Here is a 143,240-nt window from a genome sequence, read left to right as displayed (position 1 = left end):
TGAAATGGGACTGTCCTCTCAGAAGTGTCTCATCTTACTATGTGTATATAAGCACTTCTTCAGGAATATAAAAAAAAAATCCTTCTTTTGAAAATAAAATTCAAAATCCCACTGAGTAGGAAACTAGGTAGTAATTGGAAGCTTTTAGTTAAAATCTTAGTACTGTATAACTAAATTTTTTCACTATTGTAGCAGATTGAGTTCTGCACCATAGTTCAGCTGACATTTGAATGAAGTGCACAGAATTGAAGTGTGTGTAAAGTAAGAGTTTCTTCTTAATGGGAAGAGAGGAGGAAAACGTCCTAAAATATTTCTTATCAGGTGCAGTAATCTTAAATCATCTGAATCTAAAATTAAAATCTGTCCTAGTTCTGTCCAGGGAGTACTAAACTGGAGAATTCCTTCCTAAAGCATGACAAAATCCTACAAGCCAGTGGAAAGGAAGAGAGATAATGAAATATCCAAAACAAAATCTGAACAACTAGGTAATCAGAATAGTGAAAATTGGATGTCTCTGTGGTGTCTAAATCTTTGCAGATTTGTTTGCATTCCTGGAACTGCAGAGAATGACTTGACCAAAGACAATGATTAAGAGAAATGTAGATTCAGAAGGCATGTGATTCACCACCTCCCTCAGGAAAGCTTTGTATCAGTGGAGGAAAAAAAAGATATTTCATTTATATTTTGGAATAGGACATTCTGTTCTGTGATACAGTGCTGTGAAATCGTGGTACCATGATAATCTGGGCTGGTGTTTGGTCTGCACTCTGCTGAAGACTCCCTTCTGTGTGAGAGAGAGTTCAAAACAAGCAGCTCCTATAATATTGTGTGTTTAAACAAAACAAGCAACACTTGTGTTGTGGTTCATTGCTGTAAAGTAGGGAAAAAGATACAGAATGAATCCCTGGAAAGCCAGGGCTATCAGAACGTCTGCCGTGTTAAATATTCACATCTGTGATCTTAATGCCCAAGCCATTAGCAGCCATGGGAATTTCAGGTAGATACCCCAGAGTAACCTATGTTGTTTAGTTGTTTTCTGCCTTTAAATGGCAAAATGGAAAAGCATAAAGGATTCCAAAATCAGGAGCACATAAATCTGTTACATCTGTGGGTCAGAGCCATCTGTGTTCTGAGAGTGACCACCGGTGATCTGAGGAATGGAGTGTAAAATTCAGTACATCTGTGAGATTTGGGTTTTCTGGGTGGCAGAAGAACGGGAAAAAGTGAAGAAGCAATGAGAGAGAACCTCTATAAAATGTGTGCCATTAAATACACGCATCACAGTATCAAGGTGCTGTGGGCACAGCTTCATTTTAATAGGATTTGATACAGGAATGCCATCAGGGCTTGTGGCAGGCACACTTAGGCTTCTCCCTTCCATATGTTTTCCAGGTGCTTTTTAGAGATTGTAGGTGTTTCCTGAAATTCAATTAAAGTCTTTTACATTTTCTTCCTCATTAAATATAGTCAGGGTAAAGCTGAGGTGGTCTTCTACCTGCAATGGCTTAGCCTGGCACAAAGGAAATGCAGTAGTAGTATGCAGAAAAAGAGAACAGATTTAATCAATTTACTGGGTAAATGCTGTCTTCCATTAGTTGAAACAATTGCTAGAGCAATTAAATGCCCACATGTCCATTTCCAGTGTAGACTCTTGTCTGTCTTTCCAGTTCTTCCCTTTGGGATTCCAAATTTTATGCTGGGCTTTGTCAATTAATTTCTTTCTAGTGAGCGTGACAATTAAAATTGTTATTTCAAGAGAGAATGTCCCATAGCTTTCCATTGTTAATTCTCTTGTCCCAAATGGTCTCCCAAAGGGAACATGAAGTTACAGGTGCACATCCATGACTGGAGAACAAACACTTTAGTATGTTAATGTTAATAAAATGAAAGAAAGACATGAGAAATCCATAAGATATGGAATTCACAGTGCTTATTGAAGTAACTTTATTTCCCAAAGTCTTCACAAAACCTTTGATATTACTCAGTATGTCTGCTAGCACAGACAGGGCTGCAACATTAAGTGCTTGGAAGTTAAAAAGTGACCAGATTACCTTAAACTGTCATTAGCATTTGTGTTCTTTTCACAGATTTTGATAAACTGTATTTCTGAACTTCGGCTACAAGTGTTTTGTACTTCAGGTATATTATAGAGGAATGCTTCCTCCTTGTCAAATCTGGTAGGGTGGCTTTAATCCATGGTCTAATTCTAGGATAAACTATCTCCAAAATCCACATAAATAAATACAAGGAAAATCCATAAAGAGTGGACTTCTTCTACAGCTGTAATTAAGTAGCAAATCACAGGAGAACCTTTTTGGTGTTTGATAAAAGAAGTGATGTTTAGCAGACTGATTATTACTGCTGTTTGCCAATAATAGTGTGTTCAATTTTCAGTTCAACAAAGCTGGATGAGAGACTGTGGTGCTAATTTGAGTTGAGTATTACTTGAATCATCAAAGCTGTTCTAAAACCAAATGAAGCTCAACAAATGTCTTAGTCTTGCTTGTATATGGAGCAGGGAGGAGTGAGAGAAAAACCTATCCACCTAATTAGGAATTCATTGTTGTTCTCTTGCACAACTGTACATCAGGATGGAAAGCTTTAATTCATTTGCTAAACTGTCCTCTCAGTTATGGGGGAAATGAGCTGCATGCAGCTCCCTAAAGCAGTATGTAGCATGAATTATTTACCCAAAGAATAGCTTTGGTTCTACATTCTGCACGCTGACAAAACTCCCAGTGCTGGGTATTGCTGCTTATGGAATCACACTGCCTTTTGTGCAGCAACATGTGGTATTTTTCTCCAGCTCTACTGTTTAACTTAGTTATCAAATAAAACAGTACCACAATCATATGGACAGACCAAGCAACTTTGTGACCAGCAGGTCCATAGCTAATACAACAAATGTTTACATCAGATTTGTTTCCAGCCTGCTGTGGTCAGACCTGTTGCTATCTCAGCCCTTCGAGCCTGCATTGGACACCAGATAAGGCTGTTGTGGTTTAGGAATGGTATTCTCCAATTTAATGCTCCCACTGAAAGACTCCTAACTACTTGCCCCTCCCTCACGCCCTGTCTTTCTCCCCCTGAGGTAGAATGGAGAGGAGAATTTGAGTCAGGAAAAGCCAAGGTCACTGGTTGAGATAAGAATAATTTACTGAAAACAGCAATGAAATAAGAAACAAACAGAAACAGGAACAATTTTAATAACAAAGTGTACAAGATGGGCAAATGATTCACACGTGAGTGCTCACCACAGCTTCTCTGACTGCCAAAACTAGGACAGTTTGGTTGACAAGAAGATTCCTTGGCTATTGTAGATTTAATTTCCACTTTTAAAATATTTTACATTAGTTTAGTTTTACCAACAATAGTATTGAAATAACAGCCCAAGGGAGAAATGACTATGATGAAATTATGAGGGTTTTGCATAGATTTTCCCACTCAGATCTCCTCAAATCTGAGACATCTGGAAGAAGATAACCTGAAGGGGACATCTCTGTCACCTTATGCACTCTATCATAACTGCCATGTGCTTAAATTACATGGATTTTTTTTCATAAACTTTTATGTTGTGACTCGTGGGTGGTTTGGAGAATGTTCTCCATAGGAGGAGTTTGTTCATCTGAAGTTGTCTTGCAGATGTGATGAATGCTGTGTCTTCAAAGCACACATAAATGCTGAGGAATGAAAGGAAGTTAGATTAACTAAATCTACTCAGGTACGTAAGCTAATTGAACTACCTTTATAAAAACTGTGAAAGCAGCTCTCAATCAAGTCACTCCACCAACAGCAGAGCAAACAGACCCTGGTTTCTTACAGAAACACCTGAGTAGCTGGAGTTTTTGGTGTCTGGGGAGATCTGAGGTGAGCTGATGCCTTTTTGCAGATAGGATGATTTCAACCCTGCTGCTGTGTGGGCATTTTTGCCTGTCTAGGAAGGCTGGAAGAAAAGTTAAAGCCTTTCTCTCTGTTGAAGTGTTGAGACTCTCTCTTCTCAGCTTAACAACCTAATATCGTAATGCTTGATGAAAATCACTGTCTTTGAGGAAATTATTGATTCAGAAAATTACTGGTGAGAGAGAAAGGATCATTTCTTTGGGAAGCCTTGCTATAAAAAGTTGTAAAGTAGTGAAGATCAGAGATAACTATTTTTAGTGCAGTCTTACAAAATAATTCTGTTTTTATTAATGTCCTTATAATAGAGGGAAGTTCAAAATGATTAAGCCTGTTTTGGGCTTGTTTTTTTGTTTGGTGTTTTTTTGTTCCAGGTTTTGGTTCTGGTCTTTTTTTAAATTGTAGAACACCTTTAAAATACATTGCTTTGCATATACTGGAAGCTAAAACACCCATCAGGATATGCTTGTGATGTGAAAATTGTGTGCTTTCATTCTTTTCATAAGATGAAGGAAAATGACTTTTCTTCTTCTGATGTGACACATGCATTTCTTCTTGCCTGTTGTTTTGGAAAGCTTCTTCCTTACTTGTTTTGAGCATTTTCCACTTTTTAAATAAATACTCAAAGAATTTTAATTGAACTGTGCTACTGAATCAGTCCCACATTACGAAAAACAAAACAAAACAACTCTCCTCTTTAAGCCCTTCCAAATGCTTCCCAAAGCATGTAGTTCTGAATTAAAATCAGGACAAGGAAATGTGCAATAGGGAGAGGGAAAGCCAGGGAAATAGCACCTCTCGATTTGTGTAAAGTAAATTAATTAGTGTAGTATGTAAGATAAGAAGGAAAGGCAAGTTCTTCCCTTTGACACTGGAACCTCAGGATAGAAACATCCTAAGGAGGAACTTTGTCTCAATTCATGCTGATAATTAACACTCAAATTTTGCTGTTTCTTAGGAACTTATCTCCCCCTGTCTTGCATTAATCTTTCACTGAAATTTTGCTTCAGTAGGATTTTTAAGAATAAAGAGGGAATGGAAAACATTTTTTTTATTTTAGTTATAGCGTATCTGAAATTGCAACAATTATGCCACAGAAAACCCAATCTCAGTAATATGAATAACTGAATGAAGGCATTCTTAACATTGCTGAACTTAATTGTCATGTAAGATCCTAATGTTAGCCAATTCCAATTTCTTCATCCAGCAAAAAGGATATATACAGCTTTGTGTGGGAAGAGAATATAGAAACAGCCCAATTTATCTTGCAGTAGGAAAACCTGACTAGAAGTTGATTATGTCAGTCAATGCTAATGTTTCTGTTTCTGAAGACTGACTGTGAGCAAAAAAATGATAGTGCAGAACCTAATTTGAAATCCAGTTTCCCTTTGTTCCCCCTTCATTTTTAGAAAGGGATGCTGTGCTGTGGACCTGTGCTAAGTTTACTTCAACAGTTGGATGCAGTGATTCACATTAGGTGGAAAAGTAACAGGCTCCAGGATATTCCATCCATACATGATTAATAGGATTATATCCATTCTGACTTCTTGATAGCATGTAACTTATAGGGAGCACTCCTGTGAAATCCTCCTTACAATTGCTGGAGACTAGCATGAGCTGCTGCTTCCAGCCAATCCCATCTCCTGGCTGTGAGCTCTCCATTCCTTTAATCTCTAAACCCAAATTTTCCCAACTTCTCTAACGTGGTGAGTACCTCCAAGAAACGGCTTTTCTCAGTAAGAATTCCAGTGATAATTTGTAGTGACTTGTCTTGACTGAAAGGAGTTGAGGGAAATAACAGTTGTAGCATTTGCTTCACGATTTCAAATATTAGCAGGGGAATTTTAGGGATGGCATGCGCTGGATCAGTACTTTATGTAGACCTAAGCCACATGCTGTTTGGTGCACATTAATATCATTACAAAAGGTGTAACATGTCTCCATCACACAGGAACAGGTAACGGGGCAGACTTGCTCAGTTTCCTGACAGGACACAAAATCAATAGAGATTTATGAGAATCAAGACTATAATTATATACATGAGGGTTTTCTTTAGCCCCAGTCAAACACATGATGGGCTGTACTGCTTCTGGTCCTGCTCTGTGGCTATTCTGTGTGCTCTCCATTCCTTGGCCTCCAGATCTATCAGTGTGTTTCTTTTCATAAAATTGACTCTGAAATTTTTGATAGACAGTTAGCAAATATGCAAGTCTGTGAAATTACACATTACAGATGAATGCAGATGGCTTTTTACGTTTCTTTTTATGCAAGATTTATATATTGAAACAAAGTTAATGTCCCTGTCATTGCTTATCATCATGAATAGTCTGCAAATGACATTGTAAAATACTTCACATCACAAAACCTTATGTGTCAGCTTTCATATTTTTTGCTTAGTATCAGAAAGTATTTCTTCTGTTTCCATGTTTTCTATATATTTTCCATGTTGGCATAATCCTATTAATCCCATGATACAGATGTGAGCATCTTGGATCAATATAAATGGTATATTTTTCTTTTTGTTCATATCAAGCTATGCAAAATGAAAATCAAGAGACTGAAAATAAAAGCAGTGGGGAGCTGTTGACAGACAAATAAAAGAAAGCATTTTTAGCTGATCCAGGTTGTACCAAAATAGGCCAAAACTTGGTGTGCAATTACAAGCAATCATCTGATTTTTTTCCCAACTAAAGGAAGAGATTGCTCTAAAAGATTACAGATGCATGCCTCACAATTAAAAGAAAACAATTTACTGTCATCCTTAGATAATTTTGTCGTGGTTGCTAGTCATATTTCTTATGTAATTGGTAGAACCCCCAGTTTTGTCAACTTTCAAAACCTTTTAATACTGTAGGAAAGCAGCTGACTGTTTCTGGAAGTAGGTAACTGAGTATTTGACCTATATTATCTTTACTGTACTCTTTGCATTAAAAAAAGCTGATTTTCATTTAGTTGCTGAGGAATACCAGATGCAGGGCTTCGGTATGGTGAATGTCTTTAAAGAAAGAATGTCTCCAAGTTCAGGGTTTGGTTCTTTACTTCCACCTACCAAAACAGACAAGACCTTCTTGCAGATCCTCATGTAATTGTTTTTCAGACATGCATTGACTACTTTCCACAAGTAAGAAGTCCTGAGTATATTCTTCATTGGAACTGCTTTTTCTTAAAGGAATGAAAATGGAGAATTTCTCCATAGGGAATTCAAAACAGAGGTTTTCATTTTAAGCAAAACTCACAGTCTGGAGTATAATCACGGGAGGAAGCAAGAAAATTTGTCAAACTCACTTATCTGAAGCTGCCCATTGTGATAACTGATTTTCCTCAGTCTTGGAATATGTGTAAAGCAAACCAATGACTTGGAATACTGTTCAGCTTGTAGAGTTTGAAGCTGTCACAGGCTTATGCTGGAGTGAGACCTTAAGAACAAAAAGAGCAACAAGGGATCTCCTCCTAGGCTTTTTATTTCTCCCACAACACCTCCTGCTAACACCATCAAGTTCATTCCAGAGTGAATTGTTGTGCAAGAGGCACTCTTTTGCTTGTTTTTAGCAGGATCCCAGAAGCTCAGGCTGTCTTGGCAACAAAAATTATCTGGATATAGGTGAGATGGCTCAAGGATAAGGTGGTTAAATGTCTTTGAGCTATGCTGTGAGTTTGGAGGAGTTTGCAACACCAAATGGGAGGAAAATGAGAGTTGAAATCCTTGTTTAAAAATGATGTGATTTTTAAACTTTCTTTCAAGTATGTTTGAGTTGAGTCTTATATTTCCCAACAGATATGAGGATCTTAAGGCATATTTATATATAGACTTGCAGTTCTGGTTTTGTGTTACCACCAGAGATGAGGTTGCTGCAAACAGTGTTGGCAGAGAACCGGGATGTAAAACAGAGAAGGCTCCTTTTCAGAAATTTAACCAAAATGAAGTAAAGCTGAGCAATTCTAATGAAGAGAAATTGTGAGAAGACTTGCAGAATTTTTATATTTCTTGGAATGGTGCTAACAGGAAGGCTCCTAGCTTGTTCTAGAGCTTTCTCTGGCTTCCTCTGTGCAACTTATCACTACTAAAGCTGTACTAAAGGAGTTATTTGAAATTAGCTCTGATTTAAGGAACAGACAAAGCTCAGATCCTTTTAAAAACGTTTAATATTTGGCAAGCCATGCTGAGTGTATACCTTATTTGTGGATTATGACTTGTAATTTATTTTTGCACATGGTATACAAAGTTTTTGTGAATTCATCACCAGTGAAGATGTACATCATTGCACATTTAAGTCCAGTGGCTGATGGTGCTGTTTTATTTTGGAGATCCTGATGCTTACTCCACATTAAAAAAAAATAAATCTGTGTTTTGTCTGGATATGTAAAGGTATCTTTGCTGGATTGTGGAAACTCAACTTTTATATAGCTTAGATTATCTCCATCTTGCTTGTTTTGTAATGCTATGGAAGCCAGCATGCCCAGTGAGGAGCACACATACATTTGTCTGTATCTATTCTTTTTTCAGGGGTTTATATTCAGGTACACAGTGCTGTTGATGTCTCAGTCACACCTTTGCTTCTTTTGGGCTTACTATGGAAATAATTGCAAGAATGGGGCTTATAGTTGATGTGAAGTGTATTCTTCCAGGTTAATTGTTAAAAAGAACTCAGCATGAGCAACATAAAATCCAGCATAATTCTGAATGAGAGTACCTACATGAGGATTTAGTGGTTTAAGTATTTTATTAGATTAATTTGGATTTCTGAGTGTAGTTAGGTAATTGAGCTTTCCAACATATGCTATGAAATAATTTCCTGCCTATTTCAGTACTGTGGAGCTTTGTAACTTGAAGATGTTTATACTTTTTATTTCTTCTGCCCCTTAATCACACCACCAAGTAATTTTTGATACTGTTGTTACTTGTCAGCTCACTCCCATGAGATACCTCTTAGCCACTGTGTTTTAGGTGGCCAGAGATTATGCTCCAACAATTTTGGTCACCTCAAAGCTTATCTTAATGCTGCAAGTTCCTCTGAAGTTATGTTGCTTTATCAGAACGCCCTAAGTTTGCCACTGCAGCAACTCAGCTGGGGTGTAAATTCTTTGACTGGACTGGAAAGTTACTTTTATAAAATTTCTCTCTCTTCAGATGCTGTTAGCTAATGGCTAGCACCTGAGACTGTTGTTGAACAGATATGCTCCCCAATTTTTGGTGGCTGTTTTCAGCTGTTGTTGACACGGCACAAAGGCTGATGAGACATGAAAAATGAGGTCTTTTTTTTGTGCTTTTTGTGCTTTTGGATGCCAGTGCCCAAGGTAATGATTGGTAGGTTTCTAGAGGTTCAGCCAATTGTTTGGCTGTGATTCAAGGACTTCAGTGATGTGTTTTGGAAGCACACTTCTATAGCAGGCACGTGCTAAAAACAATCTCTTTCCCAGTGCTGGTGTAGGGCAAGGAAATGAGTCACAGTGGCTTATTCTACAGATCTATTTACATCCGAGTTCTACTGTGCTGCTTCATGTACAGGACTGTTCACAGAGGCATCTTTTGGCTTCTTTTTTAAAAATCAACAAGTTTCCCAAAGAATAGGGCTTATTTTGTTTATCTGTGCTCTGTATAAGCTTATGAGGGAACCAATGTACACACACTCTCTTTCCTGGCAGCCAGGGCATGTTGTCCCCAAAGAGGCAAACAGCTGAGCTAAAGACTGTAGCTGACACGGGAGAGTCACTGATGTGACAGCACCGTGGCTGTTAATGACAGGTTTACTGCTATTCTTGCTGTCCTGAAGGATTTTTTTTGCTGAAGGTAGGGATACAGTGCAGGCAGTGAGAATTAGAGGACTGCTGGTTCCAGATTGCTGGCTTTGCTTGTAATACTGCTTGGCACAGCTTGTAAAGAGATCTTTTGTATAACCTGAAGTTTGTCTCTGTCAGCTCAGCTGCAACTCCCTTGTCTCTGCTGCAGTTCTGTATTTGGTATATGAAGAGCAGAGATTTGAATAATGGGGAGGGGGGGAGGCAGGGATGTGGGGCCTGGGGCAGGTGGAGAGGACTTCACTGTGCTAGCAACAAGGAATTATTATCTGGGTTGAATAATCTGAAACATTAGAGAAGTGGTCACCACATCAGGTTCCATAGAAAGGAAAAAAGGGCTGGTTTGAGACATTTTTGAGTCTTTTGAACTTTGACATGTTCAAAGTGCCTTTAAAACATTGACTCCAATTCTCATTTTCTCCAGACTTTAAAATGTGGCTGTGGATGGGGGGGGGTGGATGGCAGTGCTGGTTTGACACGCAGAAGCAAAGGTTTATCTATAAGCAGTGCTTTTTTGGTGAGCTGTAATTTTCAAAAACTAATCCTTGAGGGACTGCCAGTGGAGAATTTGTTCAAAAGCCTTGGAGCAAAAGCTTTAAATGAATTGCAAAAAGAAGGAAGCCTTTTGATGTTTAAAGAAGTTTGTCAACATGCTGTCAATGTGTCAGGATGTGTGTCTTTTCCCCTCACCCTGCCTCTTGTTGAATGTCCTGTTGCTTGATCTTGTGAAATAATGCTGGGCTGTGCCTAGGACTGGGAATAAACTTGGTTCTTCTGGGATAAAAGACACTTGTTTTTGTAAAAAGGTATATTCACATGAGAACAAAGCAGAAAACCTAAAAAAAAAGTCCTATGTTAGCAGCTTTTGTGAATGAAAAGTGCTTAAAGGAATAACCAAGAACAAACTGTTTTTGTTGAGCCTGGTGAGAGGTGCCAAAAGGAAGCTGGAGATGAAGGGAGGAATATGAATAAAACTCATTTTATGTTACATTTCTGTCAAGTTAAACCACCTATGACACTGAATGCAACTTGTCAGTTTGAATGTTGTAACAGACCAAACAGCAAAGCTACACTTGGGACAGACAGTATTCTAAATGGCATTTGCCAGGACAGTCCCATAAGCTCACAAGTTTTACACACTTGCACACAGCTGTCCAAGCGTGTCACTGTGGGCTGCTTGTTCATGAGCAGCCAGGAAGTTGCTTTTCATGTTCTTTTTTTCCCCTGCTCTGCTGATGGTGCCACCTGAGAAAGCCTCTCTCTAGTCCTGCAGCGGCCTCTTCTGTGGACAGGCTTTGACCATGGCATGGTACAAATGCTTCCATTAAATTGAGCCAGACTCTTTGATCTCACAGACAGGGCCCAGGTCCAGCTACTTTTGGTGGTGGCAGTCCCTACTCATATTAATCCTTGGGCTCCTCTGAGCTGTGGCATCCAGGGTTGCCATACACTGGTGTTTCTTCCCTAGTTCTCCCTCTTTTTCCCCATAAAACAGCAGGTTACTTCTGTAACCTGAAGGAGACTGCACAGACACGTACACATTCTGCTTTGCACACAATTCCTGTTTTGTTGGTGTAGACCACTCCCTTAACCCTCTTTCTCATCTCCTGCAGGTTCTCAAAATGGCCGTGTTCAGGGGTGTTATGGACTGAAAACCTATTGTTACCAGATTATGAATATCTGTTTATATAAAAGAATTAAAGACAGTTGGATGCTCCAAACATTTGAATTTCAATTGGAAATATTCAGTCTTGTTAATGGAATGTAATATTTTGCCAGATTTCTTTTAAATGACATAATGATAAAAGAACTCAACCTGTTTTCAAATGGCTGCATATTAATAGCTATGAGCAGGTGCTCTGGAAATCAAGGGAGTCTGTGAAATTTCAGAATGCCCCCTCCTCCCATTGAAAGCTTATTTCTAAAAAGTGCACATGTCTTCAGTCTGATGTAGCAAATGTGTGAGACTATGATCTGTTTGTACTTCTGCTGTTTTGAGATTGGGTATTTTTGTAAGGATTCATCTTGCATCTGTCTCAAGTGGAAATTCCACAAAAGCTTAGTCAAAGGACCTCTAAACCATACCATCTTAGGGTCCCTAAAGTACAAAAACAGTTAGCATAAAGCTTCCAGGAAGAAAAACACCAAACAACAAGAAAAACCCCTAAACTCTCTGAAATGTCTTTTGTCACCTGACCTGCAATTGCTCCAAAAAGCTGGCACAGAAAGCTACAAAACTGCATTTCATCTGCAGTTGCAGACTGATAGATATTCTTTGTGGCTGACAGTAGGCAGTGAGGCGTAATTTTTTTTTTTTTTTTTCCTCCTATGGCTGTTTAGCACAGTAAGTAAATTTAGGTCAAACTCTCAGTCATTTGATCATATGCCTGGAGATATAATACATTTTGTCTAATAGCCAGGGGAAACAGTCATTTAACCAAGTAACTGTTTCGTTTCTTTAAGTGACTAATTTGATAGACAGGGCACAGTTCACAGGAAAACAATAGATCCTACAATAGGATGTTCTTAGCCTGACCTTTCTGCCCAGCTGGATACCAGTGGGGTTTGTTAGCATGGAGATGTTTGCCAGCTTGAGGGAAGGGTTTCAGCATCACATCTGCAGTACAGTTACATCGTGCAGTGCATTGCATCATGTGTCTACTACAAATAATTTGCCTCTCTCTTTTTCTGCCACAAGGTTTCTGAAGTAGGGTACAAAGGAAGAGCATTTAGTTAAAAGAAAAGCAAACAGTTTGTTTTACCTTTAGTTTCAGAAGAGCAGGGGCTTGTGTATTTTTCACCCTTCTTGATCCTGATGACTGAATTCAGCACTTTATTGCACAGCTAAAACAGCAGGTGGATTTAAAATGAAGGGACAGCTGTACGGATGAGCTGCTGTATAAGCAGATTATAAAATATTCAGTTTGTAGAGGTGGAACTTATCTACCCTCAGTAAGTGTAGGCTGCTAGGAACTCTCTGCTGGTTGTTATTTGACAAGTTCAGCCATCATCTCTTCAAGATAAACGTTGGTATTGCCATTGTAGCTCTGATTAATTCCACATTGGCCTCTTTATCATCATGGTTTTGTCTCTTTGGAAAGGTTTAGTTTATAATGGAAATATATTTTGCTGGTCTACTTTAATCATTATAAACTGCCTATACTTGTAGTTTAGCGCTGTCAGCTGAGCATTTCTAATTATTCAGTACATCATGTTCTTCTCCAGTGACACAGTTCCTTTCTGCTTGGTGATGACCCAGGAGAGAGAATCTGCATTTATCTCTAAACCAAAACCCACCCGAATTATTGCTAAATTGCATACTTTTATATTCACATTTAACTGAAAAAAGACCTTCCACTGGAATTTTTAATTTAGATGTGGAAAATAAGGCTGCACAGCTAGCTTTGCAAATTGTTGTAGACATTTGTTCAGGCAGAACATTCAGACATTTGTCCTTGCTCTTGCAGGACCACACCTTTTATACCAGGCTCTCATTGATGTGCCACCTTGAGGGAAGGTCTTTATTGATCTGGGATGAAAGCAAGTGGCAATTATCTTTTATTCTCTTCTTTCTTTAGACCATTGTATGTGAAGGATTTTGTCAAGTATATACTAGCAAATAAGCATATTCAAAATTATTAGTCCCAAGGACTGGTAAAAAAAAATAATGTATACAATTCAGCTTCCAAAAATCTTTGTTTTCAAACTTGAAATTTATTTATTGTTAATTGTATTCCTTTCTTTCACTGCACTTTCACTTCACACAGGTTCTTAATACTGTTGCTTTAAAAAAAACCTATTTTATGCTTCTTTTCTTTTGTAATTCATGAAGGTGTCATGATCCTGCGTTAATTTGCCCATGGTTCCAAGTTGTGTGTTAGACTGCCTGTTTTATCTTCCTGCCTGGTCAAATCCAAGAAGTTGAGCAAACGGGATGTTCTGTACAAGTGACTGCTGGGCAAGAGCAATTTGTATGTGCTAGGCACCTCTAAAAATAAGGGAACTTTTTAATTTAGGCACCAGAATGTCTTCCTTCCCTTCCTTTCCCTTCCTTTCCTTTCCCTTCCCTTCCCTTCCTTTCCCTTCCCTTCCCTTCCCTTCCCTTCCCTTCCCTTCCCTTCCCTTCCCTTCCCTTCCCTTCCCTTCCCTTCCCTTCCCTTCCCTTCCCTTCCCTTCCCTTCCCTTCCCTTCCCTTCCCTTCCCTTCCCTTCCCTTCCCTTCCCTTCCCTTCCCTTCCCTTCCCTTCCCTTCCCTTCCCTTCCCTTCCCTTCCCTTCCCTTCCCTTCCCTTCCCTTCCCTTCCCTTCCCTTTCTCTTTAGGAATTAAGTGTCCAGCTCTGTTTCTGATAGACTTGGGGAATAGTTTTGCATACAGGCTTTTCTGGAGATTCTTCTCCCTCACATTTCCTACTATTAACATCCAGCTCACTGCTCTTGGAAGTGAGCATGGAGCCAATTTAATGATCTCTCACCAGGGTCCTCTTAGTCTTCTCCCAGCTAGGGAGAACAAATGGGCCTTTTAGTGTGCCCTGGAAGTCAATAAACTAGAACTAGTTTGTAGGGGGTGGGGGGGAAAGTCCCCAAACTGGGCCAGAGGTGACAGCAGAGAGGGCATCTCTGCCTCTTAGTGGCAGATTCCTGCTCTCATGCTCAGCTGCTCACAGTTTGGGATAAAAAAAGTTCTTGTTTGGTTTTTGGTTTTTGCAGATGCACACTTTTCCCAAATACTTTTAAGGTGAATTTCCCAAATACTTGAATAATTTAACTGGCAAAAATAGGTGCCTAAAATGCTATGGCCAGAAGAGGTTGAAAAAAGGTTAAAAAATGTATTTGAAAAGAAATGGCATGCTGATGCTACCTCGCTTTGTAGGTGGTTTTTGAATTGGGCATATAGTAGTGCACCTGCAAGGGAGAAACTAAGAGCTGCAGAATGTAACTTCTGCCAGTCCAATGGCAGAGAAAAAAACTGATTAAGTTGTAGCTGTTACCATATTTCTGGTTTGGGACAGAAATCCACTGGCTTCTTCTTTTCTATCTCATGGATGCAAGTTTAAAATTCAATACAATATCACAGTTTTCTCCCATTTTGTAATTTATTAAGTTTCTGTATACAAAGTTGCGAGGGTTAAAGAGAAAAGGAAATAAATGTGCAAAAATTTATCACATATTACTGGAAGAAAAGAGAAAAAGTGTGAAAGTAAAGTAATATTCCTATATCCTTAAAGGAGTTGAAAGAGAGAGAGAAAGGCAGTAAAGTAGCTTAACAATAAAGACCATGTCTAAAGCAAATGTGTTTACTCTTAACAGCTGAGATTGATTAGGCAAGAGTAAATTACTTTGTTGCTTTACAAGCAAACAATGATAAGAACATATAAAAGTGGCACAATTACAGTTCTGGTGTGAGACAGATTTTCTCTGAGCTCTGGAGTTATCAGATCAGGCCTTGAGGATGATGCTGAGAGCAGGAGAACACGTCAGGGCAGGACAGGCTTGTCTTAGGGAAACAGATGTCAAGTGACTTTGTAAAACAAGGCTGCTCCATTTTGTGTCTGGCCAATGGTACCACAAGGGTTCTGCCAAACTTCTGGGGTGAATAGTTTTGTGGTGAGGTGTGTTTGGTTTTTGTTTCCCTTTTGAAAGAGAATTTCCTGCTATGCTTGCTTCCCAATAATGTCAGAAGTGAGAAGTTTAAAAGTTCTAGGGTTTAAGGACTCTTTCATTTCTTTTAAGTGTGAGTAACAGAGATGTTACACCCATACCACATGTACAAAAGATACTTGCACCATATTATGTTAACATAAAGTTTTAGATGTCTCTTGAGAGCAAAGACAAAAGGCCTTGGTTGCATCACCCATTTTTATATTGAAGTACATCTGCATTGAGATATCCTTTTCCTTCTGCATAGCATCTGTATTTTCTCCAGAAAATTCTTTAGAAATTACAAGTTCTCAGGTACTGGAGTTTACATTTGCAGAAAGAAAGGATTTCCATAGAGGAAAACCCATTTCTACAAGCAGCAATAATGTGTTTTCAGGCTTTGCCTACCTGTGATAGATGAACCACCTACTGTGAAATCCCCAGGGAGGCAGGCTGTTGCTGTGGGGCATTTAAGGACAGGGTTCACTGTACTCATTTGTTCATGACTGACTATCTGGTTTGTTTAGTGATAAGACTTAAGACTCTCTGTAGACTAGAAGCTGTCTCTACTAGTGAATAAACAAAAGAAACCCATTTCTGGCAGTCAAGACAGAGCCATAATGTTCCAGATGGCTCACAGTATTTGAAATAACTCTAATATTGAATACATACAGTGTTTCAAAAACTACAAGTGCCTTGTAGGGCTTTTTATTCCCTCATCTCTTATTTTTAATTAAAAAAAAATCATTACTATTTGACAGAGACCATTGCTAGGGAAAAAATGGTAAAAAATTTGTGGCATTTGACACCCAAAGTTTAGGAGGCTGCAGAATAAACCAGACTTTGTGGTAATCACCGGAAGAAACGACACCATTCCGATGTTTGCAAATTATACAGGCTTGTCTTTGTGTGTGTGTGTTTCTCTTACAGTCCTATACCTTTTCCTGTGTGGTGTTCTAAAGAGTTTTTCAGAAGGAGCTTAGTAGAAATGCAGCATCTTGAGATAAAAAACTGCATTTTGCCAGATAAAGTCTTCCTACGTATGAACTGCAAATCTGAATTTTCCCTTTAACAGTTATTCAACAAGAAAAACAATTAGAAACATGATGCAGATGACTGGGCAAGTTACAATAGCAGTAGTGAAGTCCCAAGCAGTGCTGGAAGCAATGTATTTGCAAAGAAATGTATAAATCCCAAATTAAGAGTGGGTAAGCAAATGAGAGAGTGCTGGAAGGCCAAAAGGTTAATTTGATTGATTCTTTAATTTTCCTTCAGATTCCTGGGACTTGTTTAGGTCAATGGAGAAGGTGTATTATTTAAAGTGAGCTGTTGGGAAAATGGGTTACAACCACAGTCAGTCTCTCCTTGGGTTGCAACAGAACTTGGAAAATAATAATTTGAATCTAATTGTAGCTAGAAGTAGATTCTATCAAAAATTACCTTACCGAATTTGAGTGAACATGAGTCTAAATTCTGGACAAAATAATTTGGCAAGACACACTTAGCATAGTTTGGCCTGTACTGTGCTGGTTATGTAAATTACATTAGACCCTCCATATAATGATGAGCTGGGGATACCAGGCCACAGAGAGTTCTAGCTGATTGCATGAACAGCATGATTTATTGACATGAAAAGTAGGAAAGACTACAGCTTAGTGAAAAGTAGTTTAAAAGCTCCCGGTAGGACCAACATCAGTTGGAACTGACCTCGGGTGCAGTTACAGGATCTCAAGGACACTGAGATAATTTATGTGAGCTTTTCAGCTTTGTTAAGAGAATGATTTTTGTGTGTGCACGTGTGTGTTCTTATTAGCTGCTGAATTGCAACTCGCTGTTTTCATTTTCCAGAGGCTCCTAAATCCACTAGAAGATCAGTAGCACTCTGCCATTAAAGGTTTTCTCAGGTGTGCTGTGCACAAGAGCTATAGCCAAAAGATGTAGTTTTGGGAAGATTTGTACTTGGCAGGTAAATTCTATGGGGATGGTCCTCCTTTGCTCTTTTTCCAGAACCTTGTGCCCTTGAAAAGCTTTGGAGCATTTTTGTATGTGTATGTGGTGTGACTATGTAGGTCAAACATTGCACATGGCCTTTCTTGCTCAACACCACAAAACTGAGGATGTACCTTAGGCTTCACAGTCCTTAGGATTTACAGTGATTCATTGTAATGTTTTATAATGAAACTTCAAGATGGATTTTTTTTCCCACAAAAGGTGAAATAATCTTATTTTGTCTCCAAAATATATATAGCACAGGCATAAATTTACAGGTTTACTTACACTGTCTAATACGTTCTCTTCAACCCTGATGACTCCAAGAACAAAGTGAAAAACTAACTTGCTCCACCCCCCTCTCCCAAACAATTGCAGGCATTTTTTTTTTTTTTTATTCTGAAAGCATGTGAAACTCCAAGAAATGGATACCATATTTATCCAATGACTGGTACAAAGGGAGTGTAATCCTTAATTTTAGGCTTTGGCTATTTTCAGTATAAACCATGATTTTTACATCAGATCATGTGTCTATTTAATCCTTAGACTATGAGGTTAGGCAAGCATTTAGACACCTGTGGTGATGGGGAGGAGGGAAGTTTCCTGGCTAGGCAATTGGTATAGTTCGTTTAGTGGTGGATAAAAACATTTGTAAATGTCAAATACTGAGTTTTCCAGATCTAAATACAAGAAAATAATTACCCATTTATAAGTAGAAACAGAAGAGGGAAAATACCTGGCCAAGGTTTAGAACAGTAATGAGAAGACAAAAACTGTGCCTATATTAGCAGCTGGATTTTAAATAAGAGTATGGTTTTAAAGTGAAGCCCTTGATTGTCCCAGTCTACTGCATATGTATTCAGGTCTCAAAGGGATCTAGAAACAATTAGATTCCTCTAGGAGGGATCTGACCTGGAAATTCAGGTCCAAGTGTGCTCCACTGTTGGAGTTTGTTAGGCTCTATCCTTCACTTTGGGTTTTTCCACCATGACGTTACCTTGGAAAACTAAATACAGAAGGGTCAAGATAAGGATCTCGAATGCTAATGGCTCTCACAGCATCCTGAAGAAACCTTCCTCATTCATCTGTACCTATTTGGAATTTAAATCCTTTTCCTTCTGTAACTGGCCATCTTCTTCTTTCTGTCTTCCCTTGCTGAATTCTTATTTCTCTTTGTTTCCACTTTGTATAATGCCTTCTCTACTTTGTTCACCACCTTCTGCCAAGTCTATAGCTCCCTGTTTTACCCCATGAAGTTCAGAAACCTGCAGCTTTGGGGCCCCCAAAGATCTGACAGTCTTTGAACTGTGCAAGAATTGAGATTTTAGTGCCATCAAATATATCTGCTGTTGACCTGGAAGTCATTAATCTCATGATGGCTGTTGAAAGAGGATACTGGCAAGCAGTGAGGAATTCAACCAGCTAAAAAATGAAGGTAGAGCCCTTGAAGGGCTGAAGAATAGCATCTGATAGAAGCACCTTGTAGAAGAGTCCAGAGAGCAGCTATTTTGAAATTTGCTCCAGGATCCCAGTTCCACATAGAAGGCTTCTGCAAGGACAGGCCAAGAAATACTTCCTTCCATGTTTTCAGCCAGTCCTGGAGGCAGTGACCCTTTGTGCCAGTGCCCTGGATCCCAGCCCCACAAAGTGAGCTGATTTATGTTCCTCTAGGAACAGCAGGAAATGGGTGCCTGACCTTTCTGATAGGCTTACAGCTGTGGGCTCAGAGCCATGAAGAAGTTGTGCATTGCTGGTCTGATACTTTTAAAACACCTCCTTCAGAGCCATCAGCTGTGGAAAAAATCCTGCACAGATCAGCTACCTCAGAAATTCCTTCTCCAGTCCTTACTCGGAGTGAGTACCTAGCTCAGCCCTAGTGTCAGGGAGCTGTGTTTAATGCATGCTGCAAAAGCACAGCTCTCCAAGGTTCCTGTGCTGAGAGCTTCCAATGCAGGCCCTTTTCTCACACTCACTGCCAGGGATTAGCCTGCTCACAGGGCAGTAACTTTGTGGAGCTTGTCCCTGACCCACAAACACAAGATTAAGTACCACTTTTCTGACATATAAAGCAGTTATTGGCTGAGGTGCTGATGGATTGCAGTAACCCTTCTCTCCTCTGCACGTCTCAACATCAGGAGTTGCTGTGTCGCCCATCCTGTGTCAGCCCCTGAAGGGGAGCCACAAGGATGTGACCATCTGTAATTGTGACAGAATCCTGCAGAAATGCTGTGCGTGACAGAGTCATCCTCCTTGTTTCAGGAGGGTGGGAGCTGTGCTGGTTCCTAGTTTCAGCAAAGAGCTCACAGACAGGGTAAATTAAAAGTCTCTTGGGATGGGAAAGAGAAAGGGCTGTTAGCTGTTGTGTGCTGTCAGGCCATTGCTCCAAACAAGGTTTTGGGTTCATGCAGTACCACAGCATTACCTGTTTGGGATGCAGATGCAGGCAGAGTTGTGCATGAGAAGGAATGCCAGAGTAAGCAGCCCACATCATTCTTTGGATCTCCCTAGTCTGCAGGGATTGAGCAGATTCCCAGCAAAGAGGCTGCTGCTGTGATGAGATCACTTATCTTATATTTCCCAATTATTATTGAAAATAGGAGATTTGCTACCTCCTTCCTCTGTGGCACGGGCTACACAAAGTCTGTGTGTGTGTGTGTGTGTGTGTGTGTGTGTGTGTTTGTGTGTGTGTGGAGGGGCTGGTGTTAAGCAGCACAGACATTCATGTCTCAATAAAAGGGGTGAAGAGAAGGGATTTTTGTTCAGAGGGTATTATCCTTCCAACCCAAGATGGCTGCTGCATGATTCTCTGTTACTGATTTTCCCTCTGCTGTGCTAAGGCTGCTGCAGCTGAGCACCCATATAGCAGCTCTCTTGGTTCCTCCCTCAGTGGGATGAGGAGCAGATTAGGAAGACCAAAAGCAAAAAAAAACAAAAAAACCCAACCAACCAGCCAAAAAAACCCCAAACAAAAACAAAAGAACCCAAACAAACAAACAAATAAACAAACAAAGCAACAACCATGGAACAAGATAAAGACAGTAAGACAGTCTCATAAGTTAACTCCATCCCAGACAGGCCCAGTATGAGAGTCCAGTGTCACAGGGAATCTGTAGCATGTCCTGTGGTGTAAATGGGGACCCAAATGATGCAAATGATCCTCTCTTTTCCTTGTGTCTCACTGCATGCATAAGTGAGGTTAATGTGGTGCTCAAGTACTTGTAAGAAGTGAGAAGACAGAGGGTGCTTGAAGAGACCCTTAGTTTAGGTTGTGAAGCCCTGAAGGATAACTGCCCTTCAGAAAGTTTTGAGCAGTTTTGTGAAGATGCTTTGGCCTGTGAGCCAATGTGAGCCTCCTAAACTGAGTACGAAGGAGAAATGAGGTGTTTCAGCACCAACCTCGTGGAGCTGCTGAACAGCTCACTTTAGGCTGAGAAATTACGAGAAGTAACTAAAAAGCCAAGGTGCTGGCCCTAAGTCTTTTGAGCCGTTTAATCTTCTTCCTCCAACTTGCTTTTTTGCAAAGAGCATCACCCTATTTCTGTATCTAAATACACCGAAATGGATCAGTTATCACTTGTGAAAATTACTCCAATTCTAATTGAAAATTTCCATCCCTCATCATGACTGTTCTCTTAATGAAGCAGCTGCACAGATGTTGGGATCTGGGATTTATATTGGGATATAATTAGGATTTATACTGACAGACTTTACTGAAGGGTGGGGGCCACTCTCAGTTTCCATTCTCAGGTTTGGTGTGACTCAGTGTTGCTGTAGTGTGTTACATCCATCCTGAATTCCCTGATTCAGTACAGGCCATCAGCTGTGCTTCTCAAGGCTGTGATCGTGTCAATGTTTTTAAGGTAACGGGATTTGAGCAGAGTCACTATTTGCATAGAAAATGCCCTTTTGGAAACACCAAAAGTGCTGAAGGAAGGTGGTCTGAATTTCTAGGCAGTGGTTTGTCCTTGGCACTCAGTACTGCATCTGTGGTGTAGCTGGGAGGAGATTTCCAAGCTCATATCTTTCAAATGTCAGACTTTTTAAAACTAGATGTGGTAATGCAATACCACGGTGACATTTACCACCAGCAAGGAGTGTTAGTCTGGGCATCCCAGCCTTCTCCAGCAGGCAAGAGGTGAACTTTGAAAACCTGCCTCTTCAGGAGGTGCCAGTGACAACACACATGCTGATACTCCCATTGCAGCACTGATCTGTGCTAGGATAACATGAGCACACAGATTTTATAGCTGTTGTTTGTTCTGTAGTCATATAAGCAAAGTTAAACCACAAATCCAGAGTTGACAAAATATTTAAAGTTAGAAACAATGCCAGTAAATCCAACTGTCTTTCCATGTGGCACTGTAGCTTCTTAGACAGCTCTGTGGGAGTGTGTCTGTCTCGCCCTGCTGGGTTTGGAGGTGTGTTTGGGACAGAGATAGGATGTTTGCAGCTGAAAGGAGAAAAGGGGTAAGGCTGGCTGTGTTGTCCGCCTTCAGAAATAAAACTGTGGGCATGGCAGAGGATCCAGAACTGTGCAGAGAAATCTAGGTAGAGCTAGTAACTCTCCAAAACCTGAAGGAAGGAAGTACATCCCCATAGGCTGAAACTGGCCTATCTGGAGAGATGTTTAAGAGAAACTTCACCTGTTTTAAAGAGAACTGACTTCCAAGAAAACCAGATTAATTTGAGCTATATGCAAGTACTCAGAATTCCTGGATATGATGAAATAACAAGACTGTTCCATATTTCTCCTCTGTCTAAATATCAAGGATCATTTTTTTAACAAATGACCCCTGCATCTGTGATTTTGATTTTTGCACGCACTTGATGAACCTTGAAATGCAGGATTTTGCACACCTAATATCTAATTGAGGCTTTAGTGATGGTGCACTCCTGAAATTAAAAGCAGAATCTGTTTCTCATTCTTCTTGAGACAATCTAGACCTGTATAGAGATACGAAGTTCACTTAGTCCTCAGCATCTGTATTTATTTCTGTATTTGAAAATATGTGTGTCTTACTGCTACAGACAACTTCTTTCAAAGAAAAAAAAGTGTCTGAGAAATACAACTTTTTATTCCAATTTTACTTTTTCTACCGTGGTCCCATTTAAATTTCCTTAAAGTGCTTTAATACTAAAAGGACATTTTGGCTTTGTTTCTCTTCCTAAATGGTTACTCCACAGTTAGCAGGCTTTGTAATATTCCTGAAAAGCTACTAGGTTATTAAATCAAGGAGAGCTTTTAAGGATAAAACCCTAATGGAAAACATGCTGATTCTCTATCCTTTTCTTGCCTAGTATTCTTTCATGGTTTTCTTAAATAGTTTCTCCCTCAACTATTTCTGCTGATCATCGCAGCGTGCGTATATATGTTAATATATATATAATATCTGAGAGGGGATGTCCTGTGACAGGAATCTCTTTATCTGCTTTCCCTGCTTTTTGTTGGTGTGTGTTGTCAAGCTGTCTTGGAGAGCACAAACCGAGTTCCTCTTAGATTAAACTAAAACAGAAAGCAGGCTATAGGACCATATATTTATAGTGCTTTAACTGCTAGTGGTCATTCAGTGCAGGGCAGAGCAGTATAAAGCATTTCTCCTTCCCTCCAGTAATACCTGTAAGCATGAGGTTTTAATTTGCACCTGTTTTGCTATTCAGACTTGCTCTAAGTGTGCTGCATAACTTGCTAATCGAGGTATAGCCTCAATTATGCTGTATTCTCGTCCATCTAAAACAAAAATACAAAAAGTGTGGTGTGAGTCCTAAAAATAGGCTTAAATATTTGCATTTTGGTGCTGTTTTCAACAGAATAACATTTCCTACTGAAAAATGCAGGTTATCAGTACAGTAGTTTGGTGTCTTAGTCTTTAAAGCATCTGTTTAATCCTGGTGTTTTCAGATGTATATGACAGAATTTTAGTGGGAAATTCTGTTGATAGTTACCAGCGTGAAATAGAATTCAGTTTTTAATCAGATATTCTTTGTTGAATTAAAAGGGCAGAAGATCATATTTTGATCACTAAAATAACCTCAAGGGGCTCTTATCTGTATAGAAGGAACATATTTCTGAAGTGCAGGAGGACTATCTCCTAATGCTGATGACTTTAATGGAAATGTACTTGCAAACCTGAATTTCACTCACTGGCATCATAGAACTCCAGAGAATTTTTCCAGGGAAAATCTGTCCTGTTTATTTGAACTGTTTGTTTATATGTGATGATTTTTTACTTCTAAACAGCAAAATATTGATATCATGACACTGCCACAGCTCAAACCATGGCTTGTCTTTTTTGTTTATTTGATTTTGTTTGTTTGATTTTTTAAAAAATGTGCCATTGAGGTTTTCCTCTGAATGTTACTAACCAAAAAAACCCAAAATTGATTCCTGCTGCTTTCTGTCTGTTTCTGCAGATGGCTTTTACAAGGAGGTAGTCCTGAAGTATAAATAAACATCACTATTTACTGATAAATTAGCAAATTCAATTTACTTTGTAAATTCTCTTTAGTTCTCAACAAGTGTACAAAAATTGAGAAAATGTGCTCTGAGAAATGCCAGCTTTATGTTGCAAAGGGTAAGGTCGCTTCAGCGTTGCTTCTGTGAAGTGTTCCACAAGTCTGATGTGATTTATGGCAGAAGTAGTGGTCAAACCAAACCCCTAAGCATTCTGCCAGGTAAACAGGTAATGGCTCAGCTGGCAGGTGAAGGAACTTAAAGGCTTTGATGAGTAATATCATTAAAAGAAATCTGGATTTACAGGGCTTTTGCCAGCTGCATTTGGGATGGTGAAAACAAGCACGCTGAGAAGTGAAGAAAAGCTAATGCTTGGTGTGCCTTCTGTTTCAGAAAGCAGCTCTGTGTAGAATAGGGATAATTGTGTACTCAGAGGACTTTAATCTTGGTCTTTTAGACTCTTTAGAGAATCAGGTTGGTGTGCACATGAATGTATTTAGAATTTAAGGGACTTTTAAAAGCTAAATATGCAAACTCCTTATGGTTGCTAAAATAGAGATTGCGAGTGATATGTTGCACACAGAGTTAAGGATCAGTTTCTTCAGGAACCATGTGCTCCCTGAAAAAAAATGAGCTGGAAATCGGAGTGTCCTGAGGCACAGATGTTGAATACAGCCTACTTTGGGGAAAGTTGGTGTTGGTTGATTTGGAACCAAAATTGAGCTATGGTAAATTGCATGAAAAATTGACTGATAGAGAGCTAGTGAGTGCTCTGGACACGTACCAAAGATGCCAGAGAGAGAGAGAATACTTGAGCCTGTTCCATCCAAACAAGCCCAGACTGCCTAGACTGTGATGCTTTTGAGTGGCCAACAGGGTCTGAGTGCCAGGGCAGTTACTGGGAGGAACAGCTGCCAGGAATGGAAACAAAATAAAGGATATCCAAGAGGAAGAGGAGAAGAGGAAATAAGTATTAAAGTGGAAAACAAGGCTCAGGACAGGTTCTCATCAATTCATAGGAGAATTTTGAAGAGGAAGCTTTGTACTGACTGCAGCAGAGTAACCTTTAAGGCAGTATCTAGGCTGTTCTGGCAGACAGAGATAGCCTGTGATTTCTGGTGAGCAGATACTTTGAAAAGTGCCATCTACTTTCACTATGTAGATTATAAATATTTTGGTGAAAAACTGTTATGCTTTAATTACCTATTCCTAGGAAGGGAATGGCTCATCAGATTTTGGGTTTAAGCTCATGCACTTTCCAGTGCTTTAAAGAAACCAAATTGCAGATTGTTTTCTTAGATGGTTGGAGCTTGATGTATCTTACAAGCAATTTTCTCCTGAAAATGTTATTATTATGGTCTGTATCAATGGAATTCTTCAGTTTACTGCCTTTGCTGTTTATCAGAGGACTTTCTGTTCTTTCAAGAAAGGTTTACTGTAATTATGGCATAGAAGTAAAACCACTATAAGGATATGGAGGATATGGAGTGATAGTTGTGTAGGATTTGTTTGATTTATTTGACCTTTAATTCAAAGTACAAATGCTGATATCAGTAAGTGGAGAAGGGCTTTGACCTTGTATCACAGGACACATTTAAGATTTCACAGAGTACTCCAAGAAGATTCTAAAAATTATGTCTCAAAATTGGGGTAAAAAAACCAAACCAACAAACATGTGTAGAGGCATTTTATGTCTGCTTTCTTTCAAGAGTGCTACTGTAATACTAGAACAGAAGAATTAGTCATTCCTAAGTCTGGCACTTAAAACATCAAAGAATAAGTTTGCTTCTCCCTATGAAATGTGGCAATCAGCAGTTCTTCCACTGATAGAAAAAAGGGAAAAGTTAGGAAATGAGGACATTCTAAACTCTGGATCACATATTCTGCACACCCACTAAGGGACACATTGTGGTTTATCATTTACCGCCAAATAGCTGTGGAATTGCTCTTGTGTATGTTTCCTTCTGATTTGGGTACATTTTGGGTTGGTTTGTTGGGTTATTTTTTTCCTGTATGTGAAGATAGAAGACATGCCCTGTGCTCCTCAAATGTCCTGTGCTCATGTAGTACAGGAAAAAAAAATGCCAACAATGTTTAGTTTTGTTTTTTTTTTTTAATATAAATAGAGCTCCACGAGTATCAGTAATTATTTTTGGGAGATGATTTTGAATCACCATGAAAAATCAGTATCTTTTAAAATTAACAAAAATATATGTACATTTTAAACAAATGTCTGTGGTGATAATTTCACTCATTTCTTCTGTTGCCTGTGTGACACAAAATATGCCTGTGCACACAATAGGCACCACATGGTTCAAGGACTGAGCATGTGTTCATTCCTGCACATGTTTATAAAGTTCTCTTGGAGTTGCTTCACTAATTTCAATGCAATATAATTCTTTTTTGATTTCTTCTGTACTAGTGAGATTCCTGCTTTCATCCTTTTATGATTGTCTTTGCCACTGAAAGAAAATTGTGAGTGCTTGTGAATGCAAAAACAGCAAATTGGTGGTGACACAGCCATTGGTTGCCCTGGGAGTACTTGCTGCATCCTTCAGTTTAATTTGCTTAATATATGTAATTAATTAGGCAACTGCAAAATGATAGAAATGTATTTGTGGATTCAGCCTCTGCAAATTAGTGATAAGCAATTTGATACTGCAGGACGTTAGTGCTTTCTCTGTGGGACTAATGATGTCTAATGCCTCAGCAGTCATTTGTGGAGCTCATCATGTTTACCTATTAAAATGAAGTCATTACAGTTTGCTGTAGAATTCTTAGAATGCTTTTGGTACTATCTGATGTGAATTTGGCTGTGAATTTCAGGTCATGAATGGCACCTGAATCTAGGTGGGCAGGACTCTGTCCACTAAAAGAAGTATTTTCCACAAAGGCAAAAAGAGATCTCCTGAAGGGTGGAGATCATTTAAAATGGTTGGACTGAATAGCTGGAACGTGTCTGCAGAGAGCTTTAGTGCAGCAGGTGCTGTTCCCACATTGTGTGCAGCTGGGCAGCTGCACATGCAGCTCCTGAGCCTGCCTGCACAAAGGAGAAATCTTTCCTACATGAAAAACTGTGGAAAAAAATAAAATAAAATTGGAGGCTCAACTGTAAGAATTTTCAAAATTAAGCTCAAGACCAAGCCTTCCTAATTTCCTGTACAGAACCCTTGTTGTTTTTCTTCTATTTGGGGGAAAGTGATAATTTAGGTGGGGTCCAGGCACATGGTTATGAATGTCATCTGTACCCAAGAGATAAGTGACGTAACCTTGGTGCAAAGAGGGAAAAAAAAAAAAAAATTCAACTTCATTTGTTTGAAAATGTGGTTTTTTACCCTGAGGAAATTCTTGTGGTTTGTTGGCACTTTCAAGCAGCATAAGAAACTTAGGAACTTAATAAGAAATCAGTAGGGTTGGAAAAGACCTTTAGGACCATTGAGTCCAATCAGGATAGCAATTAGATGGAACTCTGCTGGGATGAGCCTTTTGGAGCCTAGGGTCTTGAGTGTCTCTGTCCCTTGTTTTAACCTACTCCACCTGCCAAATCTATTAGAAAATAGATTATTTGCTTATTTTTGGGAGCTGTGGCCTAAATATAGAGGAGATTTTCCTGTATATGAAATGAAATGATTTCTCAATAGGGAGCTGTAAGATGAATGTAGTGCAATTATTAATAGGGATTAGAGTAAAAGAAATGAAGATATTTTAGCTGGTGTCCTAGGTACATAGTAAATGAACAAAAGTTTTCACAGGGTTGAAAGTGTCATTTTTCTGCTGTGAAGTGTGAACAGGGTTAGGATCAGCAAACACCTTGTTAACTAAGATTTCATTTGGTGCTTATGTTGGAAATAATGTGCAGCTTTTAAACCCTTTGTCAACTAATTCCTCACTGGATGCTGGGGTTGAGATGGTGGTTTTCAATCAGGGCATGATGTGTTGTGTGCGATACATCAGTTTATTAAGAAGTATCATACAGTTGGAATGGCTATATAGAATTCTCTAATTATAAAACATGGGCCTGGGGAAGAGCCTAGCTCCACAAATGCTAGTGGCATAAACACCCATTCACAAAGAAAAGAGACTTTCAACTCATGCTTTTGGTTTCAATGCTTGCTTACAAGCTCTAAGTACATGGAAATAATTTTTAAAGTAAGATAAGTATCAGTGTCTTCTTTCCTTAGCTGGACTTGGAGACTTCCAGGCTTTGAGATACTGGTGAAAACAAAACATGCGTGTATGGAATAGCAAAGGATTTTGTGTGTATGTTGTAGCTGGATTTCCTGGACTGATATTTTTTTTCATGGAAAAAAAAAATACTGAATTCAGGATATTAGAGGATCTTTGGCAACTTTAAGGGGATTTAACACATTTAACCAGGTGGTGTTGATTGCATTCTGAAGGACAACCAGCTTAGTTGGTCAATGGGGCTGCCTTACTGGGGTCAATATTTTCAATACTTATTCATTCCCTTCACCTGTACTACTGGGGCTCACACAACCAGTGATCTTGGGCTCTCTTTGTATGAGGTGGGGGACCTTTTTGCTATCCCTCATTTCCTTCACTGAAGTCAAACTTCTGCCAACAAGCGATATCTAGGATCTCTAAACCTTGTGTCAGGCACTCCTGTGTGCACCATACTCCCAACATTTTATTAAGGAAGGCGTGAAGGATGCTTAATTTCTTTAAAAAGAGAGAGACCCCAAAGAACCCACAGGAGCAGCTCTTGCAGAAGATAAACATGTAAAGAAAAGTAGAGACAAATTGAGGCTCAAGGCTCCACTGTCAACAATGCTGGGAGAAGAAAAATCCCTTTGCTCTCTCTGTGGGCCTGTCCAGCCTGTCAGTCAATATGTGCTTTATTACATGTGTTGTCGATCCAAAGCACCACACCAGAGTGCCAGTACACTTTGTACTCTGGCATGGGACTGGCTGCTCTGGGGCTGGCACTCTTTCAGCCTTTCCTGAACTTATCTTCTGTAAACTCTGTGTGCCGTGGCCTGACACTCTACCTTAAATAGCTGGCCCTTTCCCAGAAGAGATCTGAGGCACTGTGGGTCGCCTTTAGCTTTGGCTGAGTGCAGAGATGTGCTATGGCTGGATGAGTACTTGAGGAGCTCAGGAGGCTGGAACTGGGGTTTGGCAGTTTTCTAAGGATTTGTGTGTCCACTGTAGGATCTCCCTTTAGGGACACCACATTACAGGCAGTTGGCACATTTACTTTGCCCCAGTTCTTACTCTTCCACGTGAAGAAAGAAACCTGCCTCAGATTGTCAGAGACATAAATGTGCAATGGTTTAAAAGCATATCCTGGATGAAAGACAAAGAGAATATTTTCTGACTTGTGCAATTTGAGGAGCAAACATGGGTGTTTACCATGTGCCATAATCTGCCCACATAAGCAGATCTGACCTTTGTTTTAATGTTTTTCTGGAAGGTCAGAGACTATTTTTTGTTTTGATTTTTTTTTTTTTGGACTTAGCAAAGCAGAGCTCACAGAAACCAGAGTATTGATTTGATTTCCAGTTTTTCTTCATTCTTCCTGGTGTGCTTAGTTAAATATAACTGTGGCAGTCTCACCTTTGAACAAAGATGCTATAACTTCTAAATAAGCAGTAAACTCCTTTGTCCATTAAAAAAAAAAAAAGGTAACCTCATAATTACTGGTATAAATGGCACAAAATTACTCGAGGGCTGTTTGCATCCTGAGCCCTGAAAATTAACCGTGCAACTGTTTGGGGTTCTGCCTCTGGACATCCTCATGCTCAAAAACTGTGCCACCTCCTTTAACCCTCACTGCTCTCGTGGAGTCTGGAGCAGAAATTTGGGGTTAGGCACATTCAGTGTGCAAATGCAGTGTTAAGGGGAGCTTCCCCCTCGTACTGTGTGTGTGCTTCAAACAGCACTGACAGATTAGTCTGCTGTTACATGGTAGGGATGAATCATGAATTCGAGTCTCTTTGCTTTGCCAGGGGCAGTTTTTATTTGTATCTCTTTACAATTATGTCTCAGTCTCTTATTTGCAAAAGAGATAATAATTCTCTCCCTGATAAGGGTACTGCTTATGCTGGGGGATTTTTTACTGGGTGTGTGTTCCTGATAAGCTCTTAGCAAAGTGCAAGTGTAACGCTGAGAGCTGTGTTGGTTTGGGTATGTGTTAGTGACACAGTCAGCTCAGGCCAGCTTCTGCTAGGTTATGTGGCCCATGGCTACATGGCATAAAAACTGTCCTCTTTATCCCAATAGCTCCTCTTCAGGGGAGCTGAGAGGGGGGGGGGGGGGGGGGGTTAGATAAGGGCTTAGCTTTCCCCTATTCTGTAAACATTCTTTTGTGTTGCATATTCCAAACTTCTTGTTCCGAGTTCTGTTTGATACTGTAGAACTTCTGATCATAAACAGTAGTGAAATCCAAGTCCATGAGGTAGCTTTTATAATATTGATGTTGATTAAAACATCCCAAACTGGTTTTTGTGATTACACAGTGGAATTTGTAGAAAAGCTCAGCAATCAATATTGCCACAAGAAAAAAGATACTTAGTTTAGCTTTCTCAATTATTTTTCCTACTTGTTAAACACTGAATAACTTAATTTCTAAAAAATATAATTGGTAAAGTAAAATAGCTGAAATAAACAACAGTTGTCTACTTGAGTAGGATTTACTTTATCTAGTAGTTATCACTTCTTAACACACTTTTATTGTGTCTACTACTGAGCCAAATTGCTAATAGTTCAAGTAGGTTTCAGACAGCTGCATCTGAAATCAGTGGATCTCTGACTATTAAAGGAGAGAATTTGCTCTTTGTTGAAATCATGATTGCCACATCCCCTAAGAGGGATTTCAAGCATGGAAACAGAGGAGAGGGGCTTATTTATACCTACTGAGGACAAATAGAATACCTCCTTGCATTTTAATTTATGGCTAATTGTCCTAGGTTTGCTTTTTGCCATGGAAGGGGTTGGATTTCTTGTGGCAGACCTGTTTCATGGCCTGCAAACAGCTTTGAGTTCAACAAACTGTGAGTCATTTCATTTGGAAGAAGTTGTCCCAGGAGACACCACAAATAAAAGTGACTCTGTGGCAATTCCATCAAGTACCAAAAGGACCATATGGGAAGTTATTCCAGGATTTCTGCTCTTTGTAGACATGTTATCACAAACTGCTCAGAGCAATTGGAACAGCTGATCTCTCTTTTTTGAGTTAATATTTTTTTGATTTCTCAAGATCCAGAACTGCAATTTTTTTTCAAAGTCATTTTGGCACTAAATTGTTACTGGAAAAAAACTTTTTTTTTTTTTTCTTTTTTTTTTTTTTTTTTTGTACTTCCATGATAAATTAGTACCACTACTCCACTTCTAGCAACCAGTTATCAGGTTGCACTCTGCAATCAGAAAATCTGTAATCAGATTCTTTTGAACTCTTCCACAAGTCTTGTCACAGCACCTTTCTTTTACTATGTGATTTCTGCCTGCACAAACACAATTTAAAGTTGAAGTTCATGTAGATTAGCTGTTGTAATGTTGCTTGATGAGCTGCCAGATAGGCACGTGTAGGTACTTCAGCTGAGATTTGATCTGTTGCTGCTAAACTCTCACTTGCCTGAGGTTTTCATAATCCTTAGGGCATTACCTCGGCTGCTAATTACTTCTCTCATCATGTACAAAATTGTGTTATTTCCCTTAAAGGTGATGCATCATCTTCATGCAGCTTAACTTGCAGACCTGCAAGTCTGTTTCCAGTTGTTCCATTGAGTTTCTTGTTCTACTGGTTTCCTATCAGCTTCTGCTTTTCAATTACAATAATTTGGAAACACATGATTTCAGTACCTATACTTCTAGATTTCTGAATGTAGTTAATTTTAGCTATTGAGCATCCCTGTGCCTGCTTCCTTTACAGATGAATGCACAGTGTCAGCAGTTGCATATCCATGCAGTAATTGTGTCTGACTTGCAAAAACATTTTAAGATATCTATGTGTAAAATGTCATGGAGGTATACTTTGTACTGTGTTCTGTGCTGTGGACCAGGCCAAAGGAGAGGATATGGTTTAATCATTAGAAGCCTTGGACTGAGAGGCATTACTTCAGGTTTCTATTCTTGATTTTAATGCTGACTTAACATGTGACTTGTGTGAGTGATATAACCTTTGCATGCCCCTGTCTACCCACAGATAAAATTAGTGTTATCATCTCTACTTCTCAAGTTTTGTCATTAAAAAGAGTACACTGGTCTGTCTGTGCAAGCCCTGTCTGAAAGCCTGAGAAATATAAAGCTCAGCTCTGAGGAATAATTTCCAACCCTTTACATGCTCATCCTTCACTGGCATAGCTTCTCCTTCCTGAGGTACTGGCCCATACACCCCATTAGTGATCTCTCACAAATTCATCTCAATAAGCCAAAGGAACTATAAACCAGAAGCACGAGTGCTGTGAGCACAGGAGAAAGGGCAAATCACATCTTTGGTGTATGGTCTATGAATAAACAAATCACTCTCACAAGCAATCCTGGTAGCTGTAAACCTCAGCTCCAGTTGAAGGCAATAATTTACTACCTGAGCTCAGCCTTTTTGACCTGCCTAATCCAGACACACCAAATTTTGGTAGTAGTAGATAATGAGAAGGACAAAAAAGCCAGAGCACCAATGAATGGGGGGTTTCTGTGTGTAATTTTGTGAAGTCGTCAGGTGCCACGTTGCCATAAATGATGTAACTGGGCTGGACAAAACTGTGTTCCTCTATGGTCCATACAGGAGATGTGTTGAGTAAGTTTTACTTCTGCAAGAGTTAAAAATATTGCACTTGTGCAACTTGTAAGTGGTATAGATTTACATATGCATGAGTAAAAATCTTTTTTTTCCCCTCTTGCTTGTGTGATTAGACCAGCTAGAGACAAAATGGACCTCAAAAGGAATTGGCCCAACTGTGCATCTGTCTTATGGCTCTGCTCTATAAAATACCTCTCACAGGAGATATGAAAGCTCTCTGGAAAATCCCACTCTAAGTACAATCTAGTGTTGAAAGTGCTGATTTTGATCTGTACTGTTTTTCTCCTCAACTTTCTGATCTTCAAAATAAAAAAGAGAAAATTGAAGTTCCTGAAAGCTGGAGCCAAAAGAGCAGAATAACAGTTTTAAGTGATACTCTTGGGCTAAATTTAACAGTGAGGAGAAACAGCTTTGTTAGCTCCACCTTCATGTGTGAGGACTGCATGAATTAGCAGAAAATATTTCAATTGTAAAAGGAGAAGGAAGGGAAGGGAGGGAAGGGAAGGAAGGAAGGAAGGAAGGAAGGAAGGAAGGAAGGAAGGAAGGAAGGAAGGAAGGAAGGAAGGAAGGAAGGAAGGAATTTTATTTGCCACTGCTACAGCAACAGATTTCCACAAAAGGGTGGAAAAGAGTGCTGAAAAGCCACATAGTCTTTTCTTGGATATATACATCTGCTAAAAAATTACCAATCCAAGAGGGAGACATTAAGAAAATAATCAAACAATTAAGAAATAAAGTTTAATATATGATCTGGTGAAACAACTTGGAGAAGGGACTAGAAGTTCTGTGTGCTAGCACAAAGCCTGACTCTAAGCCTTATATATGTACTCTGAGTGTTCCTGGAATAAATGATAATGCTGATAGAAAGATAAGTGATAGAGGCACAGAGCCTTATGACATTATTTATTATAACAAACTGCCTGCTTTGCTGAGAGGGTAAATACCTATTACAGACGAAGAGTGATGTCAAAACTTTTACTGGCTCTACTTATAGCAGAATTTTCCTCATCACATTGAAGTTTAGTCAGTGCAGGTAGCAGAAGACTACTCTCTCTTGTTTGACTGTAGCTATTCTGGTATACAACTTCATACCTGTAGTGCTGAAGCAGTAACCTTTCCTTTTTGTTTTCCAATCACTTCCAAAATTATTCTTCCAGCTGCTAGCCCTTTGATTTTTTTTTTTAATATTTCCTTTTAAAACATAGAAGTGTATTATTCTCTGTGGATACACTGTACTCAGAGACAAAATAGCTTCTTTGTTCCAGTTGTGTTACCTTCTTGTAAAGACTGGGCTAGCTGCTTGTGGAGCACAGAGGACTCACATTCAGGGTTTTCTACAGTAATAGAGATAATTGGTACTTTTTAAAAACACAGCCCATCATTCATGGTTCCATGAAAACATTCATGTTATCTTAAATGTGAAAACAATCACGTTGTCTTAAATGTATGGCCTCACATGGCTTCCAAGACAAATGTTTCATAAAATACAAGGTGTAATATAAACTTGGCTGTATATGCAAGGGAAAACTAATTGCAGGAAAACAAAGATACTTCCTCAAATCCAGGGAGCTTGAGACAGGAAAGTTTCTGTCATTCCTCTTGAGAAATTAGAGCCCATTCACATTTAAGCTCTTCTCAGAAGCTTGTTCTGAACTTCTTGGAAAGAATTCAGGAAAGTGGAACAAATAGCATTTCTTGTGATTCTTCAGTCTTTTACAATATTATTTAAAATGATTTAGAAGAAAAATCATCATCTTAACTCAGTAGAAGAGCATACCTCTGTATAATAAATGCCAATTGACAGTAGTTTGGCAAACCGTGATTACTTTTTATGAACTTAAGAGAAGTAGTCCCTGAGCTCCTGAGGGGCCTGCAGACCACTGAGGGAAAAAGAACAAAACAACTGAGCTATTCTGTTCTCTGGTTTATATCTTGGCACAGCAACAGGTATATGCTGTTTAGGAAACACAGAACAACTAAGTCTACAGCCAGTATTGAAAATTAACTCCCCTGGAAATTCAGGGGTAAGGTGACAGGGGTGCGTCAGTAACCTTATTATAATTATCAGGTACTACGATGGGGTGTGTTGCATTGATCATCATGGATGTTCCTAATTAGGCTGCTGATGTACAGAAAGCTATGCCAACAGGTATCTTTACAGGTCTGGATGCCAAGGCAAGTGCAGGAAAAAAGTAGGGAATGTGTGCCTTTTTGTATTTTCATGTAGTAGAAAACAAGGGTATCAAAGTTTAAGGCTCTAAAATCTGAAGGTGCTTCAGGGTGTTCTGTGAATAGAACCACGACTGTCTGATTTTCACAGTGAAAGAATATCTCCGGAGGGGGGAGAATGTTTTTGTAGTAAAGTACAACTTTTTGGGATGTGCAGATTCAATGTAAGTACTGTTCCATTACTGGGTAGGTGGGTGGGCGAGACGGCAGAATAAATGACTCGGTTTGCACGGATGAGTAACGACCCAATTCCTCTGCTGAGCTAAGGTGTGATTCTTTGGCAGACTGATATTGCTGTGGAGGCTGCATTAATTTGTATTTGCATACTATGGGGATTACTTTACACAGATCGCCTTAATTCTGTGTCTGAGCTTATGCTGAATCTTCTCTGTGGTGTTTATTACCTCAGACTGTATCTGCTCAGGAATTCTGCTCAAAAGGGGGAGTTTTTCACTCAAGGAGCACAGGTGTATGGCATGAGGTAAAGCGATTTATGTGGAAAAATAAGGAAATCTGCATTCAAACACGCTTTTTAGGTAATGGGAAGTTTAGTATGTCATTTGGTGCCAATTTAAGATAATTTCCTCTCCTGCTAGAGAGATGTGAACCGAACCGCAGATTGTGTTGGCTCTTTCTAGTCTTTGAGAAGTATCAAAGTTAACGAGCCAGAGGGATAACGCTGGGGGCTGAGAATAGGGAGCCTGCAGTTTTATTCTTGCCCCGGCAATTATGCGCTACGCATGTGGCCACAGCGTTTAACTCCTGGTACCCTCAGTTTCTCTGCTTGACAAATAGTGACTCATGCGTTCTGCACGGGGAGCCAGTGCAGCGCTAGAATTCCTGCTTGCGAAATCGGCTTAAATCTTTCGGAGAGAAGCGTTAATGGTTGCAGGGTAAGGCCAGCAGTGCCGCGGGCGGGATGCGGGTGCAGACACGTATCATTTTCCCAGCTGCCAGCCGCACGGCGTTGCCTGCCATCTGCATTTTCCAGCCCGCTGGAACACGAGCGGGAGGCGGCGGGAGCCGGGCGGCCGCGCTCCCCCGGGGCTCTCCGGGGAGGCGAGGGGCGGCGGGAGCCCCGCGCGGTGCGGCCGGGCCCGCCAAGAGTTAACGGCGGCTCCCCCGGGGCCGCGCCGCCGCCTCCCCACCCCGGCGCTGCATTATTATTATTATTTCTCCCCCCCTTCCCTCGCCTTCCAGTTTTGGCAGGGGATTAAAGCAGCTCCCCCCTGTGGCAGCAGTGACCCAGAAACGAGTTTGATTCACGGAGTCCTTCCTCCATAACAAGTACAAACGTCAGTCAGAGGGAATCTGTGTGTGAGAGAGAGCGTGTGAGTGTGTGTGTGTGTGAGTGCGTGTGAGTGTGTGCGTGTGGCGCAGCGAGTCGCTCTCCGTGCCCGCTGCCCGGCGCCGCGCCGAACTCATGCGGCGGCCCCGAGCCCTCCGCGCAGGGGGAGCCCGGCCGCGCCGCCCGCCCTCGCCGCCGCCGCGCCGCCGCCAGCAGGTAACCGTGCCCGCCGCAGCGCCAGCCGCGGAGCCGCCAGCACAGCCATATTTGATGGGGTTTTTTTGTCGCTCCGGAGGCGGCGGGAGAGCAGTTTCGTGCCGGAGGTCGCTGCCTAGTGGAAATAAGATAGTACGTCATTAACATGGCGCCAAGAGCCGCGCCGCTCGGTACGGGGCGAGGGGAGGCGGCCGAGTTGCGGCTCCGCTATCCCACAAGCAACTTGTGCGGGGCTGGGGCGGGCGGAGGCGGGAGGGGAGGCAGCGCTGCCGCCCGGCGCGACCGGCCGGTGCCAGCTCCCCTTTTTGTTCCGCTGCGGGCGAGCGGGGACCGCGCAGCTCCCCAGGTGCAGCGGCCAAGCGAGCCGCCGGTGTTCTGTGCCGTGCCGTGCCGTGCCTTGCCGCCGGCCCGGCGCCCCAGGCGTCGCTGCAGGCTGCGCCGCGGGGGCAGCGCCGGGTATCGCCCTCCGCGGAAAGTAGGAAGCGTTGGAGCAACTTGGTAGCCAGATGGCAATGGCAGAGCGCGAGTCCCGCTCGGATACCGATGTGTAGGAAGGGGGTGGGGGAGAGTCATGGCCACTGTGTGTCACCGTGCTACCCAGATGCCCACGAGACCCGTCGCCTCTCGCCGCGGGCGAAGAGCGGTGTGCGTGGGAGAGGAGGTGTTCGGTGTGCAGGAGCACCTTTGTTTCCCCCCTTTAACCCCCTAGTCGTACTTGGATTTGGCTTGTGGGGGAAAAAAATGCTTGGAAAGCATAAAAACTGCTCATCGGTGAAATGAAACAGAAGTTGCCGTTCGGAGCGGGAGAGCCGCAGCCGGTCAGCCGCCCGCTTGATGGGCGCCCGTGGGTGCTCCGCTGGAGCCGCGGAGCGCCGGGCTGTCAGAGCTGGCCCTGTCCCCCCCACCCTAGGCGGGAGCGCGGTGTCTCCTGCTGGAGAGCAACTTGCCCGAACCCCGAAGTGCACGCGTTTGAGAGTGGGAAAAGGCGGGGAAATGTGTGCGGTGCGGGGCGGCATCGGCCGGCAGGTGCACGGCGACCCCGCCGCGCCCGGCCCCGGCTCTAGCCCCGGCTGCGGGAGGTGAAGCGGGAGCGGGGCGGGGGGCGTGCAGCGAACTTGGGCAGGACGCGGGGGGAACCCGGCCCCTTCCCGCCACTCGTGCCCGGCGAAGGCCGAGGGGTGAATCCGCGTGGCCGGGCCGGAGTTTGTGGGCGAGAGAGCGGAAAGGCGGCCGGCGGTGTTGGGGCGCGAACGTAACATCACAGGGGGAGCGGCGGCGAGTGCCCCAACTTGCTAGGGCGGCGGTCAGGGCAGCTCCGCGATTTGGCTCTCGCCTGCCCCGGTGCCTGGCGAGCTGTACCGAGCGGGGCTGCGGCATTTCTGTGTAACGGGCCGCTTTCCCTAGGGAGGTGAGTGTGGCTCCAGCCATCATTCCACTTGTTCCTGTTAGACAAAGCCACCCTGCCCGGCCCTGGGCTGGCGTAGTCGCCTGCTGCCTGAAGAATTTTGGTGATGATTTTTCTTTTTTTTTTGGGGGGGGGGAGGGGGACGTTGTGTTGTTTTGGTTTTATTTGTGGTGTTTTTTTTTTTTTTTTTTTTTTTTTTTTAATTTGCTTTTCCTTTCCCGTTCGCGCCCGCCCGTTCGTTCCCGATAGGATGATTTTGGGAAGGGTGGAGGCAAAGGGTGTTTGTTTGTTTGCACCGCCTGCTGGTCGGTTTCCTGTGACAAGAGGTGATAACACAGTTTCCAGAACTGTCTGGGAGTGGGAGGAGAGACGGACACAGAAAATGAGCTCGTCTCCGAGCTGGCGCTCGATCCGCCGTCCCGTCCACCCCCTCCGCGGCAGCGTGGCCACGGGGGCGGGCGGGGAAGGTGCCGCGGCCGTTTTCGGCAGCGGCAGGGCTTTGAGGGAGAGGCGGCGGCGGAGCCGGGGGCACCAAGTTTGATTCGCAGCCGTGGCCGAGCGGATTGGTGCGGCCGGCGGCGGGGAGGAGCGGGAGCCGGGAGGGAGGAGAAGGAGGGGGCGAGCCGGTCTGCTTCCCATGGAAGCCGGCGGCCGTGCAGCTGGCCGGGAAGGTGCCACCCCCGCGGGGGAGGTGTAGCCCGGCGGCGCCCGGGCCAGAAGGCTGCTCCGTGACCTCAGCCGGCCGTGCCTTGGCGGCTCCGGGGTCGGCACCGCTGCCGCGAAGCCCGGGCGGGCGCGGTGCGGGACCGGAGCCGAGATGGGATCGCTGCGGGAGGAGGATGAGGATGAGGAGAACCGCCCTGAGCGGCACCCGGCCGGGCTGGAGCCGGAGGTGGGCGTGAGTGCCGCTGTGGAAGTGACTCCCGAAGCCTCGGCTCTCGCGGCGCGGTGGCCGAGGCACAGCGCACCTGCGAGCAGCGCCTGCCGCCCGCCAACTTCTCCTCCCGGCTCTCTCCGGCTCCCCAGCTGATCGCCTTATGCTGAGAAAGTTTATTAGGTTCACCCGCAGGTGAGAGTCGGGGCATCCTGACATCCGTCAGCCCCTCAGTAAAACAGGCCGTGGGTGAGCTGGTCTCAGTGGGTGCACGTAGCTGTAAGGTACTATCTAAAATTCCAGTAGGATTTAGCAACACGTTGTAGTTCATGTTTTAATGTCAAAGGCTGAAGATGCTTTTATGCCAGCCCCATTTTTTAAGAGAAAGATTTAACTGTTATTTGGAATAATTTCCTTTTTAAGCAGGTGCTGTCTTTTAACTAAGTCAGAAGCTGCCCACACTTGCAAACCTAAAACCTTCACAAAAGTTATGCCAAAATATGCTTGTTATGTTTCTATTTCTAGAGGTTTCTCACACTCAGTGGGGTATTGTTGAAACAGCAAGTATTGTATGTTTTAGTGGCAGGATTTTCCCTCTGGCTTCAGATGCCAATTGCTCCCTACTTTTGAGCTATGTTTAATACATATGTCTAAAATAAAATACTGATAATAAACTCTCTTTTCCTCTCACAGCTGCAGATTTCCCTTCCAACTTCTCTGGTTTCACTCCCAATTCACAGGACCTAGTTAAAAAAAAAAAAGAAAACAAAAAAACCCACAACTTCCAGTCTTTCCTCAAATGTTTTCTCCATGTGGTTAATACTGCTGCTTCGTGCTCCTGTTTTTATTTGGAGATTTCCTAGGTGGTGCCATTTCCAAGCTGGTACTATTTCCTAGGTCAAAGAGATGAACTGCAATGGTTTCATTAATTCCTAATTTATGCATTGCTCGAGATTTTGGATGGTCACTCACTCCCACAGTTTGGGAATAATTTGCTGCCACTGCTCAGGTAGTAAGTTAATATTATGAACTGTCTGGCACAGGTGCGTAAATGAGCACGTGGTTTCCTGGGAAGTGTTGGGTTGTTATGGCTAAATTGTGCTTCTCTTCTGCCTTGGGAAATTTTGAATAGGTGTGCTGAATTGGGTGGAAATATTCCTTGTGGACAACACTGTTGGCCTTGTTTGGCCAAGTACTTTGTTTTGTGAGACTTGAAGGGTTTTTTTCTCTAGTTTTAAGTTCTGTGGCTCTTTGCACTGTGGATGGTGCTCCATAATACTATAATATTTCATTTCAGAACTCTCCTTGTATCCTTGTGACTATAAAATGTTTCTGTGAAAGTTAAAGTTTTAAGTGGATTTTAGTAATGCAGCTGATTTCTGATGTGCTTCCTGTTTTGTTTGGGTGTGTTTTTGTTATTTTGTTGTTTTGTTTTTTTTTTTTTAAGGTCTAGGGTAGAACCAAAAATCTTGTGATGTCAGGTATCAGTGAAGAAGGAGTGCTGTTATAAATAAGCTATTTAAAAAGAGCCCAGCAATAGAAGCCAAATGTCTCCATCTTCTATCCGTTTTTATTAAGCTGTGTCACACTTCACTTCCATTTGTATAATAGGTGTTCTGAAGCAATTTCTTGTGTACTAGAGATAATGAGGTCTTCGTTTCATCGCAGTTACTGGGCTACTTTCAGGAAAAGCCAGTTTTTCAGTTTGTCTTCAGGGTGTACATCTGTCATAACTCTGCTTTCTTCCCATTCTGTCTCTGCAGCTGTTCAGTGCAGTTTGTTATAGTGACACCCGTTAACATGGTTACAGTTAATTGTCTGTCAGAGTTTGAATTATGCACTCTTTTACCCAGGGGTTTATGCAGCCCTTGAAAATACTTCAGTAGGAATTGTGCTGGGGAAAACCTTTGACCTAAGGATGTAGATTTTTCCATGTATAATTTTTTTTTTTTTTTACAAGCTGGTTCTGTTTAGCTATTTGCATAACAAGGACTGACACACTTTACATCTTTCTCTTTGATTGCCTCTCTACTTGAGGTCAAACTGAGTGAAGAACTATGTGGGGTTCTTAATTGTGCATGTGGTATGTGGCACATGGGTGTATGTGTGTGCATGCTGTTGTCCCAGTTTCATGGATAGTGTCTGGATTTCTGCTCTTTGCATTTTTTACACTCTTATCAGTGCAACTTCTGGGACTCCAGTGTGGGAGAAAAAAGGAAAGGTCTTGACATCACTGTCCAGTGAGGTCTTTGGGTTTTGTTGGCAGTTTATCTCTTGGAGAGGTAAGGATGGAGTAACATGGTAATGAACACTGCTAAAAATAGTGAATTTGCTGTACTGTGTCAGGTTGCTGAGTCTAACCCACTGCACTGCATCTGTCATTAAATACTGGGGAGTGGACAGCAAAGTCTGTATGCCTACCTGCATCTAGTTATTTGTGTAAGTTTAGATGTTTGTTGCTCAGCTCCGCAAGGATATGTAAATTCAAATGCTGTTTTGTGGCTTGACATTGATTATATTGGATTATTGTCCAGTCATTTCATTTGCACAGCATTTACAAGTATTTTGGAAAAGGCTTCCCCTGCTCTCCAAAATACAAAAGCCGGATTCAGGCAGTGTCATTTTGCCTTCAAAAACAGTTTGAGCTAAGGCAGCGTGCAAGTCCAGAGCTGCAATCTATGTTGAAAGTTTGTATCTAGTCAGTGAGTAAAACCCAGAGCTTAACTTCCAGAACGAGCACAATGAAAAAGGATGGAAGAGCGACTGGTGATGTGAGAGCAGCACAGTAGCGTGTGTTGCAAGCTGTGCTTGGCCTCGCCAGTGCTGCCCTGGTGTGGCCAGCTCATCTGAGGGTGACTGGGGACTGTGAAGGCATGGTCTCTGTCCCACTTGTGCCATTTATCATGGTGGTGCAATTGCATGAAGCTCTCTTGGATGCTTTGCTGCCCGTGGAATTGGAGTAACGTTGCCAACGGAGTTGCTCGAAAGCTGTGTTTGGCTGAAGGCTGGCAGCAGTCTGAGCCCAGTTTGGTTCCTCCCCAGTAAATGGGTAAATGTTATACTGGAGTGCTCAGGAGAAAATGTGATCAGCATGCTGTGTGTTGGTCTGACTGATTTCTGAAAGGATGGTTTTAACAAAAGGAAACAGTTGTCTTTCAAGGAAAAGAAACTGAAAGTTTACATACCAAAGTTGCTGACTTTCTAAGAATTCACAGGAGTCACTGACAGGTGATGGAGTGTGGCTTGGTGATGCAGCTTAGGGTTGTTGGACTCTGTGGCAGCTTTTGAAGTGCTGGGCTTTCTCTTCAGGTGAACAGTGTGTTGGGCAAACTCCCTTTTGGGGCTGTTGTAATAAGAATTTGGGAATAACGGATGTAGAAATGTTGGATGGAAGATCCAGGGCTCACTCACAAGCACTGCTTGGCTGACTGTGCCCTTGCTTAGAGCACCGTTTGTTCTGCAAAGGGGTTTGGGAGTGGCATGTGTGGGCGCAGTGGATGTTTTGTTGAAACTTCTGGGCTGGACAGCATGACGTGATTGCATGCACTTGGGAATTGAGCTCAGTCATCTGGGTGTCTCTTCCTGCCCTGCAAGTGTTGCAGGCTGGGGTGCATAGCTTTCACTCCTGGTATTAAAGCTGGCCTCAAATGTTTCACAGTTTTTATGCTTACATGTGAACTCTCTTTGCTTACAGGCATAGTGATTGTAGTGTATGCCCGCTGGAGCAGGAGAAAAATCTGCAGTATCAGTCTGCATCTAACCATCACTATCCATAACCCATGTTGATTTTTATGTGCACTTTTTAACAAAATTCTGGTGTGACTTTGAGTCACCCACCACCTGACAGAAACCAATAGCCTTTGAGACAGAGGCACTGGGATACCCTTAAAACCAGAAGCATTTCAATCTGCATGGTTGTATGTCTTACTAGCTACTCCAGTGTTATCTCTAGAACATGTGTTCTGAGCTGTGGCTATGAACATCTGGTGGCAGCAGTTTAAAATTATTTTAGAGGTTGAAAAAAGCTGTTCTTCTAATAACAAAAGTTCCAGGGGGTTAATCTTACGGGGTTTGAGTGTTGTTCTAAGAAGCCAAATGCTGTTTTTTCATCTGTGATTTAGCTCCTTGAGTTAAACTCAGGTTAGGTTCAGAGATGGGAAAATGGGATCTCCGAGTTTTATTTTTTTTTTTTCCCCACATGGATCTTGTAACACAATCTCACAGGAGCTTCATCAAATGAGATATTTCTTTTAATGTTACTGTTGAGAACACAGGCTTTTCAGTGTGACCAGCTTCAGATGCCTGACTAGACTGGACAAGGAAATTAGCTACCTTATCTAATACTCTACTCAGGAAAGTGGCTTCTGCTCTGGCTTTTTTTCTTGAAAAACTCTGGAGCGTGCTTTAACTGGGAGGTGTGATTACCACTCTTTCCTTTAAACAGCAACCAAAAAAGAGATGTTTGGTTTGTTTTTTTAAAGACATGTGGCAGGAGGACAAAGGTTCCATCTCATTCCCTATTTTTTTTTTTGAATTTGCAGAAAGTATCCTAGGAGAAGATCAACTAAAAATGCACTTGTCCAGAAAGATGTGAAGGAGCAGACTTCCAAATTTTCTTGTTTGTTGCAAGTTCACAGGCATGTCTTAGTGTACATACACTCTGTTATTTTGGTTAACAGTTTATTATGCTTTTCAGACAGTGTGGGAAGTAAACCAGGAAGTGAGGATTTTGACCAGGAATATACAAATTACGCTTCTGAGATACGACAATTCTCCCGTATTTTCTTCCAAGTTTTCTTTCCTTTGCTTATGGGAGATTTTTGCTGAGTGAACGTCTTGTTTTACACTGCTGTTGTTAATATGTGAACTAATAGAAGTGCCTTACAGATGGATATTCATCCCCCTAGTTTTTGTCTTGTAAGAACTAATTGATTTTTCAGTTGTGTCTTAGCCTGTTTTGGATCTGAATGTTTGCCTTCTGTCTTTCTAAGTGACTGTATAGGAAGTTGACTCTGGATCTCCTGCATTTATAGCAGATCTGAATTCAGTGGGTTTTGATAGCCCTGGCTGGTCTGTGTATTTATGCACTGGCAGCATTTCTGTCTCCCATGCACACAAAGTTCTGGCCTGCTTCAAAGCAATTTTTGGAGAGAATTCTTCTAGCCCTGTAAGAGGCTGCCATCGATGATTCTTTATTCCCTGGCATCAGACTCTGTATGTGAACTTTCACTCTGTGAAACAGTGGCAAAAGGTCTGGGTGAGGTAAACCATTCAGATTCTCTTTACTGAGCAAAGTTTGCAGTTCAAAACTGTTACATGTTTCATGACAGGTATATTAAATCCCACTGTGAAAAGTCAGTCTGTTGGAGGCAGATTTCCCCCTCAACTCTGTTTGCACTTGTAATATGAAAAAGGAGGCAATCCTGCAATGCTCATGCTCTTAGAACTGTATTAAGTTCTCTGGAAGTGTAAAATAGAGTCTCAGGTTCAGCTGCTTGTGACTTGCTAGCGGTGACAAAATGAATTCCCTCAAAAATGCTAATTTCTTTTAATATGAATCACTTCTGGAAGAGCAGATATTGTTGTGCTCTATTGTAAATAGCATCAGGCTTTGTTAGGCTTTTTGGGTTTTCTTATTTTGGGAATCAGTCTTACAGAAGTTGAAGGCATTCTTGAATTTCTTACAATGAGCCATGTTCTCAGTGAACAAAGTTGAAGCAGTTAATTCTTACACTGAAGGACCAATGGAAGGAATTTTGTTGAGAGGTTTTGAGGAAGTCCGAACTCACATGGAAATAAGATTAGATTTCCTGCACTTAGCTGGAAACAGAAGAATATTTTGGCATCTAATATCCAAATCTCTGTGCAAAGGGAGGTGTGAGGGATTTGCTGCTAGCAGAGTGCCCAGACCTTGTTGATACCACGACTGATATATGGTAAGCGAAGACTCAGAGATTTTGATCTAGGGTCCTTGTCAGTTTAACTTATGGTGAATATGCCTTTCTGGACTTGTCTTGTCATGTTTTTTTCTGCTCTTCAACTTACACTTTTAAATAGCTTTTTACATGTAAATAGTGGCTAGCTATTTACCGCTTCCTTGTTTTTTTATGAATTTGGTTTTGTTCCACAGGGAATACCCGTCAAAATGTCAGTGCCCTGAGAATAGCAGTTAAAAAGATTTGGAATTTTTGGCCTTTTTATCACAGGCCCATATGCCCATGAATTTGGTGTTAGTAGGAATCTGGCAGTTTGGAGGTACCTCTGAATAATCAGCAGAATAATCTTACTCCAAAAGAACAGTTAGTGTTAGGCATGGAGCTAGAAATGTGCCTGCAGGAGGAAGTAACTCTCTCATCTTAGAGGGTGGTGCTTTCCAGGGCATAGATGATGCATGTTTAGTTAATCTGGGAAAACTGGGCTTGCTACTGCTGATGTTTCATTTTTTACGTGTAAGTGGACGACTTTAATCTCCGATTTCGTAAATCTGGCACTTTAAACAGGAATAAAATCGCTCCAAAAATATATTAGCCAAAGTAAATATTTACACAAGCAGTAAAAATGTTATTGTGTTGCAAATCTCATGTCAGAAATAGGCAGGGGAAGTTAAGCACATTGGCTGCGGATGTTTAGTGATTTTAATACCTCTCAGGACAAACCACAGTTTTTTGGTGGGGGAGAGCATTGGTGGGATTGTCATTGGCACTCTCCAGCGTTGTTCACCTGTTCATATGATAACAGCCTGATTAAGCATCCTTGAGAGGTTGGCTGTTCATATTTCAGCTGCCGTTGGAGTTGTTTGTTTTCCTTTGTGTGCTGTAAATGCTCGCATGCCATCAGAAGCACAAGTTGATGACTGTGTGTTATTACCTGGGGTTAAGTGCTGTCTCATTGCTTCCCAGGCTGCCTGCTGTTTCCCGGGGAGATCATGAAACGACATCGGCTTCCTAGCAGCAGCGAGGACTCTGACGACAATGGCAGTAAGTGCTCCTTTGGTGTAGAGTGCAGGAGGTTATGAGTTGGAAAACGTGTTCTAATGCAGTGTTTTGTGTGCCAGAGGCGTTTTGCATCTTGGTTGAACTGGTAGGAATGTGTGTTGTAAGGATCTAGTTTTTTGAACTCGGTCATTGTGAGCACAGGTGGACAGTAGATCCAGGATCCCCCCCCGTTGAACTGACATGTAGTTTTAGTGAATAAGATAGAACGAGCAAAAAGTCAGTGGTCATCTTTGAAATCTTGGCAAGCAGCATAATTTATCATTATAAGGACAGACTGAGCATGGAGACATCTGCTGACATTGCCCTTAGAAGTTTGCACAAGGATTTAAAATTTGCTTCAGTCTTCTCATACCCTTATGCAGTGGGAAAGTATAGTGCTTCAAGCTTAAGCAGAAAAGGTTAACAGGGCATAGAAGTTGTTCTGCACTGCATTTGAAGATTTTCTTTGAGGAATTGTTTACAAGAATTTGAATTCAGCAAATCGCTAATTTGGATACAGAATGTATTTATGGTTTTTAACTGTTTATGTACTGATGTAACTAGCACACACTGTGGTATCTCTGTCTTGTGTTTGGATTCCAGTGACTGATAATTTTGCCTTTAAGCAGAGAAAAGAAGGGTGGTGGGGAGAGACAAAGTACCAGTTTGGGGAATGTGCCCAGGTGTCTTATTTGCCCAAATGAGCAAGTAGATTTCACTTGACAATACTGCAATTACAATTGACAGTACTGCAGCTTAGCCAGTTGTCAGGGAGGTTTTCGTGGTTTTAATTTGATCTATCTGGATGCATATCTTCAAACCTGAGGAATATTTCAGTCTGAAAATGATTGGGGTGGTTTCCTAGGTGCTTTTGAAAGCTTCACTCTGTACCCTGTGGTACATTGGCTCCACGTAGGTGACTGCTTCACCTGTGTGTGTTTCTTAGGTGTGTCTGTGCTGCCTGGGAATCTGCTCAGGTATGGCCAAAGCTGCTTCTTTAAACAACCCTAGGCAAATCGTTGCTGAAATGAAGTAGTAAAGGTGAAGGGATTAGAGAAGGTAAGAACTAGCAGGCTGATTAGGAGTTAATCCAAATAAGGATTGAGCAAAATCTGTTAGAAGTGAGGAATTTGGCTTAGTTTTGAAGAGCTACCTGCAGTTGGGGCATTTTGGAAGAAGAAACCTAAACAAATCAGATGTTTTTATTGGTTAGAAGTTTAGTTGAGGTTATTAAAATTGAAGTCAGCGTACTTCCTTAAAGGTTACCTGTACTTCCCAGAAACAAAGGTGTTTTTTTATTTTTAAGATAAACAAGTAGCAGCAAACATAATGTCTTCCATTAAAATGTCACCCTTTTTTCATTCCCTAGAAACTTTATAAAATAGTGCTTCATATTAATAATTGTATTTATCTTTGCTCAGCTGTTATTTTTAAGCCTTTGGTCTTTTCATGTGCCTTGTGTAACAGCTTTTACCGAATAAAAAATGAAGCAGTTAATCTTGGAATTGAAGTTCTGAAATAGATACAATTGACTAACCTGTTGCTGATTACAGTGCTTGTTTGTAATGTTATTTGAGTTATCAACTTAGTAAATTATGTTTTCAGCAAAATCTGTTCCATAGATCATTATATAAGAAAATGAGTTTGAGAAAGAAAAGGAAGCATCTTGCTCTTTTATGATCTGTCTATTTTAAAGCCTGGTTATCGCAAGTAGCTTCACTGAATAAATTGCATGGCAAAGGGAGTGAAATTTGAAGTGTTTTCAAGTATTGTTTGAAATACATACCACTTCCTTTGCATTACGGTTGTATTTTTCTTGATTTTTTTTTTTTTTGCCTCCTGTTACTGGGTGAACTCAGATACAGGTTCCTGCATATTCATTCTACTAATATATACATGTTCAGAAGGAAGGAGGGTTATTAATCTGAAGCCCAGGTAATGTTTAACGTGGGGTCAGCACTTCCAAGGCTTTTTGTCATTCAGACTTGCCTGGAAAGAATGACTGACTTAGCTTAGGTCCTTTCCACTTTTCCTGTTACAGGAGATACCAGTGGCTCCTTGCAACTATGTTTGAATGTCAAGGGTGTCCCCTTACAGGTTTCACCTTCACAGGATCTCTCTTGCCTTTAGTAGAATTACTGATTACTCTTCACTATGTTTGTTTCTGTGTTCTTACTTTGCCAGTAGTATCTCTGATCCGCTCTAATTACAGTAGTCTTAGAAGACTAAGCAAGTTTCTCCTCCCCCCAAAAAACGTATTAAAATGTCTGTTGAGTTTTTGTTGTGTGTATTGAGGACTTTCACTAGTTTTTTTTTTTTTTTTTGTTTTGTTTTGTTTTTTTTTTTTCCTTCTCAGAGTTTCCAGAGGCTGACAACAATTATATTTGACTATTCTTGGCATTTCAAACAGACATATTCTAACTGAAAAGTCAAAATTTTAATCAACACCTGGTTGGAATCCTGTTGGCAAACACCTGCTTCCCTTTCAGTCAGTGGTACCTCTTGACCCTCCAGTGGACTTGTTGCATCATTATGAGCTCTGTGGTCTTTGAGCTTAGGGCTCAGCCTTGCTCTTCCTCATCCTACAAGATGAGGATTGTGCCTCCAGCTGCTGCAGTTCTGCAGCTGAGTTTTCATACTGTGCTTTACTAGAATGTGATTGGGCATCTCAGGTTCATCGTGAGGGTCACTGAATAAATGCATTGGGGATGACCTGGTTTATGGTGTTTTTTTGGGGCCAGGCTCCAGTATATAGGCTTGTGCAACCTGGAAGATGTTTGGGCCTGAAAAAAATCTGCATTTTATTCTCTTGAGCACAGGAACCTGGATATTTGGAATGTAATAGCAATGATGCCACTAAAAATGTAATTTATAAAAAAAAAATGTTGTTTTCCATTGGATCACTGAGCTGAATCAGTTTCCTTGGTAGTCACAAAGAAACAAAGCTCACACTGAAGTGCTAAAAATACATTATTCTGGAGATACAGAGGGAGAAAAAGGTGCTCACATTTTGTGAGATGAAAGAAGGGAGAATGGCTCTCATTTAGGGGTGAAATACAGCAGAGAAGAAAGCTTAACAACATGGCTGCAGTCCTAGAGTATATACATATATTTACTGACTCATGTAAGATATTTTAGTGTAAGTGGTTATGTGTTTTTGGCAGTATTTTAGAGCCTTGCAGCTTAAAGTCAGCACCCTTGCTTTCCTCATCACTTCTTCTTTGCCCTTAGACTTGATTCTTTTCTTAAAGCTAAGCTCCCAAAAGTATTTGTTATGTACTTCAACCTAACTACTAGAAATTGTTAAGCCGTGTCCCCTTAGAATCAAAATTCTAAATCCTCATTTTAACACAAAGCTGAAATAGCATATTTGAAGCACTGGGCAAGAGGTGTCAGTGCCAGTTTTGCCTGGCAGTTCTGCAGTTAGTCCCTGGATATCTGAGTGTATTCTCAGGGATTTCATTTTCTGAAATTAGAGGTCACTTTTGAACATCTTACCCGTGAAATATAATTGAATGAAAAATGACTGCAGGCATTGCTCTGGATTTTGAACTTTTGTCTAAATACAGAGGAATGGTGTTGAGAGAGGCCTGGGGAAGCGCCTAAGAGTTTTTGCTCCTGAAAGCTTTTCTTCTTTGGTGACCTGGCAGAGCTTGTTTGCTTCTGTGGCCTTCCAAATAGTGTAGTACAGCAACTAAGATGGGAATTCATAGTAGCCAGGCCCATCATAAAAGCCTTGTGATGTACATGCTGCATTCTTCAAAGCCTGTAGGAAGGAAATCAGCAACATTTGCTTCAAATCCATTACGTTCCTGTTTTCTGGTGGCTAGCTAGGGTTTTGATAGTTTTTTAAGCAAATTTTGTTACACTTCATTTCAGCTTGCTCCTCTGTTGCTAAACCTTCTCTTTATGTTTCGGGGTCTCACTCTAATTAAATGTTAGATACTGAAGCGGTTTTAGTTTTCCTGCTCAGTATTTGACACCTGGCTTTTTAGCCTCGTTGGTCTGTAAATCTGTAAAGGTGGTTTATGCTGAATATTCCATATGCTGTTTCCTGGTGAGATCAAGTTGTGCAGTGCAGGAGTTCCCGTTTATAGCTTCGAGGCATTCCTTTTTGCATAAATTGGTTTGACATGTGGACAGCTTGTTTTTGAGAAAGGTCTGAAACTCACAGACATTTGTGTAAGGGAAATTGTGTGAAATCCAGGCACTCCCTTGGTGTGAAAGAGAGTTTGTGCACTGTTTTCCATGAGCTAGGAATTCAAAGAATAATTTTATTCAGACTTGACTTACTCCCATGATGCTTTTTCATTTGTTCTTGGAGAGTATATCAATTTATTATACTCCTACATGCAGAGTGTCCGAGAAAAATAATTCCAAGATTTATAGAGTTTCATGTGAGTTCTGAGAAATGAAAGATTTAATACCTATGGATTATGGAATAGAGTTCTGTAATTTAGGCAGACCCTTATTCTATCATTGCTAAACAAATGTTATTTTAAAGTTAAACGAATTTTGCCAATATCCATTGCACTGACTGAATGACAGGGATCTTAGATTCAGAAAGGGCTTTGAATCCCAGTGGATTCCTGTAGTGTTTGAGATGGATCCCAGGGTGCCTTTACAAAGGTTACCGAGTACATAACCTTGGGGGTGTGTGTCATTTACTGTAGAATTGCAGCCGCTGCTGGCCTGAAATGCGGTGATTGCGTGTGCAGAGCTTTGTGAAAAGGAAGTGAGGAACATTTTTTTTTTTTTTTTGGTTTTTTTTGTTTTTTGTTTCTCATTTGAACTGGCTGAGAGGTAAGGGATGGTGACTGAACAACAGAAAGTAGCATAGTTACAATGCTTTGGACAAAGCAGCAAGTGTAGTGGTGGCTGTGTGCCTTTGAAAAAGGCTTGGTGAGTGATGACAGATGATAAGAACAAGCATCTTACCTGAAGGTTAATCTCAAGAGTGGGGCAGAATGGCTTGTGGTGAAGTTGCTGGAGCAATCTGGAGGAGTGATTTGAGAGCCTTAGGTTGGCTGATAAGGTATCACATCTGAGGAAGGGGCTTCCCATAATGATCACCGTCATTTGACAGGAATAGAAAAGATGATTTGGGGAGGTATTGGAAAACAGCTGTAGCATAATGCAATCAGCATTGGTCACAGCTAGCATAGGTTTGTGAGGGGACAGTCCTGCTTGTTGAATCCTTCTACAACAGGGTGACCTACCTAGTTGATCTAGGAGATCCAGTAGATGCAATCTTTTTGGACTTGAGCAAAGCTTTGGATACTGTCTCTCACAGGATCCTTCTGGTCAGCTGATGTCTAGGTTCTGCAGGGCTCCCTCCTTGCCCTGTGCTCTTCAACATCTTCCTAAATGACCTGGACACAGAACTGCAAGGAATATTAAGTTTACTGATGACATTAAATTTGGAGGCGCTGTTGACTCCCTTGAGGCCCTGCAGAGACCTCAGCAAATAAGAGAGATGGGCAATAACCAACCATATGAAAGTCAGTAAGGACAAGTGCAGGATTCTGCCCCTGGGATGGGGCAACCCTGGATGTATGGACAGACTGAGGAATGGGAGGCTGGAGAGCAGTGCTGGGCAAAGGGACCTGGGGGTCCTGGTTGAGGGGAAGTTGAATGCGAGTCAGCAGTGCCCTGGCAGCCAGGAGGGCAACCCTGTCCTGGGGACATCAGGGACAGCACAGCCAGATGGGCAAGGGAGGGATTGTCCTGCTCTGCTCTGCACTGGGGCAGCCTCACCTCCAGTGCTGGGGGCACTTTGAGGTGCCACAATATAAAGAAGACATGAAACCATTAGAAGCTATCCAATGAAGGGCCATAAGGATGGTGAAGAGCCTTGAGGGGAAGCCAAACGAGGAGTGGCTGAGGTTGCTTGGTCTGTTCAGCCTGGAGAAGACCGAGGGGAGACATTGTGGTCTTCAACATCCTTGTGGGGGGAAGCAGAGGGGCAGGTACAGATCTCATGACCAGGGACAGGACTCAAGGAAGTGGCATGAAGTGAACCAGGGAGGTTTAGGCTGGATATCAGGAAAAGGTTCTTCACCCAGAGGGGTGACTGGGCACTGGCACAGGCTCCCCAGGGTAGTGGTCACAGCACCAACCAGACAGAGTTCACAAAGCACTTGAACAATGCTCTCAGGCTCATGGTGTGACTCCTGGGGCTGCTCCTCTGCAGGGCCAGGAGTTGGACTCCATGATCCTTCCAACCCAGCACATTCTGTGATACCATGATTCATTTTTTGGAGAGATGCATTCTTTATTCTTTACAAGACTGCTAGATTTTGAACACCTAAGTCCACTGGATTTTTAAGGCCTTGACGACATCATGTTATCATCCTGTGAATGGGAGGTGCTCAAATTGACTTTGATAACCTGTAGTGAACTTGAGTTGAAACCATGACAGCCATGGGAATTGGTCTGGGGAGCCCGAGTGGCACTTGGGTCTTGTGCTGAAAAACAAGATGAAGTCTAGGAATTCCTGACTGTTATAATAATGACGTGTGCCTGTGCGTGGTTATGTGTGTGTTCTGTGAGGTGATAAAACTCAAATACGTGCTACTGAGGAAAGGGGTGACAGGCAGGAACTTGTGTTAAAGTGGCAGGGAGCTACAGGGATGGTTCATTATGTGTGTCAGAGATGAGCAATTGTGCTGTGGTGTTGTAAAGCACTGCAGAGATTGTATGGATCAACTCATTGTTCAGCAGCTGCAACTGGGGAGTCATCAACTGATAGTAAATTTCAAGTAGCATTGCTGTTGACAAGAGATAGAAGGCTATTGCTTCTTCTATTTTGATCTTGAATGAGATTATTGTATAATAATATGCCATAAAGATAAGAAAGATAGATGGGCAAACCCTCCAGCAACAGAGAAGTCAGAAAGGAAATTTGGCTATGTGAAATGGTGTCCTAGGTTATGTTTGCTTGCATGCTGCTTTCTCTGTGATAAGGCCTGAAGACTTCTGTACCTGACATAGTGGAAACTGCTCACAGAATAGTTTGCTTCCCATTCGCTTTGTGCTGGAATTTGAGTCCAAGCATGAAGATATTTCTAAGTAGCACGGAGCCCCTGCTGTAAGGAGTTGTGGGCCAGGCACTGAATGGGGAGAGTGAGCACCTCTGTTTCCTCCTCAGGCTGCAGATCTTTCTGATAGCATTGGCAGCAGCACCTAGTTGGCCTCAGAGTGAGCTGCAGAGCAGCATGGGCATCTGGAAAGGCTGGTGTTAAGCAGAAGTGACAGGCAGACATGGATCTGTGTCAGGGCTGCTTTGCTCTGTTGTGCTGCCTGCTGTAGTGGGGTAGCAGGAGTGTATTTATGGTGGGAGAAGTGCTTGCAGTGATCCGAGGCTTTGAAGTGTTCAGAGGCTGTAGCAGCAGGTAGTTCTCCAGGGACACAGCTGGGTGCCTCACAGGTGGCTTTGCAACAACCTTGTGTGTGATACCCAATAGCTGAGACTTCTGTGCTCATGCTGAGCAGTGTATTACTTGTGGGGTAGAATTCCCTGAGGGTTTGAATTGTTTTATTGGTTCCAAGCAATTTTCTGTTTTGATGGGGTTTTTTTTTTTTGAATGAAAACGTATTCTTGACAGATCATTTAATAAAATGATACCGTTAAAATTGATTAAGTTTTTCCTTTTGGGAAGTGTGTGCTCTTCACAAGTGGGGAAAAAGAATGCACACTCCTTGATTGCTTTCTTTTATTATCAGGAGGCGTGTGTGTTACATACACCCTGTGGTGGCATTATAAGAACACTGTATTTACAGTGTGAAGTGTTCCTAGCAGCCTTGGGGAACAGAAAAAATTCCTATTTGAGTCTGAGAAGTCCTTTGCAGCACCACTGGTGTGTTAGAGCTCTGCCTTCCTTGCTGAGGATTACACCTTTTTTGTGGTTTGGGATTTCTTTTTGCTTTTTGTCCTGAAGAAGATAAGTGCAAAAAGAAAACTGAGAGCATGTAGTAGGGGTATGATCCCTCTCCCATTGTTCTCAGTAATGAAATCCTTTTAAAACACACAAACACCTTGGTCATCTGAAAGAATCTGAACTGTAAAAGAATCCAAATGATCTAGGTCTCTCTCCCAGAGTGATGAAGCTCAGTAGGCTACTGTGTTCATCCTAGACTTGCCTTGATCATGTAACACTTAATAAGATACCTTTTATCTCTGATGTCTAATGATGATGGAAGCGCATGTTTTGGATGTGTTTATTTGGCTTCATGCCTTGGAGTTGTGTATTTTTCATATTTACTGTTCCTCACATGGCTTATGGTAGCATGGGCTCTCTTAACATCTCACTGTTTTTCCATCTGCTGTGAAACTCATTCTTCCCATGAGGTATATATTGGTATCTTACAGAACTTTTATATCTTCCAAATCCCAGTGATTCAGTCTTGCCTTATGATTTTATTTTTTTTTTTTATTTTCATTTTATTTTACCATAACTGAGTTTAACTCTTGTCTGGATCTTTTGTTGTTTTTCTAGTCTTGGTGATCCTAATCCAGTTTGGGACTAGGGCTAGTACTCAGAAAACTTGATGAACACCATGATTTTGGATATTTAATGAAAGGGAATTATTTTGGTGAAGTGTCTGGAAACTTTCTGAAATAACTGAAATAGGTTCATGTGCTTATTATAGTACAGAAGAGCTGTTTTGAATCCTGTGTTTTGTTTTGACCAGAGTAGATTCTGCCTTCTGTATAATCCAGGGATGCACTCAGATGTACAAACCAGATCATTAACCACTGAAGTAGGTGTAATGGGCTGTGAATTTCTGCTTTCAGTGAGGTCCCTTTTCTCAATTAGATATGAAAATATAGAAAGGATGCTTAATAGAAAAATAACATCCTTAATTTTCCTCCAGCACTTGGATTGGTATAGGCAGAGTGGGTGGATGGCTTATTAATGAGAGCAGCTTTGGGAAATTCAGTGACTTGGGCTTGGCACTGGTGAAGACAGTGACATTTTGCCATTAGCTTTGATGGAAGCAGAGTTGAAACTCATTTGGGATTTCAAAAGCAGTTAGATTCAATACTGTTATGGGCTGGATATTTTGCTGTCATTTGGCTGGCTCCTCCGGTTTCTTACTTTCTTGCCTAAGCAGTGGGGCTGGTTTGAATCTATGAATTCAAGGCTTATAGTCTGGCTTTGTTTATTCAGTGAGTGAATGTTTTCCCTTTTGACGTGAAGCCCTTGCCAAAGGTCATCTGTTAGCTGTGGTGTGCAGTAAAACCTCAGTCCCACGAGGAATTCTTCCACCGTTTTCTCCTAGTATTATGGAGTTTACACTGCTCAGAAAAATCCAACAGCCTCTTCAGAAACAGTGTTTCCAATGTGTGTTCACCAATTTTGTGTCCAAGGAAGTTGCTATTACAGAACTACCTGAGAAACTTTGTTTCCTTACTCAGTGTAGCGAGGGAGCTGGCATGGAACAAACACTCATTATAACAGGTCCTGAGGAAGGCTGCCTGTGTTTGACTTGTCTCTTACGCACGGAAATTCTACGTAGTGTGCTTTCGTATAGCGCTTACAAAATCATTTAAAGTGAAGCTCCTGTAGCTTTGGTGATAAGAGTTAGCCTTTTGTGAAACGTGGAGCAGTTAATTGAGTGACCAAACCCTTGTGTACATGGACATAGAAGTGTGTATTTAAGACACTTGTTCTGATGTGTAAGATGACACAGTGAAGAAACGGAGATGGGTGATATGCCAGGGATTTTCTTACTCCTCACCTTTGTGGTGAGCTGCTTTGTGGCATGAGAGTGACCTGGAAAAAGCAGCCTATACTCTTTTTAAATTCTATTTATGATAAGTTGTCATCAGAGCTCAATTAAAGGACACTGGTAAGGACCCAGAAGTACATCATACTGGCACTATATGCTTGCCTTACTTGAGAACAACTGTGTTAAAGCCTCCAGACTCAGGAGCTCATCTCTCACAGAAACTGGAATCAAACACACCTTGCCAATACAGCTTGTTCTTAATTCTATCTCTTGTGTGCAGGCTCTCTCTTCCAGGTACAATAGTGAGCACAACCATTCAGATCCACAAATGAATTGGAAATTTCCAGGTGCTGACTTGCTGGAGCAGTGGTTTAACTCACTGAACACCTCAGTGGCAGCTAATTGGTCAGATATTAATGTCTTGCCAATGGAAAATATCAGAACCCATGAGAACTGAATGCTAATCTGTGTGGCTGTGTATGTGGTCTGTGTCTTCTAGGGAGGCTGTTGATTAAAGAAATTACGTCTGTCTGAGTGTTAAAATGTTAATATTTGCATTGCTGCATTGCAGGAAATAAATATGCATTTTTTCTTTTTTTGTCATGCATTTTAGCTGTATATCTCACAGTTTTTGTGAGGGATTTTGCTTATTCCCTTCTGACCTTAAGCAGAGTTTGGGGATGGTCCGATAGGATCCTCACAAGAAGTTCATACTCCTGCTTGTGTTTCTTTTTCAGTTTTCAAGGCAACATTTAAATGTAATGGTAGTTAAATGATCTTGGGAGTCTGGTTTTTTCTCACAGGTTAATAATTGGCTGTCAGTTACTATTTTTCTTTTTTTTTTCTTCTTTTTTTCCCTCTTCATAGAAGGAAGGAAGAGTGCCAATAACTTCACCATCTTTTATATTTGAACACTAACATTTGCTTAAAATGATCCTCTCTGTATTCTTACCTCAGGAGATATGATTTTTAGCTATTTGCTGGGAACATTGCTTCAATTTTGACCATCATGAATAGTTTGTGTAATGTCTGCTATTCATTGCTGTGTTCCAGAGAGGTTTTATTGGGGCAGATTCCTTAATGTATCACTGACTGAAAAGAGAAAACAGATAACTAAAACATAATGAATTCAGTCATATCTTTCCAATGAAAGCCTTGGACAGTTACTTCACTTATAAAATTGTTTTTAATAGCAAACTTATCCCATCCTGTGCTTTTGAACAGGGTTTTCTGATCCTTGAGAGGTTTCTGTAGGCTGGTGTGAGATGGTGCTGCTCTTGCAGACTGAAGCCTTACTGTTTTTACTCCTACCGTGTTTGCACAGACAGTGAAGGAATGAGCAGTATGGGAAGGCCTTTGCATCTACAATTAATGTCCACGTTTGCAAATTCTGAGTTAATGACATAGGTCTTAGCTTCCCTGTCAGATAGCCCTAGTACAAGTCCGTCATCTCTGCAACCCAGAAAGATTTACTGGGCTTTTTTTGTTTTGTTTTGTTTTGTTTTTTCATTACTGCTGTGTAGTGGAAAATACCTGCTGTACCTGTAAATCTTACTATGTTGAAATTAGTTGATTTATACAGGTATAATATATTCTGGTGTCAAAGCACTATCTTGTCAAAGGAGTGCAGATTCTTTTTCTTTTTCCGTTCCTCCTGTTCCAATATTTCTGAAAGCTGACAGAGACTCTGTCAAACGGTTTCAAGGCAAAAAGGTATAATTTGTTTGGAATGTAGTGGAATAATTATGCAGACAAAAATCGTGCAACCACACTGGGAGATTTTCTTGGGAGAAGAAACAACAGCTTGTTCCGTGGGCTCTGCTGTGTGTATGTGGCAGTGTGCTTCATTTTGCAGAGGTTTATGCCAGCAGGAATCAGGTAACCAGTGTGGGTATCTAGGACATTAACTTCAAAGAGTACATCCCAGGCTATTGGCAGAGCTCCTGGTCAGTTATTAATCTGCAGGAAGTCATTTATTGATGCTCAGGGGGAAGGATGCTATGAAGTGGCTTTTTTCAAATGCTGGGTGGAAGGCAGGTAAGTGCAGTGCAGGAGTACAGGCACACCTCAGTTAGGAAATGAGAAACAAAACAGACCCAGGAGAGTGATCACAGAAATTTAGGATTGAGTGGCTTTTATTTTCTGGTTCATTATGGGAGAGTTTCCTGGAGGTTTGTCACAGAAGCCTGCAAATTATCATTTCTGTATCCTAGGTCTGTCTACTTGGTCCCAGCATTCCCGATCTCAGCGTCGTAGGACTTTGTGTTCCAGAGATGAGGACCGGAAACCCTCTGAGGTATTTCTGGAATTTTACTTGCATTTTGTTACTTCTGTCAAAGTACCGCTACACGCAATATATGCATACATGGTTTCTGGTAATGGATCAATTTTTTTCTGATATACATTTTTTTCTTTTTTTTTTTTTCTTTGCTACATTTTGGCTGGCACATACCCACCCTCCTTCACCCCTTCCTCCCCTCTCCCCCTGCCCCTGAGTTAGAGAGATTAGAGAGTTCAGCTGTTGGCACAGTTACTGCCAGCACCAGTTTCTATCTGTGAATTTTGTTGTAGTCTGATACCCATTCAGCATAGCTGCAGAGTCTTTCTTGTGCTATTTTAGGCATCAGGGTTTATTTGCAGCTTGATTTGTGAACAGTAGAAATTTACATTAGGTGCATTTATTTCATAGTTTGTATTGGGGCTTGGTGTGTGTGATCTTTGCTAAAATGCTTGTCAAACTAGATATCTGCTTCCTGACAGTTCTGTCTCGTCTAGTGCTTTGAAGAAATACTGTCAGGGGAGATAAAAATCTTTGAACTTTCCAGGTTGGATCAGCTGTTAGTACCACACAAAATGTGATCCATTTCTTCGGAAATGTTCTTGCTGAATCTTCCTGTCTTCAGGCAAAATACTACACTGCAAACTTTGTAGAAGCTGCAAAGAAAGGACTAGCTCTGGGAGATGGAATTTCTCATTTATTGTACTTGCCCAGTACATGTATTTCCTTACACATTAGTTGAGTGGTGTTGAGGAAAAACTGGTTTATTAATCTCCATAATGACAATGTACCTAAGTCTCAGAGAGGAGTTTTCACAAGGACAATCCCATTCATTATCCAGTGTGAACTATGCCCAGTACTGATGGTTTCCAAACTCCTTTGATTGTTGGCTATTAAAAACCTTTATTTTTGGGAATGTGGAGATCCCTAGTGAATTTATTCTTGTTAGCAATAGCTTGTTTTCCTTAGTTACCTTTTGTGCATCCCTTAGAAGCAGCCCCTTATACCTGCTTTTGAGAAATACCTCGTGAAAGGCTGTTGAGAAATTAGCTGAGATAATTAGGATTCTTGCTGTGTTTGTTTTTTTTTTTTTTTTTTTTTTTTTTTTGGTGTGCGCTTCTGTTTTCTTCGCTCCCTTACCTTGCTTTTGCTGTCAGAATCTTTGCAGTTGTGTGCTGTTTTCTGAGGGTGGATGAAACTTCACTTGTGCTTCCCTTTAGCTCTGCTCCACAGCCTTTCTCCCCCCTGCATTGTCCCCACTCACCACAGCAGGAGAAGTGCTCTGGCAGGAAAGTGACACTCAGAAACTCCCCGGGTGAAATCCTGGGCTCATTGAAGTCAGTGGCAAAATTCCCACTGACTTCAGCATGGCCAGGGTTTCACCCTTTAGCTTTGAAGTGGTCAGTGCTTCTGAGAGCCAGCACTTCTGTAAGCTCTGCTTTCCTCCAGGCACTCCGATTGCATCAGCAGCTAGAGTAGAAAGAATGGTGTCATGGGGCCACTGGCCTGGGAAGGACTTTCTTGGCTGTCAGGTGCTGCATTAACTTTGCTTCTGAGGGAGTCTTGTGACAAATTTATCCAAGAGCCTGAGTTATTTTGGCTCTGAGATTGAGCAAGGTTTGTGTCCCATTTTATATTTTTAGTCTTCCTTTAATTTGACTTTTGATTGCTTTAAATCAAATCACTTAAAAGTGCAGAATCCCCTGGCCAGCTGTGCTTGTTTGTTTTGTGAACCCGTTTACTTTGTGGCTTACTTTTCATTTTGTGATTGAAGCCTCACAGGACTTTTAATTGAATTGTTTTAAACATTTCAATATTTTTCATTACCAGAATTCACCCTGTTCTTCATATGGCAATCTTTTTCTTTACTTTTTAATGTTGGCAGTTTTTCTGAACATGTCAAGACAAGTGTTAAGAAAAATGTCATGATTTTATGCTATTTTAATGAAAAAAACAGAGTAGAAACAGAAACATATGTAGACAGTGGGACAGTGTATGTATGTGTTGGGAGGGAGGAGAGGTTTCGAGATGAGCAGTGTGGCAAGGCAAATCACACTTGAAAACATTCTCAGAAGTGTAATCAGCCATCAGATACAATAAAATACTTCCCAAAAATCCTGGGGTTTTCAGGTGTGTGAGTAGTGGATGACAGAAGTGGCTGCCTGGGTAGTTCTCTGTGTACATCTGGTTCTGCCTCAGCCACACGCAGCAGCGGGCTGGGGCTGAGGTAGCATTGGTTTGGGGCTGGGAGGATGGGTCACTTTACCCCCTCAGCAGCCTCATAATGGAGTCTAGGAGCACTGCCCTGAAAATCCAGAGTCTTGTCTTTTCTAACTGCAGCATGGGGCTCTGTGGATGTTGATTCTGACCATCATGGACTGAGAAGTCTGCAGGGAGCTCTACCTGTTGTCTTCTTGTCCTGGTGGTGCTTATTTTCTGTCACCTGGTTGCTTTTTAACCCTTTCCTTTGAATGAGGCATGGAATAGTTAGAAATTAGTGTTGTGGAGGTGAGGAGGTCCTTGCCTTTTGTGGGAAGCAGGGTGGGAAGGGCTGGAACTTGTGTCAGCAAGTGCAGGCTTGTAGTTGGAATGCCTGTGGTAGTGGCACTCGGCTTTCTGCAACACCAACAGGCTGAAGCTGCAACAGCAGTGCCACAGGAGGCCTGCCACAGGAGTGAATCCCTTTTTATTTCATTCTGTGGCTTGTTGAAGACAGCATGGCTGCTTGTTGATGGCTGCTAGCCCACAGGTTGCCAAGCATCCTGCTGGCTTTAGAGCTGGATGCCTTTGCAAAGGCAAAGGAAAATTAAAGCTGTGACACAGAGGTACCTGTAGCTGATTGAATAAATACCTGTGCTGAACAGGGAGCTGCCACCAGAATTCCAGTTTGGTGGTTTTTTTTTTTTTTTTTTAAATCTTTTGGGTTATTTTTATAAGTACTTGCACAAAGAATCATCTCCTTAGAATTTCCTCTTGCAGCTGGTCATGGTGGAGTCATGCCTTGACTTCTACCACAGGGAATTTCTAGAATGCCTTGGTGTGAGTCAGAGTTCCAATAACTAAAAAAAAAAATCCCAAAATAAAACCAAAAAACCCTGGGAGCAAAAACGAGTCTTCCTCGTGCTGCTGTTTTACAATTCGGAGCTCCCGCATCTTTTATTGCAGCCAATATGGAGGTAAAAGTGGGTGACACCTTTTAGAACAAGCCTCCAGTGCAGGAGGAATGCCAGGACCTGTAGTGCAGTTAGGTGAAAGTCATCCTGTCAGTATTTGTGCCTTCAGCCACCCCTTTCCCTTCCATGAAGCTAAACCCTGTTCTGCAGTGGGCTGGGCTAGTGCACTGGTGGTACAGTGACCTTGCTCCACACTGTGCTCCATGGTTACCCTGAAGCTGTGAATTGTGGAGTGTCAATATCAAATGTCAGTGTCTCTGTTTTTCTCTCTTGGTCACTCTCTTTGCAGGTGTTCAGAACGGACCTGATCACTGCCATGAAGTTACATGACTCCTTCCAGCTGAACCCTGATGAATACTATGTGCTGGCAGATCCCTGGAGGCAGGAGTGGGAAAAGGGAGTTCAGGTGCCAGTTAGCCCAGGGACCATCCCAGAACCAGTAGCCAGGTATAATTTGGAGGAATGTGAACAAATACACACACGTTTGTGCTAGCAGCTTATGTCTACATTGCCTTGGCTTCCTGAGCTTTATTGCGCAGTGCCCAGCTAGGAAGGTGTTGATTCTCAGAGATGAAGAGCAACCTTTTGGAATGGTCAGAGAGGTCAAGAGTCAGGCCTGTTCTGCCCACGTGAAATACAAATGCCAGAGAACTGTTTTTGGCAATACACTAGCATGGAGTCTGACGACAGAACCTTAAAAATAGCTTCTATTTTTAAGCCAATGTAAGCTCATTTATCATTGCTGGAAGAGCCCTTGTCTGGTGTTCCCTCTGCTTATTTCCAAGCCTAGGAACTTTTCAAGGAACAATTGGACAAACCAGGCTTAAGTGCTGGAGAAAAACACAGCATTTGTTTTGGTTTTTATACATTTATTTTTGTGGTTTCTTTTGTTAACCTAAGAAATTGATTGTACAACACTTCAACTGTTTTAAGAACCGCTGAGAGGTTCATGTAACTAAATCATGTGAGATTTACTAGCTCTTATCCAAAAACCCCTCATTTTCCTTGCCGTGTTTGTTATACTTAGATACTATTTCGTGTTTCAAATTAAACACTACAGTTCTAAGGGCAGGAATGTCCTGCAGCCCATTTTATGCTTGCTAGGGATTGGAGAAAAAAAAAGAGCAAGGGTTTTTGGCATTTAATCATTCTAGATCTCTTTGAGTCAGTCCAGGATGGCCCGTAAGGCATTACCAAATCACTCACCAGTGCTGGTGGGACCACAGCAGCTCAATCCTTGATACATAGCAAAAAAGTGGTAGTGATGGAACACTGACTGCTCGTTGTTAGGTCTGTATCTGTCAGCTTTAGCTTTGTATTAAGGGAGGCACAGGAAAGTTTGTTAGTGCTGTTTTTTTTCTGTGCAGCAACCTGCAGAGTGCCCCACTAGGGTCTGTACAATGAGGAGCTAACTTGCACATCAGGTAAACCCTCTCCTTCCTTCTTCTAAAGGATTGGACCTGGAGCTCCAAGGACAGCCCGGCATTTTGCTCTCTGCTCTGCAGTTTAGGACATGGGAACATACCCTGTCCCTGTTCCAGACTGACCTCTCCCAGTCCCTGCAGAGGCAGGCACACACACACTCAGTGCATGTGTATTCACATTGCCTGCAGCTCACCGATTCCTCTGTTAGCATTTCCCAGGGCTGTGGGAGGACCAGGACACCTGTGGACTTGAGCAGAGGAAAAACCTCCCAGGGTATCACTGCCCTTTGTCTGTCAGGGAGTTGCTTTGGTGGCTGTAACAGGTCCAGGTAGTCACTTAGGAGAGAACTCCTCTCTGCCAAAGGCCCACAGAGATGTTACTCCAAATTTAAGCTGGTAAAAGACAGGGAAAGAAGGCATCACAGTTGTAGATATTGGCACAGCAGGCACCACTCCTTGTTTTCTGTTGAGCTATCTCTATTGCTGAGTACCTGCTGGTCAGAGGGGCCTATTGATGCCTGATTATTGTCCTCACAAAACACTCGGAGAGCCCTGCCCTGATGGTGCTGGAGTGCAGGCACTGCTCTGTGCTTGACTTTAGGAGGGAAGGGGGGTGTTCTCTATGTCAAATAGACAGATCATAGCTGGTGTAGGTTAGAAGCCAAGGCTGTACAGGGAGCTGGTGCTAGTAAGGAACATAACAGTGAATGAAAAGTGTGGCCTGGTAGTGGCTGGTGAAGGCAGAGGAGCAGGAGAAAGGACCGAGGCTGTGTGGAGATTCACTGTAAACATGTGGTCAGATGGACAATTCAGCTGAATGGCTTTCAGTGTGTTGTAAGGGTTGCCTTTTTATATATATATATATACTTCTTTGTAGCACAGAAATGAAGCCAGGAAAGGGAGTTGTTTTGAGGTCACAGTCACTGTGCTTGTTTCTTCTGTGCCACTACTGTGGCAGGGTGCTGCCCCGAGCTTACGATTTCCACAGAGAGGCACTCTGGAGGGAATTTATGATAAAGGAGATTTGGAGAGCAGTGCCCAGTTTAAAGTCCATTCTCTGTGAAGACACAGTAGCCTGTAACATTTGAAACACTACAATATGACCAGAAACAGTTTGGGCATTGCAGTTAGTCTGGCAAGGTCATTCACATTTGTATTTTTCACAGCACCTCAGCATTTGGTGCTGTGAAATTCAGCATTTGGCTCTTGCGCACCATTTCTTGTTGTCTGAAATAAGATAGAAGAGGGGAAGTTTTAGGGATGTGCAAGACTGAAATAGGTAGAGGATTTACAGAGATCTGTTTGTGCCAAGACAGCAGTGGCAGATCAGGGTTTCTGCAAGGAGTTAACACGTTGGACCTCACATGGGGGCAGGATAGAGTGGGGTATGGAGGCTGTCCTGCTCCTTGTGGAGCTTAGGCTGTTCCCAGCAGAGAGCTGTGGCAACACAGGGTGTTGCAATCTCCTCCGTTGTAGCACTAGCACCCTAAAAATCATCTCCAGTGGTAGTGCAGGAGGCATTTGGCAGTGTGGCCTGTTGCTCCTGGAGGTACCAGGGTTGTGTTGTGAAGTGGGTTTGATCCAAGCTCAATTTCAGTGTGCACTGAAGTAAGAGAAAGGGCAATGTCCTCTACTGAGACAGCCAGAAATACTTATTTTTCCTGTGAATGTTCCTGTGGTCAATATTTTAGTTAAACAGATTGATTTAAGAAAAATCTAAAACCAGAGTTTAACATGTGTGTATACGGCAGCCACTATGTAAATACAGCATCCCTGCTTTGGCTTTAAAGTGTGAATTTCAGGTAAGAGTAAGCACAGCTCTGTCCTCTAATATGTAATCGTATTTAGAATTCTGACAATGAATTTGATTTCTAGACAACTCCAGTTAAATTTTTAGAATACCACCAATCAGTTACGGAAATGCACAGAACTGTTTTCCCCATCCCAGTGGTGCTAGGTGATTGCTGGGATGGTTAGGTGGCTGCTGCTGGTGCTTGTTAGTCACTTAGAGCAAAGCGTTTTGAGTTCTCTGGAGCTGGGCCTCTCGGCAGCCCGGCACTCCTCACACCTGACTGCCTGTCTGTTTCAGAGTGGTGTCGGAGACAAAAGCCGTCACCTTCACGCGGCCCAGGAAATACATCGTGTCCTCCGGCGCGGAGCCTCCGGAGCTGGGCTACGTGGACATCCGAACCCTGGCGGACAGCGTGTGCCGCTATGACCTCAGTGAGGTGGACGTGGCATGGCTCCAGCTTGCCAATGAAGAATTCAAAGAAATGGGTGAGCGATGAGCTTTCTTTTTAAAGCTTTATTTTTAAGAATAATTTCAGAGAGGGTGGCAGTGGGAAGAAATGGTAGAGGTATGAGGAGACGGTAATCGTTTGAGTTGGGGTAGCCATGGGAAAGCAGACCTGATGTGGTTAAGCCCTAAGATAGATGCCTTCGTAACTCCTGTGTTGTATCTGCTTAGACCTGGTCAGAATCTGGCCATATGTTTCGGTTTTTTCTCTGCTGCTTTCCATCTCACAAAGTTCCTAGTTTGCCATCTTGGTTCTCAAAGGGAACATCAGAGAGACCACTCAGATAGTTTTTCCATGTAGTCCTATTTATCTGTTTTTCTCTTCATCACAAACCTCTGTCATCATTTTAGCTCGTGATGTTAAGTGCAGAGAAGGCAAGACAAATTGTTTGGCAGGTTTAGAGAATCTATGCCAGCTGAGTGGCTCAGGGAATGGGACAGTAAGGGATTTCTGCACTGATTTATTGGAGGGAGCTCCCAAGTCTCCCTGTGACTGTGTGCTGTAGTTCCAAAGCAGGAGGAAGAGCTGTCACAATGGGAGCTTTTCTGCAGGATGGGTTTTGTGTGGGAAAGGACAGGGGAGAGGGGTGGACTGGAATGTTTTCTTGGTAAGGTGAGTGCTTCAGGAGAGGGTTTCAGTGGAACTGCTTAGGACATAAGTCAGCACAGAACTTTTACCACATTGTTTGGCTGAGGCAAAATGCTGTGGCAGATGGAAGAGGTTGGTGTTCACATGTTGGTGAACACTTCTGATTTTTGTTTTGGTACTGTGGCAGTTCCCTGCTTCAGGTTGAAGTTCAGTCAAACGTGTTTTACCTGGCTGTAGCCCATAGGTGGCATGGCTGAAGGACTGGCAAACCACAAAATGACCATTTGTAACTCTGTTTCTTCTTTCTAAACCAACACGTGAAAGAAGCAGATGATGTCTTGGCCTGGTCTCTTATCCAGGCCTTTTTTTCAGATCTCGCATCAGCCCTGCTCAGGTTTAGTGTTGGGCTTAGAGACAGCAGCAGCAAGTTCCCTTGGCTTTCCTTGAGGGGAGAAACAACTTTTTATTGTTTGTTTGGTATCCTTCTATCCAGTCTATCTGTCTTTTTCCAAAACCAGATGAGGGCTCCTACAGTGGGGTGTGAGCAGCACAAGAAGGGCAGATTTGTACCTCTGCAGGGAACCCCATTCTGGTACACCAGCATAACCTTTAAAAGTACCTGCTGCACATGACACAGTGAACAGCTGGAATTTGTTGGATCTTATGTTTTGGTGTAGTTTCTTGTAGTCTGTTTGCTCTAAATCATTACCCTCTCAGTTTTGCTGTATGCAGAGGGAAGGAAATGTTCCTGTCAGTACCAGGCAGCGTGTTGGGGGGTCTTGAAACATGTGCATGGGTGCTTGGTCTGACACTGCACACTACAGATACTACAAATGGGCATTTGAGAAGTGAGCTACTTCCTGATCTGCCCCTGGAGCACTTCCTTATGGTGACCCTGGGGCCATGAATTCCGTGTTTTCTTTGTAGGGCTGCTTCAGGTACTGAGAACATACAGTGGTTTTGTAAAAGAATGACTTTAAACAACTGAGCAGGAGCTGCAGCCCCTGCTTCCCTTTCTGTGACCCTTGCAAACACACAGGCAGGCAGTCACATCTCTAGGGGTCACTTCCAAAGTGAGAGCAGATAGAATTCAGTTGCAAGCTGGTGTAAAACCTGCCATCATCTGCTTTGCTGTTGCAGCAGTTCTGGGTTGCAGGGCAAAATCCTTTCATCAGCAGGGTTTTGGATGTTCTCTCTTGCTACTTTTCAGCTGCTCAGTTTGGGTAGCATGGGATGCATTGATCCCTGCTGCAAGGATTTACCTGTCATCTGGGAATACTTTTGTGGAGTGTTTGTCTTCTGATCTGGAGAAGCTAGAGAGATTTTTTTTTTTATTCTTTCTTTTGTGGAATGTTTGGTTGCTTTTCACAGGGAGAACTGAAAGGAGAGTTTTCTTGTTAAACATCCATCCTGAGGTTGCCTTCTCCTCCCTGTCTGTCCTGGTTTCAGTGAGGATGAATAGAGCTAATTAATTCTCAGTAGCTGTTACAAGTGCTGTGTTTTGGATTCATAATAAAAATGGTGTTGATAGCACATTGATATTTTGGGGTCTGTGGTTATCCTAAGTCAGGGACTTTTTTTTTCCCTTGTGTTATGCTCAGTGAGGGGATGAGCAAAAGAAACTGGGAAGGAGCATAGCCAGGACAAGTGACCCAAACTGACCAAAGGGATATTCCACATGATAGAAGGTCATGACCAGGATAAAAACTGGGGGAGTTAGCTGAAAAGGGGAGCCTTTCTATTTCAAAGCAAATCTGAATTATAAAATAACACAACATAATGGGTCTGTAGCTATGTGTAATGAATAATTCTTTATGGATGCTGTTGGAAAAGAGCAAATTTCAGATTAGATATTACATTTAGTTATTCTCCCAGATTTGATGTTGCATTTGTTACAGCTATTATTTTCACTTTAGTATATTGTTGTAGCAGGGTCTGATGGAGACTTCAGCTGGGATTGCATCCTGTTGGGTTGGGACTTGATAAAACAACAACTGTTCTTAGAAACTGCAGATTCACTCCAAGTATCATAGCAGGTTTTGTCATTGATTTTTCTCCCCCCGCTCCATCACTTTTAGTTCAAAATACTTCCAAACCTTTCATCAGTGTGTTAACATCTGGGTGGCAAAATTGGAGCAAAAGCCATAGATGGTGCTGCGCCAGGAGGAAAAATGAGAACAAGACCAGGAAGCCAGAATCAGTCTTGGAAGGTTTTTCTTAGAATTTGAAACATTTGGACACTCCATTTTTGTTAATTTAATACAGTTATAAAAGGCAATTTAGCCATTTTTCTTTGCAGTTCCCCTGGTTTATGCTGGAACAGGCATGATTGCCTCAGAATGAAATGTGTCTGTGTAGGGATTGGCTGTGTCCACTCAGCTGTCAGGAAAGACAGTGGAGCTGTTTGTGGTGGTGCTCTTCACTCTTTTCTTTAACTACTGTTACTGAACAACTCTTGTTTTCCAGGGATGCTGGAGCTGGACGAGTACACCATGGAAAGGGTGATGGAGGAGTTTGAGCAGCGCTGCTACGATAACATGAACCATGCCATCGAGACGGAGGAAGGGCTGGGGATTGAATACGACGAGGATGTTGTCTGTGACGTCTGTCAGTCTCCAGATGGAGAGGATGGCAATGAAATGGTGTTCTGTGACAAATGCAATATTTGTGTGCACCAGGTACGACAGCAGCAGGGTGTAGGGGGTGGTAACAGAAACTTTTCCCAAAGGGCAGTCAGGAGGGACAGGGGTGGGATTTGTTCAGGTAATTTAACAGAGAGGTGTGCTAAGGAAGCACTACTGTGTGCCCCCTAACTGTGGTGCTTCAGAAGTTTTATTCACATAAAAGAAGAGATACAATTTTAGCTTCTCTGTTTCCATGGATCCTTCTTACTCTGACAAGTGCTTTCCCATCAACCTGTCCTTCCTTCCCAGCTTTAACAAGTTTCTGTTGTCATTCAGTGTTAGGAAAAACTTGTCTGGTGAGCAGGAAACACATTTTCTGGCGTATGTTGCTTAACTGCTTTTGTACTAATGATAAAAGACTAGGCTTGTGACAGCTCTAAGTACAAGTGACTATCCCACAAGATACACAGAGTAAAGTCAGTATTTTCAGACCTGATTTTCTGATTGCATCAAACCTGCAACTTAAGCGTGTTAAAGCTGATAGTTATTGGGATAGAGGGCTCCGTAATGACAGAATCTTCTGAAAAATACGCTCCTAATTAGTTGCCATCCTGCACTTTTCCCTCTGAGTAAAAACAACTTTGAGAGCTGTGAGAGGCTGTGTGAAATCAGCTAAGTAACACCGTGGTGTTGGCTTTGTTCTCTTTGCCCCCGCCGCCTGTGGGGCTGCAGGCGTGCTACGGGATCCTGAAGGTGCCCGAGGGCAGCTGGCTGTGCCGGACCTGCGCGCTGGGCGTCCAGCCCAAGTGCCTCCTGTGCCCCAAGAAGGGCGGCGCCATGAAGCCCACCCGGAGCGGCACCAAGTGGGTGCACGTCAGCTGTGCTCTCTGGATTCCAGAGGTGGGTGCTGGTCCTGGGATTTTGGGAGAGAAAAAAACCTCCTCGAAGCGTTGTTCAGCTTAGAAATTAAGTATAAAAGCTTCTTGGTTCAGTGAAAAGTCTGGCGAGGGATGATGCTTCACCTGTAAAGAAACTAATTAAATCCCCTTTGTCAGTCAGAATTAGGCTTTGGAAAATGAGGCCTTTGCTGCTGGAAAAGCTCTTTTAACAAGGACACCAGATACCATTTCGCTTTGTAAACAGAACATTAAAGGTGAATCCAGAAAGTTTGAATCTGACAGAATTCCTGTGGGTTCTCATAGTCAGTGTTCATCCCGTATGATAATCTTAAATTGGCAGGCTTCACCTTGAAACTGGTTTGTTTGTTCACTAAGTGAGAAACTTTTTTTTTTTTTATTTTAAAAATAATTCTAGATCCTTATAAACTGAGGAATTTGGGAAATGCTAAGTTGAATATACCCACAAGGAATTTGACTTCTTTAATAAAATAAAATTGTTTTTCTTTTCAGTTAACGGTGTCGTAGTCACTCCCCATTTTTTGACCACTTTTCTCTTAGGTGAGCATTGGAAGCCCTGAAAAAATGGAGCCCATCACAAAAGTTTCCCACATTCCCAGCAGTAGGTGGGCACTGGTGTGCAGCCTTTGTAATGAAAAAGTTGGAGCTTCTATACAGGTAATTTAACCACACAAATAGCCATGTGTTTTCTTTTGTCAGTTTTTAGTAGATATGAAAATGTGTTACTGGTTGTTACTATGGACTTAGCTGACCTGATCTGCACAGAGCATTTTGGACTGGACAGTGTTGTTTCACGTGCATATTTATATTGGGTTGTTAGCTGTAGGGCACCTGTGAATCCTTTACAGTGGAAAACCACTCAGAAATGTTAAATAATCCTTTCAAGAAAAGTTTTAAAATCTAGAAAAACTGAGAAAACATATTACCAAACCTCAGATTTTTGAAAGAGGAAACACTGGGACAGCAGACAAGACTTTGTTCTCCTTTCCTTGAGAATAAATGATGAGGGAGTGTAAGGCCAGATGACCCATTTGGGGCAGTATTGTGCTTGTTTAGAAAAAGACAGTAAGATGTAGCTTAGCGTTGTGGTGATGCTCCTTATCCTCAGCAGTTTTGCAGCAGCAAAACCATCCTCAGGAAGCTCCCTGAGACAGAGAAGAATGGTACTACAGTCTCATAAGGAGGCTGAAGTAGAGCTCTTTCTTCAGGGGCTAGCCTGGTGTTACAGGATCCATGGTGGTCAGACCAATGTTAAGGCACAAAAGCTACTCAAGTCCTGAAGGACTTCAAAATTAGTTTATATCCATTTCCCTTTTCTCCTCTGCCCCAAGTTATTTTATTGAGGCTGCCAGAAGAGCTGCAAACCAGCAATGCAGGAGTAGTTCCAGTGAAACCTATCGCAGTCCACTTCCATGTGAAGAATGTATGAAATACTAAGTGTTAACTGGGGAAAGTAAATCTGTCCACAGCATATAAATTTGCAACCATAATCCCTTCTTGCAGAGCCATCCCCTTCCTCTTGGCTGCTGTTACATAGCTGAAGCTGTTTTTGTCTGTTCTCCAGACCACCTTCTGATACGTGCACAACAATTAGGAAAAGTGGCAGCTGGAAGTGTGTGTCAGGCTGGTCAGGGAGCAGCTGCAATAAGCTGGGAAAAACAAGACTGCATATTCCCCCAGGTTCAGCAGATTTCCTCCTGGTGAGACAGGCCTTCCCCTCTTCTCCCCATAAAACATGAGCCTCAGTAAGAGCTACTTATGGCTAAAGCACTTCTGTACTGCCCAGTGTTCCAGCTGGGATGCTCCTGGCCTGTTTGTTAGTAGGAGAGGAAAGGGCAAAATATGCTTTGGTATTTTTGAATTCCTTTTATATGTTGTTTTTATTAAAGTCTGCTCATTTGAAACCTGTGCAGTTTAAACCCTGCCATACCTTTATAAGCCATCTGGCTGCTGAGTCAACCTGAGCAGGAAAACCCAGAGGAGAGAGAGATTTGGCTTCTGTACAAAGCGCTGTATAAACATCCCAGTGCACTGTGTTGCTCTTTCAGTCAGTGGCTTGGGTTAAATATAGTTTTGTTTCCTAGTTAGGAGCACTAATGCTCATTTCCACTTAAAATCCTGTTCACCAGAGGTTTGAGTGGGTCCAAACACATATGTATGTGTATATATACATGTTTATAGGTATTTAAACCTTTCAGCCAGTTGCTGGTGGTATGTATGATAGCATTTTGCAAAAGGAAATTAGATGTAATGCAAACAAAGTGCTAAATTGGCTGAACTAATGCCCATCATTCTATGATGGCTGGTCACTGAGTAGGAAGAAAAATGACAACATTTGAATTTCCTGTTCTCCTCTCCAAGGTGAAGTGAAGGCTGTACTCAGTGAAGTAATGGCTGACAGCCAGGGGAAAAATTCCCTTTGGTTGAGACTTTTTGGATAGCATGGGTCCAGGTGCTGGCAAGGACTTCAATTGAAGGTCTCAGGCTGGCCTGGAGCCACCATGATGGTTTTTTTTTGTCCCCTCATGCTGGCACAGTCCAAAGGGGAACACTTGACTGTTCGGGCAACAGTGTACAAGTGGCTCTGGTGTCAGTAGCGAGCATTCCCCTTGTGGTTTTCTGTGCATGGAATAGTGTGGTGGGGCTGGAGGGGGAGTTAAACACTCCTGTCCCTCTGGGCCACTTGATCCTTGCCTGGCCTGGAAGCACTAAGTCATAACCCTAATTAAAGAGAGGAAGGAAGTATGTGCAGCTTAGAAGCAGAGCATGGTGACAGGGTTCTTCTTCCAAAGCAGCCCTGACTTCTCCAATAGTTTTGGGCAGTGTGGTTTCTTAACTTCACATTTATTTGGTTAATTGTAATTTATTTTCTCTAGTGCTCAGTGAAAAACTGCAGAACAGCCTTTCACGTCACCTGCGCGTTTGACCGCGGCTTGGAGATGAAGACTATCTTGGCAGAGAACGACGAGGTGAAGTTCAAGTCGTACTGTCCCAAGCACAGCTCCACCAAGAAAGCAGATGCTGAGACACTGAGTGAAAGCCCAGGTCAGGAGAACAGGAATGGGATTCAGGACACCTCTCTTCCTGCCAACATGGACCCTTTCCACAGCATGGATCAAAACCAGGAGGAGGCCCACAGGGTCAGCCTCCGCAAGCAAAAGCTCCAGCAGCTGGAGGATGAGTTCTACACGTTTGTTGAGTCTTTGGAAGTGGCCAAAGTGCTGCGGCTGCCTGAGGAGCCGGTGGAATTCCTTTACCAGTACTGGAAACTGAAGAGGAAATCAAATTTCAATAAGCCTTTGATTACCCCAAAGAAGGATGAGGAGGACAATCTGGCTAAACGGGAGCAGGATGTTCTGTTCAGGAGGCTGCAGCTCTTCACACACCTCCGGCAGGACCTGGAGCGGGTAAGCCCCGGCACTGCCTGTGCTGGCCACAGTTAGCCAAGTTCCCAAACCAGCTCGGCTCGGAGCTGTGTCATCAGGCAAGACCATTGACACTAAATTTCTCCAGAGCACAGCAATTGCCCTTTGCACACAGAGGTCAGTCACAGGGCCAGCAGGTCTTGGTGTGTAGCATTCAATCACCTGCAACTGCACTGTCGTGTTTTTGCTTGTGCGTTCTTACTGATGAACTCTGATGGCTGTGGACTGTACTGCAGCCCCCAGCTGAAGCTATTTCAGCCTTCAAGGGCTTTCCATGCTCCTTTCATCCGGTAAAAAGGATGATGAAACTTACCTTGATTTGCAGCAGGTCTGTTATTCTTTGGCATACCATAGGAAGACGATGTTTCCCTGGACTGTCTGTGTAGGTTTGGGAGATAAATACATTTTAGATACTCATTTAGGTTTTGAATGCTTGAAGGAAAGTTCAGTAGGATCAGTTTGGTGTTTCAGTAAGTACAACTGATCCTGAATTCTTTTCTTTTTGGGTTTAATTTAAGGGCTCTTAGAGCCAGAAAGAACACTGACATTAGTTTTTTCATGTTCCTACAGCACGTGGCTCATGTAGGTCATGGACGAAAGCTGGCTCAGGAGGTCTTACCTCAGTAACCTGTAGGTGAACCAGAGCCTTTCTTTCATAACACTGTCTGATCTTTAAATCAGGACAGCAGGTTCTCATGGATGTACTGCATCCTTTGTAAAGGATCCTGGTACCTAATTACTCTTATAATGAATTGCTGTAGTTCTTTTGATTTTTCTCCTAGTTTCAACTCCAGCCCATGACCTTTCTGTAGCTGTTCAGATGGCCCAGATCCTAGCCTGGTACCTGGGATCTTTTCTTCCTGCTCTATGTGCTCAAGCCTCCTTGTCATCTTCTCTTTGATCAGCTAAACGATTAGAATTTGTAACTATGTTCCCTGGATCTTAAATTATTCTGTGTGTATCCTTTCCATTCCTAAACGTGATGTCAAAACAGGATACGTGATTTTAGTAACATTTTTAACATTTTACTACTCTGTTCCCACTGATTGTGCATTCAGGATAATTTGGATTTAAAAAAAGGAACCTTTGCAAAAACAAACACGCTTGTTACATTTCTCCAGATCAGGCCACAAGGTTGTTATTCACAGGGCACCGCCCTGTACGGAGAGAGGAGCCTTGGAATCATCCAGCTGTACTTCTCTGTGATTCCTTCATTTTGGAAGTATTTAATACTGAGTACATTCAGGGATTTCCAACATTTCCCTAGATTTTGTGTGTTTTGGTGTGAGTCAGATGTTTGTAAACGTTACCTCTGTGCTGTGGTTCTCCAAATCTGATGGAATAATCTGTCAGTTCAATTGCCTGTCAATTCAGCAGGTAATGTGCCAGTTCAACAGAGTGTTCTGTAAGAATTGTGATGACAGTGGTTAAATTTAAATATGCTACTAACTTGTTTAAATGGTGTATGGTACTCCAGTTGAATTAATTCAAAGGGCAATATCCTGGGAATACAATTCCTGTAAAACCCAACCCGTTGCTGTCTTCCAGGTGCGTAACCTCACTTACATGGTGACGCGGAGAGAAAAAATCAAGAGATCTGTTTGCAAAGTTCAGGAACAGATATTTAACAGCTACACAAAGCAGCTGGAACAAGAAAGAGTTTCAGGTATGCCTCAGTGTTCCCTTCCTCACATTAGACCACAGGGACAAGGTTTGGTTACAGGCTGTGAAGGACAAACAGGGCCTCATTTGTTCTCATTTCATTCCTGAGAAAGATGAATACCTTCAAAATTACTGCAGTCACCAGATTATCCTTTAAGTATTGAGTAATTAATAAACTGTATTTTAGATGGCATGAGTGAGATCCACTTGCTGGGTTGCTTTTTGCCCCTGAGGAGTGTCTTTGTCTTAGTGGACAGAGCAGTGGTAAGACTTGTGTTTGCTACAAGTGTAATTAGGTGCAGGTACAAGAAAACAAAACCACACCAGCAGGATGTTGTGAAACCGTGATATAGCCACAGAGTTGTGACCTAAAAGTTCAGGACAGGTGGCCAAATACCCATTTCTGATGTGAACATGACAAGCATGAGGAGCAGAGTTAAAACAGGTACATAGCTGTGTAAATACCAGTTTGCAATGGGACTGCTTGACTTGACCATAGTTTGCTTCCATGCAGGTGTGCCTTCCTCATTCTCCTCCATGGAAAACACGGTGTTGTTCAACAGCCCGTCGCTGGGCCCCAACGCCCCCAAGATCGAGGACCTGAAGTGGCATTCTGCGTTCTTCAGGAAGCAGATGATGGGCACATCTCTGGCCCACTCCTTGAAAAAACCGCACAAGAGAGACAGGGTAAGGGACAGGTCTGGCAATGACAGCAAATCCCTGCTGGGGCAGCCCAGCCCCAGGGAAGGAGGCGCAGCTCCAGGCAGCTTTCTAAATTTTGACAAGACCTTTGCTGAGACACGGATTGTATCGGCACAGCAGAAAAATGGCATCGTTATACCAGAGCACAGGAAAAGAAGAGACAATCGTCCGCAGTGCGAGGTGGCGAAGGCAGAACTGAAGGATAAGACTTCAAAACACACCCACAAACCGCTGAGACCCACAGAACTCTCTCAGAGGCAACTGGAAAACAAAAGGGCTGTGAACCACTCCGGTGGTAGGTCAGCACCTGGCACTCGGAGGGATATAGTGCCTAGATGTAACGGGGGTCTGGTCAAAGTAAACTCTAATCAGACAGTAGTTAAAGTGCCTACCGCGCCCACGAGCCCAGGGAAAAACTGGGGCGGATTCCGAATTCCAAAGAAGGGGGAGAGGCAGCAGCAGGGGGAGAGCCTGGAGGAGGCCTGCCGCCAGAACTCTGGCTACCCCTACCTGGGCGTGGGCAGAGTTCCAGCGAAGGAGAGGACAAAAAGCAAGTTAAAGCCCGACAGTGAGAACGATGGCTACATCCCCGACGCCGAAATGAGCGACTCGGAGATGGAAGTGGCTGAAAAGAAGTGCAGGCAGCAGAGGCTCAGCCCGAACAGCAGCATCGGCAGGAGGACGGACATTATTCGGAGGAGCATCCTGGCCACCTGACGGGACGCAGGCACAGGGTCAGTAGAGTCACTGCCTGCAAGCCAACTCCACCTTACTCATCAGTGTGAAAGAGAGAGGAGCATTCTTAGAGCTACGGACTGACAAACCGAAAGCCCATTTTTTTTCTGAGTTGTATACATATGTTTACAGGCACTTAAAGCTGTTTTAAGCTCTTTATTTCTTTGCCTTTTTTTTTTTTTTTTACTGCCCCATCCACACCACCTCAACTTCCCATTTACGTGAGAAGTTTCGTCTCCCTTATTTGCAACTTTCCTGAGTAAGCAGAAAAGTGACATCACTACTAAAACAGGAGTTGGGATGCGCACAACTCACAAAGGGGCTAAGGTGGGTAGGTGGAATCAGGCTGTGTTCATCCCTTCTAGCTAAAAGGCACTGAAAATTTTACTCTTTCCCTGACTTCTGGAAAAGCACAAGCTCTTAATTTAACTCCTGTGTGTTGAATGGAAGATGGTTGTTAGACCATGCTGCACTGCAGTGGTGAATCCCATTACAGATGTTCCTGGTCCCTGGGCAGGGGCAGCTCTTTCTCCTCTCTCTGCAGAATGTGTTCTGTTGTGTTCAGTTTGAGCACAGGTGGCAGCTCAAACCCTCTCTATGCTCCAGAGTTTACATGTAAATGATGACCAGGCACAGCCACGATGTTGCACTGGAGGAGGAGGAGGAAGGGACAGGACAGGGCTTTGAAAGATTGGGACTGACAGAGGATGTTCCCAAATGGCTCAGTTCTGAGCAAGGGGCAGGTTTGGGGGTTCCAGCACTGCATGGAATAACCTGTCACCTGTAGTCAGGCACCTGCCTTCAGGAGTGTGATGACAATTCCAGACAGAAGTTTTTGATGGCACTAGGCAAGAGGATTTCCCAAAGGCCACCACAGATGCACTAATGTTATGTCCTGGGAGAGTCAGGCTTATGACACTAAAATGTTGCTTTAAATGGACACTAATATATATTTTTAAATAGGATAAAATGCAAAGGCAATACATTGTGATTAGCTCTTTACAGTCAAGCAAAGAAGAAACTATTTCGTTCCATTGCGGACTAGATTTGATGGAAGAGGGAACTTGTATTCTGATTGTGTACTTTTTTTAATAATTGCAAGTGGCAATAATGAGTAAGCTGTGAGCAATAATTTGAGCAGGTTGTGAGGATACTGTTTTGTACCGAGTAGAGCGCACACACCACAGTGGAGTGTTAGGGGTCTGTACATTTTGGAACTTTTCCATAGATGGAGGAGAGGTATGTACTGGTGAAGAAGTTTTAGCAGCAATGTGTTAACAGAGGGGCAGGCAGGAGAAGAACCTCCTTCTCCTCCCCTTTCCCACTCCCAGCCTGCTGTTACGGCATCCACTCACCTTGGAATGTCCAACCCTTGCCTCTCGAGGAGGGAACACTGACAACACAGAATTCCTCTGTCGTATGACTGAGGATTCAATCAGAAAGTACAAAAAGCTTAACACCCTGTCTTGCTATGCAAGTTAACATTATCAATTGAATATTTCACCAGAATGCATCCCCATTTTAAAACTCTGAAGTCTTAACTTTCTGATGAAGAGGAATTTTATGTAAGATGATACACTTTCAAAATCCTGTTGCTGCTCCCAAGAAGTCCGAGTAATGACTGACAGAGGTGAAAGGCAGGGCACTGGTGACTGAGGTTACATTGTCACTCTTGGGCTGTGTTCAAAGTATAAACAGCAGACAAGAAGGAAGACAGCAGACAAAAGGAAAAAGCCACTAAGTTCTACTCAAAATCCAGCCACATTCTCCAGCCAGGCACTGGTATTTTCCATAAGAAGCTCATGAGCACCCAGGAATTGTCAAGCCATAGATGGAATACCCTAAAATTGGAGTCTGAGTAAACCTTTAACCTCACACCCCTTGGACAGAGGTACGTTGTTAATTTGCACTATTACAAACACTAATGTTGTGCAGAGTGAATGCCTTAGCTGCTTTGTCCCCTGGCACTGAGGGCAAAAAGCTTTGTGAGGTTTCCAGTGGAGCTGACCCCAAACCAAAAAGGCTGCGGTAGGACCAGCTCTGTAGGTTAGTTTTGTCCCTGTGCTTAGCCCACAGCAGGAGCTGTTGTAGGTACTGCAGTGACGAACCCACCCCTGTGTTTTAGTGGGATTTGCTGGATTTCTGTTCCAAGCGTGACCTTTCCTTGTGCTGACTGACCAAGAGAAGAGATCTTTGATATGATCCGTGTGCTCTGTCCAACTGTAGGCTAGTTGAACGTCTGTAGAGTTGCCTGGAATGCCATTTGTTAGGTTATAAACTCACACAGATCTAAATGAAGGGTTCATGTTGTGTACAAATCTTGATTTCAGAAGTTTGAGACAATTGTGATGGCATTTGTAAAACTTGTACAGATTTTTCACTATGTGCCTAGCTTTGGTGTCCATTCAGCTGAACTTAATTAAAAAAAAAGGTGCATGAAGAGAAACAAATAAAAAAAGTATATGTAGAGATGACTATTTTATATTACATGGCCCAATCCTGTATTTATTTTCTCCCTTTTTTGAAGTATTTCTAAAGACCTAGTTGAAACAGCTGTATTTTTTGTTAAAATATTCCGTAGAATTGTGCCTTTTGTCTGTATGTGAATAAATGCTGTACATTTTTGCAGTATCCTTGCCAGCAGTGGTTTAGACCTCCCTTTGGGTTCTCACAAAAACACTTCACTGCAGCGAGTTTTTCGTGGATTAGTACAGGTATCACCACGCACACTGCAGCTGCAAGATTTTGTAAATTTTTAAGGCTTTCTTAGGACTGCTTGTTACTTGCTGACAGCTGTGCCCATCCCAGCTACAGCACATGGTGTGGTTTTCCCCTTGGCATCCTCAAAGAGATGTTGCTTACCTCAAAACATTTACATTTGTAGACAGAGGCTGCCCCTGCAAAATCTGAGATCTCTGTACATGTTCCACTGGAAAAGCAATATGATGTTTGAATCTGTGGATCTTTGGGATAATTAGGCTGAAAGTTCATTCACACTGTCAACTGGCTGGGGTCAAGCAGTACTACCAGAAGATTTGCTTCTACAGCAGGATTTCCAGGAGAAGAGGATTCCTCTAAACTCCAGATGCAGAACCATGGAATGGACTTGGTGCCAAGCAAGAAAAGGACCAGGCTGTGAAAGCACCCCTTGAGCAATCCATCTTCAAAAAAACAGATCTCCCAATTTGGGAGCAGCCTCCTCTGGACACCCCAGGGAAATGAAAGGAGCTGGTGGTATGTGATGAGCTCCATGTGACCACATTGCTGTTGGTGGTGCTATGAGGTGGAGCAGGACAGAAACCTTTTTTTTTTCCTGTGTCATCTGCTGGAATTGCTCTCCTGCCCCTTCCCTTCACGGTGAGGTGCTCGTGGCATCCCTGCAGTTCCTGTTCTGGCAAACAGCCTCCACGTAGGAGCTGCACCCCAAGGAGAAGTGAACATACCCCCTGTTAATAGGGAAGCATAGAGGTGCCCTTCTGTGCCTCCAGGAACAAACCCCCAAATACTGAACTGCCTGCCCCTTCCAGCCAGGCTTCACTTCACAGCCAAAGCCTGCCTTTGAGGAGTGAAGGGGATGAATGGCTCACACAAAATCTTCCAGGTGGCCTGTCATCATCTCAGCTGTGCATCATGCAAATGGAAACAAGGTGCCTAGTACTTGCCTGCCTCTGTATCACCCTGCTGCTTGATGAGAATCTCACTCAAACAGACACTTGGAGCTTCTGATAAATGTATCCATGTTGTTTTGGAGAATCTTCAACATCTTTTCACCAAAATTGAGATTTAGAGATTGCAGTGAATACAGGCATCTATCAAAAAGAAAAAGCAACCACTGTAGGAACCAGTGGCTTTCCCTGCAGCAAGCAGGAATTGTTTCTGAGGGTGTATCCATCTTGCAGGCTCTACCTGAACAGCCAGGATTTCAGGAGGCAGCACAAAGTCTTGCTTCACAGGAGGGATCAGCCCCGCTCCGTCCTCTTAAAGTGCAAATATGAAGATCCACTGCCATGGACACACAGGTTTATTAATCCAAATGAGACGGTTCCATCAAGCACTGGGCAAGCACTACCAATGAGCTGAATGAGAGGTTAGAAACCAGAATTACACTCTTGACATTTAAGTGGAAGGACAAGCAACCATGTCAGTTAAGGCTAAGATGTGAGCACTTCAAAATCAGTTAAACTCCTATGAAATGCCTGTAATGTATGCTAAAAGAGAAAATGGACTTCAGCTGTAATTGCAGAATGATAGCTATGGCATGTCTCAACTATCCAAAAAAACCCGTGTACATTAGGATTCCCACATCCTAGCATCTGTAGAATTGAAACCCACTATTTCAGAAGGCATAAGGAACGGCTGGATGACTTCACCTTTGTGCAAATTGAAGTAAGAGAATGGAAGTGCTAAGATACCAAACCAAGGGAGCAGATCAACAGAAAAGCAAGGAATTGTAAAGTGATTATAAAATTAATAGCATATTAGGAAGAAAAAGCACAACTTCAGGAAGGTTACAGAACTTAGAAATGAGCTGCCTGAGTGGCCATAGCAGCATTTTCATTATTACCTGTACCTTAGGGGCATCAGACCAAACCAAACTGAATTCTTTACGCTGGAAGGCAATGCAGGCAGCATGCAGCTCAAACACTGACCATCAAAACAGCAGCTCTTTGACATTCATGCTGTAATGAGTCTAATTATAATTCATAAAGGATCTTCAAGTTGTTCCCAAGTTACCTGCACTATAAAGAAAAATTAAAGGTATTGACTGCACGTGAGCAAAGCCAAGATCAGTTTCAGTACAAGTGTTACCTACTCGCTGTACACAATCTTGTCACAGTTGGAGCAAGTGAATTTTAGACCAAAAAACCCTGAATGTGCCACAGCACTGTGTCAGGCTTTTTCCTTTGCTACATTAAAGGACACAAATGACAACATTTTGCAGTCTTCTTCCAATCTTTATTGTGCATACAGAGACAGGATCTTCATCCACTCTCTTTCTTACCGGAATGAACCAGAATCTGTTTCAAGTTCCACAAGCCTTGCTGTGCTTTTGACTGTAGTGCTCCAATAGGAAGTTTATCCAGCAACCCTCCTAACTCCCAACATGGTGAATGATAAAAACATGTGTTTAAATATTTTCCAGGTCCTTCAGGGAAACAGCTTTTTTATTCTGTGTAGTTATCAGGCTGAGCTGTAATGAAACATAAGCAGATGATACCTTCTTAATAATTCTTTGTAAGATCAAAGTAACAGTAGAAATAACATACTGAATGTGTCATGAAGGAGAAGGAACAAGCACAGGCTGTGTGAATTTGGGATGAACAGCAGAATTTACCTTGTATTCTGTGGATGACTACTGCTTTTGTCTTATTTCAGATCCCAAAGAATACAAGATGGTAGGTAGCAGGAATACACTTCCAAGTCACCAACAGGATAGATGCTTTAAACTTGTGCAAACATTATCCTGTATTTTTATGTTTCTTACTGAATCACTATTATTTCAGATTGAGCTAAGATTTACAGTCACTGAACTGACCACAATAAAATGTAATTTTTCTAGGCTCCCTACTAGTCCAGCTCCAGTCTCTATTTGATCCAATTTTACAATGAAGGTGGATAATGTAGTGAGAACACACAAATCAGAAAACAGCCCTCAGCCTACAGATTAGGAATAAAGAGAATCATCACTCTGAATCTGATGGAATTCACACTTGAACATTCAGCCTTCTGGGGCCTAGGAGAGAATAAATACCCAAATTCAGAAGAGGGGACACTCTTGCAGCACTACTGGAGACCTTTGGCAGGGACAGTGCCAGTATGTGTATTTTTTGGGTGGAGAGAAAAAGAAAGAGGCTTGGAGCAGCAGTTCTGAAGTCACTACAGAGCAGCCAGGCCTCTGCAGTAAGAGGGCAAGACAGTTCTGAAGTCTGGAACAGCATCTGGGCTGCACAACATCAAATCTGTTATCTTTCAGAGAGAGCCTGGCCAGGAACAGCTAATTACCAGTGTTTCCAGTAACAGCAAGACCTCTTCCTCTGTGGGCACAAAGGCCATGCGTCTATTCCATTGAAATGAGAAATAAGCATGTTTGGGTTTTTAAGGGAAGACAGCATTTCAGAAGCATTAGAGCTAAACAGTTCCACATAACAAAGAGGAGGTTAAAAAAAACCAAATTCCTCTTTCAGAGCATATCTTCAGCAGCTGAATAGACCTTGTCATGACAGAGAGCATTTAAAGCCAGGAACCACAGCTTATGTTATGACAGCTTGGCAGCTATGCCCATTCATTCACTGCTGTTGGGAAAAAAATGCCATTTGTCCTAACTGAGCAATTTAGGTCAGCCAAACATTTCCTCTCTGCAGCTCACATGGGGTCACCCACACTAACAAGCTGTAATTTGCAAATGGCTTTCCTAAATCACTGTAAAAAAAAAAGCAGGAGGCAGATAGACCATCTTTACTTAATAGGAGGCCAACTTGAGTAATGGACTTCTTTGGTAAAAAAAAAATGAACTCAGTGTGTAAACCCCCATGGGATTTGCTTCAAGTTGTACAGCTTAAACACTACGGAAAAACTGAATACTGAGAGGGATACACTCTCTCTCCTTTACCTCTCCAATGGCCTGGAAGGAAGCAAGCATTTCCTACTCTGCAGAATTGTTACCATTGCAGGAGCTGCTGCAGCTGTTACACACAGCCAATGGTAACGGCAGTGGGTGCACTCCTGGCAGACCTGCTCCCTGCAAACAGCAGCTACAGTTATTTAAAGGCCTTTTTTTTTGTCTTTGCTAACTTGCCATTTCTAAAGCTGGAAACGCCTGCACACCTTCATTCACACGTTTTGAACCATGCAGGTTTAATTCATATCAAACTGGTTTCCACAAACAAACCTAAGCTATCCTGTCAAGAGTGCAACACGTCCAAAACCCAAGCTTGTTAAAATTGTGTTGGTAATAATGATGTGAAGTGAGTACTTTTGCATAGTCATGTGCTGGGATCACACTTTCTGTGAGCTGGGTACCTGTTGGGATGCTGTGGCTGCTCTCTGTTCCGCCTGGCTCAGCCGCTTCTGAAGCCTGTCGATGTATTCCCGATATTCCACCATCAGTGTCTCATCCTGCGGAAACACAATCTCTCATCAATGCCAAATTCCTTTTTACTGAATCACTCATTCTGGAGAGAAAGAAAGAAAGAAAGAAAGAAAGAAAAAAAAAAAAAAAAGCTTAACACAAGAGGAACAGCAGAAGTGGAACTGTTTTCCCCTTACAATAGAAGCCTGAGGACAAACTGCTGAACTGCTGACACATCATAGAGAATTTCCAGCTCAAATGTGAGATCATCTGACTTTGCCAATCAATCAATCTGCAGGGGAAGTTTTACTCATTTTACCATCTTGAAGCAAGATGCATAAAGGCTGACATTTTAATTCAAGTTGTTCAATCCACGCAACCTAACAACGTAAATGTTTTAGCTATGCTCAGAAGAAAGAAGAATACAGTAGATAATACAATTGTGATGATAAACCTGCTACAGATCTCCTCTGTTCCTTTCAGAGGGTCTGTAAAAAGCCTTAACCAGCCTTTACTCACAGAAATCTGTTCTCACATCATTTTTCTCCTCTAAATAACACAGCACTACAAAAAAACAAGACAGAAGGGCTTATCCTGGATAGAACTGGATGTTATCCCAGATTCATAAGGTTGACAGGAAAGCCCTTTTCTAAAGTGGCCATTAATTATTGAACAACACACATTCCAAAACAACCCTGCCCTTAATCTTTAATGGATAATGCTCTTAGCCATATGCATATATGGACACAGAATTCTGCAATGCACACAGCACACGGGGAACTTGGTGTCTCTGTATATGCCACATGATCTGTAATCCCAGAGTGCCTGCTCCTGTTTAGAGGCTTGCAGGGATTCACAGGTAGAAGTAAGCTCAGAAACATTTCCTGAAATTTGTCCAGAATTGCTAGATCAGTCAATTGGAAAGACAGAAAGACGATTTCTCCTTTCACTTTTGTAATTTGAGAATAAAGTTTATTTGTCTTCCTGCTGTGGGAACGTGTCAGTCAGCAAGAAAGAGTGAGGCTTCCCAATTGTTACTGACTATTCCTGTCAGAAATCCTTTATTTTCTCTAAACCAGCAACATAACTCACCTAAATAGGTTTCTGCTAAGATCTTAGTATATGCACATCAGGCTGTTACTGAAAGTAGCTGTCACATCAGTCATTATCTTACCTCAGTTACCTTCTCATTTGCTATTTCCAGCTGGGAAATGAGCTCCTGGCTACGGAGTTTTTGTTGATGCAGCTCACTTCTGGGAATCAGAAGAAAAGATGCTGATTAGCAAACAGTAGTACTTCAGTTATCGGAACGTAATTTCATAGATAGTTCTGTGAATTGTGGAAGCTTGTGGTGGGTTTTAATTACAGGGTTACTCTTAAAACACCGATTTCAAAAGCACCACACAGCACTTCTTCATGCTGTGCATTCAAAACTGTAATGGCAGGGGAACAAGATGTATTTGTTGGAATCAGCAAGACTTTGTCAAGAGCACTCGACATTTTACAGGGTTTTCTTCCTGTTTATTGAATCTTATTTTGGAGGCATGCTATCTAGTATGCAATAAATATAAGCTGCATTTTGCACAGTAAGTTCAATATTGAGATTAGCATTCTAATTAGTGTTCCATAACCAGACCTCAACGTAGGCGTTTTTAAAGGTGCTTTGAAGTACCTAAAAATAAATCATTCTATACTTGTGAGACAGACAACAATGTGACACTTTGTGAGGAAAAGGAAAATATCACCTACTTCAAAGCAGTCTTTTTCCTTTTATACTGAACGAGTTTTAGTGATCTTCAATTTACGCAGTACTGAAGACAAAAAACAGCTGGGTTATGACAGATCAACTCTGAGCTGGTGCCTGAAGGAAATCGTTCTTGTCTCCCATCATCACAAGAAGAGGGATGACTAAAGACACAGCTCCAGTAATTTTGGCCAGGGAAAGAAGCAAACCTAAGTGAGCTGCTCTAACCTCTGACCAGTCTCTACCACTTCACCTTAAATGCTCTACCTGTTGCTGAGACTGTGTGCACTGCAAGGGAAGCTAAAACCTTTATTCTATTTAAGGGAATGGAGGTAAGGTAGGAGATCCTCAGATCTTCATCTTAAACTCTGCTATTTTAATGATGATGGTTCTCAACAATAATTTGCTTTTCAAAACTTTTCAACTTAGTACTTCATAGAAGATTGAAAACTGATACATGGCACTTGAAATACAAGGCTGCAATGCATCTGTAACATCAGGTCACCACTACATCTGGTGAGGAATTTCCACTCAGCTGTTCTCAACCCACCCTGTTAACCTTTCACCAGTGCCAGGTAGATATCACAAAAACAGTTCAACAACTTTGAACTTTCATAGAAATAGGCAGATATTTCAATGATGTTAAATAGTTAAAATCACATATAGATTGTACCCGTTATCACATGTGAGCACTTTTATATAAAGTAAGAATTAAAGATGGATTAAGATTGCAGGATTAAGACAGTATGTTAGTATGTAGCACTGTTTTTGTAATTTGTCCTCTGTAATTAGTATTAAGCATCAAATGAGGCATTTTCAATATAAGAGACCAATTTTTAGGTGCCCTAAAAATTCTCAGTTACTGAAAGGAGCCTGTCTCCTGTGCTTGTGCTGAGGTGTGGAATTAGCATGCTTAGCAGCACAGACCATAAACAGAGTTTACAGGCTCATACACAGCTGTGATCAAGAAATTATTTTTATAATGAGATCACACTGAACACATATTTAAAAGGAAACAGTTTAACCTTGTAAGCATAAGGAAATGTGATGGCTATTGAGCTAGACAGTTGATTCATTCTGAGTGTTAAGCCTCCCCCAAACACAACTTATGAGATCTCAGTATTAGAACTGAGCAATAACTCCAACTGCTGGATAATTAAATCAGCCCCCACTGCACATTGTCTTTGCTAAGTGAGTAGGAAACAAAAGGTGAGCTTCTAGCATTTCAGCAGACGGGTGATAAATCCACCAGCTGCAGCAAGTACTTTCTGCAAAGCTCTCATGACAAATATAGCATGTGCCAGCTGTTTTTTTTTTGGTTGAATTATACTATAATATGCTTCAGTTACTCTTAGTAATTACGAATTTTGTATACTGCCAGTACCTGCAGCTGTCTCTCATCCTGTTTTTTATTTTTTTTTTCTTTAATGAACATCTTAAAATAAGCAGCTATGGCTGCCAAACATTACACAAGTGCAGCCAAGAATAATGTTTCAGAAAAAGAGGCAACTTCCTCATCTCAAGATGCCATGGAATTCACTCCATGTACTGTACAGGATGCAGGGAAAAGAAGAAAGCATTCATGGCCAACACTTCATATGCCACCAAAAAAGGTCATTCCTCAGAGGCAGATTCTTTCCAATGACAGAAAAGATAAAAATTGAGAACTCCAAGCTCCACACATGCCTACAGATGAGTCAGGGGATCTGACTATGACAAAATGTGTCAGAGGCAAAAACTGGAACAAAGACACCCAAAATAGCTGCAATCAGATGGCTTAAGCTAAGAAAAGTCTTTAAATATAAAAACAATATAGCAAGGATTCCCTCTTGTTATGTACTGACAATTATAATGCAAGTGACTATTAAGGAAATTAAGCCATTCTGCATAGTTACTGTTACAGTTATTATCTCAAATAATTTGGTTTATGCTACAAGTGTTTTTTATCCCCCCCCCCAAAGTTATATCTTGCTAGTAGACAATAATAGCAGATGAATAGGATTATTAAGTTATTAGTTTGTTCATACTGTGTATTGTTACTGAATTTTATTACTTTTGTAATTAGAGTTCAGATTTTAAAGCTCCTCCAATGCAATGTTTCATGGAAGCAAACTTACCCTCCTTTCTGCTTTAAGCCAATGCTTATAAATTGTTCCATGCTCTGTTTTGTAGAAGAACAGATCTGTGTCTACCCTATTCAAGCTAAACTGTATCTAAACTGAGCAATCATCAGTGTGTCTGACAGGCCAAAGCAGTATCCATGGCAAAGCTGAGAAAACTATCAATTTCCTGTCAGGTTTTCAAGTTAGAATATCGACCTCTTTCCCTGGCTGCAGTTGTCCAGATCTAGTCCACTGAAGGGCATTCTGTGCTGATTCAGTCATTTGATTAAATATAAAACTTTGTTTATCCAAGTGAAAAGTGAATCTTACTCTGTGCTCCCTGCTCCAACCAGAATCACGTCCAACAAAAATAAGCTCTTGGTGTTGGCCACTGGTGCAGAGTCTGGCAAGGGTATATCTGCTTACCTGCAAAATTCTCTCTCTATCCCAACTCTTCATTCTCAGAATAAGGACAAAAATTTACAAAAACACTGACATGTTAACCCCAATGAGATGGGATTAACCATCCTTTGTATTCGTGCATTTATCTGCAGACCTGGAAAGGTGGGTTTTACAGAACAAATGAATCATCTGCCCTTATTTTTAAAACTTGCACACAGTCTGTCACTTCATTTTATTTGAGCAGATGCTGGCAGATTGAGTTACACTGGTTTTGCCTGAATTCTGCTGTCAGAACTGTCTCTCAACCCTTCCCATTCTCTGATACCCTCTGTTCTGTTGTTACTGAAGTTTGTTTCCTTCCAATTTACAAATTTCCTAAACATTCCTTTGGCATTGCTGATTCCACTTTCTATGTGCTGTCATTTATTCTTCTCAGAGGAAGTCTGAAGAACTGCAGAGCTTTACACTGATGCTGTAAGGTAACCACAGCAGTGGCCAGAGGAACCATTCTTCTGGATTACAGTGCTTCAGTGAAAGCAAGTCCCTTTAAAAACTTGTGCATGCTTTCCTCACTTCTTTCAAAAGCAAATTCTTTCAAATGAAGACAAGAAAAGTGAAAAGTTGGAAGCACTTGATACTGATTTTTTTCACCATGGGTGTCAAAGAGCAGATCACCTTAAATTTTAGGGACATTCAAACTGAGAGCCTAAAGCTTTACAGTTGGAAGCTCTACAACCTGTAGATCAGCAACAACAGCAACATGGATTGCTTCTAGTTCTCATCAAATTCTACACCCATTTGTGGAGAAGTGACACTGGAGATCAAAATAGCTTTTTTATCATTAAATTTGATTTGGTTGTTTAGATTACTTGGACAACATTCCACATATACAGGAGTAGGGGGAAAATCAATTAGTAACTCAAGTAACAGTTAAACTAATTAATATAAAATACTTAAATTATTCACCAAGACTTAAAAGCTCTTTTCGTGTTATAAAATTACATTTTGATGTAAGTTGGACAGTTGTATAAAATTTCTATACTTGTTTTCCAATTAAACCCCTAAAGAGAATATGAAAGATGATTTTTTTTTTTACAACTTTTTACAGTGATCACTCATTTTACTACTATTTTACAGTTGTAAACATTTGCTGTCTAAGTTCCCTTCAGTACATATGATTAGAACTCACAGTACATTTAAAATGGATGCAATCAGGGGTCAGAGAAGTCTGGCTTCTGACTCTGCCAGAGTAGACACTGTGGGAATAAAGGGAATAAACTTGGCAGTGAGTTGTTAGCCATGCTGCCAAGAGCAAAGTTTGCATTTGGAATGCTGACCCGTGTCACAAGGAGCACTGACCTCCTTAGTTACCTTCAGGGTCGACTGGCACAGGAGTAGTGAAGCACAACTGGCTCCTTGCCCTTCTGCAAGGTGAAGATGAGGTCTCTTAGCAATAAATTCTCCTTTAGATGCTTGCAGCATCATAAGATGCTCAGAGGGAAGAAGGCTTTTCTCATAAATGAAGACTGTAATGGATTTGTATGAAGAAAATGGTGCAATTTAGTCTGCAAGAATTCAGTGCACTGTTCAGTGTTCCTGTTCCTGCACTGGTTCCGAATTCCAAGTTCAGTTTTATCAGTAAGAGTTACATGCTTAACTCGAATGAGATCCAAAGGTCTAGAAAAGCACAGAATAATTTTCAGTGAAGCCTGGAAGTATCATTTTACTTATCAGTGCTTCTATCTACAGGTTTTTCACTGATCTACAAGATCCTAATGTTATTTAATGCTCTACCTTTACAGCTTGCAAAATTTACTTTTACTTCTTAATTTTTTTTCAGATCAAAAATCCCCTTACATTCATTGATGTTGCTTCATTCCTTAGAATTATTTAATGCTTCCTTCATGCATATGGATTACACCTCACCAACAAAACCCTGCAGACTTAGAACATGACAAATGAGCAGTACAGAACGTGGAAAAGTTAGCAGCTGCTGCTGGTAAGTTTTATAAAGAAGCCAAAATGTTTCAGACACCTTCTCATGGAAAATGAAAGCAATGAGGACAGAACTTGAAAGCCATCATGACTTTTAGGGAAAGGAATGGGAAACACCTACACTAACAAATAGGACACTGAGTCAGTGTTTATGGGAGCTGCACTAACAGCAACCTCCTGGTGAAATGCAATCTCAAACGCTTCCCCCCTGCACATGGATAGGATTTGGTTATGAAGTTTATAGCTTCCTAAAAAAACCCACTCAGCTATAAAACACATTGGCATGCTGCAAGAATAATGATTATTGTTAAAAACTGTATTTTTGTTAAAAAATTGAATTCTGCTACATGTCACCAACACATCCTCTGCATTTGTTCGTGTGGTTCTCTTGGACCCCACCACGAGGTTTGGTGAGAACATTTCCTGCATTAGTCCCAGGAGACCTTCCAGACAGAGCTTTAAATTAACAACGGATTAATTAATCTATTACCAGTATCAGTCTGTTGTTTTGTGTTCTTACTGAAATTTCCCCGATAAATGCATTTGCTGCAAAATTATTCTGCTTTTAAATAATTAGCAACTTGGTTTTAGTTCCCAACACAGTAAGAAACAATTTGCTGCTCTGTACTTGCCCTCAATAACGTTATTGTGATAAATTAAAAGAAATATGATAATTATGCATTTATAGCATAAGCAAGGACTTTTGTGATGAATAACTGCTACAATGTAAGTTCTGGAGCTAATTTTAGTATCAACTGCATTCTGCACTACATTGCTGGGGGTTTGGCAATGCATATAAGGTGAAAAATAAGCTGGCTTTAAAGTTTCCAGATGATACTGATAAGGTTCAGTTAGACTACTTGTCACCATGAAATCAGAGCATCGCTGCACAGATTTAATACCAAATCCCTGATGTCAGTCTAAATGGCAACCTTCCTGCTTCTATTGCCAGCTTCCTTGCCAGGTAGAGCAAATTCCTGATAAAGACTTCTATTTCTAGCATATACAGTATGAAAAAAGCGTTAACACACAAAACCATATCATAAAGTAACTGACTTAGCTTTTAGACTTGCACCAAAATATCTACTGAAGTCACATAAATAGGGGCAATTTCAAAATTTAATATCCATTTTTCTTCCAGGTTTACAAAGCAGACTTATATTTTCTATGTCAGCATTTTGCTGCAGTTAAATAAGGTCTAAATCTTTTGGTCTGCTGCTACAACATTTTAACACTGAACAGTAAAGGTTTTAGAGGGAAAACATCTGTTTCACAGACAAGTTTAATTATTTTGGAAGTCTGCAATTTTCCCCTTTTGACTGGAACTTGCTGAACCACATCCAGGATCTAGTGATGAACCTAGATATTCAGCTGTGAAGTTTTGCATTTTGATTTACAGAAAATAAACTACAGGTTTAAGAGCTCAAATTTACCTTAGCACGAAAGACTGCAAAATAATTTTCTTCTCCAGTTAGTGCATTTACAAAAGCAACTAAAAAAGTATCAGTAAGAGCCAGCTAATTACATACAGTGAAGCTACACCACTAAAACTGTCAGTGAATCAGCAGAGCTCCCAGGGTCTCACAAAGACACTCAGTACCAATAACTTCTGAAAGACTTCTCCCTTTTTCAAAGTACTGTTTAATAATAATCTTTGCAAAATGCAATATATTTTAAGGGAAAAAAAAAACAAAAACAACAGCTTGGATCTGAAGAGATAAGGTAAAAAAACACTGTAACTGTTTACTTAGGGAAGGTAAAGATGAGCACATACTTCACTGCTAAGATGGATATCCAGGTTAAGAGCAGTGGCAGGGTAGATCTCCCTGGTTTGTGTTTAGAGAGCTGGGTTCTAATTCCACTCCCACCACTGGAATTATGACAGCCAAGAAATGCCAAGCTATGCTTTAGAAACTGTAACTACAGAAATTGCATGGGATACTGGAAATATGACTGAAGCTGAGAATATGTAAAAGTATTACATTAATAATGAAACATGAAAAAAAAACAAGACTACCCCAATGGAAATGAAAGGTAGAATTCCCAGTTTTAATAGGGAAAAGCTTTGCTTCCATGTTAACATGATAGTAAAGCAACTTCTAAAATCAGTCCAAGCAAAGAACCACGAAGGCATCACTTTAAGTGATTAAAGGGTTGCTTCAAATTTATCATGTTAACACAGCTGCATAAGCTGAATTTTTGTTCTTGAACCCACTGAAATGTAATGCACTGTTATAGTCCTTTCTAAGTACTTTAATTTTAAAGAAATTACACTTATGAAATCAGGCTTCCTGGTTTAGCAGTTACTGTGGACCAGTGTGACAACCTCCTCCAATTTTCAACCTGTTTTGAAGAAGGGATCTTGAGGGCAAACTGACAGCATTTCCTGAGCCTAGAAATGAAATAAAGTTATGGGGAAATTTGCATAGGGGAAAAGTGAAAATATTCTTATATTCTACATTGCAAAATACAAGTATCAGCCTAGAAATATGGATGAATTAAGAGAAAAGCTTATACCGTATTTTTTCCTTAGGAGAATCATACAACCCATTTTTAATCTTCATTTATAACAGCAACTGCTCAGAAGAGAACATTAGATGTACATTCCAAGAGATTTTTATCCAGTTTATTTAAGAAGTCTGGAGACTCACTCCACAACTGATGTTATGGCTTTTCTGAAGAGGTATAGAAGTTCCCATAATCCAAAGTAAAAATTGTCTAAATTGAGCGTGCTGTATCTTGAAAGATAAAATCAAGAGTAATTTTTCCATTTTTGTCATTGCAAAACCTCACACATTATCAACAAGATAATGAAACAATGAACATTTCACTTCAGTGCTAACTTCAGAGAGAGCATCACAGGTTCTGCTTACATCATTCTTTGTTTTGCTGCAAGCCCATCTTTGAGCCTGGATGGTTTGCTCCTCATGCTTTTTCACCACAGGTCTGCTGCCATACACCAAACAGTATCTGGAACACACTTTGCAGAAGGGGAACAGAACTGCACTTACTTCAGCTTACTGATCCTGGCTTCTGTAGTTTCAGTGAGGATTTTTATTTCTTCTTTCCACCGGTTTGTTGCTTTTTGCTGAGCTACTAAGAGACGTCTGAGCTCAGCAATGGACTTGTGGCTGGTGTCCTCCATCTCCTTGAGTCGAGCTTCATACCCATGTTCTTTCACTGCATGCTCATGCTCCATTGTGCTTATCTAAAAAAAAAAAAACCACCACAAATCTGGTACAACCAAATCTCTCACTCTTTATTTTTCATTTGTTTTACAATGCCCGAGTTAAATTTATAAACATTTGTTGAAAGCGTGTAACGTACAATAATTAAACTTCTAATTATATACTCAGAGATACGTGTTCCCAAAGCCAATTTAAGCAAATAGGACGACTGACAATAAAGGATAATGAGCTGTGTATGCTTATTTTTGTAAGTAATCTTTATTCTTCTCCCTTGTGTTTCCTCCACAGAAACAAGTTCGTTCTTTTTCATCTAGCTAAATGTGTTAAGAGTTTCTTAACTGCATCTGCAGCCCTTTGTACAGCAGAGGGAAATGAAATCAAGCAGTGAATCTTATCTGTGACTATAAAGGAAGCCTGTCTGATTAAAAATGGGACAGACAAAGATTTAGTATATGCTTTCTGTGCTTCATATCCACTGCCTCTCTGTTACAAGATTCTGATCCTTTGTTTAAGCAAAAGATTCTGGAGTTGGACAAGAGTCCCTGTTCAATTTGACAGCTTTCTTTATCTTGTAGTGCAAAGTGGAAGCCAGATTTGAGCTGGTCCCCATTCACATCTTGTAAAACTGCTTCCTGAGGTTGTCTTCATTGCTCCAGAACCTTAGAGTCTTTCTTTTTTTTTTTTTTTTTTTTTTACACTGCAGAGGGGAAAGTACCAGCTTTGTATCAAGGACGAAAGCTGTTCCTCCCTCCAGAAGCCACAAGTACCATGAATCTGCTGAGGTTATTACTGATTCCTTTTCCCACCTGCAGCCTGCTCAGGGACATTTAATGGAACATGTTCAAAAAACAACAAACCAGCTTTCAGCTAATAATCTTGTTTGCAGCTAAGCATAGTGAAAGATTTTCCTCTGTCCAGAAAGTAAGAGCCAATGCTTGACAGCCACACTATTAAATTATTTATTAGTTACACACTGCCCTGACAACATGGTGGACACACAAACAGAGTAACTCTCTGGGCAGAAAGTCAGACAAAGATTTCTGACAAATTAGAGACAATTAGAAATGAAGACTGGGAATTGCAATATTATTTAATCTATTCATATTATTTAAAGCAAAAAACATTTGGGGTCCTCTTATCAAGAAGAATTTAATACACATTAAAATACAATTTAATTGACAGAGATTGAGTTACTCCATGGATTCTGAGGACACACAATGCAACAATAAAATTACTTTTAAGCAGCAACCAGAAGGCATCACTGAAACTCTCAGTCTTAGTTTAAACATGTATTTTTTTTTTAGAGCTGCTGCCTTACTAAGCAAATTAGTCTTACATTACAAAAGAAAAAAAAATAAAACATACCTTTATTTTAGCTTTTTGTTGAGCCTCTACTGCCAGTTTTCTCAAACCCTCCATTTCGTTTTGCAATTGTTCATTCTCTTGCTGAAGTTTTAGTCTTTGTTCACTGACAAAGGCACTCTTTTCTCTTTCTGAATCCAGAGTGCTTTGCAATTTACAGATAACTTCCTGGCAACGAGATTTCTCTTCCTCAGAGCTAAAAGAGAAGCAAAGTCTGGCTGCAGCTGAAGAACTGAACAACTCTGGAACCAGAGAACAAAATACAGAGACTGGAAGCTATGCACAAATCAGCAAAGAACTTGATCATGATGATGGAATTGATAAAACCAATATTAGTTTCACAATTACAGTCTCTTGATAGTATGCTACTGATTAAAAAGATCTGACAAAGCCCTACCACATACTGAACGGTTTAAATAGTCTCAAGTCATTTCCATTGCTTTGTCTTCTTACTTCTGTAAACATCTGTAACATCACTTACTTCATTTCCAGTTGTTTCAGTTTATTTTGTGTCATCTGTAGACTCCGCTGAAGGTCATCTTTGGCAGCTTCTGCAAGTAAATACTTCTGATGCAGCTGCTCCAGCTTTCCACTGTCAGATTCATGCTCTCTCTGTTCCCTGTAAATCTGAAGAGTAAACTTCTGTGTGACTTTACTCCTCATTACACACTCTTTTCCCATGATTTAAAATAAAACTGAATTTCTAACATTGGTGCTGCCACTTGAAAAAGAGAAAAGTCTCCAAAGATCTGATCAGACATTTATTTTGTTTTCTGTCTACTGATCTTAACTGGAATATGTACCAGCATTCTTCTGGATTATGTTAAATATCCCTCTTTTACTTTTTACACTTTCCAAAGAATTTTCTTTTCCAGTTGGGTGTTGCAGCTTTAAAAGAACTTCTGGATTTAAAAAAAATTGCAAACCTTAAAGTAAATATATGAAAATTTGCAATTACGAAAATCTACTCAAAAAATAAAAAAAGGAATTAAGGGAGAAATACAAGAAAAATGGGAAAAATCTATGCATTTTTCCTTTTGTAAGGAGATTTTAAATGTGATGTAAAAATACACATAATTGCCTTACCTTTTCAAGTTCTTCTTCCACTGCTCTCTTTTCTCTAATGACTCGTTCAATTTGACTCTGTTTTTCTCCACATTCCTGTTTATAAAAGTCATTTTTAAATAAGATTTAATAAAATTAAAATTCAAGAAGTGCTGAAGGCAAACCTCACCCATAGTAAATGTAGTTCTTGCTGCTGGCCATGGATACATTTGATTATATTTACCTGCTCATTATTTTCTCTACAGCATCATTCAATATACAGACCAAGACAAATCAAATGAAACCTTTTTAAAAGAAATCTAATGCATAAATAGGTGCATAAGCACCAAATTCTTTTGGTCACCTGCATAATTTATTACAAGCTCCTAATTGATTCAGAAATATGATGTCTGTGATCCACGGACTTAGGATACTTTATCAGCTTTCACATCAGCTTTCCTTTCTACACACACAACTACAGATAAGCATGGAAGGCTGAGTTTAGTGTTTCTCTGAAAGAAACAGGGATAATCAAGAAGTGCCACCACATGGGAAATCATTTCTAGAGCACAGATCTCACTGTCTAAGTGCCTGTGAACTCATCTCTGGATACATGCAGCATGCAACGTGCTATGCACTAACAGAGGACTGTCCTACACAATTACTCATTAATCACATGTTGATTGACCTAAAATACCAAATTGTAGTGGAAGCATTTGATCAGCAAGACCTAGGAGTCTCAAATGTTTTGCTACTGAAAATATTTTAATCAATCAACTCCATACCATCTGAAGAGCTGAAACTTCTTCTGTTAGCCGAGAAACCTGCAGGTTACATTGCTTCTTTGCAGTGTGCACCTGTGACCAAAGCAAAACTAAATTAGTCCCACACACTTTTTCCACCTTGCATTTGGACATCTATATATGTAATCTATAGGTGGTGCATGTATATAAAGCATGAAAACACCTGGGACTGCAGTAACTTGCAGCTCTTATGACATAAATGTTAGAAGAATGATTATTATCAAGCCATACTACTTTAACTGAGGGTGTTTAGGAGAAAAAAAAAGCACAAATGAAGACACCACAAGTGTCACTCTCATCACAGTGCAGCCTTCTCCATGCCAGTGTCTGCAGAGACACCAGCAGTTTTGGTTCCTGTTTAGAACACATGTCTAGACAATAAATGCTGAAGAGGATGTGGCTATCAGCATGCTGCCTTTCCACTTATATTATCCAAACTCTTGTGAGAAAAATGCTCATGATGACCATGCACCAGCAGGAGCTTTTCACTCTGAGGAAAACCAAGTAGGCTTCCCATTTTTTTCTAAACATTCTAACTTACTTCCTTTCTAATTCTTGCAGCAGTATTTTCTGCAAGTTGAGACATTTCATCCTGCAGTTTTTTTATCTCTTCTTCCTTTTGTTTCTCCCCAAAGAGTGCCTAGAAGAAAAGTAACAAAATAGAATATGACTGATATTTCCGTGTGATACTAAGAGCACCAAGAGAAAAACCCACACTTGCTCAAAAGACACTTCCTTTTCCTTTTTACTTTGGAGTAGCTGACACTGAGACTCAATAACACTGACACTGAAAACATGTTGCACTAATTGCACATTCTTGTCAGTCAGAACCACACAAACAGTGTCAGTAGATGCCTTGTTCTATTGGGACTTGGAGATTTTGGCTGAGCATGGAATTATACAGAAGAAAGCACATGAACCCAGAGCAAAATTTCCACCTCAATCTCCTACAGAGCAGGGAGAAAACAATGGAAACCACAAAGTATTAACATGTATATGTGTGTATATATATATATATATATATATATATATATATATTAATGTGCATTTTTTTATTCTGTTCATTAATAGAACATATTTTATTTTTTCTTCTGTTAATAAAATTTTCTTTCCAGTTTGAAAAACTCAGGATGTTTAAGCCAGAGCAGTACATTAAGAATTGTCTGCTTTGTTTTGGCCCCTTGAGCCATGCTTTCATATCAGTCTTTTGGGCATAAACGTTACTCTATGATAGTTTAATCACAAATTGTATAGAAAAGTTCCTTTAAGGCTTCTCCACATGTCTAGATTTCTTTGTTGATGACTGCACTTTGCTTGTTTCCTGTGTCTTGTCTTCAACAGTTATAAATTCGTAATAGAACCTTCTTTTTTTCTTCTGACACCAGTATTTGGTAAGAAACTCTGAACTCTTGTCAAAAACTTTGGAAGATTCGTGTTCAGGTACATTGTTATCACTTAGATGACTTTTATCCAGGCACTCAACATATGCTTTGAAGTTTTTACTGTATGAAAAGCCTGAGAATGATGTGTGGTCACATCCCAGTCTGCTCTCTATGCATGACTAATTGTAGCACAACAGACATGAAAGAAGCTAGCTTGTGTATCCTAAATATCCTAATTTCCAGGAAATACCTGATTTTTTTCCAGGTTAGCTTCTTCCAAGAGCTGTATGCAATCCTGGACTTTTGCAACAGCATCATACATCTCATTTTCTAGACTGGCAGACTTGGCCTGAAGTTCTCTGATCTGTTCCTCCAGGGCTACTTTTTCTGCTCTCAGCTGTTCAGCATCCTGAACAGTCACACACAATCTACAAGACAGTAAAAATTTAACAATGTGGTGGCTAATTAGGACACTGATCCATTCAAACTGAGCTATTAGTAAGTACCTATTCATAGATTGCCCAAATTGCATAGTTTTCTGCTTTTATTTGGACAGAGTATTTTGAGTTTGATGATCAATCAAGTCCTAGAAAGAAAAAGAATTATAGGAGTTAACTGAGATATCTAATCTCAGAAGATCCTTAGAAGAATCCCAGTGATATCCTGGGATCCATCACTGAAAATGTTCTGTATTAAACCAGAATAGAACAGCCCCAGAAAAAATAAAGTTTTCCTCTGAGGAGGAAAAGGAATAATTGGATGTGGGCAATGAAGTTGCAGCTATGGTTGTAGAGAAAGAAAAACCACTGGTAATTTCACAACAGCTCAGGAATTCTTAGTGCTTAACTATGATTGTCAGTATTGGCAGGCATGAGAAAGGACAACAGAGCCTCAGAGGGATAGTCAAACATCTCTTTGTATGTTTTTTTTTTTAACATGTTAGGAAGTAACAAAGACAGACATAAAACATACAAAGACAGACAACCCCTCTATTTTTCTAAGAGCCAGAGTATAATTTCTGCATGTATCCTGTTAGTAACACACAGGGAGCTCTCTACCTTATTTCTAACTGTTTTATATTTGACTGCATTTGCTGCAAGCGTTTGTCAGATGCTGTTTCTTTCTCCTGGGCAGATATCCTGTCTTCTTCCTGGAAAGAATGAAAGTATTATCCAGACCTGATCTGAGCTTCCCTGAACAAAAAAAAAATAAAATAAAATAAAATAAAATATATATATATATATACTCATATAAAACAAGCTAGATAACCACTTGCAGTTAATTTAACATCAGCATTCAGAAAATGACTGTCCATTCAGATGCAACAGAATTTATTCCTTTCTCTAGAATACCTTTCTCTCCAATTGGCTCTGAAGCTTCTCTTTCAATGCCATAATTTCTTCAAGCTTAGCATTCGCTACCTGCCCATCTCTTTTGGCTTGCCTGTATATAAAAAAAAAAAACAACAGTTAGTACAGAGGGGAAAAAATGGCTCAATTTAAACTTTGTCACAATAGCTGTGAAGAGCAGAAAAATTCCACGATATTGTTCTTACAGAGTAGAAGAGGTTTTTCCCCTTCTCCTTCTCACTATGTGGCAGAGAGGGAGGAATACCAAATTCCAAAAGTCCTGTGGAAGTTACTTCACAGATTATGAGGAAGGTGTATGCACTGATGGAAGGAGGAGGGCTAGGCAATCAAAAACTCCTAGTGATTCAATAACTCAGGTATAATTAGTCACAGATACATAACAGAGAAGTCTTTTGCAGATTTAGATCTTACTTTTTAAAGCAATAGGACTAGGAATTAAAACAATCATTATACACTTCTGAAGAATTCAGCTGACGTGCTTTGTAATCTGAAGCGTTTCTGTGGGCTGAAGGAGAAGAGGAAATAAAAAGGAATAGTGAATCATGTTAATGACTAGTGGCTCTTCATCCTCAGTAGAAAAGCCTGTTGAAAAAAGCAACCCTCCCACTCCTCTGACTTGGGAACAGAGACACACACAGAGCCTTCACCTGGGGTGTAACCCAATTATTCTGGCTGCACATTAGGCTAAATTTAAAAGCCAGTGACTGATGCTGTCATAAAGTTAAAAGAGAGCAAACATGTATTAGATTAGCTCATGCAAACTGCAGAACCAATAGTCATGAAAGAAGCTGGAAAATATTTCATACTTCTAACAATCAGCTTCAAGCAAGTGTTTATTCTAGAAATACTGATTTTGAATTAAAAGCATAGAAATCAGGCATACTGTTCCTACGTGAAAATTTAAAGAAAAATATAAATAATCCAAGCAATTTGACAGCAAATACTTTATTTCTCAATTAATTGGAAAAGTTAATTTGCTTACAATTTCTTTAAGAAGGAAAAACTACAATAAAAACATTATTCTTGAACACACAGCCTTCCGTGTGGGTCCAAAACTTTGACCTTAGTTCATCTGAAACACTGCATCTTTCTGCTACAAGTAGTACTGTAAATTCAGGAGGACATTAAATTGTCTCCTGCAAAATATTTTAGAAGCGTTCTAAAACAAAATAAAAACTCAAAAGGCAGAATAAGAAGGGTAAAATAAGAAAAACATAACAAAGTCGTAAAAATCAGAATATCTTAAGTATTAAAAATGTATTTTAACAACCAAATTCAGAATCAGATGTGAATCAGAGGTCTGTATTTTACAGGCAACAAATTGATTCTAATGATGCAGCTTTCATTCTTTACTGTACAATACATCTTTAACCTAATCTTGGCAAATTATCTCTGTTTAAGAGCTTTAAGTTTCTGAAATGCAGATCCATGCCCTAGCTCTGCCAAGTTTCTTGACTTGTGTGTTTTATCCAGGCCATACAAACCTAATTTAAACCTCAATTCTCTAACACACAATTTGCTTTTTTTTAATCTACTTTTGCAGTCCTGAGTTAGTACTTTATTACCATAAATCATGCAAAACTATTAAAAACATCCCAAAGGATTACAGTTATCTGGACCATATGCTATATAATCCATGCAGACTACACCTTCATTTTATAGAAGCAACTGGTGAAAAGGTTTCAGACTTCTTGGAGAAACACTGCAACACTTTTTAGGGCTACACAGACCTGTAGCCATTAAGTCTGGGAGTAAAACACTGTGTTTAGGGGTACAAGGACTTTAGGCTGATCTGAGAGGAAGGTGAGCATAGTCGTGTCTGCAATTAGAGATGGACAGTGACTGAACTTCTTGTTTTATTCTCAGTTCATAAATCCACTGCTGAATGAAATACAACTAATTTGACATCAACCATCAGCAGTTAAAAGAGAAAGCAGACACAGTAAACTGGTGTTGAATACACTTCAGCTGTAAACACAAATAATCATGAAATTGTGTCACAGATATTATTTCTCCTTTTGCTTGATATACTTCAGGAATGTAATGAATACTTCTTTGACCTTTAACTTTCACAGAACCTATGGTTTAGAGCTCCTTATTGATAGGGGGTGAAAGCGAATCTTATTAAAAAATTAAAACTTTGAAGCTTGTTTGGACATTCAAATTTCAGAACAGTAATGAGTAACCATGTAACTGGCTTTTTGAGCAAACTGTATTCTAATGAAAGCCTACCTTCAGAATCAATTGTGATGTAATACTGTCATGTTTTTTTCTTTGTAATCAAAGGTCAAATGTTGACTGTTTCAGAGAACAGCTGAACCAAACTACAGGAACTGAAATATGTTACCAGAGCACCAATGATGTCTAACAAACTTCAGAGACAGTTACTGAAACCATTGTAACTATGAGGATGAAACTAGCTTGCACTACAAACAAGACCCATGACACAGCAGCAGGTCAGGAAAAGCTAGAGAAAATATATTAATTATTTTTTTTTTTTAAATCTGCCTTTAAATCTGTTTATACCTCAGTTGTTTTCGTAGCTGCTCTAGCTCCACATCTTGTTCTGTCACAGTTTTCAGAAACTGCTGATTGGTCTGCAAAATAAAGAGGTATTTGTAACATTTTCATTATAGCATTGAAGATATTATAAATGTTACACATGCCTTACACTGGGATAGCAAAGATGACCACAATGGCAGGCAGCATCCAAAATGCACAATATTCTCATTTTCTCCCCTCTCTCCTATTAATTGCTAATGTTACTTTTGGTTTTTTTGACTATTGCTAATTGTTTTTAGGCGCTTCCTAGTTCTGAGATTTCTATTCTGAGTACTAACAGTTCATTTCAAGACCATCACAGAGTTCTCAAAGTAAAAACCCCATCTTGCCCATATTTATTATTTTGGTTTCATTAATATCAACAAAATGTCAGATTAAATGAACTCAGATAATCAATGAGATCTTTCTGCAAATTTCTCCAGTTTACTCCAGTTTTTACTACCCTAAATATTTTAACAACAGCAGTGAACACTCTTGCCTCAATACTGAATCTCATTTCCAGAGCATGCATAAATATGCTGAACAATTCCAACCTGAGCACATCTAGGAAACACAGCTGTTTTACCACAATGAAAAAGTGACTAATTAACATGTCTTCTCACTTCCCAGTTTTCATTTTATTGGTTCAAAAAAGGGCTTGATGCTTCATACCATGACATCTTTATGCCTTTGGTAACAGATGGTACCAAATGTTTTTTTGAATAATGCAAACATATGGATTATCTTTATCTTAAATATAGTCTTAACTCCTCTCTGATGTGGGGAAAAAGATTTCACTGAAAAACAGGAGTAGAATGTTGGGGTAGGTTAGGAGTCTTTTTGCACTGCCAGTATTCAAAACAAACATTCAAAAAAATCATACAGGAATCAAAAACAAAGCTACTCAGTCAAAAACTTCATCCCATCTTTCACCTCAATTTTTTGACCAAAAAAAAAACTACTTAACAGTTTCTATTAAAACTGTTTGTCAGTTTTGGAAGGCCTAGGCTAAAACTTACTAACTGAGAAGCCTCACAGTCTAAGGATGTGGATAAAGCACTGGAAGTTGATTAGAGCTCAGAAAAACATTCATAAAGGTGACAAAGGCAGCAGTACCAAAACAGGAATGGATAAAAATGTACCAGAGCTAGCATAGGCAAGAGGGCATAATTTTAAAAAATGTTTCCTTTGTGAAGACATTTTTGAGTGCATGAAGTACACTAGCCACATACTGTAATTCTGAGTGCAAGCTTAGCACTGAAGTGTAAAAGAAAGAGCTCACATAAAATTAAAAGTTGACCTCTCAACCACCTTGACCTTGTGTCTGGAGTTCAGGAATAAAGTCATCACTGCTTCCTGGTTGCTGGAGAAGTTTGCAAATTTGAGTGATACCAGGCATGTGTGAAGGCTTTTTTTGCTTGTTGTTTTTTTTTTTTTTCTTTTAGGGTCTAGTAAGAAAATAAATAAATTGCTAGTTCACTGTTCAGAAGGTTTTACTCACCATGTGCAGTTGGCGAGTCAGCTGCTGAAAGCCAGTCACTTGATCCTAAAAAGAGAATTCAGACTTCCCTATATTCATTATAGTCACAAAGAGTCAATAATTAGAAAGCTTCATAGTCAACTGAAAACATTTAAAAAAACCCTTACACATGCAGCAGGAAATTCAGTGTGTCTTCATAGATTTCAGCTAGATTATTTTTAGCTGCTGACCTTGCACCCCATAAAATTGGATTTACTACTGAACAATTGATCTAATTTTCCCTGGATCACAAACTGCCTCCTTTCAAAACTCACATGCAGTTACTATCAAAATATGAAAGTACACATGAACAGTGTTTTTAAAGAGCCATACAGACTGCAATGCTACCACAAGCATTTTTGCTAAGCAAAGTAACAGACATGTGCCTGTTAATTGAAAAATGCATGTTATGGACATTTAAATTTGTTCCTTGCCATACGGGATGTCTTGTGCCCATAAAAAGAACAACAACAAAAAAAGCAGATCAGTTAAGTTCCTGAGTCTCTGAAAGTGAACTCTATCATTGTAGGAGAATTAGCACAACTCAGAAAAAACCACCTGCAGCATGCCAGGTGCCTTCAGAGCAGAGAGAGGACTGAAGTATCTTCTAATGGTGTCTTCCAGCAGCCTCAAGGCCAAGGACATGCTGGAAACCTATTCCTGCCACTCCCTTACCACTGCATCCAGTCCTTATGACAACCCCTCTCCTCCTTGCCTTCTGTCAGTTCTAATTCTGCTTGATCTCACCTATTTCTATTTACCTCTGACAGCTGTTTGCTGCCCCTTCATTGAAAGCTGAACCTGAAAGCTGAACTAAAATAAAAGTTTATTTAACTGGAGAGCTGTTACCTCTGGGAGACCAGTAGGATTCACAAATAAAAGGCTGTTTGGCCTTTAGTCATGGTGGCATTAAAATGCACCAAAAATTTAGTTACTAATAGAAAATGGAATCTGGAAGCCCTAAACCCTCCAAGAGCTACCAATACTCTATTCTCTACTGTGTGAGTATGCTATTAGTAACTGACAATACAACACAAGAAATAACCTACTAGAAGAAACAGAAGCAGAAAGCTGAAACCACACAAAGAATCCTCTTAAACTATTCCTTGAAATAATTATGAAACTTGACAAAGTACAACAACTGCACAGACACTTATCCTGTTTCTCAGAAAAGGTCACATTGCCAAGGGGAACTTAATACCACAAAAAAACAAAAATCAGTAAAAAATATTTCCGAGGTGAGCTGCAGCTGTGCCCGTAAGTCAAGTGTGCTTGAAAATAGAGAGGAAATATTAAAGGAATTTGTAGGTTCTCTCCTAGAAATGCATGTAGTAAAGTACATAAATGCATCAAATTTCTATTAGTTCTTCACACACTGAGCATCTTTACATCTGCTCATCAGAGCAGAACAGCTTTTCTAAGTATTCCTTGAAAGGCCTTCCCCAGACTCAGCAGAGGAGAAACAGGCTGCCAAATGCAAGCTCGCATTAGACAAAAACTAGTGAACTTGACTGTTCACCTGCTTACTTCTTTACTGACTAACAGCAGGAAACGGTGACTACTTCCCAGCTACTTAAACACAGGAGAACAGATAAAGAAAGACTTTCACCTCAGAACTCAGAAATCTCAAGCAACTTTTCCAGATATTTTACTGTCCTGAAGATTCCCAACCATGCAATTCAAACAGAGGATTATTTATGTGCACACACATGTTTTGTGTACATATATATATATATATATCTATCTGTGCATATGCAAAGAAAAGGAGAAAAATAGATGAAAATTACATTCTGCTTTTTCCTTTCAGTCATGAGGATGTGTGTTTTAGTCACGTGCTCCTGGTACTGCTGCTGAAGACGATCGTGCTCCTGTGACAACATCTGCCAGCGCTCAACTGCTTGGTCTTTTTCCTAATTTACAGAACAATATTCTATTATAGAACATTTCTCTTCCTCTACCATTGTTTAGAAAGACAGGTCTTAACTTCTATTTTGGAAAAAAATGCCATTACCTATACTTTTTTTGCACATATATTTTTAACTTAAATTCAAGTGCAGAGAAACAGATGCTTGGAAGTTCAAATTCCAGTTTTTTGCCTTTTTGTTTTTTAAGAGATCAAACTTTTACAGGTCTTTAAGGTAGGCCTACAGTATAGATACTATTCAAATACCAAAATTCAGCTGTCAAATCCAACTTAACCATACACAATAATTGATATATTGTAATAAACTGAACAAAATTTGCTCGTATTTTCAGATTAGGTACTATTTTCTATATCCCACACATCTCTCCTCATATCACACATAGTTTTGATTGAAATGACAAGTTACTACAAAAAGCTTGAATTGAACAAAATATTTCATGGAGTTGATGATCATGAATTCAATATGGATCAAGTCAGCTAGGTAAAATTATTGACAAATTAACATTAACATTAAAAAAATATCAATCTAGGAAAGGAGTTTCATCAAGTCCTTAAGTTCAAAAGGGGCACAAAACAGCCTCAAGGAACTCTGGTCAAATGATTCCTGAATCAAGAAATAAAACGGCCTCCCCTAATTTGTCAAGGCACAACAAGAGAAATAAAACAATATAAATGTTTAATCTCACACACTTGCTTTGCCAGCTGTAGTTGCTCTTGAAGGGCTCTCACTACACCTTCATCTGCAGAAATATCAGTTTCCAGATGCACAAAAGGAAGAGCCTCCAGTTGCTTCTCAAGAGGCTCTTTCAACTCTGCATGCAGCCTGAAATTCAAAGAACTAAGTTCAGCAAGGTATTTCTTTAAAAGGGATTTTTTTAACAACTGAAATATACTATACCTTCCACCTGTACATACTACTTCCTTCCAAGTCAAATTTAAATCTATTAAGTTATGTTCTGTAAACAAAATGGACAGTTTGAAATAGCTTGACATCTCGTTCTTTTAGTGGCATGGTAAAATCTCCTATACCTGGTGCTGTAAACTCCTGAATTTACTTAGAAGATTACAAGGATTTCAAGATCCTAAAAGAAAAAAAGCTTTTTAAAGTTTAGAAACCATGAGAAACAGTAATGGCAACATGGCAGTGCAGTTATTTACCTTTCATTTTCCTTGGTGACTTCTTCCAATTTTAGTGTCATCTCACCCATTTGTGCCTGACACAAAGACATGCAAGAGTAAGCACTCATTTAAGTTACACGAACTCTGTCATCCTGTATTTATGACTGACACTGTAAAAGTTGAACAATTTAATTCAGCATAATACAGTAAATTAAAATCAATTGCTTTTTCAAGGCAAGTCACAGGATGCCACTCGAATTTAACAGCTGCCAAGTCCTGTTACACCTCAGCATTTGGAAGTTATTACGGACATTAAACGTAACCTTTGAAATTCTTATGGCTCTTACAGATTGATTTTTAATTAACTCAAGTTTTTAGGGGCAGAGTAGATAACTCATCTTTTATGCTGCAAGCATTTGATGAAGGTTTAGGAATTAACTGAGGAGAAACTCCAGTTATATAAATCAAACTGGCTGTTTTGTTTACTACTGCAAGAAAGCCACAGTGCTTCTGTTGCCTCCTCACATTGATCAAGCTGCAAAAATCTTTCTGATGGACAGATCAAACAAATTAAGTGCATTAAGCCAAAAACAGTGCCTAACTTCTGCATGAAGATCACAAAAATTGCTTTCTGTATGCCATGAGTTTTAAGATCACTGATGTTTTCAGTCATGTTAGGAAGCATTAAAAAGTTTCATTTTGTGTGGCTGAAAGGAGGAGGGTTCCCTTCCACCTCAACCCCCAGGATGACACTGTTGCAATTTGGACAATCTCCCAAGCTTTCCACAGAAAGCTCTCCGTTCATCCCCTGGAGGCAGCCTGCAGTCCAGCAGCTTTGTGAAGCACGACGCAAACCAGTGCCCTACATATTCACACCAATAAATGAAGAGCCACACTGAAGTGTTAGCAAAGGCCATACCTGATAAAGCTGCAGCTGTTGTTTCATTTCCTCCACACGGTTACCATACTCTGTGATTAGAGCTGACAAGCTAAGAAGTTGAAAAACAGGCTCAGAATGAGTTTTGTAAATGCTGAAATGCCCTGATAACAACTAGTTTTAAAGAATTCTTAATCTAGGGGCCAGAACAGAACAGTCACTTTTCTCGAGTTCCAAGCTCGACATCCACCCAAATCAAATGAGCAAATTTAATCACTACTTTTAAATAATGATCACTAACAGCAAGGGTCCTATAGAGCAGAAATAGAACATATAATGGGACACAATAAACTACCATGAATACAATATTAATATTTCATCGATTCACACAGAATGCCAAATATTAAAAGACTAGACTTCATTGCTGCTTTCACATACAACAGTAAAGTGGCCTCTAAGACAATGCAGAACACTGTAGTTCTACTTCTGTACTTTTCCCCTCCTAATATTTTCATAACTGATAGCAATCCTCTGCAAATTCCATACTGAAAGCTAACAAGAAAAGCTAGGTTATTTTGGTAAGAGGGAAATTAATTTCTATTTTCTCTCAGTAAACAGTCTATTTACTGATAGACGACTGTTAGCTGAAGTGTCAAAAAACATTATTAAAAACATTCCCCAATCTCAAAAGACAGCAGTTACATGTGTTACCTAGATCAGCACCATCTTGCCAGAACATTTGTTTATCCTCTCAAAACTCAGACGAGAGAATTCCTTCACTCACCTCTCATACTTTATTTTACAGCTTGTGAAAGCAGAGTCAGTAATTTAATTTACTGAAGAAACACAACACCACCTAAAAACAACTTTTACAGTAACATCCCTACAGACAGGTGTACACAAGACCCAGTTCACCTGGGTATTTACAGTCCTATGAGCACATGACCATTTCCTTCAAATACACTGCAGTATTCCCACTTATCACTTGGAATCAGTTACCTTTGGTCCACTATCCTGGATTCTGATGAGCCATCACCACCAAGGACATGTTCCTGTAATGGAATAAGAATTTATATATTTTATAAATTCATAAATATTGATATATATTCAATTTTATATAATACTTATACATTATTTTAATATATAATTAATAATGCAGTAATATAATATTACTATATAAATATTTATATTATTAATATATTAATAATATAAATTATACTTGATTATTATAATAATGCTAATAATCATTAGTGATTGCACATAAATGTGTGTAGTTTTAAACTTTCATATGAAACACAAAACTGCCTGTACTGTAATCTGTACACAGTATGTCACAGAATCACTTCCAGGTTTGTGTTTTCAAAAACCCTTGACTGCTGTTGCAGTATGAATTTTTTTTTTTTTTCCTGGACCTGCTCTGATCAAAAGCATAATTACATCTGAGGGAAAATCACCTCAAAATAACAATCATGGGTTTCTGTAAGTGCTTGGCTCATTTCCATGCATCTCAGCATCAGGAAAGTGCTGAAGCCATAGCTCCTGCACAAGTTTTCAGACAGGCTTATGGTACCCAGCACAAAAAGCCACCTCAACATGAGACCAATCTCTTAGGAAAGGGAAGTCTATAAAAGTGAAGAAGTGCACTAAATTACAAATCAAGGGATGAATCAGGGATGAAATTTTTAGGAATGCACCAAAAATACCATAATTCATTGTTAGGGCAGGTTGCTTTCTGCTGCTGCTACGCTGTATGATGGACCCAGTACAGACAACACTGAAGTGAGCTGTGCTCCATATCTGGAAAGTTATTTATCACAAAACATCATCAGAAAAAGTCTTACTGCTTCCATTCCTTAGTTCACATACCTGCTCAGCAGTAATTTTCTGAACCTCATTGGTTTCATAGTGTCCAAGTGCCATTTTTAGCTTCTGGTCTGAAAAACACCATGTTTGAGAACCATGGCTATAACACAGGCCTCCATCTACATAAACAGCAGCCAGAAATATGTTTAACAATACAATGCTTCAAGGAAAAAAAAAAAAAAAAAAAAAGCAGCTGCTAAAATTCTTCTATGTAGCACAACTGTTTTAAAAAAAATAAAACAGAACTTGAAAAAACCTACAGCAACTGTAATGATATTAACAATAATAACAATAATAACAATAACAATAATAATAATAATAATAATAATAATAATAATAATAATAATAATAATAATAAGTTCCATTCCTTTCATATTCTATTTTCTTTAAGAAATATTTTCGTTCTATTTTATAATAATCTGAGTAACAGTTTTATAACTGGAATGGGTAACAAAGAAGAAAAAAAAAAGTTCGGAATGCAAAGGTATTTGATATTTTGATTTAAACAATTTCTTGCCCATTTTTCTTGATAAACGTCCCATGGCTCTTTTACTAGTTCTAAACTTCTAAAGGAGCATAGAGGGAAAAGACAGCGGGGATAGAAAGGAGGTAACAGCAAAGGAATGCCAGGAAACAGGAAAGGGAAAGTTGCAACTAGAGAAGCATTCATACAAAAACGCCATGTGTTTTTGGCCCTTACCCTCATCAGCAGCTTTCCATTACTGGTGTTCAGCTAACTAAAAGTACCACCCATGCTGTTCAGCGAACACTGGGAAAGCTACGGAACATAAACCCTCACAGCCACCGAAAATAAACCCACACTGCCAACACTCACCTGGCCGCGCCGTGCTCCCAGCTTTCCCCAAGCAAACTCCACGGATCCCCGTGGAAAATCCGCCGGAGCGGAGCGGAGCGGAGGCAGCAGGGGCAGGGCAGGACGCGAGAGCTGCGCTCCCTGCCCGCAGCCCGGGGCCGGCACCGCCGCTCGGGAAGGAGGAAGGAGGAAGGAGGAAGAGGGAAGGAGGAAGGACACAGCCCCGGCAGCAGCGCAGCCACGGCCGCCCCCAGAGCCCCGCGGCGGAGCCTCACAAGCGGGCCCGGCCGCTGCCGCCCGCCCTCCTTCCCTCAGCGCCGGGCTCGGCAGCGCCGCCTCCGTCACGTCACGGGAGGAGCGGACATGGCGCAACCCTGAGGCCTGAGGAAGGGGCCTCGTTCAACTTTCCGTGAGGGGATTGTGGGTTAAAGATCGGCGCTGAGGGGTTCGGACTTTCCTCAAGGGAAAAAAAAAAAAAAAAAAAGTCAGTTTGTGGCCGGAGTAGCAGAGCGGGGAAGCGGGAGCCCTCTGGGAGCTGCAGCCGGGCGGGGACCGGCCGCTCCTCCCAGGGAACCAGCGACGGGAGGAGAGGACACATCTGGAGAGGGTCAGGTTGGACTTCAGGAATAATTCCTTTGTAGAAAGGGTGGTTAGACTTTGGCACGAGCTGCCCAAGGAGTTGGTGGGGTCGTCCCTGGAGGTGTTAAGGAAAGGCTGATTTACAATGACGGCGAATGAAAGCTTTCGCGAGTTGCTTCATTTTCTTCAGTCTCAGGCGTTCAAGGTTTTCCCCTCAGTCTGTTTTTCTGATGTTACCAGATCTTCTAAATTCATGTAGTGGAAACTGTTTTGTTTGTCCGTTCTCTTGATAAATACTTCTCGTGGTTTTGGAAGGCACTTATTTAGATATATGTTTGAAAAGCCTTAAGCTTAATAAGGCTTCAGAGTAATTTGTAACCCTGGGGGTATAAAAACGCTGAGAAACAGCATTTATGGAACTATTTGTTTAGTTTTTTTTGCAAAGCTAATTTGTTTCAGATCTGATGTCTAAAAAACATGATTTGATAATTGACTTTATACCAAAGTGTATTTTTTTTATTGTTTGTTTTTGTTTTTGTTTTCCCCTGGGCAACCACACGACAATTCCTGCGGAGATGGAATCAGATCTTTTTTTGACAGAACTTTCCTTTGTCATGTGTGTAGCATCCGAAGATGGAATTTAGAATTAAACACACGTGGGATGCTTTGCCCGTGAGCCATGACCCGGTGAGGATTGGGCTGAGGCCGGATAATGCAGGACTGCTGATGGAAGTTCATGCTCCTTTCTTCAATGACCCTCCAGCACCACCCGGAGAGCCAGGGAAACCTTTTGGTGGACTGTGGGACTATGAGGGTAAGTGCAGCTCCTCTCCTGCGAATATATCCAATTTATTATATCCAATTTATGTAGACACTGATGTTCCTCTGTATTTGATATGCCTGGTCTTATTTTCAAGAGGCTGTAATGTGTTTTTTGTTTAAAAAAAAACAAAAAAAAAACACCACCAAAAACCACAAAAACAAACAAACAAAACAAACCAACCAAACAAAGAAAAACCACAAAATAACAAAAAACCAGAATCTCAGTGATCTAGGTTGGTTTCAATAATTTTGAAGTTGACTTCCTGATCCTGTCAATAGTATGTGTACTCGAACTTAGTTTTTGGGTTACTGATATAACTTGTGAATTATCAGAGGCTTGACATGTTTGAATAGCAAAGTAATTTTGTGGCATATATGTATTTAAATGTCCTTGCGGAAAGAGAAGTGAAATCCTAAAAATAGCTTCTGTTTTGCTTTAAGAAGTGTTTTAATCGTTTTTTTCCAAAGTTCCTTTGAGGAATAGGAAGGTGTGAAACAGAAATTGCACCTCATGAATTGCAGTTCAAAACTGTACCCAAATGGAATGGGGAAAATTCTCATAGTAGTGCTGGGTATTTTCTGCTTTTGTGTCCATACTGTCACTTTCACCCATTGCTTTGAGTAATGCAAGAATTGAATATTTCTAGCAATTCTTTACTTCCTGATTATTGAGCTATTCTGATTCAAGCTCTACTAAAACGGTATTAGCACCTCTTTGATGTGATTATAGCAAATATACTTAAGTAAAAATAAGTAAAGAGAGCAGTCATATCATAATTCTAACTAAATTTTTCTGATAATGTCATTGCTGTGAGAAGCACCATTGTAGTTCTACTTTGTATTCCTGAAATGTGATTCAAATGTAACATGTGGCTTTCAAGTTCACCTGGAACAGTAATCCCTTGTCCAAAACATCCATCTGCAGGGAAATACCATTTAAGAGCTAAATGCTTTCTTATTATTTCTGAGATTGGACAGATGTTTTAGTTATGGGGTATGTGCCCTGCTCTGATGTATGATCCTCTTTCCCTTATTTTCATGCTGCATCAAGGTATTTTCAAAACTGGAATTGGTAAACTAATACAGTTAGTGCAGTATTTTATAAAGCTCTTTGTGATCATAGCAATTAAAAATAAGAGCTCCTAAAGTTGGAATTGTGGCACAACTTTTTGAATATTTGGGTTATAGTTACTGTGTACATGTCAGTAGCAAGTCATGCTCTGGCATGGCACAGGCCAAAACCCATGAAAATTGTAGTTGTAGTAATGGGATATGAAGATCTCAGGACATTACTATAATATGAATAATTTGTAATTTATATTATAATAATGTATAATTTATATTTATAATATAAAATTGAAGTTAATATAAAATACTGACAGTTTGTTTTTATGTTGATTTTTGTTTGTTTTGTTTATTTTTTGTTTAATTTTGGTCTCTGTGTGTTTTTTTTCAGTTGTAGAAGCATTCTTTCTGAGTGACAGAACTGAGCAGTATTTAGAAGTCGAGCTTTGTCCGTAAGTACAGCTCTGAAAAAGTCCTGAAAGTTAATTTACAGTTGCAGAAATTGTGTCAGTATGGGGAATGTACATATTTGTAGCAGTATAATGCACTAATAACTTGACATAATTTTAGGAAAAAATTATGTGCTCTGATTCTTTGACAGTCATGGGCAGTACTTACTGCTGCTGCTTTCTGGCAGAAGAAAAGCATGGAAAGTAAGTGGTCAAGCACATTCATAATGATTTTGATTTACCTACTTTCTGATCAGAAGATGGCCAATACTTTTTCTCTTTTAACAGGAAGAACTTCCTTTGGAGTTTGAGGTGACCAGAACGAAAACCAAATGGGAGGGTAAAGCTCTTCTTCCTTGGAGTTATTTTCCACCATGCACTGACAAGTTCAATGCGTTTGCAATTCATGGCTCAGGAGCAGAGAGGAAATACGAAGCACTTTATCCCGTGCCTCCACACCAACTGCAGGAAGGACAGGAGCCAGATTTGTAAGCATTAAATGAGCTCTTTTGTAAGATGGTTGCACTGTTGTTGCAATACTTAAAGGTAATCTGGTTTTTGGATTGAGTGCCCCTAGTATTTTTAGTATAGTACTTAGCTCTGGGTCTGCTGGTGCTGTTCTTTGTATGAAGCACTGTGGCACTGTAATAAAGTGTTTGGTTTCCATGTTAGGTGCATAGAAGATATGCATCATCTTCTATGCATTCAGTACCATTGGTATCTGCTTTTATCACCTTCCTCGTCTAAATCATGGGTAGGTTGTTCTACTTTTCCTTCTTGACTTCAGCTCCTCCTGAAGTGCCATTTAGAGGTAATGTCACCAGATCCATTTCCAGTACATCTCTTCTGCTCCTCCCCTGCTCTTCTAAAAGCTTTCACCTCTACAGATGCTTCCATGTTATGGAAGAAATTGATAAGGCAGACTAAACTAAAAAAAATATAATTAAAGGATACCCAGTATCAATAGAGAAAAAACAAAACAGAATTTTGATATTTAAATTGTGCTTTGGGCCTGTTTATTTTCTTTGGCCTTGAGGCTGAGATGATCTAATAAAACCTGTTTCTGCTGGGCATTTAATATAAATGAACCAGCTCTAGAGGACACCCTAAAGTGTGAGAGGACAGATTGTAAGAGAACAGAGCTGGTGCTGAAGGCAGAATCTCGTCCATGATAAATTGCAGCTGTACTAATTACCAAGGAGTGGGAACAACCTTTGCCCTTAACTGGGCACAGCTCTGTTCAGTGAGGATGGGGTTATAAAAGAGTGGGTTAGGTGTATGAGTGGCTGACAATATTACAGTTCTTATAAAACTTGTCGCACAACATACAGTGATGGTGAGGTAGGGGAAATTTTAGGTAAACCACTCTTTAAATTAGCTTCCGTGACTGTGCATTTAAAAAAGTCCTGAGCTGTTGTTAATAAAACGTATTATCAGTGTTCTATGATAAATGGATATTTTTATTTCTCTGTATTAAACTGGAGAATGGCTGTAATACCTTTCAGGAAGGAGTTCTTTCAATAGTATCCCTTTCAAAAAGAAAAACCTTGTCTTTTTCAAGTGTTGGCAACAGATGAAATTATGTGTAGAGACTGTTCGTTGCTGCTTTCATTATTCTCAGTTTGTCTTTGCTCTTAAGGATTAATACAAAAGTTAGGACTTTGTTTATTTCTCTTTTGTTTGCAGTCATCGTTTGGAATTTTTCAAAGGCTTGAACCTGAAGGAACTAACAGGAGAAGACTGGAATCAGCCTGAATCAGATATATGGAAATCTCTCACTGAGTGAATGGGTTGAAGCATAAATTTTTGTCGTGTTGAAGTTGGCTGGAGCTGTATGGAAACAATTTCCTCGTTCAGAGTAGAGTTTGTAGATGCCAGATTAGCAAGGCTTTCCTTGCCACCGAAATCACGGGTCAGTCTGAAAATCAACTGCAAGGCGTGTGTGGAATTGCTGATTCTAAATGTATGAATGGCTTGTGTTTCAATCCATCAGGGTGTGGAGTTTTCCATCTGTGCAAGAGATGAATCTGCTGCTGCCAGTGAAGGAGGAGAAACGTGCTAAAATTGTAGCTATGTTTTGTGAGAGCTCTGAAGTCAGACAAGGCCAATACCTGGATTGAAGTCTTTTGGTTTCTGATAGCTGCTGCATTTCTGCTGTATTTTCACTGCTGCTTGTTTGTTGACTGCTGAATGAGATCCTTACGTGCCTAGATTTTTTGCTTACAGTCAGGAGGAAGAATGCCTCATTCAGGAACAGAGAAGGCTGTAGCTATCATGGGTTTTGGAGGCTCAGTACCTGCCCTGCAGGAGGTGTAACACAGCCCTTTCCTGTATGTTCCTGTGCCTGGAGTTTTCCCTTGCTTAATGCTGAAGGGGCAAATTATTCTGTCTTAGAGACTCTGTGTGGAGTTTCTAATGGTGTTGAGGTGCAGAGGATAGACTTCCAAAAGTCTATCCTCTTTATGTATTTTATGTATTTCAGGTGAATTTTCTGGGACAAATCATGCTTAGTAAAATCTTCTGGTATAGTTGTGTGCGTGCAGAAGCGGGCTTTGTTCTAAGACTTACCACATCACTTTAAGAATTCATCTCATATATCTGAGAATCTTTTTTGCATGCTACTGAGGGCTGGAGATACTCTAGGTGTGTATTTTCTATGTATGGGCATGAGTCATTTTAGTAATAGTATTCTTAGGTGGCAGCATCTAATCTGTGAACCCTCACAAGATTTACAAGTTATATGTTCCTTTTTCTTGTCTAGCATAGCAGTTGCTGCTTGGCTGTGGCTGCTGATTTAATCTTATATAAATTAGCTTGCCCAATAACCAGATCCTTGCTAGTATGCAGTAATAAACACATTCTGGTGGTCCTATTTTCTTTTCTTTCAGCTTAAGTTTAGCTCTAAGTTCTGCCTGAGAAGCAAAGAAGGTGGCACTACCCCACTTTTGTGAAGAACATCTCAGTGTGGTTAATATCTGAGACAGAATGTTAGTTCACAGTTTTTGTTTAGCTTTGCATTCCCTCTTTGTACTTCCAGTTTGATGGAGCTGTGCTTTCAAATTTGAAGGTACTAGGCTTTTTCTGTGGCAGACTTTGGCTTGTCAGTGAACTCAGCCATCCAATTACTTTTGCTCTGTTTCAATTAGACAAAATAGGTTCCTTGATGTAAAGTGCCATCTGTTGAAAATTGTAAGTATTTTACATTCAGTTGTTTGTTTCTATTCTACCTTCTGTCCATGTACGGTTTTCTAAAGAATGACATCAGTCTGAAATATTGAATAATTCAATAAATGTTGATTAAAGTATCATCTAGACATTGACATCTCAAAGCTCTTTGAAACTTTTAGTCAAAACCAAAATGGCATTTTGCAAAACTTGTCGACTTTATTTTGCAGAAGTTTGTCAAAAAAGTGTGTGCAAAGATTCAAAATGGGTGTGCTGCTTTTTTCACAAAGGTAGTTTTCATATGAGGAATGAAAGCGTTTTCATTTTATAATAATAAACAGATTTTTTTTTAAATTCATCTCATGTTTGTTCCTACTTCAAACTGACTGCTTCAGATTTTGTGTTGGGTGTAAATTATGAACTTGGAGGGAAATAGATTCCTTTCCGTAAAGAAGTGATTTTAAAGTAAAACCATTGTCTTTGCAGTACAAAATGCAATGCTAGGTGTTCCAGAAAATGGAAATTCTCATCTAGACTTTAATCAAGGCCTGTGCTACTCCATGCTGCCATTATTTGGTTCACCTGTGTGTTTCTGAGCTTTAAGTGTCTGTTTGAACTGTAAGTATGGGGGCCTGTCTTTCCTGAACTCTTTTTTTTGATGGCAGGAGGAAAATGACAAAGTTCTGCATGATAGTGATAGTATGTTTATTACTTGTGAACTTAAACATGAGAACCAGGACTGTACATTGGCTCAATCCTCTTTATGATGCCAGTGAATCTCTTCAGAGTTGGTGTTTGAAAACATCTTGTGTTTGCACTCCCAAAGACCTTGTTCTTTATGCTTCTTGCCACTAGGTGGAAGAAGAAGGTTGTCTAAACTGTGCCTTGGTGCTGCCAGCATAGTAGTTATCCTTAACCAGATCCATTCCTTCTTGCTGTATCCTCGATTTTAGAAAAAGGATATTTCAGTCAAGCTGATGGTGGCTTATTTGGTTTATTTGAGACATCTTGTCATGCTGTGTAGTTACAATTCTAATGTTTGCTTTCCTGCAGGGCTATTTTCAAAAACAATTTTTGAGACAAAATCAACCGAAGATAAGTTCCACGAGGTGTCAGTCAGGCTGTAGTGTGAAAGTAGTTTTGTGATGTTTGGATGATTTAAATGTTACTCTGGATTTTATTTTTTTGGCAAGTCTCTGGCAAACTCTCCAAAAAAGGCTGTTTTGTTTTCTAAAGGAATTTCTTTCTTTTCATACAGCTTGATTTGTGAGAGGTGGTGCACCCCTTCAAGGGTGAGGCCTCAGGGGTTCAAACAACCTTCAGTGAAGTTTGGTGAAATAACGTAAAAACCGTGGTTTGAGAGGGACAGAAAATTAATTTCCTTCAATACAGAAATGCAAAAAAAAAAAAAAATTAATATAAAGAAAACTTGAGTGATAATGTGTGCTACTGGTAGACGTGATTTGTGCCTTAAATACAAAGCTGGAGCAACTTAGGCTGTCAGGTGTAACATCTAATATTTCATGTAATGATCCTGCACAGTGGGTTTTTTTTTTTTTTTGGATGCAAAAGCTCTTAACAGGAGTAAAATTTTGCTTATGTCTTTGTATTCTTTTAAATGTTTTGTTTTTTTTTTTTTCCCCTCATATGTTAGGTCAGATATTAGATCTAGGAAGTTCTAATTTCACTCAGGACTATATATATTTTGACTGCTATGGCTGATACAGCTACTGCATTATCTGTTGTAGTTATTTGATACATGAGTGAGTTAATATTTGTACTGTGCAGCACCATGATGATAAGCTACTGCTGAATGTGGTGTAAGTACTCTGTTGCATGCAGTTCCTTTTTTTCCAGGCTGTTTTGTGCCTCTGAAAGGCACAGCACAGAATGTTTTGCTGTGTTTTAAATTCTGACCATGTAAAAATCCTTTTGAAATGTGAATGGCACAGTGTGTAATTTGCTGCACATAAAATTTAAAAGTATTCTTTCCTGGTAGCAGAGCAGTCTCTAAAGTAGAATTCATTGCATTTAATTATGGTACATTTAGAATAATGCTGCTGAAATTTGATAGTTAACCTGCATTTATTTAGTCGGTGATTGTTTTTGCTTTTGGTGAGTGCTGTAGTTTGCTGCAGTGTCTCTGAGCAGTGCTTCAGCAAAAGTACAGGGAAGTCCTTTAAACCTGATTTATTTGCACAGGTTGTATAAATAGCTGTGCCCGTGCTCATACAAACAGCCTCAGTGAGATCAATCCAACACTTACCATAAACTGTATTGCAGTTATGGCTTTTTCCATCTACTTGTCTGTCTGTCGAAATTAGTATTGTCAGGAGAATTTGGTTCTATCCAAGCTTGGTGCTGCTTGTTTGCATTATTTTGTTTCTAAACAAGTAGAAGCCTTGGCTGCAGGGGGTCTGTGGGTGGATTTGCACTGTTTGTATCTGCACTGGCTATGAACATATTGAAATATATGCCTGTTTCATTTTCAGGAATTATGCTGTAGACTATCATGAAGTATGTGTGTGAATACTCTCTGCCAATTATGTAGTGTAGTTGAAAATACAAATGCATTTTTAAATCTGATAGACCAGAACTGACTAAATAGTGTTTAAATAGCTGGAGTAAACGTTACTGAAGTAAAATTAAATCACTATGTCCTCCCTGCTGTTTTAAAACCAACCCAGCCAGACTAGTCCAGTGGCTTTCTTGGAATATGGAACAGATTCTTGTAGGGGGTAAAAAGGAGTTTTCACATGTTACCTTTTAAAAATACAGAAGTTCCCTCCGTAGAGCACATTTGTTGCCAATTTAATCTTGTTTTGAGTTAGTTCTCTTGAACTCAGTCTCTGCAGGCAATGAAATTTATATCTTGGTGCCAGTAGTAGCTGTCATAAAATTATTCATCTCTAATTCTAGGCAATGTAATTGGTTCACTTCTTACTGCTGAGTTTGCTTCCTTCAGCAAATGAAACAGTTTGGAAACTGGTACTTTCTTAGTGCTTTATCACTTATACAAGCCATGGCATTTATATTTAATTGTGTCAGGGACTTTAAAGAACTGGTTCTTGTTTTACAATTGCATATTACTTTCCTAGATGTTAACAGCGTGGGCTGTAACCTCTTATGCCAAGTATCTTCTTTAAATCTTTTTAATTTTGGCAAATTATTTAGTGGTTTCAAAGGAAGGCTAGTTCACGATGTCAGAAGGCAAAACTGTGGTCTTGTACCTCCTTAAATGGTTATGACTTCTAGAATGAAATGTTGAGACTTGGTGAGAGGTCCATATTGTCAGGAATCTTTTGTAATTTCTGTGAAACAGCTTTTCAGAAGCTTCAGAAGAGTGCAGCTGGAGAGGTGAATTCTCTGCAGCTTCTGCTGAGAGTGGGACTCCACCCCTGGCAGGTGGAATTGCCAGGGTTTGACTTGTTCAGTGGGAAGTGTTCTTTCTGCCTGGCAGGACAGGTGATGTGCTGGGGAATGCCCTTTGACTGGGAGCACCTGCTGTTAAGGCTGTGGCTGTCTTCAGCCATGCTCGAGCAGAGGAAGGTGATATTTCCCTGAACACTGCTGCCACTGTGTGCTTGAGAAGGTTCTGTGGACTCAGTGGGAGACTGACTGGAAAAGGTACATGGAAAAAAGATGAAGTGATGGGTTTGAAGTATATAAAACCAGTTTAAAGAAATCCTCTCAGCATAAAATAATTTGAGTTTGGGAGTGTGATAGAATAAGTATGTGCTCTCTCTCACTCTTTTTTTTTTTTTAGGCATCTACCTATGTAAAAAGGTCACTGTGCTGGATGGATTGCTGGCTGGCAACACTGCAGCTATTCATGTAGTTGGAAACCCACTTGAAGGAATCTTTTTGTAATTCCCTGCTGATGTTCTCAAAAATCTCTTGCTGAGCAAAGGTAGTGAGAAGTAGAAGAAAGCTGCCACAATTCAGGAAATTGAGAAGCTCAGACTTTGCTGTTGTGGGCTAAGTGTGAAGCATAAATGAGGGGATGGGAAATGTCCACGAGTCTTGCTGGTAACAGGTTCATTGTCTTCATTCTCTCTGTAAGGTGAAGTAAGAGTACAGCATAAATCATAGAATTGTTCAGGTTGGAAAAGACCTCTTAGGTTGAGTCCAGCTGTTAACCTAACACTGCCATATTCACCACTAACCCATGTCCCCAGGTGCCACATCCACACATTTTTTGAACACTTCTAGGGGTGGTGGTGATTCCACTGCTTCCCTGGACAGCATATTCCAGTTTCTTGAACTGGACAGGCAGGTGTGGTTCCTGTCTGATCACCCTTTCAGTGAAGTTCACATGATACGTGTTGTTCAGTGGAGTGCAGGGTCATATAATCATGGGCTAGAAACTAAGTATAAAATGTATAAAGCTGCAGAGTACTTGATCACCTCTGAACTCTTTGAGTAGTTGAGGCAACAATGCCTTTCTATGCTCCTTTATATTCTTGGATGGATTCCCTTCAATCCCCTTTGCAGGCTCTTTTGTCCTGAAGACAATGGGTGAAGTGCTACCAGCCTGTATATCACAAATCACTGTTCAAACTACCATCAATCATTTTTCTTTATGTTCTTAAACAGGTCTGACTATCTTATTTGTGTTTTTAATATGTTGATAAAATCTGTGTACAGAGGAAGAATCTAGACTTCCTTGCAGGGATCTCATACATTAAACTCTGTCAGATTATTGTAGTAATACTGTGCTTTGAGTAGGAAGTGGGGACTATATTTTATCTGTTCAGATATTATTGATGAGGTGGTCATTAATGAAGTCTTTGGCATGAAAGATGGTTTTAGATTTTAAGTGCAGGCTGCTGCCTAAAAGGAAACATCTTTATCTTGCCAGTGCTTTTGGCTTGACCTATCTTTGTGAGCTCACAGTGGAATTTTTCAAGTTACAAAGTAAGCTGTTATAGACAAGGGCAATTTTTAAAATATACTGGAATATCCTTTAGACCTGAGTCCATGTCCACATCCTGCATCCCTCAAGTGTCAGGACTTACTGAGATTTAACATTCAGCATTGGAAAAGAATGTGTGAGCTAATGAGAAATAGATTTTTTTTTTTTATTATTTCTGCACCTGTTTAGGTATAATAGAGAAGTAAATGGACTGCTTTCCATATCAGTTAGTCTGTGTATTTGGTGCCTGTGTGAGGCCCTCCAGATTAATTAGCAGGTTTAGTAAATGATACAGGAAAGACTAATCACATTCTGCATGTGCTAGCTTCAGAGTGCCAAGTCTTTACTTTCATCCTCCTGAGTCTACAATGCCTGAAGGGCTTTAAGTCCTGATGGCCTGGCTTATAAGATGTGCAATTTATCTGTTAAAATGAGGGCTATTACACACATTCTGTGTCACATGCACTGACTGACTGATTTTGTGTTCCCTGTAATGTCATATGCTGAGTAAATAACCTCTTTGGTTATTAACACCTTCTCCCTCTATGAAACATAGATGTGTTCTGAAAGCCCTGTGTAGTTTTCAACAATGTCTATTTTTTTCCTGATTACCAAGACCACAAAAACCTCCTTAGAGAAGACCTTTGTCCAAAGATCTATGCAACTTTTCTCCTGTCTTTAGCTTGTATATCAACACTTATATCTCAAAATGTTGGTTTAGCCAATACAGCCCTTAGAAATTGTATTTCAGTCAGAGGAATTCTCTGCTCCATATAAACTTAATGAAACATCTGGGGTTTGTTTTTTTTTTTTTCCCCTCCGCTTGTGGAAAGATCATTTAATTAAAAATTGATAGTGCTACTTTGCTACTTGACAAATGTGATGATTTCTTTAAACTGTTAAATATACTGCCAATAAAATTAGTCATTTCTAAGTATGAGTTATGGCTAGTATATTAGAACTACTAATTGCCTAGTTTTTCAGCTGATGTAATGAATCTGATTATGGTCATGAAGTCTGGATTGTTTAAAATGCAGGCATTATGCAAGATGAGTTTTTTGGTTTTCAGTGGCAGGAGACACTTTAGTGAATGAGTCAAAAGTAAGGAATGTTTTTCCATTGCTTCTTCAAAGATGAAGATTTGAAAGTTAGTGTTAAACTGCCTCTGGGTTTTCTGGCTTAGCTGTGATGTTCCCTAAGCCGTATCAAGAGTAGAATTAATTGTGGATGATTGTGTGTGTCTCTTCAGCATCTAATTAGAACATCCTAATTAAAAGCTGTTTTGTGAAGCTTGGTTTCCACTGGATTTGTGTTCCATGTTCCCTGAGCCTTTCTACTGCATTAGAAATCACCTGCGAATCTCAGGTCTTGTTAGAAGAGTTTGTAATTACTGTCAGACTCTGATTTTGTTAAGTATCCATCATCAACTTCACACAAATGGAGACAACAAGAGTATTTTGAGATTTTTTTAAAGAATAACTTCCTTTGCTTGTGTGCATATTGTCACCTTTCAGTACACTCTATGTGCTTGCATTTGATATCTTAGCAGGTTTTTTGAAGCAGAAGATAGATAGTGTGAGGCTTTTCACATTTGCTTAAGCTCCGTTAGCACTGGAATGGAAGGCTATTTTCATACCTCCTGGTGAAAGGTTGGCAGAGTCTCAAGTGATGTGTGGATCTGAAAGGCTGGGTGTTAAAAGTCATTGCACACTGGAAGAGCTCTAATTTTGAGAAAACAAATGATGCCACCTGTTAGCCAATCTGGAATGCTAATACTTGTGATTTGGTCTGCCAGGCCCTAAGTGGCAGTGAGCCCCCCTGTACAGCACAGCTCTCTGGAATCAAGTTGAATTTGAAAACTGAAACCAGAAAAGTCACACCAGATTTTGCAAGGGGCACGGGAGGGAATCTGTGGTAGATGATGAGATTGTAATTTCAAATGTCCGTCCTGACTTTGTTAAATCAGCTCTGTTGTTCCCAGAAAATTACCTTGCTATAATGATTTGCATATTGATTGGATTTAAAATCTACAGGTGTTTAGAATGAGTCAAGTTTGGGCCAGATTCTGAGACGTGCTGGGCATCATCTGTATCATCTTGTGATTAGTAAGAAGTACAATTTAGTATTCTAGTAATTGTGGATTTTTTAATTATGTAGAAATAATAGAGAATCATAATGGTAAAATTATTCTCTCTAAAATCTGTTCTTTTAATGTTTTTCCTAATTTTTAATGTACAGAGAGGTTTTCCAAATGACAATAATTGTTCTTTTCACCATCTTCCCTTCTGTGATCTTTATTTCCTTCTGATTTCTAAAACCTGAAAATTTAATTTAATTGATTTTAATATGCTAAAATTAAGCATTGAAATTGTGGCCTTTGAGTAATAACAGAATACCTCTGTACCCCTTGTAAATTGTCTCAGGTTATCTGGTAAACTAGAAAACTGTTCTGTGAGTATCTCTTTATATTTAAGTTTACACCTAAGCTCTATGAAATACAGAGCTGTTTTGCCCCTATTACTTGTCAGGAAGTCCAACCTCACTGTGGCACTTTGTGCAGAATACAAATGTGTTTTTACAGTAGCTCAGACTTTTCAGTCAACAGCACACTTAAGTTAATGTTTTAAGAGTAGTAGAATCTTTTCCAACAAAGTACTTGATCTCATCTAGAGGTTTTTTTTTTTGTATCCTTTAATACTAGATTAATGTGGAGCCACTTTTATGCATGTCTGCAGCATCTTGTGTCTGTGCAAGCACATGAAGTGGATAGAAGTGAAGCCCACTCCTCTTATAAGCACATCAATATTGTCATCCACCACTTTCTAATGGGTAGCACTTGCGTTGTTGCAGATATTGTAACACCTAAGTATGCAGTAACCAAGGCTAAAGAAGAAAGTCATTTTCCTGATTTATCTGAATATTTTATATTTGTGTGTGGTTAGAGAACATGGTTGGACAGCTTAATGATTGTTCTTTGCTCTCGAGGCTTTGAGAGAGTTGTAGAACAAGAAAGGTATTACCTTTATTAGCACTCTCCACATATGGTAAGAGCCAATTAAACATTTAAAAACAGTTATCTTTCAGGGTGGCAGTGGTGTAGACATGGCTGTCTTGACCCAAAATGTCCACACACACTATCTTTAATGTTTAATACATAGAAAGTAATTTCCGCCCTTGGCATCAGTGTTTGATTGAAAAATCGGTGACTTTCACTTTGAAAAGTTGAATTGGAAACTAAAAATGGAAAAATTGATGGTACCATTGTTGGAGTTAGCTCCAATAAAAGTGCAGAGAGCAGTAGTAGTGAATAAAAAATTACCCCCAGAATCCTCTAGTTCTGGTATGTTCATCATTGCTAGGAAGTTCTCTGCTTCCCTTGTTATCAATGGTTCATTATTGCTGCAATAATTTTAATATTCCTAATCGCCCTTCTTTATTGGGCCCCCTCCCTAAACTCCTCCCCTCCTCCAAGCTTATAGATATCCCTGCCATTCCCTAACACCTGCCTTTGTTCCTTTGCCTCGTGCCTGGTGCTAGTTATCAAGTACCATCTTTCTCAGTTTGCTCAGTACAAACTGAACAGTTCCGCTCACTGTTGGTTATTTTCTAGTATTAAAGTTTTTTAGCTCCCGAGCAATCGGGTCAGATTTTATTTCTGTCTAAAATGGCCGAGTTCTGTGTAGCCTCTGGCTCTAATAGCCAGGTTGGGAAGGATCAGAGGCTACAGATGGCATCCATCGTGGGGCTCATGATATTCAGGTGACTCAGCTGGAACTCGGTTTTGTCCTCTGGGGACTGAGGGTAGGACCAGCCCTTCCTGGTGTGTGCTGGCGCAGGGTCAGGGAGACATCGACGGCTGTGGAGGCAGGAGCAGACAGGAGGAGACGGCCGCAGCGTTTTTGCCTTCGGAGAAGGTAAGAGGAAGGGCTACATCTGCCTCATCTAGTCTCTTTTATTTCTAAAAGATGGGTTCTCGGATGGCTGTAGAGCAGAAAGACGTCTACAGCGATTTAAAGTAAAAATCAGCTTGCAAAGGCATGGAATCTAAAAACAGGGAGCTTCAAAATTTAATCCTGTCAATCTAAAAACTGAGCTGGCGCTACCAGAGATCAGTTTTACTTGGTGGACTCTTGGAATTCAGCTGGGAAAAAAAAAAAAAATTCTAATTCAGTTGTAAATGAGAATCACTGGCCCAGGGAGTTCTGCAGCACTGCCACCCTACGTCCCCTGTGCTCAGATCCCCGCTGGCAGTGTGCAGGCCATAGTGGATCTCCCCTCTTCCATCCCTCTGGTGCCCTCGTGTGCTCCTCGTCCCCTTTAACCTCTTAACGTGAGCTCTTATCCCGTCGGCTGCCCTGCCACAAATGGGCGCCATGTTGAAATCGCAACTAGCGCATTCAGTCGAAGCCGCGGTCCGTCAGGTGTCCCCAGCTCTAGCCTCGCTCCCTCACGGCCCACCCGCCGCCCTCTGGGGCCGCCCGCTCCCGCCCCTGCCGGAACTGGATCTGAGTGCCCCCCTCCTCCCCCTCCCCCCTGCCCGCCTCCAAAATGGCGGCGCCTAGGTCGCCCATATTGGCACTGAGAGCTGGTAAGGGGATGCGACCCTAAAAATAAAAGCGTGCTCATTTTTGAGGGCTGCTCCTCCAGATCATCCTCCTCTTCAGATCTTTAGAGGAAGATCTCTGCTGGTCAGAGACCAGGAAGAGTAATTGGGACAAGACTGAAAGACAAGCCCTGAAAAAGGGTGAATGGGAGTTGGCTTCTAAGCTGGACTTAATGGCGTCATTACTATCTCCTACTGAACTTCCTTTGTGGAAGTCAGAATGGAAAAGACTCTTACTGGAATATGCCAGGAGTATTCCAAACCTGGTATTATTGACTGATTAGCAGGGGAGGGAATCCATCCAGATCAACAAACCAAAGATTTGCAAAAGCCTCTGTTTTCAGCGTCGAGAGCCTCCTTTAAATACAGCTCTTGCTACTCAGACTGTCTCAAAAAAATACTGCACTCAACCACATTGTGCCTGTGTCAGTGACCATTAGCCCCAGTGTACTGGTTTGAAAAGCAAAACCAGTGAGACTTAAGTCAGTAATACAATTTTTACTAGGGAAGAGAAAAAGGAAAACCAAAATACATGCAATACTAAAAAAAAATAAAAAATAAAACCACTGACAGAGTCCGAATACAACCTGATACCCTGTCAGTCAGGGTGTTGGTGCAGTTTTCCTCCAAAGGGTCCAGTGATAATGTGGAAAAAAGCCTGGTTCTTCCTCTGGAATCCAGTGGAAAAAGGCTGCCTTTGGCGTTCTAAACCTCAGTTTTTATCTAGGTAGGAAAGGCTTGGCTCTTCCTCCTGGCTGGAGCATCTCCCAATGGGATGATGTAATCTTATCAGTTATACAGTAGGACTCAATGGCCCATTAACAGAAGATATTTCCCACAGAGATAAGGATGATCACCCTTCTCAGATGGTAATAGAATATGTATCTTGTATTGTAAACCAGGACACCCCTGTTAAGAGCCACAGGCATTTCCAGCAAAATTCTAACCAATGCTGCTATTACCAAAAGCCAAGACATGTTAGAGCAAGCTGTATTCAGCAAGGTCTGAAACCCAGAGTTCCCCAGCGTCACCAGCAGAGAAGGAAAAGAAAAAACTGTTGTTACTTCTACCAAGCCTGCTCTAAACAACAAACTAATGTAACTGCAAGTTTCCTGTGCTAACCCAAACACCCCCCAGTAAATATGTTTTTCATCGTATTTAGATAATTTTAAGTAATTTCTACATTGGTTGAAGATATGCTTGTTCATTCTTGCTGTCTTAAACCAGAGTGTATCCAAATAAGAAGCTACATTATTTTTAGATGCCAGATTTAGTTTTGCTTCTATTCTGTATTTTACTTTGAGAATAAAAATACTGTTGTTTAGTTTAATTTAGCAGTGTAAACTTGAAGTTCTTCTAAGAGAATCTTTACAACATGTTTTAAGCTTTAGTAATTCTGATTTTAAGTTTGTTCCATTGCTTTCCCAGTTATCTTCAAGAGCTATTAATTTTAACTGAAATTGATTTTAAGCTCAGTCTACTAATCAACAGTCTTTTACAGCCACCAGTCCTCATTAAAAAACCGTAGCATAATTTAATAGTATTAAGTCTTACAAGTTGCCAATTACTTTCTTACTGTGTTTCTATTCAAAGATTTCAATAATTTATAATAGTTGTATTAAATATCAGTATTACTTAGTTTGTTAATGTTGATTTAATTTTAAAAAATAATATCTCTCTTCATTTTCATATATGCATAAATGTAAAGAAGTCTTAAAAACTATTCAAGAGAGTTCTATTTCCACAAAGCATAAAGTTACTCTATTTTAAAAAGCAAAACTTCTAGAACACACTCTTTATGCCCTGTTTATTGCTTTTTCTGCAAGGGCCCCCATGGAATGACAGTGTTCATGGTTCTTACCATAAAGAGTGATCCCTAAAAAATTCACCACACTATAAATAATCTTTCTTCCCCACAAAAAATAAAATAATAAAAGAAACAGGAATATGAAAGCATAATGAATCAAATTTGATGTTTGTTTTCTCACTGGTTTAAAAAAAAACATATTATAAATAATGTGTTTAATTTTGTTTTTATAAATGATGCATTTTCATTTCACACTTGATGTATTAAACTACAATTTTCATAGGTAGAAAAGTAACAAGTTTTAATGAGAATGAAAAGGCAAAGCGTGTGTAAGCTGTTTAATGGTAAGATGAGGGGTGATAGTATGAAATAATTACAAGACAGTCGAGGGGAAAAGAAAAAGAGAAACAAGGAGAAAGAGGGAGACAGAATAAGCAAAAAGGAAAAGGAGTGGTTTATTAAAAACAAAATGTATTAAATTGAGAGCAAATAAATGAAAAGGCTTGCATTATGTTAAACTTACTTTCTTAACTATCTGTTACTTAAATATATCAAAATTAATTTTTTGCGTGTATCCTTTTCATGTTTACCCATATAGCATGTGGAGTGAATTTCAAAATGATCAAAACAGAGATCTGAGTTTTGTATAACAAGGAAAGAGCAGCAAAGACAAACGAGGCAACAACTCAAGCCAAATTAGAACTGAGCCACACTTGCCAAAAGTGCTGCATTTCTTGGTCTAAAGACCCTGAAAAACTCCTGAGTACCTAGCAGAACAGAAGAGAAGAAAAAGCAAAAGAGTAATTGAAGGGACTTTTCCAAAATAAGATCTTTCTATTGAGACTGTTTGTTGTCACAAGTCTAGCTAAAATCACAGTAGTGTTTTATAACTGTCACTGCTGTGTTAATGATATTCTACTGTTCTTTGTTATGTCTCCAGGAATCCCTTCATGAGTTGTCATAATGACTCTAGAAGTTATCCAAGTAAGTATTAAGATTTTTAAAAAAGAAACTCCTAAATAACAGTTCATATTTCTGTCTTAAGAAGACAAAACCGGGGGGAGATGTTGGAGGTAGCTCCAATAAAACTGCAGGGGATCATGGCTTAATGCCATGGGGAAAACCCTTTCAATAGTAGTGAGATCACCCCCAGAATCCTCCAGTTCTAGTATGTATATCATTGTTAGAAAATTCTCTGCTTCCCTTTTTATCATTGGTTCCTTTTGCTGCAATAATTTTAGTATTCCTAATTGCCTTTCTTTTTGAAGCGCCTCCCTAAACTCTACCCTAATTCCTCCCCTCCTCCAAGTTTATAAATGCCCCTGCCATGCCCCAACACCTGCTTTTGTCCATTTGCCCTCATGCATGGGTCAATCCTCCCTGTACTATTTTTCCTAGTTTGTTCTGTACAAGCTGTTAGGCTTGCTGTTTGTTATTTTCTAGTATTAAAGTTTTTTAGTTCCTGAGCAATTGGGTCAGATTTTCTTTCTGCATAAAATGGCCCAGTTCTGTGAGCCTCTGGCTCGTAATAGTCAGGCTGGGAAGGATTGGAGTCTCCAGAATACCACTTAGTGCTTTGATAGCAAGCCTGCACTTCTCTGTTTATATGTAGACGGGGCAGATTTAGATTAAATGGAAGGAAGGAATCCTTCCCTGAGAATTCGTTCCCTGAGAAGTGATGAGGCACTGGAATAGGTTGTCTAGAGAAGTTCTGGGTGCCCCAGCCCTGGAAGTGTTGAAGGCTGTGTGGGATTGGGCTTTGAGCAACTTGTCTGTGACAGAGAGGTGTTGGAATGAGATAGTTTTTAAGATTGCTCACTACCCAGATTACTCTGTAATTCTGTTCTGTTGGTTCATTGGAAGTACTTGCCACATAAGAAGAATGAATTCTATGGGTAACTGTTTTATCCAATACTTAAAGAAGAGATGAAAGTGATTCAGGGACCTGATTTGTGAATAGGAACAGTTTCAGTGAAGCAAGATTGGGCTTTAAAGCCAAGGTAAGTTATTTTTCCTTTTGACTTGAATGTGTTTCAGGTTAAATTCAGAATAGAGTGTCATCAGCTGTAGATCTTTCGTCTATTAAGAATACAGAGCATCCTTTGTAAGTTGATAATTTGCATAAATTACAAGGAACTAATGTTTCAGAGGAAATCCAGAAGGTAAATACCAACAACTAGCAGAGGATATTTAGCTGTATTCCTTACATGGGGGAAGCCTTTGACTTCAGAGGTCCAGGGCTGATTCAGAGTGTGCAGTGGCCCTGATTTCAGGACTTGGCAGAATGTTGTTAGAGAAAAAACTACTCTGGGAGCTTTTCCTTCTTTTAAGGCTTGGTTAGTTCATAGTAGCTCAGAATTTTCTGGCTGCCTGAAGGACCCTGGATTGTCTCTGGTGAAGTCTACTAGAACACCAGTTCCTACTCAATTCCAGTCGAAAAAACATGTTTATACTGCTTAAAAAAAAAAAATAAACAAGTATTTTGATGTGTAGCTGACCTGATTGGTGGGAATATAGCAGCATCTACATTTGTAACATTACACAGTGTTACTGTACGGTTGTTACTCTACAATACTGGTTTGGTTAATGCAAATAAACTCCTTAGAATTACTTGCTGCACTAAATTTAAACCTCATTGCAGTTAAAGGAAAATTGAACTTTGCTGCCCTGAAATGTGTGTCCAATACACAGCAGTATTTGGCAAGATACCTATGAGATCTGGAGTGCTGTGGTAGACTTCCAAGTGGCTTCATATCAAAGCCAGAGACTGAATTCTGGTTTCATCACATCTAAGGTAATTTGATTTTTAAATGGAAATTCTTAGTGGAACTCGCAGCATTTACTTGAAAAGTGTTCTCCTGTTTCTTATTTTTGTCACTAGTTGCTATTTGGTATATTAGAAAATGATAAGTCAAAAATGGAATCTGGGAGAGATCTGGGACCCAACTGCCTTACTATTGTGGATGTAGATAATTGGGTTCATACTCTCAGGTAATGACTACAACTACATGAAAATAAACATTTGGTCCAGCTTGTTAAATTGTGTTGCCTCATGCTAAAAATCAGTCGGATAGACAAATGTTCAAGTCTAAGGGGCTGCACTTGAATACTTCTTGTGTTTCGTATTGACATAAATTTTGAGGGACAACCGTGGCTTTAAACTTCCTTCATGGGCACAAAGAGATTTCCTGAAACAGTCTCTTAATGGAAAGTGTTTTAAGTATTTTTTCTAATCTTCTGAATAGTGATGGTACTGCTGTTAAAACACTATAGCTTAATATCTCAAATTCAGAGATGTGGTTGTTCATGTTGTTACTACAGTCTCTAAACCCACGGTTTTTGTGTCAGTTTTGAACATTTCTTTCTGTATAAAGTAACTGCTACCAGCTTACCCTTTCTTCAACTATGATGTAAAATCATTTTCTGGAGCGTCAGATCATTTTGTCAAACACAATTTTTGTTTTTCAGTAGTCAAAAAAGTTGCTGCAACTTCTTCCCTTGCTGGAAAGGACTCGGACCTTTGTAACGGCTACAGTTTAATTCTAGCCATGGTGTACCTGTTCCTTTTTGATACAGATTTTGACTGCAGATTTTCATGCAGTGTATTGCAGGGTGGCTCCTGGGAGTGATCTTGTGACACTGCTAAGATTGGATTATTTCCAGTGGCTGAAATGGAATTCTCTGTAATGAGATGTTCAGAGCCATGGAGAGACTGCACAGATTCCTCGCCATTGTAACATGCAGGCAGGAGTATAATGGAAAATAGGATGACAGTGTTAATTCTGGACAGTCTATACTTAGGGTTCATGGTCATAAGTTAACTTCTCTTAGATCCCTATGGATTTTACAGGATTATGTATTCTGCAGTGTTTCAACTTTTTGCTCTACATAGAACCTTCAGGACAAAAATCAATAAACTGATTCATAAAACCATAAAACACTACTCCCTGTTGTGGTTTAGGAATAGTTCTCTGCAATTTAATGCTCCCTCTGGGACTCCCTGGACCACAAGCCACTGACTCCTCACTCCTATCATCTTTTTATTAACTTGGTTTTAGGGAATGATTTTTGTAGGCGGCTGAAAAGAGTGGTTAATAGTTGGGCTTCTTTCAATTAGAACCAAAAAACCTGTGTAATATCAAGCTCATTATTGCTGGATGTTACTCTATCAAAAAAACAGACAATAGTATCATTGTAGGTAATGACCCAACTGATGGTCATGTATTCTGCTGCAGTTAGTTTAGTAGCACCTGTTCACTGTGCTTTTGATCTTTGTCACCATTGGAGAACCCTGTCCTGGTACTGGAATTCCTGCAATGTTGTAGGTCACTTCCAAGAAAACCCTAGAATGGTAGCATATTTAGACACATTATTGCGTTGTCTTGTGGCCTGTGGTTTGAGCCAGACCTTGGTGTGGGTTCAGCACACCTGTTTTCAAGTCAGCTGTGTGACTAAGGGTATCTTAATCCTTGAAAGCATTCTCTGAAATTCTGTATAGTGCTGCTTTAAATGTAAGTTTAGGAACTTTAAATGAAAGTGTGTTAAGTTTTCTTTGCGGAGTGTTATTTAACTAGAGGGATTCTGGATTAATTTAGCAGCCAGGTCTGTTCTTTCAGCCATAAGCCATGCTGTCAGGGAAACTTAATTACACTTTAAGTGGGATGCAAATGAGTTGTGACACTACATCATTTCACATGAAAGGTTCATTACTTACATTAACTGCACAATACTCTCTCCTAAGCATAGGGCTCATAGCAATTTCTCTATTTCTTAACATGGTTACATCTGACCATGGCTTCTACTTTTAATGTGTCTTTTCCTACTGTGTGTCCTTACTTAACTTGTTTTTAAGCTTTAAACTGTTGAATTTATCAAATGGCTTAAACCTGAATAGCATGGAAGTTACTAAAATAAGGCCTTCAATGTGTTCCAAAACTCTCACTTTGAAATTACTTGCTCCTTTTCGTAAGGCATATACCTTGATATGACACATGCCCTTTATTAGGGATGTAAATTTCTTTCTTTTTTCCCAGAGAAATTAGAAGAAAACATATGCCATTATTCTTAGCAGTTGACCGTATTTGTCAAGTCACAGTAAATAATGATGATGGAATGAAATGCCTTTCTAATGACTCAAAATTACAGAGCTTTGATACATGGTTGGTCATTCTCAAGTGAGAAAATAAGATCTGGTGGTATGTCTTAAACTCCTAGACCAGCCTCATAGTTCCTTGGCAGGTTTCTGCCATCTACCAGTAGTTCCTATACTGGTTGAAAAGGTCAATGGGACAGCAGGTGAAAATAGTCTTGGAGTGGTTTGGGGCTTACTTTATGATCAATAAATAATTTATTTAAAAACTTGTTTGTTTGCAGATTCACATGAAACTAGATTCTAGCTAAACCATTTGTTTCTGCTTAGGTAGGGCCTTGAAGGCAAGACTCTCAGGTACTATCAACGCTACACTGCTAATTACATAATTGGCAATTCCTTTAGTGAACCCCATTCCATTTCACTAAATTTAGTACTTGTGGAAAATGGTAACATAATAATCTTGAAAACACTTGGCAAACATGTCTGTTGTTAATTCCTGTGGGTTCCTGAGGAGCATACTGCATCCCTGGCTGTGGAGGGTGAACCCATGATTCTGTATTAATGCTTAAACAGGCTGTTGCCAAAAGCTGAGATTTAGCTAAGCCTTTGGTAGCATCTCCCAAGCAGTAGGGTCACTATGGGATGGAGTGGGACTGTTCTTGAAATCAGTGGACCTTCTCTCAGTCTTAGTTTCAGTATGACATAGGAAAAAGTGACACCTGAACAAGTTCTAATGAAAGATTTATTAGGTCTGCAGTCTACCTCAGTCCTAATTTTATGCACCTCTGAAGTATGGATCATTAAGTGCACTGCTGCAATTTTAAGAAGGGTATCCAAGTTCACAAATGCTTTTTGGCATGCTGCTGTGGCCCTTAGCAACAAAACAACTTGCTTTTCCTTAGGGAGACACTGGGTATCATCATGCATCTCTTAATTTCATCTCTTCCCCTCCTGTTAAATTACAACAGAAGGGAGCTCTTACTACCTTCCTACTAAGTTTGAAACAACATGATTTTGTGAAACTTGTGACAGTGATTACCTAAAATACATGTGATGCATTGTTTTTAAGTAAAAATGCACCCATGAGTAATTTCTGGGCAGAAAACTGTTTCATATATAACTACCGCCATACCAGTAACAAATTTTGATCTTGTTGCTTCTTTGAAAATTTGTCATTCTGTGAATATCCTGTTAGTTTTAAAAGGTAGAATACATTAGAAAATGAAATGAAAACCTCTTCTGAGGTATTTACTCTCTCTGGTTAGGTTACGTGTTGGTTGGATGTACATATTCCCATACCTAGCAAGAAGACAGGCTTAAATGAAGCTGAGTGAATGGAGATTATGATCTTAGGAATTCAGTGCTTATGACTTGAAACTTGTTCTTCACGAAAGTCACTCGTGATGCAGTTGTGTGAATTATCCAGGCCAAGGAAAAATCTGGTTCATAAAGCTGTGTTGAAATGTTGCACAGGTTCTATAAGGAGAAATACAGACCTGCAGCCTTAGTTAGCTAAGGCTCAGGGCTTGTGACAGCAGCTCCTTCCTGTGCTGCAGTAAAACAAAGTTCATAGGGAATCACCAAACAAAACAAAAAACATATAGGATTTTTAATTCTTCGAGAAGCTGCTTCTCAAAATTGCACAAGGCTTTGGCATTTGTGGTGAACTGGAATTTTGAAAACTTCACTTTTTTATAGGTTGATGCATTTGTCAAAAATTTGAGAGCTTACTTAAATGACATGAAACTTCAGTTTCCTTTAATAACAGCCCTTAAGAACTGATACATTCTGAAATACCAAAATGCGCATTTAGAAGCTTTCCAGGGATTGCCTGTTTTTTAGCAGTGAAAGAGGAATTATGCTTGATGGTTATTCAACTTTCTGGTGTTATCTAGAATCTTCTTACCTTTAAATAACAACCAATGAGTTTCAAACCAGAATGCTGTTTATTGTGCATTCGCATTTTTGGGAGCAGCCTGGCTTGAATGGCTGGTACATAGCAGGCTGGACTGAAAAAGAGGTTGTTCCAAGTCGGTAGTTTTCCCTTGAAGGAAGAAGGAAAAGAACAGAAAAAAATCAGAAGGCAAGAGGCATAAGGAGTAACTATGAAACCTGTGACGTCTGGGGAACATTTTTGCTTTCCCTTCCCATTAAAGCAGTTCAGTTCTTAAATTCTATTTCGTAATAATTTAGATGTTTTTTAAATTGCACAACAGATTATTATTTAATTGTGGTTAAGCTAGTAAAAATACATTCCAATATCTGTGAGAGCAGAGCTATTTCAGACAGTGCAACTTTGCCCAGTGCATTTACAATACTTGGATGAAAAATACTTGTGCCATTACGAATTTTTCTGTGCAAATGATAAAAATTTCTGAACTACAAAATACTGATAGAGAAGTATTCTAAGTCTCAGTTGAGTGTGTATAATCTTGGAGGGGGAGCAAGACACAAGTAGACCATCCGCTATGAAAATATTCCTAGGCTGTAAAAATATTCCTAAGGTATTGGCGAGAAAATGGACTCTTGCAGTGTAACACTAACTAAAAGGATATCTACCACTACTGTTCAAACATAGAATTGCACAGAATTAGAAACCCAGTGCAGTTGTGGAGAAGTGTAACACCTAAGCAAGTTCTGGGGAATACCAAGCCTGCCAGTAGATCACTTGCCATTGTAAATAACAGAATACTGCATCATTTTCTCTCAGGTAAAATACAGGTTCTCCAAAACCTGCTTTATCAAATGGTGTGATCATATGGGAATGTTCAGCATTGACTTAAATGGTTGCTGAGGGCCATAATTCAAAGGAGTAGGGGACTTTCAGTGCACTCCCCTGCGTGATGGTTTTTCTCAGCTGCCTGTTCTGCTGTGTCTGTTGCTGTTGCTGGGTGAGGTGAGTTGGGAGAAGAGGGTAATGACATGTAAATTTTAGCTTGTGCTGTACTGGCCTTTCTAACTCATACTGGGTAGGGTGGGCATGAGTAAGGGGTGGCAAATGGGAAGAAGCTGCTACTGATAAGAGTCTTGAGACACAAATACTGCAAGGAAATTATTGCAATTATTTCAGGCATAGCAGTTACGAATGGGCCAATTTGTTGATACAATGTCCTTTTGAGATGGATTTTTTTTTTCCTTTTCCTGCAGTTGTTAACAATTTCTGAAAAAGATGTTGTAGTATTTAGTAGCAATAATGCAAACATTTGAAAGACAATGAATTTTGAACCAATGGAAAAAAAATATTTTCCTTGAACAAAACCAAGTGTTGACTGTAAATACTATTCCAAGTGTTTTACTGCAAGGATTATTCCAAGTGTTCTGAATAAATGAATAGCTTCTCTTGCTTTGAATAGTAAGCAATTAAAATCACAAATATTTACATTTCAATAGAAGCACTAGGGTACTTCAGTGTCTTCACAACTAATTGTATGTAACTGGAAATGCTATTTTAAAGTAGCTTTTACAGCTATTATTTTTTTCTGCTGTGGAATTGCACAGAAGGTGGGGAACATTACAGATTAAAAGTAAATTGCAGGAGACAGTTGAGACAAGATACTGCCACCATTGTATTCAGCAGTGTTTTATCCTATATTAGTTTAAATAGGACTGTCTTGGGACTCTTAATGAGATTTAGCCTGAAATACGAGTCACACTATGCCTGCAGTGGTCACTAATTTAATTTTTTCCATAGTGGCTTATCTTGATCTGGATTTTTTTCCCATGTTCTTTGGCATCATGAATTTTATGCCTGTGTTCAGAGAATTTAGAGACTCTTGAGCACATTTTGCTGCAGTGGTGTGAAATTACATATTATACCCTCCCTGGATATTCTGGAGTTGCTGTACTCTAATGAACATTATTTATAAAGCAAGGCTAAGGAAGGGTTAACTGCTCCTTTTAGCCCAAAACAATGCTGTTCCCACTCAGATTCATGTGGTGTGGACAGGGTTAAAATGTGTCAGAAACTGGGGCTAATTCTCCACACAGGAGACTGGAACTCTTTCTGTTACCTGCGTTGGCAGTCCCATCACAACAGCAGTGTAAACCACAAAAAACCAAATGATTGCATTTTTGTATTTTAAAAAATGAGAAAGGCTTACCTGAAAAAGAGGACACTGATGATACTATGTTATAATGGATTGTATAAACTCTGTTAGGGCCATATTTTCCAGAAAGCCTGTTAGCCTGTAATCAGGATGACAAAAGCATCTTGATAATCCTTGGGGAATGTAATTGCCTTTTGCTCTTCCAGCCATGGACTCACCTCATGGTGTGCCCGTTTTGAGCAGTTCATTGCATCTGTGTTGTGAAGTCTCTGACCACATCCTCTCCCTCCTAGAGGTAAGAGTGGAAGCACAAGGAATCAATGAAGCTAACAAATAAACAGCATGTGGCTGATGCATGGCCTGTCAGTCAGAGTGTGCAGGTCATATTGATGGCTTCTGGTGAGGCATATTGACAGCAGGAGTCTGTCTGTGATGAACTTCTAATTGGGATTTTGTTTACATGGAAAACTATAGCAAGTTTACAGTAGTGAGGAAAAAAGTGATCCAGCTTGCTGCTATGAAAGAAAATGATGAAGTATTGTAACAGAAATGGAGTTAGTAATTTGTTCTAGAAACCTGTTTTAAAGCTCCAGAGGCCATATAAGATTTTTATTTCTGTTCTATATAGGAAAAAGAAGTTGATGTGAATAACAGAAAGTTGTCTGTTCCTGGGAAGTCTCAGTTTTATTTGCTATTTTTGTTTTAATTTTTACCTTTCCTTGATTTACAGGGTTTTTTTGGTGTAAATTCTAACATTTACAGAGCACATAAAAGGCAGATAAAATTAGCCAGAGGAAAATGATCCCAAACCCCCTTGTTATGACATGGATAAACTTTCTTTTAGCAGACACACCCTTTTCCCAATGGGCCGTGTTGATGAGGTGCTGATCTGTGATGAATTAGCACAGGTTTTTCTTTTCAGTAAAATAAATGTTAAATCTTAGTATCTTTGAAGTGTCAGTCTTTTAAAAGGGATTTTCAGGAAATGATCATGTTAGTCCAAGGTCCCAGAGCAGTATTTCAATATAGACTACTGTGGATTGATTGTTGAGGCAGCTGAGTCTGTGCTCTGATTGCAGTTTGTTTATTCTGTTGTAATTTTTGTAGTAGTTCTGAAGTACTCTGAAATATTGACATAGAACTGACTTTTTTGGATTGAGGGTTAAATTTCATCAGGTTATATGCAAATATGCCACTGAATTTTTTCTTCCTCTCACACTGCTCAACTATAAAGGAATATTACATTTACTCTATGCAAATTAATGGCTACTTCAAATTCTGGTCATACTGGAAAGCAATGACCAGAATTCTGTCTTGAATAGAGGAAAAGTCATTGAGCCTTTTGATTTCTAAAAGGTAAGTGTAGTTCAGCATTGTTATAAATCCAGTGAGAACATATCCCATGCATTTTTTTGTCTCTGATAAATTTGTAATGATTGCTAGGGGAAATGGATGGAAGTCATATTAAATACTTTTTCTGCCAGCATTATTGCAGAGCAATTTTAGAAGAACCCAGTGAACACATGCCTCATCTTAAGCAATGGAAGTCTTGAAGTACAATTGGAGACAGCTTACCCTAAATCCATAATTTTAAGGATGCTTGGCACAGTGCTTGAGCTACACCATGGAAAGATGTTTGTGTTTGCATTGCAGCTTGCCATCTCCACGTGCTTTGGCAAAAGCCAGGCAAAATATGGTTTGTGCTAGTAAGGTAAATTCTGCAAAAGTGTAATGAATTACAGACCCTGCTTAAATGTCACTAAACTTGATTTGTAGCTTCTGTGGTGTAAAGTACCTGTGCTGATCTTGTCTGTAGAGAAAAAATGTGGCAATGCCTAATCCAGTGAGTGGCACAGCCCACTTCTGTCAAGGTGTGTGATCTGCTTCCCCCTTGCTACCTTTAATCAGGCACAGAAAAACCTGGAATATAGATGCTGGACAGTGGAATTCATCCTATACTTCAGAGATAGGTTCTTAATAATGGTGAAAGCTTTAGTAGGGTATGGCATAGCTTTCACTGAATCTTGCGTTTAAATAAAAATAAATTGATTGTTATTAACTTTGAGCTTTCCTTCAGGATCTTCCTGAATCCCAGAATCCTGTATTTTTGTAGATACCAAAGGATAAAGTAGACATTTTCTGATGACAGTCCGTGCCAGTAGCCTTAGCAACTTCTGAATCCTTTTACATTGCTTATATTAAGCAGATATTTCTAACTGTATAGTGCCTTAAAAGGATTTTCTCAAGTCCAATGTTAAATCTTAATTTTAGGACAAATTTTCCATAGTCTGTTGCTTACTGCTCTGTACTGTGGCACCTCATTATGGCTTTTGGAAGAAGGAATTGCTTGATGATGCCTGGTAGTCCATCCACTTGAACCTGATCCTCTCATAAATAAAAGAGGAGAAAGACAGGGCTACTACCTTCTCACTGTAGAGGCTTTTGAACCTTTTTAAAATAGCAATTATGGCCTGCTTCTGAGGGTGGTAGGAGTGTGCCTTGAATGACCACACACAGCTTTTATAAATAAAATACTTCAGCTAAGAAAACTATTTCTTCTTGTCCTGGAATTAGGGACAGCAATAATCACAGGAGACTCTGGAATGAGCATATGATATACATTTATTTTTTAAAGCGTTTCCTCTGTAATTTGGCATGATGCTAAGCAGGCTATTATTTTAAAGCACTATTTTATTTTTCTAATGAAAAAGCATCTGTAAGCTATCCTGACACCTATGCTTGTGAATGGCATCTGCAAACAGATATTTGGGGGTTTCCTTTTTAAATGAAACCAAACTCAAGCTTACAATTTGAAATGGTGCACCTCAGAGCAATATAAATTCTGGTGGGTTGACAGGGTTTTTAAACTTCCAGGATAAAATCCAATGTATCCTGGAGGTGGCAGCAAAGTACATGCAAGGGAAGTAGGGAGACCACTAATGCATGAAGAAGTGAGAGATTGATGATGCTATGCAGTGCTGCTGATGACTTCTACTAACTTCATCAGCCTCTTCCAGCTTCAAATGACAGTGCAGGTAAATAGAGGGTTGATGTATTTATCTATTATTTTTTAAATTGGGTTTACTCCAAGTGCCCAAAATTTCCACTTCAGCATATCCATTTTTAGCAGAAGATGGAAGTTTGCATATTTTTCCCTTCCTTTTCCAGTATCATTACAAGCAACTAAGACAAAAAGCCTTTCTGATAAAAATTCTACTGTTTCATGTGCCAATCTGGCACTCCTCGAAAACTTATATTCACTAGTCTGCCTGCAGTTTTTTTTTTTTTTTAAAGAGCTTTCCTTAATCTGGAAATACAGGTATTTCAATCCCTCCTGTTCTTTTTTGTGCCTTCAGCATTCATAATGGTGTGATTAACTGGCAAGGTGATTGATACTCTAATAATGGATTGCAAAGGACATGGTATCAGACATCCTGCGAGGCCCCTTTACTGCATAGCACACACACAATAACACCCCAGAGACATGAGTTATGGCTGCTGCAGCTGGAATAACAAGAGCTGTGAGTGCTGGGCAGAAGCAATATTAAAAAGAAAAGCAGAAAACCCGTGGCTGCCAAATGGAAGCTGTTGGTTTCAATGTTAAACTAGTTTGTCAAAATACTGCTTTGTGGAATTGATAAAAGCTGCGGCCAGAAAGTTCTACAGGGTAGCAGCCCAAAGCAGGAAAGTTCATTTTATATTTGTCTAAATGTTGCGGATTTTTTTGGTAAACAATATAGTGTAACTTACTGGAAATGCACAGCTGGCTTTTCTTTTTGATGTAAAATAAGGCTTGGCAGTATGGAGCCATTTATTCACAGACAAAACATAGGCAGAGATGGAACAGATTCTTAGCTGCCACTTGACCTGTGTGTCTGAATTCCAGCTTGTATGAGAGACTTCAGGGGATCAGGTGTGACACTCAGGAGAAATTTGATGGTTGGTCTTCGTGAAACAATAAGCACACTAAAAGTTTGTATTAAGTGCTTATTGGGAGAGGGAAAGAGGGATGCATCTATCTGCCTAATAGGAAAAAAAACAAGCTTTGAGGCCTTGCTTCCCTTGCTCTTGTTTCAGTGATGAGAATGCTGGAATAATGCCTTCATGGAAGCAGTGGGTGGAGCCAGCACGGGTGTGTGTGACAGGGAAAGGGGTGTGCCCTACAGCTGTGACCTCTGTGCTGGAACTTCTGAAAATGGGTAAGGAACACTGGAAGCAGAGCTTGTTCCCTGCAATGTAGGGGTCAGCGTCCTTCCCCAGTGTCCATTTTAACACATCCAAAGATATCCTAATGCTTGTTGGAAGAGGAAGGAAGCAGGAAGCCTGTCAGTTCCCTATGGCTAGTAGGAATGTGTAATAGAAAGGCTGAGCAGCTGTGGAAGTTTTTGCCAGGCAGTGTTTCTTTGCTGCTGAATTAAAGAAAGTGCAGCAAAGTTGAATTTTATCTCTATTTTGTTTTCTTGCCCAGTGTTTGTGGCATCAGCGATGACAGTGTGATTCTAAACTTTGCCTTTTGTGGTAGTTGTGGCTGAAGTAGCATCTCTGCTACTCTTGCCCCTGTACAGCTTTTTGCACTACTTCTTGCTTCATCCACCTGCTGTTTCATCCAAAAATGGCTTTTTGTGACATAAAGGAATCACCAACATTATTAATGCTGTTTTTACATGCAATGCTGTGATGGAATAACTACTGTAGTACAGCATGTAAATATGTTGTAGCTAGTGTGCATGAGCAGTAAGAAATCCCTGTATTTTAAAATACCACGATAAAGCCTTCAGCGAAGTGCTTTAGATCTCTTCAGAAGATGCTAATTTTTATTGTTCAGATGATGTCATAGGTGGAGTGGTAGCTTCCGACCAAGTTCATTAAAGAAGCCCTGGTGCTGAGTCCCAAGGTGCTGAGAAGTTCCCCTTGCTTAAGAGGTTTAAGGTGGCCTAAGGTCTTAAGTTTTCAGCTTTGTCCCTGAAGTTACAATAATGGCAAGTCAGATACATTTACAAAAGATTAATTACTTACTATGGCAAGTGAACAGACAGAAGATGTTTATCGTAATTACTTGATACACAGTATAAAAGCTAAAGCCACTGTAACATAAAATGGCAGAGGACGCTTTATTAAAGCAATAACCTTAAAGCAAGACTGTATTAAAAATTGCAAAAGAAGCACGAAGTGGAGATTTTGATGTATCCCACCACACTCTTATTTCATGGAATATGTCTTATGCTATTTTCTTAATAATAAACTGTTAATCTGTGTTTAAAAAGAAGCAAAACCAACACTACCTTTTTTTTTTTTTCGTGAAATACTTATTTCAACAAAATTGTTCATTTCAGGAGGACCTGTCCTGAAGTCCTTAAAACTCCTACTTACAATTTAGTTTAGCTTCTGTAATACTTAAGATCACCTAGAGCTTTTACATTAAGTGGTTCACATCACTTTTACTAAACCCACTTGGAAGTAAGATTCAAATTAATACCAAGCAGTATTTTACTGAAGATTAAAAGATACAATTCCTGTCCAGCATTGAAAAGAGGGAAGGAGAAATTAGCCGTACTTGTCTCAGATGTAGTGTCATGCTGTTTAAAAATACTAATAAATAGAACTGAGAAATGTGTTCAGTAAACTGGAAATTTTTGTGCAGATTTCTCTTTGTTACTAGAGGCTATTCTTGTATTCAGGTTTTTTTCATTTGTTTAAAAGTGAACTTAATGGTAGGTTTCAGCTTCAAATGCTTTCAAATCAAATGAGTTAACTCACACCTGTTAATATTTGAGGAAGACAGCTTTTGTGGTTCCTCCCTTTTGAAACTCACTGGCCACCAGTATGTGTCAGAATTATCTTAATTCCATGCTGGAATTTGAAATTCAGCCCATGAAGTTACTCTGTTTCACATACATCTGCATAGTATGAAGACCCTGTGACACTGTTCCTTGCTGATAGATCTCATCATTATTTTGAAGTCCATCAGATTCAGTTCCTCTCTTAATTTTTTGGCAATGAAAGTTGACTGTAGTTCTGTTGCTCATTCTGTTGATAAGTCGTGCCACTAAGGAGAGTCAAGGAATATTGAGAAGATGGTAAGTACCAGAGCAAATGAGATGCATAAGGAATTCAGATGGCTGCAGCAAACCTTTCATTGTGCCAATCACTGGTATTTGTACCATCTTTCTAAGCAACATGGCATGTGGCAAAATTATGTCTCAGTTATAGTTTGGAACATGCTGTCTATCTACCCAGCTTTCCTTCAAGGAAATGAAATTCACTCAAATTTCATCCTCCAGATTCCATGACAGTAACTATCAATCAAAGTCACTGCCTCTTGATAATCTCTGCACCTTCTGAAGAGAGCAAAGAAATTTTAATTACTATTAAATGTTTGCCAAGCATGGACATGGGGGGAAAAACCAGTCAGTCAAGGTGCAGGGCTGGTGTGGACAATGAACTGTAATCAGAGGACACTTGAGAAAGGTAAATGAAATAAAATCAGGTGTTAGACAGCAGAGGTGAGAAAAAGGATTTGAGAGGAGAACAGAGACCAGTTTATCGTCTTGTGTGCAAGCTCCTTACCACCTTGTGGTCTGATGTCCATGCCTGTAATTACACTGATGGTGTGTCAGGAAGGAAGCCTACCAAAAAAGTGGTTTTTTAGGTTACTTTGTTTTGGAGTCTTAAGGTTTCAAATGAACATAGTTCTCAGAGTCTGCTTTTCATTAGTGTTCTTTGCCCTTTGCAGGTTGAAGTACTTAGGGTTGCCTAAGTAGGACCAGATAGAGGCAAAAGCTGGGTTTAAACCAAAACACAATTTTTCTGTGATGTGGTTTTGCTTTGCCTTTTAAAAATATTTCTTTATTTAATAAATTCATTAAATAAATTTAATTAATAAGAAATTATGGAAGTACTTGGAAATGAGGAAAAGGGGTCAAGTTTGTATTTAAGGTTCTTAAATCTAAAATACCTTTGCTACAGCTTTTAGCCCTTGAATTGAGTCCTACAACAAATCCCTATTCTGGAGCAGAATTGGATTTTAATCTCCTGTTTGAGAGAAGTTGATTTTCATCATCTACCTTCTCCTCTGCCATGAGGAAAACCTCCGAGATACATAGGTATGGATTCTGGGGATGTGGGACATGTTCTTGTTTTCTGTCTAACTTCGGTGTGTCTAAACATTTAACTTAAATTGGGTGGCAAGATGCTCAAAAGGATTGGAAAAACAGGTACTAAATGAAGTTACAGGAAAACAGCAATAATGGACAATGAGATGTTTACTGAAAACAATACATAATTTCTTCATTCATAGAATACTGTGGAGGTAGCTGTGGAATGCTGCAATTAACCACTTCTTATTGAGAAAGAGATACTAAATGTAATGGAAAAATAACTGAGAGGCATTTGAGAGCTTGCTCTTTTGCAGTTTGGAATGAAATCAGATTTTGAGTTGTAAAAGAAGTCCATAAGCATAATTCACTGATCTGAGAGGGTGATAAAAGACCTTTTTTTTTTTGATAAATTGCATTCAAACATACAGGAATGTCCTTTTCTAGTTTGAGAGTAAATGGATTTGTATAATAAACATTTCTGTAACATTCAGCTACTTTATCCCAGACAGCTTAATTAGAGCTGTGCAGTAAAATACAGCTTCTGTGCACTTTGTGAGCACTTAATGTGACTGAAAGCCTGTTAGCAAAGAAATCTCATACAAAATAGGTGCTGTCAAGTGTTTAAGGAAATTGAATTGCCATATATTTAACTCACAGATTTGGAAAGCATGAGATTTCTGGATGCTTAGTAATTTAATTATTTTGTTATATTTGACTTCTCCCATTAGAGCCTCCTTTATTCATTATTTTTAATATATTAAAAGCCGTGCAAAAGGGGATGTAAGTTACTCAGGCAAGCTGACAAAAATATAAAATTAGGCTTGACACAATTTTTTTACTTTCATAGTCATCTGTAAAACCCAGTCTCTCAGGTAAGTGATGGGCTAATGCTTTTCAGCCAAGTTTTTGAGAAAGAGCCCATTTTCCTTCATAAAGCTTTTAAACGAGTGTTCTGATAATAAAAAAAGAAAACGCTCTGTTCCATTTGTATAACATTTTATCTTCAGCAGAATGTAAATATCAGTAGTAATCAATAGTTACACTTAATCATAACATAGTCTCTGTTTTTCTCCAAAACTCTCCAGCTGTTGATGTACAATTAGGCTAGGAATTACTGTTTTGCTGTAGCCACCACTCCTCAAATGCAGGTTGAGGTTGGATTTTATTGATGTGTTAAAGAGTTTGCTTTGGAAAAAGATGCTCTCTGAGATGCCTTCCTCATCTTTAGTTACCTGACAAAAATCATCTGTTTTATTTACTTAGTGGTGAACAGATAGGTAACTGCAATTCTGTATTGTGGCATTGCTTTGTGGAATGGGATGAGTTCCCTCTGGAGATGGATCTTCCTCCATAGTGGCTCCAAGGACAGCCTAGAAGTTTTGCTTAGCCACTTAGTCTAACTTATGGCA

At 40.3% G+C, this 143,240-nt stretch overlaps 3 protein-coding genes and 1 long non-coding RNA gene across 15 annotated transcripts; 3 read left to right on the top strand and 1 right to left on the bottom strand.

The window, feature by feature from the left end:
* Positions 1-36,064: 36,064 nt before the first annotated feature.
* On the top strand, positions 36,065-75,232 carry JADE1 (jade family PHD finger 1). Of its 7 annotated transcripts, none has more exons than XM_062493117.1 (11): positions 36,065-36,260; positions 45,439-45,516; positions 57,462-57,544; positions 60,989-61,146; positions 64,213-64,400; positions 67,475-67,686; positions 68,365-68,532; positions 69,090-69,206; positions 71,426-71,956; positions 73,523-73,640; positions 74,151-75,232. In XM_062493117.1, the coding sequence occupies exons 2-11, from the start codon at positions 45,465-45,467 to the stop codon at positions 75,053-75,055; spliced, it is 2,532 nt and encodes an 843-aa protein (XP_062349101.1). In that variant the 5' UTR covers positions 36,065-36,260; positions 45,439-45,464; the 3' UTR covers positions 75,056-75,232. The 7 variants fall into 7 exon arrangements, with proteins under 7 accessions (XP_062349101.1, XP_062349104.1, XP_062349098.1 ...); XM_062493120.1 differs by lacking the exon at positions 36,065-36,260 and adding an exon at positions 36,281-36,392; XM_062493114.1 differs by lacking the exon at positions 36,065-36,260 and adding an exon at positions 36,621-36,921.
* Positions 75,233-79,194: 3,962 nt separating this feature from the next.
* On the bottom strand, positions 79,195-108,339 carry SCLT1 (sodium channel and clathrin linker 1). Of its 2 annotated transcripts, XM_062493121.1 has the most exons (21): positions 108,213-108,339; positions 107,381-107,448; positions 106,514-106,566; positions 105,557-105,626; positions 104,677-104,732; positions 104,209-104,341; positions 103,382-103,504; positions 101,577-101,621; positions 100,061-100,131; positions 97,517-97,607; positions 97,223-97,314; positions 96,415-96,592; positions 95,324-95,422; positions 94,765-94,836; positions 94,022-94,096; positions 93,417-93,562; positions 92,939-93,131; positions 91,397-91,593; positions 83,317-83,395; positions 82,094-82,189; positions 79,195-80,264 (listed from the first exon to the last, which is right to left on the bottom strand). In XM_062493121.1, exons 2-21 carry the CDS (start codon positions 107,432-107,434, stop codon positions 80,202-80,204), a joined length of 1,986 nt encoding a protein of 661 aa, XP_062349105.1. In that variant the 5' UTR covers positions 107,435-107,448; positions 108,213-108,339; the 3' UTR covers positions 79,195-80,201. The 2 variants fall into 2 exon arrangements, with proteins under 2 accessions (XP_062349105.1, XP_062349106.1); XM_062493122.1 differs by lacking the exon at positions 103,382-103,504.
* On the top strand, positions 87,753-93,205 carry LOC134044090 (uncharacterized). The gene is made up of 3 exons (XR_009933232.1): positions 87,753-88,389; positions 92,277-92,355; positions 93,077-93,205. It is a non-coding gene; the product is annotated as an uncharacterized LOC134044090 (long non-coding RNA).
* C5H4orf33 (chromosome 5 C4orf33 homolog) lies at positions 105,977-120,120 on the top strand. Of its 5 annotated transcripts, none has more exons than XM_062493125.1 (6): positions 105,977-105,991; positions 109,404-109,584; positions 111,049-111,109; positions 111,259-111,310; positions 111,395-111,594; positions 112,793-114,629. In XM_062493125.1, exons 1-6 carry the CDS (start codon positions 105,977-105,979, stop codon positions 112,890-112,892), a joined length of 609 nt encoding a protein of 202 aa, XP_062349109.1. In that variant the 3' UTR covers positions 112,893-114,629. The 5 variants fall into 5 exon arrangements, 3 of the variants coding, with proteins under 3 accessions (XP_062349109.1, XP_062349108.1, XP_062349107.1); XM_062493124.1 differs by lacking the exon at positions 105,977-105,991 and adding an exon at positions 108,664-108,798 and having other exon boundaries at positions 109,395-109,584; XM_062493123.1 differs by lacking the exon at positions 105,977-105,991 and adding an exon at positions 108,669-108,803 and having other exon boundaries at positions 109,395-109,584.
* The last annotated feature ends 23,120 nt before the right edge of the window (positions 120,121-143,240 follow it).

This window comes from Cinclus cinclus, chromosome 5, assembly GCF_963662255.1.
Source record: "Cinclus cinclus chromosome 5, bCinCin1.1, whole genome shotgun sequence".
Lineage (NCBI taxonomy): Eukaryota > Metazoa > Chordata > Aves > Passeriformes > Cinclidae > Cinclus > Cinclus cinclus.
Note: the sequence above shows the minus strand (reverse complement) of the source record. Positions and strands in the feature narration are given on the sequence as shown.

Bases quoted from the DNA above. Each gene is read 5' to 3' on its own strand.
- JADE1 (XM_062493113.1), top strand. From the start codon at position 40,671: ATGGATAGTGTCTGGATTTCTGCTCTTTGCATTTTTTACACTCTTATC. The intron at 61,147-64,212 runs GTATAATTTGGA...TGTCTGTTTCAG, and splicing joins ATCCCAGAACCAGTAGCCAG to AGTGGTGTCGGAGACAAAAG. The intron at 64,401-67,474 runs GTGAGCGATGAG...CTTGTTTTCCAG, and splicing joins TGAAGAATTCAAAGAAATGG to GGATGCTGGAGCTGGACGAG.
- C5H4orf33 (XM_062493125.1), top strand. The intron at 111,311-111,394 runs GTAAGTGGTCAA...CTCTTTTAACAG, and splicing joins GCAGAAGAAAAGCATGGAAA to GAAGAACTTCCTTTGGAGTT. The intron at 111,595-112,792 runs GTAAGCATTAAA...TTTTGTTTGCAG, and splicing joins GAAGGACAGGAGCCAGATTT to TCATCGTTTGGAATTTTTCA.
- SCLT1 (XM_062493121.1), bottom strand. From the start codon at position 107,434: ATGGCACTTGGACACTATGAAACCAATGAGGTTCAGAAAATTACTGCT. The intron at 104,342-104,676 runs GTAAATAACTGC...TTTGAATTTCAG, and splicing joins GTCACCAAGGAAAATGAAAG to GCTGCATGCAGAGTTGAAAG. The intron at 103,505-104,208 runs GTGTGTGAGATT...TCTGTAAATTAG, and splicing joins AACTACAGCTGGCAAAGCAA to GAAAAAGACCAAGCAGTTGA.